The following is a 118,819-nucleotide window of genomic DNA, read 5'->3' as shown; positions in this document are numbered from 1 at the left end:
AATACTATGTCTAAGAATACTATTCTTAGACTTCCCTGGTGGCTCAGACAGTAAAGAATCCACCTGCAATGCGGGAGACCTGGGTTCGATCCCTGGGTTGGGAAGGTCCCCTGGAGAAGGGAGAGGCTCCCCACTCCAGTGTTCTGGCCTGGAGGATTCCATCGACTGCGCATAGACCATGGGGTTGCAAAAAGTCAGACACAGCTGAGTGACTTTCACTTTCAGGATAACTGAGAATGAACCGTAAAGTACCTGGCATGTCGTGGGTGTTATACAAGTCGTAATAAAACAATAGCAGTAAATGCTGCTTCTGTCATTATTACCACTTTAATCTTGGTGGCCAGATGCTTGGTTTTGCATTACGTTTGCTTTATTTCAGGGCGGGGGAGCCTGGTGGGCTGCCGTCTATGGGGTCACACAGAGTCAGACATGACTGAAGTGACTTGGCAGCAGCAGCAGCTTTATTTCCAAAGTTACGTTTGGTTTATTCATAAACTAAATGTCCTATGTGTTTTTATAAGAACATTGGAAATGTCACACGGAATTAGTCCAGAAGTGGCTTTTTTTTTTTTTCCATTTCTAGTGTAGAAGTGACTTTTCTGAATGTTTAAAGCTTGATTATCTTCTCACTCCCAGTGTTGCTCCTGTAAAGTGCTCTAAAATAGCTCTTCTGAAAGTAAAATAAAATAAAATAAAATAGCTCTTCTGTTGGTTTCAGTATCTGGGTTGTCTGCAGACTGGCTTGTAGACTGGCGTCTGTGAGGCAGGGCCAGGTTAGGCAGAGGCTGGACAGAGAGCACGAGAGCAGCTGTCTTACGAGACCTGGCCATCCAGGAGCTAACATGGACAGAAATTATTGATGAGCTTGCAGAGGGTTCCGACTAATCCACCCTACTTGACAGTGGCTTGGACAGACTCTTCTCGGCCAGGCAGCTCTTTCCCTCGAGCTGGCCTGTTGTTTTTTGCCCCTGCACCTAGGCTTAGCGTTTGCCTCCAAGAATTGCTGTTACTGGCTGTTCAAAAAGGAAGCAGAGGAAAAAATATTGATAGATCTCTTGAAAATAGAAATGAAAGTCAGAAAGAAAACCTCAGTAGACAGTTTTGATAAGTACAGAAAATTAACCAGAATGCAGAAAAGAAGAGCAATAAACAGAAAACAGAAGAAAGAATATAATAATAAGTCTAATTCAGGAGTTTCAATAGCAGTTACAGAAAGAGAAAAAGAGAAAAACCAGGGGCATAAAATAATTTAAAAATTCACATTTGACTACCCAGAAAAATTAATGAAAATAGACTCACATGACTAAATTTCAGAACAGTGGCTACAAATGAAACACCCTTGAAGATTCCAAGAGGAAAGAAAAGTCAAATCACATGTGAAAGACAAGGAATATTAGTATTTGGGTTTTTCAGTAGCAATACTGGAAATGAGAAGACAACCAGCCTTTAACCATTCAGAAGAGTAATTGTTCTAAACTAGAATTTTACACACCAACCAAACCATCCAGCTATTGAGAGGATATAAATTACAACATTTTCAGACAGGCACAGTCTCCAAACTTTATCACCAGGTGCTGTTTCTGAAAAGGCAGCGGGCAACGTGAAAGCAAGCTCATTAGTTATTAGTTATTAAGGAAAATGTAAATTAAACCTACAATGAGCTATAACTGCAAATTTAGCAGGATGGTTAAAATAGAAAAGTGACAATACCAAATGCTTGTGACGATGCAGAGAAATAGGATCTCTCATACACAAATGCTGGTGGGAATGTGGAAATGCTGGTGGGAATGTGGAAATGTAAAGCCACTCTGGAAGAGAGTTTGGAAGGGTCTTACATGTACTTACCATGCAACCCAGAAATTGTACTCCTGTACATTTACCCCAGAGAAATGAAACTGTTTTCACTCAGAAATCGGCACCTGAATGTTTCTCACAGCTTTATGCATAAGAGAAAACTAGATTAAACAACCCAAATGTCCTTCAGTAGATGAATGGGTAAACAAAATCTGGTACAACCATACAACCACGCATAGAATGCTACTCAGCAATTAAAGAGAAGGAACTATGAACAAAGCCAGAGGAGGTGAAGAAATTCAAGCTGAGCTGTTTCAAATCCTGAAAGATGATGCTGTGAAAGTGCTGCACTCAATAGGCCAGCAAATTTGGAAAACTCAGCAGTGGCCACAGGACTGGAAAAGGCCACTTTTCATTCCAATCCCAAGGAAGGGCAATGCCAAAGAATGCTCAGACTCCCACACAGTTGTACTCATTTCACACACTAGCAAGGTAATGCTCAAAATCCTGCAAGCGAGGCTTCAACAGTACATGAATCGAAAATTTCCAGATGCACAAGCTGGATTTAGAAGGAGCAAAGGAACCAGAGATCAAATTGCCAACAAATGTTGGATCATAGAAAAGTCAAGAGAATTCCAGGAAAGCATCTACCTCGTCTTCATTGCCTATGCTATAAAGACTTTGACTGTGTGGATCACAACAAACTGTGGAAAATTCTTCAAGAGATGGGAATACCAGGCCACCTGACCTGCCTCCTGAGAACACTGTATCCAGGTCAAGAGGCAACAGTTAGAACCAGACATATAACAACAGACTGGCTGAAAATTGGGAAAGGAGTATTTCAAGGCTGTGTATTGTCACCCTGCTTATTTAACCTATATGCAGAGTACATCAGGGGAAATGCCAGGCTGGATGAAGCACAAGCTGGAATCAAGATTACTGGTAGAAATACAATAACCTCAGATATGCAGGTGACACCATCCTAATGGCAGAAAGCGAAGAGAAACTAGAGAGCCTCTTGATGAAGATGAAAGAAAATAAATGGCTTAAAATTCAGCATTCAAAAAACTAAGGTCATGGCATCCAGTCCCATCACTTCATGGCAAATAGATGAGAAATAATGGAAACAGTGAGAGACTTTATTTTCTTGGGCTCCAAAATCACTGCAGATGGTGACTGCAGCCATGAAATTAAAAGACACTTGCTCCTTGGAAGAAAAGCTATGACCAACCTAGATAGCATATTCAAAAGCAGAGACATTACTTTGCCAACAAAGGTCCATATAGTGAAAGCTATGGTTTTTCCAGTGGTCATGTCTGGATATGAGAGTTGGACTATAAAGAAAGCTGAGCGCCGAAGAATTGATGCTTTTGAACTGTGGTGTTGGAGAAGACTCTTGAGAGTCCCTTGGACTGCAAGGAGATCCAACCAGTCCATTCTGAAGGAGATCAGCCCTGGGTGTTCATTGGACGGAATGATGCTGAAGGTGAAACTCCAGTACTTTGGCCACCTGGTGTGAAGAACTGACTCATTGGAAAAGCCCGTGATGCTGGGAAAGATTGAAGGTGGGAGGAGAGGGGACGACAGAGGATGAGATGGCTGGATGGCATCACCTACATGATGGACATGAGTCTGAGCAAGCTCTGGGAGTTGGTGATGGACAGGGAGGCCTGGCGTGCTGTGGTCCATGGGGTTGCAAAGAGCCAGACACGACTGAGTGACTGAACTGAACTGAAATACAACTCAGCACTCTCACACACACGAATGAATGCAGGGTGAAAGATGACAGAAACTGAATCGTTCGAGTAACTGCAGGGTACCAGCATCAACTTCCTGGGTTTGATCTTGCGTCTCATCCACCTAAGATGCAACCAGCTGGATGATACACGTGAAGGGCATGTCACACTCTTATCTTTGCAGCTTCAAAGAATTTTGAATGAGTCTATAATTACTTCTCTTTCACTTTTCACTTTCATGCGTTGGAGAAGGAAATGGCAACCCACTCCAATGTTCTTGCCTGGAGAATCCCAGGGACGGGGGAGCCTGGTGGGCTGCCGTCTATGGGGTCGCACGGAGTCGGACACGACTGAAGCGCCTTAGCAGCAGCAGCAGCACAATTACTTTAAAATGTAAAAAAAAGAAAAACTTTAAAGAGCTTGAATGGTAAAAAAAAAAAAAAGAATGCGTACTGAAATACGAAATGTAGTGAAGTATGTGTGTGTACTCATTTTTGTTTCTGTGGTACAAAGTCATCCAGAAAAAAATTTTGTCATAACAGGACAGTCAATAAATATGTTATATATGGAGAAAGGGGGGAAAAGTTACTGGAATATATGATTTTGTTTCTTGTTTTTGCTTTCTTAACAAAGGAGGACAGCAAGAGAGAGAAATAAATGAGATACGAAGTGAAAGAGGGCCATGGAAAAAATCCCAAGATGATGACAAAGCAATCTTGAGATGACAGCTGGGTACCAGTGATGGAGAGTGAGCAGCCCAAACATCTCCAGTAGAAATTCCTTCAAAATGATGAAACTGGTACAATTCGTAATATGAGTCATTGTGTTAAGAGGGCTTAGAAAAACTAGTGGAGAGTTTTGGGTTGAAAAGCAAGAAGAAAAAGAAAACCATAATTCTAGGGGGAGAAAAATCACTGTTCAAACTAAAAAACTAGTAAATAGTTCAGCTCTGATGGTATATATTGTCATAAAGATGTAAACAGCACGTCTCTCTGACCAAAACGGCGAGCTTTTTAGAGAGCCCGGGTGATGGAGATGTTCGTGTACGTGTTGGTTGGGATTTGGAAAAAAGTTAAATCTTGACCTTCCATTGTGAGAAGACCAGTGCTTTTCCACTTTTTTACATCAAGGTATTCATAGAACATGATGTTTTTCTGGTTCAGGCTGAATTTGAAGTATTTTGAGTTACAAATGGGCCTATTTGTGACTCAAGATAATTTTGTGTGGCTAGCTGGTTTTTAAAACCATGTAAATAAATAATTGTGATTATTGAAACCATAAAGAAAAAAGGGTACTTCTAGTGTGACAAGGCAAGTTAATGTATTAGAGGAGGAAATCTTACATCAAAATAGAGTAAACCGTTTTCCTGCTCCACTTATCACCCATCAAGGGTGTGATAAAATTATGGCCCCCAAGAAAGTCCCACGGCCTAATTTCCAGGGCTATGAATACAATAAGATATCCCACCCATGAATGTGTTACCCTAAGTGACAGAAGGAGTTTCACAGACAGTTACTGAGCTTACTTCACAACAGGGAGATTGTCCTGGATTATGGGCTCAGTGTGATCACAGGACATCTTAAAAGCAGAAGTAGAAATCTGAGAAGGACTTGACAAACCGCTGCTGGCTTGAAGGCGGAAGGGACCACATGGGAAGAAACGCAAGTGGCTTTTAGGAGCAGAGAGTGGCCCCTGGCGGACAGACAGCAAGGACGCAGGGACTCATGCCCACAGCTGCGAGTCACTGGTTTCCTCCAGGGATAAATGAGCTTGGAAGAAAATCCCAAGCCTCAGAACCACAGACCTGGCCAGAGCTCTGAGTTTAGCTGCCGGAGACCCTGAGCAGGTGCTGCTCTTCTTCAGTCGCTAGGTCGCGTCCGGCTCTGCCACGCCGTGGACAGCAGCACGCCAGGCTCCTCTGTCCTCTCTCTCCCAGAATTTGCTCAGATTCATATTGATGGAGTCGATGATGCTATCTCATCTGATCCTCTGCTGCCGCCTTCTCCTCCCGCCTTCAATCTTTCCCATTATCAGAGTCTTCTCTAATGAATCGGCTCTTTGCACCAGGTGACCCAAGTATTGAAGTAAGTAACATAACCTGACCTCTGACCAATGGAACCCGGAGAGAATGAATTTGTTGTTTCAGACAGCTGTGCTTGTGGACATTACATGTGCTGTGCTTTGCTTAGTCCCTCAGTCGTGTCCTGACCCCATGGACCGTAGCCTGCCAAGCATCTCTGTCCTTGGGGATTCTCCAGGTAGGAATACTGGAGTGGGTTGCCATGCCCTCCTCCAGGGAGTCTTCCCAACCCAGGGATGGAACCCAGGTCTCCTGCATTGCGGGCAGATTCTTTACCATGTGAGCCACCAGGGAAGCGCAAGGATCCTGGACTGGGTGTCCTCTCCCTTCTCCAGGGGATGGTGACACAAGGGGGTAGCAGTTAGAGTTTTTCCCATTTTGAGCAAGATTTGAAGTATGTTGTTTTTTGTCGTTGCTGTTGCCTTAGCAACTCTTATTCAGAATAACTTCTGTGACGAATAATTCCGTCCTTTCTCAGCCTAGAACCATAAACGGTTTCCCCCTGAGGCCGCAGTCCAGCTGAATGTTTAGCAATGGGCTTAATCTGTGCAGCTATTTACGGACAATGCTCAGTCCTCTAAGAGCCCAGCCTCTTCTGGGCCCTGGGTTCTCTCCATCTGACCAGGACAAGAGAGAAAGAAGAGATTGTGAGAATAATGCGGGCCTTTGGGGGTCAAGCCTGGCAGTGGGAGCGTCACCTCGTCAGCACTCCACCGGTGGTGGCTGCCTTCCCACCTCCTAGCTCTGGGGTGTTCAGTCTAGCAAATTAGAGTGCACTTCGAACAACCAGCTCGTTTCTCCCGAGGTTTCTTGGCAACTGTGGGTATACAGTCGTAGCATCAGAAAATCAGGTCTTCCCAGTATTACCACCCCTCCCCCTCAAAAAAACCCCAACATGTTTAAAATAAGGTGGTAAGAAAACCCCTGGATGCCTCTAAGTGAATCGTAAACGCTCTGTTCCCGTCCTCCTTGGGCACCTTGTCTTCATAAACAGCTGCTTCGCACACTGACACTGCTTTATTGCCTCCGACACACATCGGTTCTGTCAGCTCTAACCCAGATTCACTGATGGGCTGGTGTCAGTATCTCAGAACGGGGAAGCAAGGGGGGCGCTTGACCACGCCAGCAGCTGGCAGAGGGGGAAGCACGCCTTTTCCTGAGTGGTTTTTTCATCTTGTTTTTACCCTAAGATTCTTCAGCAGCAGTCCAGCCTGCCCAGCCCCCGTGGGTCGGTGGGGAGAGAAAGAGCTGGCATTTCTCTGGGTGGCCAGTGGCAACTCTCCACCCTCCACCTGCCCAAGGACTGGGTTGAATTAGAAAAATGTCAGGTTTTTTTTTTTTTAATCGACGTAGAAACTGTTTTCTCCCCAAGACACTTTTTGCAGCTGTTTGAAGTTCGTATATTTTTCTCTACTGCAGAGCTTACACAAAATTGAAGAAGAATGTTAATGTTCAATTTTTATTATCCTGTGTTTAAAAGGTTTTTTTTCCCCCCTGCGGATCTATTTGTTAATGGACCAAAAAAAATTAGTATTCCCAGCCAAAAAAAAGCACACAGCCAGTCTCTCCAGCTCTGTGTATCATTACCCTACTGCATGTAATTTCACTCGCCTCTAGGTGAAGGCTCCAAGCTCACGTTTATGTTTTTAAACATAATTTACTGAATCTCTACTAGAAGGATCCTTTGTGCAGAATCCTGTAAAGACACAGATAAAGCGCAGTCTTGGGGTGTTCATAAGAAAACGAGAGAACTATGAGAGTGTCCGTGATTTCAAAAAAGAAGGAAGTTGGAGAGATATTCCTGAAACACTATTTTAAACTTCTTGAAATAGAAAAAGGGGAAAAAATGCAGACATCAACAAAGGTGGTAAATATTAGTGGGAAAAAGGCTGGTGAATAACCCCACACGTCTCAAACACAGTTCAAGGAGAAAGAAGATTGCAAATGTAATCAGGCTTGGAGGATGGAGGGCAACTGCTGGCTTGTGATCAGTTTCCTTTGCCCACTGGGGGTGACACTGTATGTCATGAGTGTAAGAAATTAGCAGCGGCGAGCAGAGGCGCATGACGGCAGCAGAGCTTCGAGCGGCTCATGCTTCCATCATAATTTCTGCTGTGGCTTCTGCGTCTCTTCCCTTCCCTGCTCCTACTTCCCTGTCTCTGGGCGTGTTTTATTCTCTCTCTCCCTCTTCACCGCGTTCTGTACTCACTGCCACATCCTGCCTCACTAACTGAACCAAGTCCGTATCCTCAACATGTTTAGACTTGGGGGGGGGAGTAAGGCAGGTGATGGGAAACAGCAAAACAGGGTCATGGTGGGATTGATTTTTATTCCTTGCCAACGCTTTTGGTCCTTGAGCCCTTAGACAGCCATGTAGACTTCTTTCTGGTTGACTTACCGAGCTTCTATAATACACAAAGGTGAAGGCAAAACGTGTTAGCATCGTGGAAGAGTAAGCCCATTAAATATTAAGCTGTAAAAAGAATTAGTGATCATAAACTGAGACACCAACCGTGATAGAGTTTAAATGTGAATTATTTCTTCACCCCCAGAAAGTTCCGATATAGTGTTAATGTTTGTTGCCATTTTATTATAACTAGGGACACATCCTTTGAGTGTTTTGCTCGCCCTTTGTTTTCTGGCGAGTAAAGAAGGTAGTAACCACACCTGTGAACAGAGGTTGGAGATTGCTTTTCCCTAATTTGGTTCCAAAATCAGGAGTCGTGCAGTGTGTAGGGGAGTCTGCACGTTAGCTCGAGTCTTCAGATTGCTGTCTTTCTTTTGGGTCACAGGAGGTGGAAGCTAAAGACTGGTCTTCTTTGCATACAGCTGAGCAAGTTGATGTGTCTTGATTCACATCTTGTTCTGAATCTTTATTGGACATGTAGGTGTGATACGTGTCTTGTACTGAGCTTTGGTAGGAGGAACAGTTAGAATCTGGTTTTATGTCTTCTGATTGCAGGTTAGTTGGGCTTTGACTTTTTCTGCAACTCGTGTCCTCTGATTTGATGTCCCTTGTTTGCACAGCATCTGTTTCCATATCTTGTTTTTGACTTCCTGTGGACTGAAGTTCTTGTACTGAGCTTTGGTAGGAGAAACAGTTAAAATCTGACTTCGTGTCTTTTGATTGCAAGTCACTTAGAGTCTGACTTTTTCCACAACTCGTGTCCTCTGATTTGGTGTCCCTTGTTTGCACAGCATCTGTTTCCATAACTTCTTTCTGGATTCCTGCAGACTGAGGGTCTTGTTGGTCTTTATCTTGGTGCTGACTGTCTTGTAGAACATCCTGGGATTGCTCACCTAGGTCAGGTGGAATAGCGGCATGCAGAGTCTGGGTTTCTTGGAATACAGACCTCTGCTTTCGGGATTCTTTCACTTGTAGATCTTGGGTTTTCCAGGTCTGGAAGTCCCAATTTTGGGAATGCCGTGTTTCAAGTTGCCATTCTTGTTTTTCCCATTCTTTGTTTTTCCAGTCTTGAGTTCTCCATTCTTGAGATTGTTGGCCTAAAGATTGCCCGATTTGGACTTTCCTGTCTGGAGACTGCCAGTCATGGTACTCCTGGATTTGCATATCCTGGTACAGCTGCCTCGGGGGTTCCTCCTCTTGGATCCGCAGGCTCTCAGCTTGCTGGTCTGGGAGCTGCAGTATGGTTTGACTAACCTGGATTTCCTTGTCTATGTACTGCTTTTTTGGAGAGAGCCAGCTTCTGATGTGCTTGTCTAGGGATTTCCTCCTTGGGGGCGGTTGGTCTTGACTGTACATCTCAGGGGCTTTCTGTCTTGCACATGGACAGCCTTTGCTTTGCTGCAGTTGGGAATGCTGCTTTGATGGCCTCCTGCTCTGAAGGTCCTCCCCAGGTTTCCATTCTTCGGTCATTAGCATGACCTCCGATTTAATGTCTTGATATAATAAATGCACAGCTCTCTGTTCTTGAGACTGGACATTGTGTAGCCGAAAATCCAGAGACCGTCGATCTAGGTGTTGCATCGTAGGGGACTGCACAGAAAGTAATGATGTGGCTCCAAATGGTATGGCTTGTAATGGCAGGGCTTGTCTTTGGAAAGGGAGGTCTTGAGCAGGCATGTCTGGGGCCGGTAGGTAGTCAGATAGCATGTCACGGGATTGTGTATTTTGCAGTGATATGCCCTGGGATTGCTTGTCTTGGGATGTAATTCCAGGAGACTCTGTGACATGAGATGCCGCTTCAGATAGCAAGTCTTGTTCTGGCGAAGTTTCAGCTCTCGAAGCTTGTGATGGCAAGTCTTGCAGCGGTAAACTGTGGACACTTTTTACAGAATAAGATGGAAAAAGTTGGAGTTTTGAGGCTTGGTCCTGCAACAGTGGAGCTTTCTCTCCCGGGGGTTGTGTGATAGCAGCTTGTAGGTCTTCATCTTTCAGCGGGTCAGTATTCACCATGATTTCTGGGGACTTTTCCTCTAGAACGGGAGGCGAATGTCTCACCTCCACTTCTTCCCCATAAAGGCTTACTGTCTGGGGGACATATTTCTGTCGTTCATCGTCCATAAACAGAGAAGATGTGTTGAAACTATCACTGCCTCTCCTGCCTGCATGGTGGAAGGCAAACTGATTTTTTGTGACCCTTAACTTGAAGAATGAGTAGCCTCCAAAGAAAACAGGCTTTATGTTGGTCACTGAATCAGCACTAGTGGGCTCTTCTTGTAGCTCAAACTGTATGACAGCATTTTCGTCGGGAACAGACAGTTCACTCTCTTGAGTAGCATCCGAAGGCAAGAAAAACACAATCTATAAAACCAAAGGGTGAGGGAAGCAAGAGAACAGAGTCATCTTTGACATCATTTTCTTCCTGTCGTCCCAAATTACTTTTCCTCTCCGCCTCAAGGCAGTAGAAAGGAAGCAACATCTACAGGCGGAAAGAAGCCCAGGACTGCTCTTGCCATCAGCTCTTTAGTTTTGTTATTTATATTTACTGTTTTTTAATTTGATTTTTGGCCATGCCACATGGCATATATGGGGTCTTAGTTCCCCGACCAGGGATAGAACTCATGCCTCCTGATGTGAAGCTTAACCATTGGACCACCAGGGAAGTCCCAACTCACTGCGTTTTTTTTCTTTTATGGGCAAATCTTCAGCCTCTATTGTCTCATCTATCGAAGAGGGGAGTTTATTGAGATTGTCTGGATTAGTCTTCCCATACTTAGGATTTGGCTCAGACGGTAAAGAATCTGCCTGGGGTGCAGAGACCAGAGTTTGATCCCTGGGTCAGGAAGCTCCCCTGGAGAAGGGAATGGCTACCTACTCCAATATCCGTGCCTGGAGAATCCCATGGGCAGAGGAGCTACAGTCCAGTGGGCCGCCAAGAAGTAGGGCACGACTGAGGGACTAACACTTCCACTTTCTAAGATAATTTATCTACTCAATATTCATATATTCAGGTTTATAATGATTCACTTATCACCTACTAGATGAACCGGACGCTCGAGATCAAACAGTCAAATGTGGGTTTTTCCCTGTGATTGTGCTCGGAATTATAGACAGGTCAAGATATAAACGGCTAACGACACAGTCTATGCAATGCTATTGCAGAACTAGTTACTATGTGCTTCACGGGAACGCAGAAGACGCGCGAATTCTGAGAGCCGGCAGAGAGTTCACTGAAGAAGAGGCATTGGTCTGCATCTTGACAGATGAACAGAAATTCCTTGGGTATAAAGTAAGATGAAGGGAGAAAGGAACCCAAGTCCAGGGGGCGGGAAGAGTGGTTACAAAACCATCAGGCGGGGGTGTAGCAAGTGTGACGGCAGGTGGCGAGCAGTTAGATGCTGTCAGCTGCTGTGTGGGTCCTGTGAACGAAATGTGGCCTTTCAGAGCCGTACATTGAAACCTCACTGCCAGGCTGTGGTGTTGAGAGTTAGAATCCGTGGCAGGTGATTAGGTCATGACTGTGAAGCCCTCGTCAATGAGATTTGTGCCCTTGTAAAAGAGCCCCATGATTTGTCCTTTCTTCCATGAGAAGACTGCCAACTGTGAACCAAGAAGCGGGTCCTCACTGGACCCAGGATCTGCTAGCACCTGGATCTTGGCCTTCCCAGCTCCCAGAACTGTGAGGAATACATCTTTATCGCTTAAGCTACCCAGTATTTACTATGGGGCTTCCCAAGTGGCTCAGTGGTGAAGACCCCACCTGCCAGAGCAGGAGCCAGGCAAGACGCAGGCTTGGTCCCTGGGGCGGGAAGCTCCCCTGGAGGAGGAGATGGCAGCCCGGCCCAGAATTCCTGCCTGGAAAGTTCCGTGGACAGGGGAGCCTGGTGGGCTGCAGTCCACAGAATCAGAGTCAGACCTGGAACGAGTGTGGAGCACACGTGCGTGCACACACATCTTTACCACAGCATCCCAGCCGGGCCAGGACAAAATCTGTCACCAAGAAGCGGGATTGCTGCTGCCACCAATACCCACACATGCAGAAGCAGATTTGGAACCTCGCAATGAGCAGAAGCCAGGCATCCTGGAATGTGAAGCCCAGTGGGCCTTAGAAAGTGTCACTACAACAAAGCCAGTGGAGGTGATGGAATTCCAGCTGAGCTGTTTCAAATCCTGAAAGATGATGCTGTGAAAGTGCTGCACTCAATATCCCAGCAAATTTGGAAAACTCAGCAGTGGCCACAGGACTGGAAAAGGTCAGTTTTCATTCCAATCCCAAAGAAAGGCAATGCCAAAGAATGCTCAAGCTACTGCACAATTGCACTCATCTCACACGCTAGTAAAGTAATGCTCAAAATTCTACAGGTCAGGCTTCAGCAATATGTGAACCGTGAACTTCCAGATGTTCAAGCTGGTTTTAGAAAAGGCAGAGGAACCAGAGATCAAATTGCCAACATCCACTGGATCATGGAAAAAGCAAGAGAGTTCCAGAAAAACATCAATTTCTGCTTTATTGACTATGCCAAAGCCTTTGACTGTGTGGATCACAATAAACTGTGGAAAATTCTGAGAGAGATGGGAAACCTCTTGAGAAACCTGTATGCAGGTCAGGAAGCAACAGAACTGGACATGGAACAACAGACTGGTTCCAAATAAGAAAAGGAGTACGTCAAGGCTGTATATTGTCACCCTGCTTATTTAACTTCTATGCAGAGTACATCATGAGAAATGCTGGGCTGGAAGAAGCACAAGCTGGAATCAAGATTGCTGGGAGAAATATCAATAACCTCAGATATGCAGATGACACCACCCTTACGGCAGAAAGTGAAGAGGAGCTAAAAAGCCTCTTGATGGAAGTGAAAGAGGAGAGGGAAAAAGTTGGCTTAAAGCTCAACATTCAGAAAACGAAGATCATGGCATCTGGTCCCATCACTTAATGGGAAATAGATGGGGAAACAGTAGAAACAGTGTCAGACTTTATTTTTGGGGGCTCCAAAGTCACTCCAAAGTCACTGCAGCCATGAAATTAAAAGACGCTTACTCCTTGGAAAGAAAGTTATGACCAACCTAGATAGCATGAGACATTACTTTGCCGACTAAGGTCCATCAGTCAAGGCTATGGTTTTTCTAGTGGTCATGTATGGATGTGAAAGTTGGACTGTGAAGAAGGCTGAGCGCCGAAGAATTGATGCTTTTGAACTGTGGTGTTGGAGAAGACTCTTGAGAGTCCCTTGGACTGCAAGGAGTTCCAACCAGTCCATTCTAAAGGAGATTAGTCCTGGGTGTTCTTTGGAAGCACTGATGCTAAAGGTGAAACTCCAGTACTTTGGCCACCTCATGTAAAGAGTTGACTCACTGGAAAAGACTCTGATGCTGGGAGGGATTGGGGGCAGGAGGAGAAGGGGATGACAGAGGATGAGATGGCTGGATGGCATCACCGACTCGATGGACATGAGTTTGAGTGAACTCTGGGAATTGGTGATGGACGGGGAGGCCTGGCGTGCTGCAATTCATGGGGTCACAAAGAGTCGGACACGACTAAGTGACTGAACTGAACTGAATGAGTAGAAGCGGGAAAAGCTTTGAGGGCCATGCTAGAAAAGGCTTATATTATTGTGAATGAACCATTAGGGGCAATTCCAGTGAGAGCCCAGGATGGAAAAAGGAGAGCTGGGGAGAAAACTTCTGTCTTAGAGAACACCTTAGTAATCCTGAATGAAGTGTTGGTGGAAATATGGATGATAAAGGTCATTCTGATGAGGCCTCAGACAGAGATGAGGAAAAAGTCATTGGGAACCAGAAGGTGGTGATCTCGGTATGAAGTGGCTGGGAACTGGCTGAACTGTGTTTATGTTCTAGCATTCTATGCGAGATAGAACTTGTGAGCAATGAAGTTTACCTGAAGCTATGTCTAGGTGATGTGTTGAAGGGGAGGCTTGACTTCTGCTGACAGCTTACAGTAAGACGTGAGAAGAGAAAAATGATTTAAGGATGGAATTATTAAGCCAAAAGGAAGTGGGACTCTATGGTTTGGAAAATTCTCAGTCCATTTGTATTGCAAAAAAAAAAAAAGAGAACATTTAAGAGTAGATCAAGGGGGGACTTCCCTTGTGGTCCAGTGGTTAGGAACCCACCTTCCAATGCCGAGGACACAGGTTTGATCCCCAGTCAGGGAACTAAGATCCGTGTGCCACAGAGCAGCTGGGCCTGTGTGCTCTGAAGCCCGCATGCCACATCTGGAGAGCCCACGCACCGCAGCTGAAGAATTTCAGGAGCTGCAGCAAAGACCCAGCCAGCAGCCCAGCACGAGAGAGTGGGCCAAGTGACTGATTTGGTGAGGAAAGCATTGTGGCTCAGCGATCGCAGCAGGAGCCAGAAGCGATTCTCCAAGACAACAGAAGAATGGCCCCCAAAGGCATCTGAGATCACCAGGGCTGCCCTCCCACTGCAGACCCTGAACGCAAGGGCTCCTGAAGAATGGTTTCAAAGGGTGGGACCAGCTCACAGGTTCAGGCAGAGGCAAGATGCCCTCACCCCGTGCCTTGAGGTGCGGCCAAGACTGAGAGCTGCTGCAGGCACTGTGCCCAGCAGACCCACAGGGACGTGGCTACCGCCCCCTCGGTTTCAGATCACAGAGCCACGGGGGCAGGACCCCAGGCTGGCAGCCACAGGCAGGGGGCTCCGGCGCAGGTGAGCCACAGCGCCCAGGCGGGGAGTGGCCGCGGGGTCTCCCTGTTCAGCTGCGCGGCTGAGGTCCTCCAGTGAGCTTGGAAGACGGCGCGTGAAGCCCAAGAGGACCGCTCTTCACCTTAAGGTCTCAGTTGCCTGCACTGTCAGGCTTGAGGTTTACTCGAGACCTATCGGTCCCTCTTCCCCATGTCCCCCTTTAAGAATGGGGGTGTATATCCCATGCCCATTTCTTTGCTGGAGTTTGGAAGTTAGGTTTCATAACATGTTTGGTGACTTGCCTCAGGTTAAGCCATATCTTAACTCTCACCCGTATTTAATTTTAGCTGAGACTTTGGACTTAGACTTTAAAGTTGATGCTGTAACAAGAAAGAACTTTTGAGGGCTACTAGGATGGAAAGGATGTATTTTTCATATGAAAAGGACATGAATTTGGGAGGGAGCAAGGATGGAAATTAATGACAAATAGATGGGGAAACACTGGAAACAGTGAGAGACTTTATTTTCTTGGGCTCCAAAATCACTGCAGATGGTAACTGCAGCAATGAAATTAAAACATGTTTGCTCTTTGGAAGAAAAGTTATGACCAACCTAGACATCATATTAAAAAGCAGAGACAGTACTTTGCCAACAGAGGTCCATCTAACCAAAGCTATGGCTTTCCCAGTGGTCATGTATGGATGTGAGAGATGGACTGTCAAGAAACCTGAGCACTGAAGAATTGATGCTTTTGAACTGTGGAGTTGGAGAAGACTCTTGAGAGTCCCATGGACTGCAAGGAGATCTAACCAGTCCATCCTAAAGGAAATCAGTCCCGAATAGTCATTGGAAGGACTGATGTTGAAGCTGAAACTCCAATACTTTGGCCACCTGATGCGAAGAACTGACTCATTTGAAAAGACCCTGATGCTGGGGAAGACTGAAGGCGGGAGGAGAAGGGGATGACAGGATGAGATGGCTGGATGGCATCACTGACTATGAGTTTGAGTAAGCTCCGGGAGTTGGCGATGGACAGGAAAGCCTGGAGTGCTGTGCAGTCCATGGGGTCACAAAGAGTCAGACACGGCTGAGCGACTGAACTGAAGGATGGAAATTAATTAATTTTCATATGTTGAAAATTAATCTCCAATGTGATTATATTTGGAGGTGTGGGCTTCGGGTGATAAATTATATCATGAGAACCATGCTGTCATGAACGGGGTTAACGATCTTATAAAAGAGACATCAGAGGCCTCCCTGATGCCTGGCTCCTTCTGCCATATAAAGTCACAGCGAGATGTAAACCAGGAAGTGGGCTCTTACTGGACTCTGAACCTCCTGGAACCTTGATCTTGGACTTACCAGCCTGCAGAGCTCCAAGAAATAAAATTCTGCTGTCGCCCAATCTGTTTTTTGTTTATTTTTTTTAATAGAAGCCTAAAAGGGTTACGACGTTAGTCTAGGAAATTCGGACTTTCCATATAGGCTTCCCTGGCGACTCAGACGGTAAAGAATCTGCCTGCAGCGAAGGGGACTCAGGTTTGATACCTGGCTTGGGAAGATTCCCCTGGAGAAGGGAATGGTAACCCACTCCTGTTCTTGCCTGGAGAATTCCATGGACAGAGGAACCTGGCGGGCTTCAGTGCATGTGATCGCAGAGTCAGACACGACTGAGCGAGTAACCCTTTCAGTTTCATGACGGACAAGTAAGATCTCCTGATGCTCTTTAAACAGCTGAGTGACAGCATTTGATACAACGTGTAGCCAGTGCTTCCCATTTCTTACAAGGTACCTTTATTTGAGAGGGGTCGTCATTACAGACCAGCCTTCCGGGTTTTGTCAGCCTGGGCCCTTTTCTGAGGTCATCTAGAGGGCCAGAGAGACTACTGTCTCTATCTGATGAAGCAACTGGACCTCTAAGTGATTAAATGGCCTAATTGTGGTCACCCAGTGGATGGACGACAGGCTGAAAATGTGGCTCCCCACATTCTCACATTACCATCCCCACTCTTCCAATTTGTTTCCACACCTGCACGTCATCCTTGTTGGAGGGCATTTATGTGAATATAAATGGTACTTTAAGGAAGATGTCTGAATTTTTACTTATTTCCAAACTTCCATTTCATTTGAATTATAATTCATTCGTTTGTTAAAAGAGCAGTTTGGAGCCATGAATTATAGTTTATCTAGCTTTATTTAAGTGCTATGATTTTAATAAGTTTACTCATCCCTAATGTGGAGAAGGCAATGGCAACCCACTCCAGTGTTCTTGCCTGGAGAATCTCAGGGACAGCGAAGCCTGGTGGGCTGCCGTCTATGGGGTCTCACAGAGTCGGACACGACTGAAGCAACTTAGCAGCAGCAGCAGCGTCCCTAATGATAACTGAGATTACCAGGTGCTAAGCAAGGCTCCGAAGTCATGTTAGCTAGTTGTTATGACATCTGTATGAGGTTGTTATCCTTGTTTTATGACTTAAAGAGCTAGGTTCAGAGAGAGATTTTGAGTGATCCAACCAGTGTCAAGAGCTGTTACCTTGTGAACTTGGATTCATACACTGAAGTAGAATTACAGGGCCTGTGCTTTCCTGTCTGATCATGCTAACCTATGCTTCCTTGTAAGAGCCACTTCAGTTATACCTTACTTCAGAGTGGTTACGACTGAAGACTATAGGAAATAACGCTTTCATGCACCGTGGTGGGCACGGTGGAGGGCACGGTGGAGGGCACGGTGGAGGGCACGGTAGAAGGCACGGTGGAGGGCGCGGTGGAGGGCGTGGTGGTGGGCACGGTGATGGGCACAGTGGAGGGCACGGTGGAGGGCGTGGTGGAGGGCACGGTGGAGGGCACGGTGGAAGGCACGGTGGAAGGCACGGTGGAGGGCACGGTGGAGGGCACAGTAGAAGGCACGGTGATGGGCATGGTGGAGGGCACGGTGGAGGGCACGGTGGAGGGCACGGTAGAAGGCACGGTGGAGGGCGCGGTGGAGGGCGTGGTGGTGGGCACGGTGATGGGCACAGTGGAGGGCACGGTGGAGGGCGTGGTAGTGGGCACGGTGATGGGCACAGTGGAGGGCACGGTGGAGGGCGTGGTGGAGGGCACGGTGGAGGGCACGGTGGAAGGCACGGTGGAAGGCACGGTGGAGGGCACGGTGGAGGGCACAGTAGAAGGCACGGTGATGGGCATGGTGGAGGGCACGGTGGAGGGCACGGTGGAAGGCACGGTGGTGGGCACGGTGGAGGGCGTGGTGGTGGGCACGGTGGAGGGCACGGTGGAGGGCATGGTGGAGGGCGCAGGAAATATCAAGAGTTCACTTCCTTTTCCTCTTCTTGAGATCAGGGTGCACATTACATAATATCTTTAAATCTTCTGTCATAGCTTGCATATTGCAGCGCAATTACAAAGCGCTGTTCGCAGAATTTAACTGGACAACTACTCAGGGAGAGCAGTCTGTTTCAGTGTTGCTCCCAGAGTTTTATGATCTTCTGCACTTGTACCAAGAAAGGAGCAGTGCATCAGGTATTTGGGCTCAGATAATAAAAGCGCTACATATGAGTTGAAACTTTACACATATACTCATTTATAATGAAAGATTCTTTGCAAACTAGGGTAAATTTAGTCCATGAAAACCCTATAGGGTAATATCATATTTAAGGGTAAACTGTAATATTTTTTTACCCTAAGATTGGGAACAAGGCATGGTTGTGTATGCTCAGCATTCAAAAAAAAAGAAAAAATGTCCGGGAGGCTCTACACAGTTCAGTAAATCAAGAAAAATAAGGAATAAAATTTGTAAATAAAAGTGTCTTTACTGGGAAAATAGCTGTCTATCTGGAAAATTCTAGGAAATCAATAAAAGCTACTAGAGTTAGTAAGTTTTCTAAGTTCATAGCATACCAATATATAAAAATAACTGCATTTCTCTTTCTAGGAATGAACATCTGGCAAGTAAAAATTTTAAATGCTATGTAAAATAGCAAGAAAAAACATGAAATACTTAGGGGTGAATTTAACAAAATATGCATAAGATTTATACACTGAAAACCACAAACTGTTGCTCAGAGAAATGAAAGGAGACATAAGAAAATATAAACACATCACAGACATCGGTAAGAGACTAAATATGATGAGCAAGCAATTTTCTCCAGATCATTTATAGGTCCAATCAAAATCCCAGGAAGGTTTTTACAGGAAATGATAGTTTCTAAAACAAATATGGAAATCTTGAACAGCTAGAACAGCCAAAAAGTATTTTGAAAAAGAACAAAGAAGACATACACTTCTTGATTAGGAATTACTCTAGAGAGATCACAGGGAGGAAGGCAGAATAGGAGACTCCTGGAATCTGTCTACTCATCTACGCAGTAATCACACTGGCAGACCCTGAAGCAACCGTTTTGAAATTCTGGAGTCTGTTTGAACACGTGAAGCTTCCAAGGGCCTCTGGGCTGCTAAGCTGGCAAGTTATGTCAGTCAGTTTCAGCCTTCAGAGCAGCGGTGACCACTCATCTCTCACTCCCGGCCCCTGGCAGGAAGCTGGGAGACGGCCACCCACGTCCCTGCTGTGACCTGCTGGAGTCGGGATGAGCAATAGGAACTTTGTCTCCCAAACAGGTTTCCGTGTTTTAATTGTAGGTCAGGGCTTCTCATCACTGAGGTGCAAGTGCCGAGGCTGGATGCCACTGTTTTAATCCATATTGGCTGAGGCAGCTTTGAGGAAGCTACCCCTATCTTCAACTATTTTTGTTTTGATTTGATGTTCAGAAACAATTATGTATATGTGAGAATGTAGCAGCCCAGCATATAGGCCCGGGAAAAGATGCATGCTGAGAAAAGTCCTGAGGAGCTCTTAAGCTTTCATCTCAGGCTGTTCTCTGGCACAGAGACGCTCTGTGGCAATAAAAACAAACAAGCCCTCTCCCTGAGAAATCCCAGAGGAAAAGGGAGCATCTGATTTCGAGAGTTCATGCATTAAGATTTAGATACAAAATAAACCTCAAGGTCTACAAAGAAACAGGAAAATGCAGTTTACTCAGGGGTGGTGGCTGTTCAGCCACTAAGCTGTGTCCGACTCTTCCAACCCTGTGGACTGTGGCCTGCCAGGCTCCTCTGCCTGTGGGAGTCTCCAAGCAAGAATACTGGAGTGGGTTGCCAGTTCCTTCTGCAGGGATCTTCCCAACCCAGGGATCAAAGCCCGGCATCCTGCCTTGCAGGTGGATGAACTCCTTACTGACTGAGCTAACAAAATAAATGAGCAGAAACTGTACCTGAGGAAGCCCAGACTTCAGAGACACTAGACAAAGACTTCAAAGCAACTCCAAGGCCCTGAAAGAGCTGAAGAAAATCACGTGCACACACAGCAAAATGATATATGGACAAAATGAAGATATAAATAGATATGAATTATAAAACAGAACCAAAATAATTCTTAGAGCTGAGAAACTTAATAAAAACGCACACCAGAGGGGTTCAGAAGTTGATCTGAGCAGGCAGGAGAAACAACCAATGAACCTGAAGATAGGACGATTGAAATTATTGGGTCTGAGGAACAGAAAGAGGAAATAGTTAAGAGAAGCGAACAGTGCCTACGGGACCCGTGAGCCATGAGCAAGTGGACCAACACACGCGTCGCTGAGATCTCGGAAGAGAAGGAGAAAGAGGCAAAAATAATATTCAGCGAAACAGCGACTGAAAATTTACCAAATCTGGTGAAGAATATTTGTCTACAAATCTAAGCAGCTCAATGAACTTCAAACAGGATAAATTCAAAGGGACACACACCAAAGCACATTGCAATTAAATCGTCGAAAGCCAAAGGCAGAGAATCTTTGAAACAGCAAAAGTGCCTCATCACATATGAGGAAGCTGCAATTAGATGATTAATTTCTTTCATATGTGAAATAAAGATGCTTTAATAACTTAAGTAAGATTAAGTTGTGTTAGGTGATTATAGCAATAACTAGCACAGTGAACATTCAATAAATGTAAGCTACAGTGATTATTACAAATACTATTGGTATCACTAGGGCTTCCTGGCGGCTTAGAGGGTAAAGCATCTGCTTGCCATCCGGGAGACCTGGGTTCGATCCCTGGGTCGGGAAGATCCCCTGGAGAAAGAAATGGCACCCCACTCCAGTACTCCTGCCTGGAAAATCCCATGGGCAGAGGAGCCTGGTGGGCTGCAGTCCATGGGGTCACAAAGCGTCGGCCACGGCTGAGTGACAACACATCACACTGGTATCATTTAAACGGTTTCTTCCTCTCTGTCGAGGGGGTTGTTTCACAGAGCTTTATGGCCCAGGTATAAGCGCCTCATGTCTCAACAATATGAGTCCCCACTTAGTCTTGTTTTTCATATATGTGGACAGGGAGATAAGGAGTTATGTCTGAACAGGCATGACTGTGGATGCAGATAGAGGAGTAGAAAGCAACATGGTTTGCCTCCAAGCGTGGAGTGAACCACCAGCTGTAAGGTTTTCCCTCCTTGATCTTCCTGAACTTAGAAATTGTAATTCAGCCCCTGAGAATAGAGCTCTGCTCACTTAATAGGCTAGAGGTCACCTTGACGTGTCCCAGTAGGAATCCATACTCACAAACATCACTGAACTCACCTCGTTTGAATTTGCCCAGCAGTTGCTTCTAAAGGAGGCGATGGTCACAGCGATGCTGAGCTCTGCTATGCTGATGATCAGTAAGACCGACAAGATTCCCTGTAAATAATGAAGATAAGTATACGGCATTTGGAATGAAAGCCATACCATTTTAAAGATACAAACCAAGGCCCAGCTACACGGTGTGACCAAGCCTGGGGCCCATGTTGTAGACGCATCTGGAACCGTCAGTGATTGAACGCTTTCATCCCATGGATAGTGAGCTCCAGTGCCGTAGAGGCCCCAGACAGCCATCTCGGATGGGTGAGACAGGAGGGGAGAAAAGCGAGAACAGATACGTCCCTTAGTGTCCATCACTCAGTCCCCGGCAATAGTTGCCGTGCGGGCCTCGCGCTCTTTTCTTTCCTAAGGCAGCTGTATACGCACACTGTTAATGTGAAGCTTCCCAGTTATGTGTTCACTTCTGTGAACCAAATGGAACACACTTTGGGCTTGGCGTAGCCTGCAGATTGCCATTTTGCGCACTCTGCTTTAAGGTGATGTTTAGTTGCCTTCAAGCAGGGAGAAGTGGCCGGGAACAGCATGGTGTCCAAAAAGTTGAGCCTTTGGGAACAAGAAGAGCTGACTGCAGTTGGGTCCAATGTTACACACTTAGCCGTGGACAAGAGTCTGTCTCAATTTTTATTTCCCTGCAACACAGCCAAAAGTTTGAATATTCTCCTTTTTCTTTTTCTTTTTTTTTTCCAGAAAACCACAATATATGCAGTGGAAAGGCTAACCACTCCAGTATTCTGGCCTGGAGAATTCCATGGACTGTATAGTTCACGGGGTCGCAAAGAGTTGGACGCGACTGAGTGACTTTCACTTTCACTGTGAATTTACCGGTTCAGCTGGTGAACAAGATGGTCTGACCTTGGTCTTTGTGGAACTTCCATCATTGTAAGGGAGGCAGACAGTGACAAATAATTAGGCAATTATTTGCTTCACTAAATTATGATAAGTTCTATGAAAAACACTGGGGGCAAGGCACTACTATTGATATAACAGACCTGCCCTGGGATGGGAGGAGGTGTGACCAGGAAGGACACCCTTAAAGACATGATGTTTGAGCTTACAGAATGAGGAGGAGTGCAGCGGGTGGGTGGGAAAAGATAGGTGCTGGGCTGAGGAATATTGGAAGAAAGAAAAAGTAGTCTAGAAAACTAGAAAATTCTAGAGGTGGAGGGGGGTGCAAGCAGTGAGGATAAAGGCCTGGAATAACGCTAGAAAGTTAGGCCAGAGAGACATGTTAGAGTCTTACAAACCTTTTAAAACTTGGGTCTAAATTCTGTGTTTAACAGGAAGCCACGCCTGAAGCGACTTAGCAGCAGCAGCAGCATTGAGTAACTCTGCTTAGGTGTGCATTTTAAGCGACAACTGTAGCTGCAATGTAGACAATGGGCTGGTGTTTGGGGCAGAAGTCAGTCCAAGAGACGTGTAAAGCCCACTGTTCCTGGACCTTTTTAGTTTGTTTTCGACCTTTGGGTTGTGTTCAACAAGGGATTGTGGAGTGATGAACATAGGAGGTCTTGGAACAGAGTCTCCTAGATTCTGGATGCAGGGGCTGGCTAATCCTCTGATGTACATCTGTGCCGGGCAGGAGCAGGGTTCTGTTCATCTGGGGATTTAACCTCAGAAGACAGTTTCTTCCCGGTGTTTGTTAACGTCATGCACAGTGGTGGCCTCCTGGCTACCAGGAAAAGGGATACGGCTAATAATGGAGCGCTACTTTCTTGGTCCAATCAGGATTTTGCCTCTTACGTTGTTTTCTGACTTTCCTTAGTAACCGTTTATGAGTCTAATTCTGTAATTTATTTCGGAACATATCAGAGTGTACTAGGCTCACTTTAATGGGTAATCGTGAGGATGAAACGAGACCTTGTATTCAGTAACTGACAGCTGTTTTCCTTCTTTATCAGAGGAGACAGTTTCCCATGTTCCCACTTCATTTCTCTCCACCCAAGTCAAATCTCATTAGCATTTAAAGACAAAAGCCTTCAATATTTGACTGATTGGAATTGAATGAAAGCCCAAGATTTGCTTAGAGAGTAGAAATAAAGGCCTTTTGGAATTGCTGACATGCATAAAAATAATGTCATTGAATACTTATCAGATTAATACTTAAAATAGCCCCTATGGTTTTCTGGTAAAGAAAATATGGTTCATCTCTTGTAATGTGTAAAACTCTCTATATAATGATTTATGCTCTAAAATTATTTTTAAAAACACTTTATTAAGTGCCTTAGACACTTTCTCCAACTATATTTAGCATTAACTGAGCAAACTTTTTCATGCAAAGATGGGCTCGATAAAGGACAGAAATGATGGGGACCTAACAGAAGCAGAAGATATTAAGAAGAGGTGGCAAGAATACACAGAAGAACTGTACAAAAAAGGTCTTCACAATCAAGATAATCACGATGGTGTGATCACTCGTCTAGAGCCAGACATCCTGGAATGTGAAGTCAAGTGGGCCTTAGGAAGCATCACTACGAACAAAGCTAGTGGAGGTGATGGAATTTCAGCTGAGCTGTTTCAAATCCTGAAAGATGATGTTGTGAAAGTACCGCACTCAATATGCCAGCAAATTTGGAAAACTCAGCAGTGGCCACAGGACTGGAAAAGGTCAGTTTTCATTCCAATCCCAAAGAAAGGCAATGACAAAGAATGCTCAAACTACTGCACAATTGCACTCATCTCACACGCTAGTAAAGTAATGCTCAAAATTCTCCAAGCCAGGCTTCAGCAATACGTGAACTGTGAACTTCCAGATGTTCAAGCTGGTTTTTGAAGAGGCAGAGGAACCAGAGATCAAATTTCCAACATCCGCTGGATCACTGAAAAAGCAAGAGAGTTCCAGAAAAACATCAATTTCTGGTTTATTGACTATGCCAAAGCCTTTGACTGTGTGGATCACAATAAACTGTGGAAAATTCTGAAAGAGATGGGAATACCAGACCACCTGACCTGCCTCTTGAGAAACCTATTTTCAGGTCAGGAAGCAACAGTTAGAATTGGACATAGAACAACAGACTGGTTCCAAATAGGAAAAAGAGTACGTCAAGGCTGTATATTGTCACCCTGCTTATTTAAATTCTAGGCAGAGTACATCATGAGAAATGCTGGACTGGAAGAAACACAAGCTGGAATCAAGATTGCCAGGAGAAATATCAATAACCTCAGATATGCAGATGACACCACCCTTATGGCAGAAAGTGAAGAGGAACTAAAAAGCCTCTTGATGAAAGTGAAAGAGGAGAGTGAAAAAGTTGGCTTAAAGCTCAACATTTAGAAAACGAAGATCATGGCATCTGGTCCCATCACTTAATAGGAAATAGATGGGGAAACAGTAGAAACAGTGTCAGACTTTACCTTCTGGGCTCCAGAATCACTGCAGATGGTGATTGCAGCCATGAAATTAAAAGATGCTTACTCCTTGGAAGGAAAGTTATGACCAACTTAGATAGTATATTCAAAAGCAGAGACATTACTTTGCCAACAAAGGTCCGTCTAGTCAAGGCTATGGTTTTTCCTGTGGTCATGTATGGATGTGAGAGTTGGACTGTGAAGAAGGCTGAGCGCTGAAGAATTGATGCTTTTGAACTGTGGTGTTGGAGAAGACTCTTGAGGGTCCCTTGGACTGCAAGGAGATCCAACCAGTCCATTCGGAAGGAGATCAGGTGTGGGATTTCTTTGGAAGGAATGATGCTAAAGCTGAAACTCCAGTACTTTGGCCACCTTATGTGAAGAGTTGACTCATTGGAAAAGACTGTGATGCTGGGAGGGATTGGGGCAGGAGGAGAAGGGGACGACAGAGGATGAGATGGCTGGATGGCATCACCGACTCGATGGACGTGAGTCTGACTGAACTCCGGGAGTTGGTGATGGACAGGGAGGCCTGGCATGCTGGGATTCATGGGGTCGCAAACAGTCGGACATAACTGAATGACTGAACTGAACTGAGCAAACTTTTTAGATCATTCTATTCCTTAATGAGACTGATGAGGTAAAATTGAATCCAAGCCCCGTCGATGCTGATAGGACGAGCTGGAGCCTACTGGCCCCTCGCACCGCGCCTAGTCACGCTCTTGTGTAAGTGATCGTCACAGCACACCAGTGGGCGATCTTACTGTCTTCATTTTTCAAATGAGGAAAATGGAGGCTTGGAGAAGACACAATACTAGGCTAAGGACACAAGCTTATAATTGAGAAAACCAGGAGTCAAATCCAGACTCTGTGGCTCTTGAGTCTCACTGGCTCTTCTCAACAGTGAGCTCAAATGCTGAGGCAGCCTCGATTATAGGAGCTACGTGTCGACGCATCACGAAGATTGCTCACACAAGTCGATACAGATTCATCGCCCAGAATGAAACCACTTACATTGTAGAGGACTCTGCCTATCACACATAGTCCTTCAAGGGAAGGCCCTTGGCAGTACTTGTGTTGGTATCTGTAGCTGATGATGGTGAAAATGATTCCAGCCACTGAGACCAGGGAGCTGATAACATTCAAGCCCATGACACCTTGTCCCTGGAAAATAGTTTTAAAAATAACAACAAAATAAATAAACACTTTGAAAGAATTTCCTCGTGCTTTTATCTTTCCAGATAACCCTCAGGAAGGAGTTGCTCCATCAGTATCCTGAATTCATCAAAGTCATAAGCCAGGCCAAGTTTTAGAATGAGCCAGGGAGCGAAGAACGGAGAAGGCAATGGCGCCCCACTCCAGTGCTCTCGCCTGGAGAATCCCATGGACAGAGGAGCCTGGTGGGCTGCAGTCCATGGGGTTGCTAAGAGTTGGACACGACTGAGCGCGTTCACTTTCACTTTTCACTTTCATGCATTGGAGAAGGAAATGGCAACCCACTCCAATGTTCTTGCCTGGAGAATCCTAGGGACGGGGGAGTCTGGGGGGCCGCCGTTTATGGAGTCGCACAGAGTCAGACCGACTGAAGCGACTCAGCAGCAGCGGCAGCAGCAGGGAGCTGAGGAAGCAATCCGGGAAAACAGGGGCGCTCCGTGGTTGTGCATATTCAGCTGGGTCCGACTCTTTGCAGCCCCATGGACTGTAGCCCACCAGACTCCTCTGTCCGTGGGAGTTTTCCAGGCAATGGTACCGGAATGGGTTGCTATTTCCTACTGCAGGGCATCCTCCTGACCCAGGGATCGAACCTGCATCTCTTCTGCCTCCTGCAGTGGCAGGTGGATTCTTCGCCACCGCGCCATCTAGAAAGCCCCTGGGGTGCTCTGTGGTTAATGCTAAAGAAAACGCTCCTTCTATCATAATGTGTCATCTTTCAGAATCTATAAGCAAAACTGTGCGTTAGCGAATATCTTGGCCTTGTAATTAGAACTGATTTTTCAGACCTAGCGAACTAGGACTCTATACACATCAACAGATCTCTTGTAATTTCCATTTCTGCTTTTACGAGTGAGAGTGGTGTCACCTAACCATAGGGCATATCTGCTTGTTTATTTGAATAGATATTTCAAGTAGGTCAGCTACGTGTCAGGTGCTGCATTAAGCCCGTGATTCACAAAGGTAAACACGGAAGATGAGGTCCTGCCTTCACGCGGCTTACATCACCCCCTCGAGGATTCAAGCCGTAAGCAGCCAAATCAATAACATCTTTACAGATGGCAACGAACTTGGGCTGAGATTTAATGGTTTCCTTCCTTTTGCTCTCACTTTTTGAACCTCCAAGCTATTAAAAGTTCAGATAGCCCCACCAATTTCTTATCCCCTTTACTTCCCTTTTTTTTTTTTAGTTTAGTTTTGTTATATAACTCTTGAGTTCCTTTGAAGGAAGAGAGGTGTTATTCATTACCTAATCCCAGCATGGATAGTCCTCTTTTAAAAGAGAAACAGAAAAGTCTCACATCTCAGTTCCATGGATGGTTACTATACTCGACTGTGTCACGATGCTGGGGTGGGAAGTGCAGCGATACAGTTAGACATTCACACACCCTCTCCTATCCGGGAGGACTTGTGACTCTCTGTGGCATAACTTGGAAACACACCTATGATTTTAATGTTTGCCCCAAACACAGATCTTTTTCTGCCCACAGGGATTTTGGCAGAAAATACCCAGGGGCACACGGATATACCGTCTCGTTCAGCCCTAAGTCTTTTGGTCCCTTCAAGGCTCTGTTTTGGCTCCCAGAGGACATTTCATGGACTAACACCTCTAGCTCAACAACCCCTCGGGTGTATTCTGCTTCACAGTTTACAAAGAGCGTGCACAGCCTTAGTCTCCTCTCCTCCTCATGACAGTTTTGCGATGTCGGCAAACCCCCTTTTATCCCCACGTCACAGGTGAGTGGGATGCTGGGGTCAGATCGTACACTGCCCAGGTTAGCGCTGCTGTCCCGTGACGCAGGCCTGCCTTATCCTCGGCACACTCCTCAGCTCCAAAAGGAAGGCAGTGCAGAGAGGAGCATGAGAGTTGGGGCTCCATCTGCACTGTCTGCATCTGTCTCCACAGGCAGAGACGCCTAGAAGCCCCTGTGGTTTGTAGCTCTCTCTAGGGGAGATTGGCAGAGGACCAGAAAGAAAGAGTGAAAATGGCTTTGAGAGAAGGTCTGCTTCTCCAGGGCCTTAAAAAAATCAGACTGGTTAGAAGGCATGTAAACATTTAAGTATCATTCTGTCTTATATGTGGTGTCTTATTAAATCCTCAAAATAATCCTGCAGATTTGACACGGCGATGAGTAGTGGCCTGGATTCAGCCCTAGAACAATCAGCATCAGTGCCAGACTCTTTCCTGCGACTTTGGGCAGACCCCAAAGAGAAGGTCTGCCGTCGCTGGGGTGTGTGTGTGTGTGTACGCACTCAGTCACTCAGTCACGTCTGACTCCTGTGACCCTATGGGCTGCTGGTGAGGTTCCTCCGTCCATGGGATTCTCCAGGCAAGAATACTGGAGCGGGCTGCCATTTCCTCCTCCAGGGGACCTTCCCGACCCAGGGCTTGAACCCACATCCCCTGTACCGGCAGGCGGATTCTCTACCACTGGGCCACCCAGGGAGCCCGTTGTTGGGGTGGGGGTGTCATAACTGGCATCCTGGGATCGATTTTGGTTACAGTAGTTTTTATACACCTTAACACAATAAATATTTGGAGCCAGATACCGTTTTTTTTCTTTTACTATCCTTTGTATTTTAAAATGTTTAGAAACCTCCCCGGTCTCTACCCACTGGATGACAGCAGTACTCCTCACCCTACCAGCCCTGCTTGTGACAATCAGAAATGTCCTCAGCACGGGACTTCCCTGGCGGTTCAGTGGTTAGGCCTGCACCCTTCCACCGCAGCGGGTGTGGGTTCCACCCCTGGTCAGGAACTAAAATCCTGCGCTCTGTGCTTGGCAGCCAGGAAAAAAAAAGTGTCTTCAGGCGTTGTCTAATACTCCTGGGGGTGGAGCTGGGGGAGGCACAAAAGTACCCCCAGCTAAGCACTGCTGAGCTAGAGGAACGTAGGGTGGTCTTTAATAAGCAGCCCCTTTGGTTGATTTGGCCAAGGCAGTGGCACCCGGGGAAGGGTGCACGGCTCATGCTGGCTGCCAGATAGCAGGGGCCTGAACTGCACACTTGGCGCACAAAGACTTTCCTGGAAGGCCGTTTACTACCCGGGGCTTTCTGCCCAAAGGTGGTCTAAAAGAAGCAGACAGTTTCGAGCTGCACAGAAGTCTCGCGGTGACTTACCACGCACTTGTCATTGCTGCTGGTTCCTGTGAGGCACCCTGTGACAGCGAACTGTGAAGGAGGAAAGAGGAGCGTCAGCAGCGGTCATGTGTGTGACTGCCCTGCAGGATGACTTCCCCCGGAGACTGTATCGTGACCGACATGTCTGTGACCCTCCCAGACCCTTCCGTGTCTGGTCTCTTCCGTCAGGAAAGGACACTGGGCCCTGACGTAAGCCCCGTGCCGGCCGTGCTTGGCACTCAACAAGGGCTCTGCCAGAGTAAGGTCCAGAAGGTACCCCCCCGCTGGGCTCCAAAGGAAAGACAGTCTTGGGCTCAGTGAAGGTGAGCCCAAGAGCAGTGAAGGTGAGCTCTGTCTGCTCTGAGTGAGTGCGGGGCCTGGAATCTAGTGTTATCTCACCCACTTATTTATATGAAACACAAAGGGCCTAGCTGGCGTTTAGCAGCTCAGTCATGTCCGACTCTTTGGGACTCCATGGACTGTAGCCCGCCAGGCTCCTCTCTCCACGGGATTCTCCAGGCCAGAGTATTGGATGGGTTGCCACTTCCTTCTCCAGGGGATCTTCCCAACCCAGGGATTGAGTGAATGTCTCCTGGAGAAGGCATCAGAGGATGAGATGGCTGGATGGCATCACCGATGCAGTGGATGTGAACTTGGGCAAACTGCAGGAGATAGTGAGGGCCCGGGAGGCCTGGCGTGCCGCAGTCCATGGGGTCACAAAGAGTCGGACATGACTGGGCGGCTGAACAACAGCAACTTCCGCATTGCAGGTGGAGCCTTTACCACTGAGCTCCCGGGAAGCGCAGAGAGCTTCGAACCACAGAGAAACAATGAGACCCGTGTCCCCCAGGGTGGGGTCCAATAATGAGAACCTCTGCGATAGGAACTGGTTCTCCACTTTGGGGATATTGGGCCTTGGAGTCAAGGACCTTGAGAAGACATGTAGGGATCGGAATGTCACCTCTGGTACCTCCTTCGGCTTCACCTCCCAGCTCGGCTCACCGATCGGGCTATCTCTACTTCCAGGTCATTCCTGAAGCCGTGCACCTTTATCTTTGCTGCTGCCCAGAGAGTTCTGGAATCCTGCAGCCTCCTCCCAGCTGACTCTGCCAGATCTGCCCTTATCATCCTTGGGCTCATTACCCACTCAGGGGACATAATATCTTAGCGATAACAAGTCTTCAGATCTTGCTAACCTTGCTCTAGTATTAAAGCTCCACATTCTTTTTACGGCCACAAGGATCGGCCCGACCTGGTTCCAGTCTACATTTTTGGCCTCGTTTTATGCCACTGCAAAGACTATTGGTCTCCTTTCTGTTGCTCTTGCCCACATCCAGGCCGCAGCTCATGCTTCACTGTTGCCGAGAGCGAGCTCTCTCTCTGCTTTATGCGGTGAACATCTGTGTGCAGGGCACTTCCTTGACCTCCCAGCACAGGCGAGTTTCCCATTAAATCTTCACCTGACACCCGGAACTCCTCAGTGTGTGCAGCGCGAGTGTGATAACGAGCCTGCGGAGCTACTGCCACTTTCCATTTAGAGCCTGCCTGTGAGATGCCGAGCCCCGTCTATTCCTAAGAGCAGTTCATCACTTCTCTCAGAGAAGGCCTTGTCCTCCAGTACCCTGAGCACCCAGGACCCTCCTGCAGATGTAGGATGGGTGCTCAGTAAATAACTTTTCAGTGAAGAGTGGAGTTTTAAAAAGTAATGTGCCCGACCCTCATTGTCATTCACGCGTGCCGATCACACATTATCACACCGGGAATGTCCTCTCGTGACGTGGGGAAGTGAGGACCTGGTCTGCCTGGCTCTCTGTATGTGCGCTTTGAAAGTCGTGTTCTGTCTGATGTTATTGACATTTTGGAAATGAAAGCCAGCAGTACTACTAGGTGTCTCAGAGAAGGTGTGGAGTGTTTATGCTCATCAAAAGCGGACAGGGCTTTAACAGGGACAGTTGTCTCATTTCCTCATTCTTTCGTCCATCTGGTCCCTGAGCGATTCATTCATTTGCGCCTGCTATGCAGCCAGCATGATTCTGAGGTCTGAGAATGTAACTACTAAAACAGACAGCATTCTTGCCCTCTTGGGGCTGCAGGTTTTAATGGCGGAAGCTCTGGGGAGTCTACCCTTGAAGATGATGGCATAAGATTAGGAACCAAAGCTGTGGGGATGGGGATATTGCTCTGTACTAGGAATTATGTTTATGGTTCTTTTAATAACTGGATGAATGACATTCATAAAACTGTCTCTGGGCATAATGAAGCAGTTGAACCATAATAATGTATTAAAATTCTCCTTAAGCTTTGAGAGGCTGTGATTGTGAGTGTTAGCCAGGCAGGCTTAAATTACTACCTGCTCCTGAATTCCATTTTCTTATTTGCAAAGGGAAAAGTACGATATTTGCCCGTCTCATCTCCCAGGCTGGTAGTGAGGAGCAAGTGACGTTCCATACACTCGAGGGCTGGGACCCTTTTCAACACGGTACACCTACGAGCGGTTGTCACCATGACGGTGGTGGTACTGCCGAGACCCAAATGGAATCACCTCTTTTCCCGGGGAGGGGATTGGCTACCTGGTCTCCTCGGGGCCCACCTGCATGGGGTTCATTGCCTCAGGACTGGCGTCAGTTCAGACCAGTCTTTATGGTAATTCCTCCAAAGCTCCTAACAGTACTCACAATAAATGCTCCCCAGAATGGATATCCTGTCAAGAAAACCAGGGGGAATCTTTGGGCAAAGTGGAAGTAGTTCAATGCAAATATAGCTCCGATGCCGGCAATGATCAGGGCAAGCAGGACCTGGGCAGCCTGTGAAGAGAAGAATGGGCCGGTGAGGCCACGCGTGCCCGGGCTCTCTGGAGCCTCCCAGGCGCCTAGGCATCGCCTCTAGAACGGCGCGCCCCTCCGCCTGCGTGCCTTCCCCTCCTGCTCACCCACCACTCGGGTGTTCAGGAGGCCCAGCGGCCTTCCTCCCCTCGCTCGCCTGTGTCCGCGTCCGAATCCTTCCTGCTCACGCTTCCCTGCTGACAGTGTCTCTGGGGTTATCGGTCCGTCTTGCATCTCCCGAGTTTGAGCATGTGTCTGACTCTCCCTCTAAATTTGAGGTCCCTGCCTTTTCGGCACCAGGGACCAGTTTCGTGGAAGAGAGTTAGTTCTTCCACAGCCGGGCTGGGTAGGGGGTGGGGGAGTGGGGAGTCCGGTTGGGGGTCGTTCTCGAAAGAGGCGTGAAACCTCGGTCCCTCACAGGCGCGGTTCACAGTCGCCCGCACACTCTGATGAGACTCGAGCGCTGCTGCTGACCTGACAGGTGGTGCCCTGAGCAAGGGGGCTGCTGGACACAGGTGAAGCTTCGCCTGCCCGCTGGCCTGGGGCTCACTGCCTGCTCTGCGGCCGGTTCCTCGCAGATGACGGGCTGCTACAGACCCCTGCCCTAGACGGCAAGCTTCTCGGGGACGCCGATTCCAAACTACTCACCCTGACATTTTTTCCCCTTCTGTAGAACCAGCCTCCTGTTACCATCCTCACCCCAACACACACACACGCACACTCATTTTCCACATTAAATATAGCCTTTGAGAATTATGGCAACCACTCCAGTCCTCTTGCCTGGAAAATCCAATGGACAGAGGAGCCTGGTGGGCTACAGTCCATGGGGTCGCAAACAGTCAGACACGACTGAGCAACTTCACTTTCACTTTCTTTTCTTTCTTTCTGTTTTGAGAATTATAGCCTCAGTCTAGCACTCTGAAAGTATATGAAGTTCCCTGAGCCGGAGCAGAGGAGTTGGGGTGAGGTTATGAGTGCCGAAGAATTGATGCGTTTGAACTGTGGTGTTGGAGGAGGCTCTTGAGAGTCCCTTGGACTGCAAGGAGATCCAACCAGTCCATTCTGAAGGAGATCAGCCCTGGGATTTCTTTGGAGGGAATGATGCTAAAGCTGAAACTCCAGTACTTTGGCCATCTCATGAGAAGAGTTGACTCACTGGAAAAAACTCTGATGCTGAGGGGGATTGGGGGCAAGGGGAGAAGGGGACGACCGAGGATGAGATGGCTGGATGGCATCAGGGACTCGATGGATGTGAGTCTAAGTGAACTCCGGGAGTTGGTGATGGACAGGGAGGCCTGGCGTGCTGCAATTCATGGGGTCGCAAAGAGTCGGACATGACTGAGTGACTGAACTGAACTGAACTGAACTATGTCTCACCTCTTGATGCGAAGGCCTGTCCAGAGCCAAGAGTGACCCCGTGGGCCCCTCAGCCCATTAGGGGGCGCAGGGAGAGGGGTGGTCCCCGGGGGTCTGCGGCTTTCCTCAGCGCAGAGCGTCTCCATTCCCACTCTGGCGTCTGGGTTCCCCCAGGCCACACCTCTGTGGCCCTGGGTCACAGCTGCCCTGTAGTGTTCTGATTCTTGCACTAAGGATGGGGGCTGTGCACACAACTTTGCTCTATTTATGACAGATTGTGTGTGTGTGTGTGTGTGTGTGTGTGCGTATCAACGCTGCAGCTCACTATGAGCTTTGAGGGTGGTTTTGAAATAGCTCCCAGTGCCTGCAGGAACAGAAAGGCGATGTTCAACTTCACCTCCAAAGGCTTTCAGCTCTGCGAGAGGTGCTCCCACAGCCCAAGGTCGCTGCTTTAATAAGATATTGAGAAAAGTGGCACCAGTTTCCTCCATCCCCCTTGCTGGGATTCAAAGATGATCACTAGCTCCTCCTGAAACAGGCCTGGGATTTCCTCAGTTAGTGGTCTTATTCGTGACAGTTGAGCATTCTATTTCTCAGAGTTAAATAAGCCCTCAGAAGCATTGCTGAGACATGAGCAAACCCTGCATGTTTCTAAACAGAACTTTATTTCCCTTGTTGATCAAAAGGTAGGGACGTTTTGTGACAACCTAGAGGAGTGGGAGGGGGTTTCAGGAGGGAGGGGACACGTGTGCACGAAAGGCTGATTCGTGTTGATGTATGGCAGTGAAAGTGAAAGCAGCGCAGTCGTGTCCGACTCTTTCCAACCCCACAGACTATACACTCCATGGGATTCTCCAGGCCAGAACACTGGAGCGGGTAGCCATTCCCTTCTCCAGGGGATCTTCCCAACCCAGAGATCAAACTCAGGTCTTCTGCATTGCAGGATGTATGGCAGAGGCTGGCACAATATTGTAGAGCAATTATCCTTCAATTAAAAATAAATAAATACTTTGTCAACAAAGGTCTGTCTAGTCAAGGCTATGGTTTTTCCATTGGTCATGTATGGTTTTGAGAGTTGGACTATAAAGAAAGCTGAGCACCGAAGAATTGATGCTTTTGAACTGTGGTGTTGGAGAAGACTCTTAAGAGTCCCATGGACTGCAAGGTGACCTAACCAGTCCATCGTAAAGGAGATCAGTCCTGAATATTCGTTGGAAGGACTGATGCTAAAGCTGAAGCTCCAAAACTTTGGCCACCTGATCCAAAGAGCTGACTCATTTGAAAAGACCCTGATACTGGGAAAGATTGAAGGTGGGAGGAGAAGGGGACAACAGAGGATGAGATGGTTGGATGGCACCACTGACTCAATGGACATGGGTTTGGGTGGACTCTGGGAGTTGGTGATAGACAGGGAGGCCTGGTGTGCTGCAGTTCACGGGGTCGCAAAGAGTCAGACACGACTGAGCGACTGAACTGAACTGAAATAATCTGTAAAATGTAGGGAAGTGGTCCTGTAGGCTGCATGTTAGCTCTTCCACTGAGTATCCGATTATATGTACATGCTCGTGACTTAGAAGGCTGCAGGGACTTCTCTGATGGCTCACTGGTGAAGACTCTGCCTTGCAATGCAGGGGATGCAGGTCCAGTCCCTGGTCAGGGAATTAAGATCCCACTTGCCAAAGAGCAGCTAAACCCACGAGCCACGACTAAAGAGTCCGTGCGCCGCAAAGAGATCCGCCTCCTGAAACTAGGGCCCAAGGCAGCCAAACAGTGCCAAGTAAACGAATAAACAGACAGGACGTCTCTCTTCTAAAGAACATAAAAAAGAAGGGTGTATTTTACATGACAGACGAGGGGAAACTGAGGGCATCAATGTCCTTTCTGAAAAGCGTCTCTGCAAACATACTTGGAATAACACAGTCTCCTTTCCAAGAAGACCCATGCGTGGGAATGGACTTACCCCCAAGACTTTCGGCTCTCCCTTCAGGAATTCCAGCAGAGAGCTATGAGGTCCATAGGGAAGTGCGGTCAGCACAGTCTCATTTGGCTGCACATTGATGACGTGGGTTGATCTTTTGACCTCAGATGACGATTCCATGATTCAGTGGCAAAACTCTATGAAACAAACTGGGTGAGTAACCACTGCAGCCAAAATCATGGTCCTCCCTCAGTCTCACAGGGAGGCCTTGGCAATGAGCCCTCAGCCATCACCCAGCACCAGAACCACAGAACCGCAGTCATTGCGTCACAGAGTCCCAGAATTCTAGAGCACCTTCTTCTTCCTGGTGAAGGAGCCAGTCATCCAGAAGACTCGCTTCAGTGTCCACTCGTTTGTAAACAGGTGGTCAGCATGAAATAAATAGGTGTCCCAGCAAATCCCAGTGCCTATGTCCATGGGCTAGAGAGGAGCTCAATGATGAAATGCCCACGACATTCCTGGCACTGTGGAAGGGGTTCTGTTTAAACAAGAATCACATTGATTCTTTTAACGTTTCTACACACTGAAAATGAGGTACAGAAGGTTAAATTGTTCAAGGCCACATGCCGAGGGGCAGGGAAGGAGTCAGATTCTGCCTGTCGTCTCCAAAATCTGCATCAGCCACGCTGCCGCCCTCTTTCGAAAGGAGTTTCCCACTTGTATTGGCTAATTGCCTCACTGCTGTTTAACCACATTTCTTTCCAGCATGAAAATCAGTACATAAAGCTGTTGGACCAGATGTAGCTGCCACTTTCATAGAGTGTAATTCTAGCTTTTAGAAAGACAGGTAAGATGAAGTCAAGCAAGAGTCTTCCTGGTTAAAGCTATGCAAATGCAATTAAAACAATATAAAATTCTGTATGGAATTTTGCTTTCCACGTCTGTGTGTGCGTGTGTGAAAGTCACTCAGTTGTGTCTGACTCTTTGCAACCCCATGGACTGTAGCCTTCCAGGCGCCTCTGTCTGTGGAATTCTCCAGGCCAGAATACTGCAGTGGGTAGCCATTCCCTTCTCCAGGGGGTCTTCCCAACCCAGAGATCGAAGCCAGGTCTCCCGCATTGCAGGCGGATTCTTCACCATCTGAGTCACCAGGGAAGCCCAGTGTAGGGCTGTCGTGAGAATTAAATGAGATAATCTACACAGCACATTTTTTAAGTGTTGGTATTATCACCATTGTAGTGACGAGCAGATGGATTGTGGGAGAGAAAGGGTGTCTGAATCTAGTGCTGTGCTTAGTTGCTCAGTCGTGTCTGACTCTTTGTGACCCCATGGACTGTAGCCCGCCAGGGTCCTCGTCCATGTGGATTTTCGCTGAAAGGATACTGGATTGGGTTGCCATGCCCTCCACCAGGGATCTTCCCAACCCAGGGATCGAACCCAGGTTTCCCGCATTGCAGGCAGCTTCTTTACCATCTGAGCCACCAGAGAAGCCCCCTTTTTTATTTTAATTTTTAAAAAATGTTTATTCATCTTCTCACTTTATCTCTGGCTGTGCTGGATCTCTCCTCTGCTGCGGTGAGTGGGAGCTCTCTCTAGCTGCGGTGAACGGGCTTCTCACTGCGATGCTTCTCTTCTTGTGGGGCACCAGCTCTCGAGCCAACAGGCTTCAGCAGCTGCGGCTCCCGGGCTCCGGGGCTGTGGCACGTGGGCTCAGTTGTTCCGTGTGGCATGTGGGATCTTCCTGGATCAGAGATTGAGCTCGCGTCTCCTGCTTTGGCAGGTGGATTCTTTACCAATGAGCCACCAGGGAAGGCCTGCTTTCCGTGTTACTCCTTGCTATTCTTATATTTGTTATGATTTTAACAGTTAAACCATAAAGCAAATAGTTTCACAAAACCTCCCATAATGTTCAAATATTACCTTGAGTGTTTCCTAGTTTGTGGCAACCATGCATTGCAGGGCTCCTTAACCTTGACATTGCTGGCAATCGGGGCCTGAAGACTCTTTGCCTTAGAAAGTTGTTCTGTGCATTGTAGCATCTCCCGGGGCTGGAGATCAGAGGATGCCTTCAGTTCCTTGCCTATTCAGCGAGGCTGCTAACTTACTTTAGCAAGGAGACTCTCACTGGAGTTGGCTAAGATCAGAAGGATCAGAGAGTTTGTGATAAGGATCTGAGTGTGTGTGACTCAACCAGTGATTTTGGGTTAAGTTTCTGAGGAAGACGCATTTTTAGAAAATCAGGGCTGAGAACTTGGACGTCTAATATGTATGACAAATATCTGCAGTGTCTTCTTGGTCTTGGTTGAAACCTTTCACACCTTTTCTTACCACAAGTTTCTTAGATCTTCCCTTCAGTGATTCTTGCTAATTGGTTTCCCAAACTGAATGTGGTTATGAAGCAAAAAGTAAGGAGCCAAGACGCACTCCCAAATTTCTGACTTTAGAAACTCAGTGGACGGTCAGTCCCGTTCCGAAAGACAACCAGGCTGGGGTGAGGGTTTGGATGAGAGGTTAGCAATGAAAGGTGAGATGTCCTCACCAATCCTCCCATCGGTTTGCTGCCGGGGTCCAGCCCGGGTGGATCCAGGGAATTTGAAGGGTGGACGGAGTCGGCGAGGACAACTTATTTATTTATTAATAAAAGATTAGATTAGGAAGAAATAGTGTAGTAGGAAGATTAAGTGGAGAGAAGAGGCTGATTAACTTGGGTTACGTGGAAAACCAATAAAGTTCCAGACAAGGAGCTTACACCGTCTACGGTAGGCCACCGGCGCCCGTTTGAATATCGGAGAGTGCCCCGCCCTGGGCTTTCTCCTTACGGATCTTAAAAGCCAAGTAAGTAGACATAGTGAGCCTCCACGTCCCAGATGGGAATTCAGCCTGAAATTAGAGTAAAGAGGAGACACGGGGGAAACCAGTCCAGCGACTGGCTCTCCTTCTATTGTCCTTCAAGGCCTTTTATACTTTTGATTATACATAGAGATCAATGGATAATACAAAATCATGTAAAGTTAGCAGCCCAGACTCTTTCTGTATATCTTTTTGTATACAAAAGGTCTCAGGTGATTACATTATCTTCTGGCCAAGAGGCTTGTTAACACTTTTTGGCTCTCTTCCTTAATGAATGTTAATCTCGTTTCCCCTGAAGTGTTTTTCTTTAATCTGCATCTCCTTAAAGCGCTAAAGTTACATCTCTATGGAATAAAGGTGCAGTGGGTTATAACAAAGAAGGTACTTAACTCAAAGATCTAATGTTGCTAATACCAGGTCTACTACTTGTTTTTCTATATACCAACTATATCTAAAAATAAAGGATATGAAAATTTAGCAGCAAGCATTGCCTCAACAAATGAAACTTTTAATCAGTCCTATTCTAAAGATTTTGACTCCTCGGAAGCCCCTACATTCCTAGGATGTTTTAAGCTTCCTGTGCCTCCTGCGGTCAGGAGGCCTCAAACAATCACACGCGCAGCTGTACGAGTCCTGCAGGCAGGCTAGAAAGCCATCAGAGTGGTTTCTGGATTGAAACACTCTTTCAAATGCGGAAGACCAAAGCCCTGAATTGACTTTTTCCAGAGAATGTCAGAAGAGTGGAAAAGCAGGCAGATTCTTATTTTTTTGGGGGGGTGGATGCGCAGGAAATTCCAGGGGGAAAACCTGAGGTCTGATTAGCCTTGCCATCAGAGCTCTGCTGCCGCATGACCTTGTCACGGGTGGAATTCCTCACGCTGGCTCCCGGCAGTTTGCAATATTAACCTAGATCATGCTGAATATAATCCTCCAGATATTCTGAAGAAACTTTCTATTAACAGTAGAAAGTAAACAAATAAGAAATCGATCTGGGATAACATACAATTTTATTGTTTTGCTTGGCTTATTGGGTAAAAAAAATCTCAGAGTTTCTCCAGCCCCAATGTAAAACATTCACAGACACACACACACACACACGCACACACACACGCACACACACACACACACACACACACACACGGAAACATTCTAGTTCACTCTAGCGCACTCAGATCAAGAAAAACAGTATCTCCAGGAACCCATAGGCCTTCTAGGTCCCCTTCCAGTTATTACCTGCAAGGCAACCACTCTCCTAACACTCTCAATTAGTCGTGCTTCTGCTTAACCTGTACCCGTGGGCTCACCATCGTGGGAGTCGTCTGTGCGGCATACAATTGTGTGTTCACTTGTGTGTGTTGATCACACCCCATTGTTCGTGTGTGTTAGTCGCCCAGCTGTATCTTTTGTGACCCCCGGGACTGCAGCCCGCCAGGCTCCTCTGTCCATGGGATTCTCCAGGCCAGAATGCTGGAGTGGGCTGCCATTCCCTTCTCCAGGGGATCTTCCTGACCCAGGCCCTGAACCTGGGACTCCTGCGTTGCAAGCAGATCGTTACCGTCTGAGCCCCCGGGAAGCCCACCCGTCGTCTGACGACGCCACAGTTTTCATTTCTCTCCTGCTCTTCGGCATTTGGACAGCTTCCTTTGGGGCTGTTATGCGCGTCACTTCTGTAGCCATCGTTGTACACGTCGTTTGGAAAGCATGCTGTGAATTTCTGCTGCACATTCCCCTCTAGGATAAGGCCTAAGGCCTAGACCAGGGGACAACATTAGGAACCTCTTTATTGGGTAGTTCATGTTGTTCACGCCAGTACAGTAACAAAGTTAATTATATTTCCATGTGTCTAATTTCTTGTTTGGTCTAGAACTCAGATGGGAGAGCGCCTTCTGGTTAAATTTGATCTTTGAGTTTAGATATTTAAGAATAAAGTTGTTAAATGAGACAGAGAACAGAGGCATATTTAATTGACAGAAATAGAGCCATAGTATTTTAGAAGTGTTTTTTAATTGAAACGTTCTTGGAATCTCTGGTGTTTAAAATGTAAGCAGTGTGAGCATGAAAACACTGCAGAAGCAGGGCCTGCAAAACCACACGCCTCAGCCGGCTCACACTGGCTCAAGACCACCCATTCTCTCTTCTTCCTATTTTTTATTGGAGTTTAGTTGCTTTGCCGCATTATGTTAGTCTCTGCTGCTCGGCAGCACAGCAGAGCGAGGCAGCCATCCGTGCACGCTCCCTCTCCGCCACCCCAGACGAGTGGAGTCCCTGTGTTATGCAGCAGGTTCTGATTAGTCAGCTCACCCGTCGGAATGCGCGTATGTCGACTCCAGTGCCCCAGTTCTTCCTATTCGACTGGATGAACGCAGGGCTGTTGCAGTAGACCTTTTCCACCAAAAGACAGACGCGTACGCAGCTGCTAAGAGCTCCAGCACCGTGAAGGTGAGCATCACCACCAGGACACCCTGTAAATCGACACAGGAATGGTTGGTGCCCCGACTCTTGTTCAGGAGACAAGACCGCGAGTGAAGACTCGAACAGTGGAGAGAAGACGGGGCGGTGAGGACCACGCCATCCTCTTTCCTGCTTTTCTTTGGGGTCTCGGAACCAAAGCAGAGAAATGAATAGCAAGGGTTTCCCTCAAGACCTTGGTATTCCACATTCAGAGATGAGAGTCATCCTTCATTCACCTGTGTGTGTGCGAAAGTCGCTCACTCATGTTCGACTCCTGGTGATCCCAAACTGTGCATGGGATTCTCCAGGCCAGAACACTGGAGTGGGGCGTCGTTCCCTCCTCCAGGGGATCTTCCCAACCCAGGGATCGAACCCAGGTCTCCCGTGTTGCAGGCAGATTCTTTACCAGCTGAGCCACCAGGGAGGCCGCTTATTTACCTATAGTTGCCCTATTAGTTTCTCTTTTTCTTGAGTGCTTTTGATTGCCACGCCGTTTCTAGGTGTGGGCTTGTTTTTATTAATCCTGCAACAATCTCAGTGCAGTCGTTCAGTCTGAAACCTCACATCTTTCTTGCATTCTGAAAATGCTCGCTTATCTCTCTGGCACCCTCCCTGTCCCCAGGCCATCCCACTGGAGCTCATATGAGGCATGTTGAGCCTTCTCCCTTCACTGTGTCCTCCGTGTCTTTTAACTTCTCACTGATATTTTCTGAATTTTTATCTTAGTGCATTGTGTTCAATGTGGTTTGATCTGACCTATAGGTTGTATCTCCTATTTAACTGATGCTACGTTCTTAATTTCAAATATTTTAATTTTCATTTCTAATCATACTATTTGGCTCTTTTTCAAATCCACTTTTTTGTTGTTGTTGTTCATTGCCATATTCTTTCATTTTGGTTTTAATTCCTTTTTTAATATCTTTACTCATTTAAAATGTAGTTTCATTGCAGCATTTTTTCAAATTATGATGTCATCTCTAACTCTCAGGTAACTAAATTTCATGTTTGTCCCATTTCCCACAATCCTTCATTTTTTCCCTTATGTTTTTCAAAATATTTTCATTCTTAGATAACTTCAGTGTGTGGGTGGTGATGGTGAAGGGTTCTTTGGTATGTAGGAGACTCATAACTTGGACTTACAGACATCTCCGTTGAAGAAGACTCTTGAGAGTCCTTTAAATTGCAAACAGTCCATCCTAAAGGAAATCAAGCCTGAACATTCATTGAAAGGACTGTTGTTGAAGCTAAAGCTCCAATAGTTTGGCCACCTGATACAAAGAACTGACTCACTGGAAAAGACTTTGAAGCTGGGAAAGATTGACAGCTTCAAAGGGGACACAGAGGATGAGATGGTTAGATAGCATCACTGACTCAGCAGACATGAATCTGAGCAAACTCCAGGAGACAGTGGAGAACAGAGGAGCTTGGCATGCTGCAGACCATGGGGCTGCAAAGAGCTGGACATGCGTTAGTGACGGAGCAACAGTGACTCTTGATGGGAGTTGGCTTTGATTCTGATAGTACCTTAGGAGTTTCACAGAACCAGGGACAATTTTAAGTTAGTCATTTTATTCAAATTTCCTCTGTTTTATATGTAATTTTGGATTTGGGTACCCTATCTGCACAAGGCTTGGTGAGATGATTTCATCCTATAAACCTTTGTGGAAGAGTTTCTGGAAGCTTCTTGAGATGCAGGACAGAGTGTTTTCCTTGTCTTATTTCTTTTTTTTCCTCTTATTTCTTAAATAGGCTAAATATTTAGTCTCAGCTCCTAACATTTTGCAGGGCACTCGGTGTGAGCTTCCTGCATCCAGCGTGCCTGAAGAACCTCAAATCCTATCATGGGAATTAAAATTCCACGAGCCCAGCCTCCAACACCTATGTTCCTGTCCAGGCCGCCTGGTCTTCTGGTCTCGGCTCTGGCTTCACTACCCTTCTTAGCTTCTAGGATGTGAGATGACCTTCTTGCCTCCCTCCCTTCTTCCCTTCTTCCGTCTCTCAGTATGTGTTTTGACCTGTACTTCTGTTACTTTCCGCAGGTAATCTAAAGAGAGTGGACTTCGAAGTCCGCCCGGTCTGCCGAGTCGTGGCTTCTCTGATGTTGCAGGAAGCTCTCTTTGGCCCTAGCTACCTGAGCGGGGGAGGCAGTTTGAGATGCGTTTTCGCTGAATTAAGCTCTGATTACCCACGGGGGGAGAAAGCCTCTCCCGTTCTTGCTTCGCCTGGCCTCTCCCGTGCGCCAGGGTTGTACTGTCAGCTGGGCTTCCTCAAGCTGAGTCCCAGCCAGATGAGTCTGTACCCTTCCACTTCCTCGAGCTCCTGGATCAAAGCAGATGCTTTTGGCAACCTCTGGGTCCCACAGGCAACCTCACAGAAGGCTGTGAGTTCAGAAACGCGCACAGACTCTCTGCGATTCAAGAGACAGATCCAAGGGAATGAGAGAGGCTGCCTTTGTCTCCCAGCTCAGACAAGGAGGGGTCACACAGGGAGTAACTCTTCTCCTAAAAGGCCAGAGCTTATGGCTTCCAAACTCGGAGCTTATAGAGGGCTGACTAGGCAAAGACGGCCATAGTCAACAGGTGACAACCATCGGGTTTGGGGGAAGCGTGGCAAGAAGATGGTGCCCAGGGATGCTGGCATTCCTGCTAAGAGTCACATCCCTGGGTAGACTGTCTCTCATTGTCTGCAACCCTGCTGGGCCAGCCTAGTAATTATGTGCTTGGGCTTAAGGTTCAAGTTCCATACCAACTTTCCATATGATGCATTAATCCCAAATCAAATCAAATTCAAATCGAAAGGAAATGTTTCTGTCCGTGTTGGGGGCAGTGGGAATGCCTGTTCAACAAAGGGGGCACTTTGAGGGCTAAAGCTATTGAGAATGGGGTATTTATCATTTAAGAAGGATGTTCAAACGGGTCACCACACACAGCCCTTCTTGATTCCCTGTTTTGACTTCACACAGTGCTTCACCCGTATTATGCAGCCTGGTGACCAACCTCTTTCAACCATAATTATTGTCTTTCCTGTTTGCTTCCAGACATTCAGACCAACCGGGCTGGAGACTGCTGAAAAGGCAGAAAAGTCTGCAAAGCAGGGACACTGAGATTTCACATAACAGGAAGTGCAGTCTACTTACTGTTAGACTGACACTGGTCAGGAGACAGTCCTTGACGTCATACATCGAGTAATAGTAGGTCGAATAAGGCAGTGAGGATAGGTAATCCCTTCCGGAGTCACACTGCTGGGAGACGGTCCTCAGGGTTACCAGGCTGCCAGTGAGGAGAATGAAGCCGGCTCCAGCAGCCACAGAGCTCACTGCACTGAAGGTGAGGCTGTTTATGGCCTGGAAGAGAAATTCTTCACTGGGACCTCATCACGGACGCAGCACGTGACGCTGTTCACCCTCCATCTACTGCGCTGCAATGGGACTTCCCTGCGTCTATTTTCCTCCAACCTGTGTGCTCCTTGGGGACACAGGCTGTGTTTTATTTACTCTGTAGGCCCTTCTCACTACCTGGTTTGTCACCTCATATAATCAGTAAAAGTTTGTTGAATGAGAAAATGCATGAACAGCTCTTTCTTAGGGGAAGAGGTCCGGCTCCTTGACTCTGCAGGGCCGCCAAGACGGAGGAGGAGCTGCTCAGGCAACTGACAGGGGTTCCCTGACTTCCTCAGTGGCGTTAGCATCATTCTTTTGCTCTAAGGGCTTCTGGAATATGGCCTTTGGTCCTCCTGGGAGGACCATTCTATGACTCTCTTCCCATCAAGAAGCAGCTTCAGAGAAAAGGCAGAAACCAGCTGCAGAAGTTGGAATACCCATCTGGAGGTGGATCAGACCAATGAGAACCACAGCCATCACACCCTTTCCTGGGGCGTATTCTCCATCTTGGGGAAACGGGCTTCCACAGGGTACGATTCCTCCGCAAAGATGAGCCAGGCTTGGTGTCAGGCTCCCAGCGCACACTCTCTTCTGTTTTAACATCACAGTGGGATACCGGCTGTTGGGAGGACGGTTGCCCTGTCCTCTTATCTCTTGTCCCCGTAGCTGCAGGCCTTTGTGTGCTGAGTCCCTGGAAGAAGAGCAGCCTGAACAGGCAGTCTTGGCCCAGAGTTGCGGAGTGTAGGCAGTGGAGCCCACGCACCGTCTTGGGTCCCGCCCGTGAGCCACATCGCGTCAGCTCATCCCGGTTGCGGCTTGCCTTCTCAGTGAATTCAGGGCACTTGGGAAACCAGCTCTGAGAGCTACATGTTTCTCTTCTGCATGCTATAGACGAGAAAACTGGGGGCTGGAGAAGGAAGGAACTCTTTGAAGCGCACAGAAGTGTCAGCGACAGAGCTCTGGCCCTGTCCAAGGCTGTGAACTCTTCATTTTTCTGTCCACTGGTTGTGGGGTTAAGACGTTCAGCCTCAAGCATCAGGAGCTTATTCTGGCCCCATTCACGGTCTGATGTGCCCTCACCCATAGCTAACCAGACTGTGAATCTTCCTGAGTCAGGATGTGGCTTCTCCCTAGGCCATCTTTGTGGGTGTGTGGCTGTGGGAAGAGGAGCTTGCTATGGAGAGGATCAAAGGCCTCAGCGCTTGCCTCCCCTCGCCCCCTCCTGACCTTGTCAGCAAAGTGGCTGCAGTCTGACGGCTGTTTCTAAGGGGTTGGAGGAGATGGCCGCAGGGCCTAGGCCCACACGCCTCTGCCTGTAGAAAAGGGCCTCCCTGTCCCAGAAAGGGTCTCTAGGCTCTAGCAAGATGGTTGTCTGTCCCCTTCAGGGCCAAGATAGCAAGTCGTAAAGAGCCCGTGGTATATTCAAAATTTTCTACCATTTAACCAAATGAGGTAAACCTCCTACAAGCTTAGAATATGATGCTAGAGGTCTCTTTAGGGCAAAGAGCACTAGTCTAGGAGGAAAGAGCCCAAATTCCCTTCGAAGAGTTAACCCTGAATTTCTTTTATTCCAGTCAGCTAAGAATCGATGGTTCTCATACTTACAAAAGTCTCACTTGACTTTTTTCCAGAGATAATTGAGAGGGTTCCAGTAATGGCAAACTGCTCAAAAAAGAGAGAAATGATCAGTTCAGTTGACTTACAGAAATGTGACCACCATGTTACTCTCAGGCAATCAATGTGTGTGTGAGTTGTTCAGTTGTGTCCAACTCCTTGTGACCCCATGGACTATAACTCTCCAGGCTCATCTGCCCATGGAACTTCCTAAGCAAGAATACTGGAGTGAGTTGCCAATTCCCGCTCCGGGGGGATCTTCCTGACCAGGAATCAAGCCTTCGTCTCTTGTGTCTTCTGCATTGGCAGGAAGATTCTTTACCACTGAGCCACCTGGGAAGCCCCAGCTCAATCAATCCATTATGTCAATTCGTTGGGATCCATACGGATAGAGACGCCTGATTTTCGCCCCCAGGATGAAGAATCGGCAGGGTGCCCAGAGGAGCTGAATTTATGTAAGTGAAATCACCAGGAGCTGAGGAGGCCTGGGAAGGAGCTACACAAGGAGGGAGGCAAGTGTTGCTGATGACGAGGTGGAAAGATAAGAGACTGAGGAGGACCGTGACCTGAGGGCTCAGAAGGACAGGAGCAGCCACCTAATGTGCGCAGGAGACAGGCCCCGCCGGCACAGAGTGCAGAAACACTCGGGATCGAGCCGCTGCTGCCAACAGCCTGAGTTAGGCTGGGAGTTGAGGAAAATGGGAAGGCCAGATGTGAAGAGTCTTTTAAAGCCCCCTAAGTCCGCATTTGATCCCAGTGGTATTAAGGATCCAGTTGGTGGAGGGATAATGTTCTGAGAAGCTGAAACATGGGTTAAGCTTGTGGTTTAAACTTGGGATTGGGTGGTCACAGACAAAGACAGTCAAGCATGAGTCAATTCTAGCTTTCATTAGAGAATGTAGGCGCCCAGACTGTAGGTTAGATAGAAGAGTCAAGGACAAGCAGTGCTCTGGGGGCAGAAGCAGGGCTCCCCTGCATCGACGCACGGTTTGTCCACACGAGGACTATCCCCACAGAGGAGGCGCCGTGGTAAAAGTCTGTCTGCCCAGAATGCGCCTTTTTCTCCTCTGTCAGAATGCTGCATGGAGAAGTGGCCTTTTGTGGGAAGTGTGGGGAGGTCCTGGCTAACCTCCAAGGAAAAGGGTCTGCTGGGCCCTTTTCCATGAGCCACTACATGGAAGGCCTCAAAGAAACTTTCTACCAGATGCTCCAGATTGCCTCTGACAATGTAGCAAGAGTGTCCCTGGTTCCCATGAATCTTACCGTTGTTAGTTTAATCCTCTGCAGATCTGTGGCATCCACCAGCCGTGCTCATTTTATTTAAGAAAAAACGAGCTTTTCACTTTCTGCTGACAGGTGGATTACTCTTAAACTGGAGGGATTCCAAGCGCCTCACCACAGGGCCAAAGAAGGGTGTGAAAAGCCTTCCACTTTCTGGAAGTAGGTCATGAGGCCAGGTAAGAAACGCATGCCCACTGTGTCACCATTTGGCCTCCTGCCCCAACCAGCCACTCCCTGGAAGGCTCACACAGCATGGGCCAAGACCCTCTGCCACTTCCCCTGAACTAGAGGCACGCGATGTGCGACAGCAACACAGGAAAGGTGGCAGAACTCAGTCTTCTCCTGCTTCTTGGGACTGAGTCTTTCCATGACTTAGCACCCAGTTGGCATTTATAAAGCATATCCCTTCTTGGAGACCCCACTACTCACACACAGAGCTCCTAAAAATGGGTACCCAGACATCAGAATGGTGGAAATTGCTGGGCTGAGCTGGGGAGAATTGGGAGCATAAACCAAAATGACCCCCAAACTTGAAATCACCAGGAAACACAGGATCTGGATGGTCTGAAAGAAATAAGAGGGAAAAGTGTAAAAAATTCCAGAGAGCACTGTGAACAGATGAGAGCCATCCCTGCATGCACACTGTGAATTCTAAAGAGCGCAGAGCATACGTCACCATCTGTCATTAAAGGAGCGTGGGGGTGTTACAAGGTGCCGGTGTTAGAGAGAGTCATATATAACTAAACTCTTCTATTTCTGATAGAATTATTAACCAAGCAAATCAGAGAGTGCTATATGCATTTTTAACTTTGTTTTGCAAAAGGTAGTTTACAGGTTTTTGTTTGGTTTGGTTTGGTCTAGGGCAAATAGATAGGGAAGAATTTTCTAGACAGTGGTCCAGTTAGATGGCTATAGAGAGCAAATTTATCATGGGAATGTTAATAAAGGGCTCAATTTCAATTGAAGTAAAGTAGAGCAGAAAGCCTTTAGTGCCATAATTCATCGTATTTGTCTTCGGATTTTAATAATTATTAATACTTTTTAATGACACCAATGGTGGTGACAATAGTCTGTATTTGTTCGACACTTTCTACATTTTGGCTCTTCATCTCGTCTCACATATAGATAAGAAAAATGAGCACGAGAGTTAAAATAACTTGTAAAAACCCATGCCAATGGCCAAAGGGAAGAACTGGGTTTGCAGCCCTATTCATCCGATAGGGAGCTTCACTCACTTTGCTCACTGTTTAATATTTATTAAACACTGTTTTAAAACTCACTGTTTTAATATTTATTGACTGTCCCAGACATCAGGGGAATAAAGCAAGTGAAAATCGCTGTCACCAGACGTGTATTACATCCCTTACTGATGAATTCCTCAGAAATCAAAATGAGTTAAGAGCAAAGCATTAGGAAATGCACCCTCAGAAGTACTAAGGGTGTGAGACAAACTACGTACGGCATCGTCGGCTCCTTTTACCAACCTTGCCTGTCGCTCTCAGTGAAAAGGTCAGCCCACTGCACACTTCTGAGCAAGGATAGCACATGGTCTAATTCACGTTTTTAAAAGATCATCTGTCTGCTGAGTTGAGAGTAGATCGTAAGGAAATAGAGCAGGGGCGTGAATAAAGAGGCTTTTCCATAATTCGTATGGGAGATGATGCCAGCCTGGAGGAAGATGTGGGTAACAGAGGCGGTGAGGAGTTCCGTCACTGGGTTCTGGATGCGCTGTGGAGGTTAAACCTATCGGGCTTGCTGATGGTGTGGATGTGGATTATGAAGAAGGGATGGAGGGTGCCTCCAAGGGTCTCGGCTTGAGCATCTGAAGTGATGGAGTCAACACTGGTTTAAGTTGGGCAGTACTGTATAAGGAGTGGGCTTGGGTGGAAGGTCAGGATTTCAGCCTGGGGCAGACTAGGGAGAGGTGTCGAGCAGATATCCAAGTGGTGACGCACATCGACTTTTGGATATGTGAGTCTTAAGTTGGGAGAAGAGATCCTGGCGACAGATACAGCCCTTTTGTCCCAAGTTGTAAGTGAAGATAACATTTAAACCCCTATTACCAGATGAGTTCTCCATTGTAACAGGTATGGAAAGAGAACGGAGTCAAGGGCTGAGCTGTAGAGAACCCCAAATTTAGGATCAGCAAAATAGAAACTTAAAAAGCAAGACCCAGAAGGAAGGAGGAAACCCAGAAGGATAGATGTCCAAGAATACAAAGTGAAACTCGCTCAGTCGTGTATGACTCTTTGTGACCCCATGGACTAGTCCATGGAATTCTCCAGGCCAGAATATTGGAGTGGGTAGCCTTTCCCTTCTCCAAGGGATCTTCCCGACCCAGGGATCGAGCCCAGGTCTCCCATATTGCAGGTGGATTCTTTACCAGCTGAGCCACACAGGAAACCCAACAAGACTGGAGTGGGTAGCCTATCCCTTCTCCAGCTGATCTTCTGACCCAGGAACTGAACTGCGGTCTCCTGCGTTGCTGGCAAATTCTTTACCAACTGAGCTATCAGGGAAGCCCATCCAAGAATAAATACAGTATTTCAGGTAGGAGAGAGTGATCAGCTGCACCAGACCTTTCTATTAGTTTGAGAAAATCAACACCAAAGACCTGGGAATTGGGTTAGCAGCATGGAGCAAAGGGGACAGACACCACCAGATATGTCTCAAGAGAGATTAGAGACACTGGCTTCCCACCACTAGGAAGTGCTCCTGGGAACGCAAGGGGAGAAGGGGGCATTAGCTGGAGGGTGTGTGAAGGTAAAAGTATTTGTTTTTGCTTTTTGTTTGTTTGTTTTCAAGATGGGGAGAAATTGCAACAAGATTCTGCCCGCATGGAATTGATAAGAAAATTTTCAGAGAATTACTGGAGCAAGTGATAAGGGTTGGGATCTGCTGCCCCCAGAGAGGAATATCTTAACTAGAAGGTGGGCATTTATTTTATCTTTAGCAATGGGGAGGAGGTAAAGAACATATGGGCACAGATGCGGGTAATGATAGACGTGCAGAAGCTTGCAGACTTTCTCACCAGAGAGGCTCAGTTTTCTCAGCCTTTTAGGAAGCGAGGTGATCAATGGAAAAGGAAGACTCTGGAGGTTTTGGGGGCGGGGGAGGGAAAGAATCTATGAAGTGGTTTTCTGGGGTCATAGGAAAGGGAACAGATGAAATAAAGGTCATGCGCATTTCAGGCAGCTTTGACAGTCCGTGTGGGCTCAGAGTCATAACTAAGAAGTGATGTGTATGTGCGCATGTGAGTGTGTGTGTGTTTTCACACACTCACAGGCATTTCACACACTCACAGGCATTTCACACACTCACAGGCATTTCACACACTCACAGGCGTTTCACACGCTCACAGGCATTTCACACACTCACACACACGAGTGTGTGTATGTTTTCAGGCATGAATTCAAGTACAGATTAGGCAAATGGGGCAGCGTTAGAGTTAAAACAATGTCATAGGTTTTTTCCTGGAGAGTGTGCTATAAGGATATGAGGATGAGGTTGTTGAGGGCATCACAAGAGAGAGAACTAGGGGGGTCATGGCTGGGAGAGGAAGGCTCTGTGAAGAAGGGTTATTATCAGTAAGTTTCAGCAAGGTTAAACAAAGAATCAATGGAAGTCGGAGGGAATGACCTTGAGAGATTAGAATTTGTGGCTGTAGTATGAGATTCTTGAAAAATAGATAATGATTGTGAAAGGTTGTTGCTGAGCCATGAAAGACACTGGGATTCTTGGCCTCCAGAAGAGGGGAATTTGATCAGGGCCCAGAGATGAGGTTGATTGCTCAGAGCTTTTGTGTGATAAAGATTTATTAAAGTATAAAAGTGATAGAGAAAGCTTCTGACATAGACATCAGAAGGGGACAGAAATAGTGCCCCCACTAGGTTTTAGCAAGAAGCTATATACCTATTAGCAGGTTACTAATTAGAGAAAGGACATGTCTCAAAACTCAGAGACTGGCACCAGGCTGCTCACCCACAACGTGCATTCTGAGATAACATTGGCACCAGGTGAGTCATCCCAGGACATAAGACAGTTGACATGAGTCTTGAAGAAAGGCAGGTTTCCAAGCAAATACATAGTCTCATTAACACAAGTGAAAGAGGAGAGCGAAAAAGTTGGCTTAAAGCTCAACATTCAGAAAATGAAGATCATGGCATCCGGTCCCATCACTTCATGGGAAATAGACGGGGAAACAGTGGAAACAGTGTCAGACTTTATTTTGGGGGGCTCCAAAATCACTGCAGATGGTGACTGCAGCCATGAAATTAAAAGACACTTACTCCTGGGAAGAAAAGTTATGAGCAACCTAGATAGCATATTCAAAAGCAGAGACATTACTTTGCCGACTAAGGTCCATCTAGTCAAGGCTATGGTTTTTCCAATAGTCATGTATCGATGTGAGAGTTGGACTGTGAAGAAGGCTGAGTGCCGAAGAATTGATGCTTTTGAACTGGGGTGTTGGAGAAGACTCTTGAGAGTCCCTTGGACTGCAAGAAGATCCAATCAGTCCATTCTGAAGGAGATCAACCCTGGGATTTCTTTGGAAGGAATGATGCTAAAGCTGAATCTCCAGTACTTTGGCCACCTCATGCGAAGAGTTGACTCATTGGAAAACACTCTGATCCTGGGAGGGATTGGGGGCAGGAGGAGAAGGGGACGACCGAGGATGAGATGGCTGGATGGATCACGGACTCGATGGACATGAGTCTGAGTGAACTCCGGGAGATGGTGATGAACAGGGAGGCCTGGCGTGCTGCGATTCATGGGGTCGCAAAGAGTTGGACACGACTGAGCGACTGAACTGAACTGAACTGAAGAGAGCATTTCCGTGAGTAAAACATACTGGTTTGTTGAGCCCTAATCCGTTCTGAGTCTTAGGAAGAATCAACTTGAAGAAAGACAGAGTCTAAGGTAAATAGATAGTTCATTAACATAGCTTAAGAAAGACATTTCCATAAGGAAAACCACACTGGGTAGCTCAAGGGTTGAGAAAACCGAAGTTCAGGTGGGACCAGGTGTCGTCATTGCAACACAGAATTTTAAAAGAAACCTCCTTGTAAATTCGCACGGAGAAGGGAAAAAATCTTGCATTTGTAGCTTGTTTTCTCCTGCTGCTTAAGAGAGAGAGAAACAGTCGGCTGATACTTGCAGCCTACTTCCTCCGTTTGGGGCCCAGAGGTTTCCTGCCTGTTACCTTCTCAACTGGTTTCCTGCTCTCAGTGTTGATGAGGTACAGGGTGTGACCCAGGGAGTGTTTGTCTAAGGAGGCGAGACAAGATCCTTGGGGAGAAGAGGTCAGGGAACTAAGAGGGCACAGCACTGGGAAAGATCACAAACACGAACATTGAAATAGCAATGGCTTATGGTAGAAACTCTACTGTATGGAATGATGGCGACTGACCAGTCAAAATCTTAGAGGGAAAGAGTGAATTAGCTGGGAGAGTGAAAGAAGGGGGAACTCACTGAAGTTTGTCTTTGTCTCTCCAATTCCTTCAAGGAATATGGGGATGGGGCTTAAAAAAAACAACTCTTAAGTGTAGAGTTTGCTGATTAACTCAAGTGTGTAAAATAGTAGCTGGCGCATTGGAGGTGCTCAATAAAAGACAGGTGAATGTATGAATGAAAAACATATCTCTTCTTGATGGCTCCTATTGATTGCTGAAGCAAATGGTGGAATGTGTTTGTGATTCTAGGCTACCTGTGGGCTGCACGGGCAAAACAAGAAGGGGAAAGGCAAGCCAGCTTAGAACCAGCTATTTGAAAGCAGTAAATTAAGCAAGTGACTATTGGTAAATGATAGTAGAATACTAAACATTAAGTGGTGTTATTTTCAAGAAATGTATTCATCAGACAGTTGTCCTAAAGACGATCATGTTTCAAACTTTTCAGTGTATCATTTACTGTTATTTTCTAAGACACTGATTTTTCCTAGGTTTGTTTAAACTAAACTCAAACTTCTTAAAATTTTATTCTATCAACTCTTAATTATTCCTAATATTAGAATTACCTTCAACAAATACCTTTGGAAGTTCATGACTGCCTACAATTGCTTGAAATAATTGTTCTCTTCCAGTGTTGAAAACACAGCTAACATTTCAAAAATATCTTTTTTGGGTGAGAGACTGAAATTAGGATTTTTCAATTAATAAATGAAAAGGACAATTGCATTGTCTTTTGTTAAAAGTTGGAGTGAATAACCCACCAGGATGACATGAGATTCTAGAGTAGAAGTTTATAGAAATGAGAGGAAAAGACTGATCTAGTAGTCTCCACGAGAAGCTAGGAAGAAGTTGCCTTCATTTCCAGGCCTAGCAGTGAGTGTGTCAGTGGAAACTGTGCCCTTGGGAACAAGATTTCTGTTTGCACAAGCCCTCAGAAGAGGCTCTGAGAAAAAAACTGAGGGATAAAGAATACAACGCTGTTGTGCTGTGTGCGAGCTGCGTGCGCGCAGTCACTCGGCGAGTCCGACTGTTTTGCAACCCTGCGGACTGCAGCCCGCCAGGCTCCTCTGTCCATGGAATTTTCTAGGCAAGAGTACTGGAGTGGGTTGCCATTTCCTTCTCCAGAGAATCCTCCCCACCCAGGGATCAACCCGCGTGTCTTGCATCTCCTGCACTGACAGGGCCGCCTGGGAAGCACCATAATGCTGTCAGTTCAGTTCAGCCGCTTGGTCGTGTCCAACTCTTTGCGACCCCATGAACTGCAGCACACCAGGCCTCCCTGTCCATCACCAGCTCCCAGAGTTCACTCAGACTCATGTCCATCGAGTTGGTGATGCCATCCAGCCATCTCATCCTCTGTCGTTCCCTTCTATAATGCTGTTAACTAACCCTGAATTCTGATTTTCGGCAGATTTCCAAATCTGGGGATGAGTGGGAGTTAGGTCTCTAAAGGCGATATTAAGGAGCATGTGGGAATTCAGTCCTGAATATGAAGGGTGGTGACCTAGGACACCTGGGCGTCTCATAGTTCCTCCCGTGAACGGGAGAAAATGAGCAGTGAGGTTACTCCAGATTGTCTCATTTCAAAATGTTTAAGAAATATGCTCAAAATAAAATCAAGTTGAAACATACTGAGTAAAATCAAATGGTTAAATCCTAAGTCTCTACTATACTAACGATAAATTATAAGAGGATTTATCGTATAGATTTCTGGTGGAAAAGATCTAATGGTTTCCGTTAGTTTACAAAAGAGCCTGAGGAAGATGCAGGCTTCCTATAAAGCTCCATTTCATGCCCCAATAAGCCTGGAGTCAGGGGGATAAAAAGAAAGATTCTCCCAGGTCCATTGTAGATTGTGGTCTGGATACAGTCATAATATTTTTCCCAGGGTTCCCCCTGTAAAGAGACGGACTTACTCCAAGAACTGTGGCTTCTTTTGGCAGACCTTTTGGCAGGTCATCTTCTTTCTGGTAGACCTGTCCAGGCTTCTGTCTTTTGGAAATAACGACGCCCTTTGGAGTGAAGGCATCAAAGGCTCGGTCAGTCATGAGCTTGAGCGGTGATGGCATTGGTGCTGGTGATGCTGGAAAAAGAAGTGAACCCAGTTGGGACCCAAGGTTTGACTTAAAGATAGGAAACCAGACTTTGCGGGAGCTTAAGATTTTTCCCCATTGTCCAAGAGGTGACCTGTCCTTTAGGGACCAAACTGAGTACGGGGAGCAGAGGAAGTGTTGGCCGGTAGCAAGCCTGCCGCGGTGCTTTCACTGTGGACAGGAAGCGTGTCACGGGGTGAAAGCTGGAAGCATTTTGAGGAGTCGCACGGTGCGGAGGCAAACAGTCCACAAGAAGCTCGCTTTGCACCCACTTCACTCTCCTTCCAGCCACCCCTGCTCTCACCCCTCTTCCTTACCCCTCTGAACCCCGGCTTCACCATGGAACATTCCCAGCCACATCGCCCGGTATGGTATGGCCAGACCTCGCAGCAACCAGGGGGCAGATCCAGGCCCTCTGCCGTGGAAGCACAGAGTCGGAACCACCAGGGTCCCCCTCCCCCGTATCGTAACTTTGTGCTCCATCTATCCTTCCCAGTCTTCCGTCATAGTCTTATTTTCTTTCCTTCAAGATGGTGATCAATCCTATTCCACTTCCTTTTCAGCAAACGACTTATCTCACCTAGAACGGGGGCTTCCCAGGTGGGGCTGGTGGTAAGGCATCTGTGCATTCAATCGCTGGGTGGGGATGATCCCCTGGAGGAGAAACTGGCGCCCAGTCCAGCTGTTCTTGCCAGAAAGAAACCCACGAACCGAGGAGCCTGGTGAGCTACATATAGTCCACAGGGTCGAAAAGAGCCAGACGGGACAGCGGCAGCAGCACCTAGAACAACCCCCTTGTCTCTATTCGTTTAATAGGTGTCAATATGAACACTTCTAGTTAACTCCCGCTGAATTCTAGGCACTGGGCCGTAGTAGCTGTAATCCTTATAACAACTTAGATGTTCTTAAATCCACTTCATACATTTAGAAACTTAGGGATAGTAAGTTCAAGCGGTTTTCATTAAATGAGAGTGTCATGCGAGGTATTCAGCCTGCCATCGTATAGCCAACATAACTAGTGCGAGCTTGTATTCGCGTAGCTGGAGAGTGTCTGCACCGAGGCCGTCTGACCTGTGATTTTCCTCTCAGCACCACATTCATCCTTATCTTTCCCTTTCTTTCAGCCTAACCCTGGCAGCTTCAGTGTGGACTCAAGGAGAGAGCTGTCTGCTGTCCACCAGCTCAGCAGGACTGCTGCCTCTGGGGTGCTCCCAGATCTGTTCTCCGAACAACATTCTCTTTCTTTCAGGTCACACTTTGAATAAAGTCCCATGATTACCTGCTGGCGCCATTAGGAACCATTCTCTCAAGGTTCATTCATATTGACACAGAGTGCAGAATTTCCTTCTTTTTTAAGACTGTTCTTAGGGAAGGCTAAGTGTAGTAAGCCGGTCACAGAGGACAAAAACTGCACGATTCAACTTATATATGGTATCTAAAATAGTCAGACTCATAAAAGCCAGGACTAGAATGGAATGGTGGTTTCCAGGAAATGAGGAGTCGATGTAAAATATGTATAAAGTTTCAGTTATGCAAGATAAGCTCTGGAGATCTGCTGGACAACATCTTGCCTATAGATAACAATACTGTATCATACATTTAAAATTCTCTTACAAAGAGCTCATGTTCTATGCTCTTACCACAATAAAAATTAAAAAATAAAATTCGAAAGAAATAAAAAAAAATTTGACCTTCAACTTAAAGATTTTTTTTTAAAAGTCTTAGTGGTTCTGGATTCCTTCCTATATTTGTCAGTTCTCGTAGCCAAGGGCTATAGTCTATGCTTGGCTCTAGGCCTGAGACGAGGGCTGGAATCCGTTGGTGCCTCTGCCTCACTGTGCTCTCATGTACCATCTCTGTCTATTATCTGTTACCACTTAAACCTTTCAGTTTAATTTAGGTGCACCGTTGATTTATAATGTTGCATTCGTTTCGGGTGTAGGCTGCTGGAGACTCCTGGACACTCACAGGCAAGCCTGGGCCAGTCTCCCATGGGGTCGCTGCTCCTTTCTCCTGGGTCCTGGTGCACAGGGTTCCGTTTGTGCCCTCCAAGAGTCTGTTTCCAAGTCCTGTCTAAGTTCTGTCGGCTCTATGTTGGGGTTAATGGTGACCTCCTCCAAGATGGTTTATGCCACACCCAGGTCTGATGCACCCAGAGCCCCTGCCCCGTGGCAGGCCACTGCTGACCCGGACCTGCGCAGGAGACACTCAGACACAGTTCTGGTCCAGTCCCATCACTGCATGGCAAATAGATGGGGAAACAGTGGAAACAGCGACAGACTTTATTTTCTTGGGCTCCAAAATCACTGCAGATGGTGACTGCAGCCATGAAATTAAAAGACGCTTGCTCCTTGGTAAAAAAGCGATGGCAAACCTAGGCAGCGTATTAAAAGCAGAGACATTACTTTGCCAACAAACGTCCATACAGTCAAAGCTATGGTTTTCCAGTGGTCATGTATGGATGTGAGAGTTGGACTACAAACAAGGCTGAGCGCCAAAGAATTGCTGCTTTTGAACTGTGGTGTTGGAGAAGACTCTTGAGAGTCCCTTGGACTGCAAGGAGATCCAAACAGTCCATCCTAAAGGCGATTAGTCCTGAATGTTCATTGGAAGGACTGATGCTGAAGCTGAAACTCCAACACTGTGCTGTGCTTAGTTGCTCAGTCGTGTCTGACTCTATGACCCCATGGACTGCAGCCTGCCAGGCTCCTCTGCCCATGGAATTCTCCAGGCCAGAATACTGGAGTGGGTTGCCATGCCCTGCTCCAGGCGATCTTCCTAAAGCAGGGATGGAACCCAGGTCTCCTGCATTGCAGGCCAATTCTTTATCAGCTGAGCCGCCTGGGAAGCCCATTATGAACAATTACCATTATGAGCAATGCCACAGTGAATATCTTTGCCCCTCTGTGGTGCCACGTCTATTCAATTACCTTCTGAGTGTAACATTTAGAAGTGTTTTCAAGGAGTTTAAGGCTACACTACCTGAATTTTGACACATATGGCTGGTTTTTAGGAAGAATTCTGTATCACCAAGATTCCTTATGACTTTGCAAGAAGGCTCCAGACTGGATGCCATCATCTCCAAGCTCCACTGTCTGAGAGAGCTCCTTTTTCCTTCCACATTCATCAAGGGGAGATAAAGATGTGGTAGCTCCCAACTTTGCAAAACACTTCTAAAACCCCAACTTTGAAGACAAGTCACCACTTGGAGGCCACCTGCTCTGCAACGAGCAATTTTCTCTCTTACAGAATTAGAACAGAGCAGTGGGGCTCGGTGCTGAGGGTTCAATCTAACTGCACAGTGTTTATTGAGAGCGCGTTCTGTATAAGACTGACACACCAGGAAATGCAGAGAACTATAGAAAACCATCCCCTCAACATCTTGAAGGAAACCTAAGGATCATTTCACTCCATTCTCTGATTTGGAAAGTAAATAAACAGAAGCCTGGGAAGTCTTAGCAAGCCAAGCATGGGGTCAGAGACAGAACGAGAATCCTATTCCTGGCTGCCCACTTAAAGGATGGTCCTCGCCCTGCAAATTCATGATCCAAGTCAAAAGAAAAAGTGAAAGTGTTAGTTGCTCAGTTGTGTCCAATTCATTGCAACCCCATGGACTGCAGCCTTCCAGGCTCATCTCTCCATTGAACTCCCCAGGCAAGAATACGGAGTGGGTTGCCATTCCCTTCTCCAGAGGAGCTTCCCGACCAGGAACCCAGGCCTCCTGCATTGCAGGTGGATTCTTTACCATCCAAGCCACCTGGGAAGCCCAAACCATGGTGCCTACCTGCTCCTGCAGCCCAGGCCTGTGTGCTGTGGCTGGCGCGGCAGCTCTGCCGGGGGAGCTCAGCCAGAACCTCCCACCGCTGCTCCTGCCGCAGCGAGCTTGCTCCTCTGCCCTCCCACTCCTGACGCTTCCCATCCCTTCTTCAGAATGGCAGTACTTCCAATTACACAAGAAGTGATTTGCTCTATTTACAGACAATTGATGTGTGAAAAATACTTCTCCTTCCTCTTTCTGAGTTTCAAGGTCTGGGAAATAACACAAAGGAGAAGTAACAGATAAGAGAAAGAGCTTGTGGAGATGCGTGAGATGCACACCCCAGTTAGAATCCATTTCCCTTTTCCTTGGGTACATTCAGCTGATTCCTTTAAGCCTGAGTTTTCTTATCTGCTAAACTTTGGCCACCTGCTGTGAAGAGCTGACTCAGTTGAAAAGACCCTGATGCTGGGAAAGGTTGAAGGCAGGAGGAGAAGGGGACGACAGAGGATGAGATGGTTGGATGGCATCACTGACTCAATGGACATGAGTTTGAATAAACTCTGGGAGTTGGTGATGGACAGGGAGGGCTGGCGTGCTGCAATCCATGGGGTCGCAAAGAGTAGGACATGACTGAGTGACTGAACTGAAGTGAAATGAAGCTTGTTGTTTAGCCATTAAATCATGTCCAACTCTTTTGCAACCCCATGAACTGTAGCCCACCAGGCTCCTCTGTCCATGGGATTTCCCAGGCAATAATACTGGAGTGGGTTGCCATTTCCTTCTCCAGGGGATCTTCCCGACCCAGGAATTGAACCTGTGTCCCCTGCATTGCAGGCAGATTCTTTACCACTGAGCCACCTGGGAAGGTAGACAATAATAATGTGGGTGCTGCTACTGCTGCTACTAAGTCGCTTCAGTCGTGTCCGACTCTGTGCGACCCCATAGACGGCAGCCCACCAGGCTCCTGTCCCTGGGATTCTCCAGGCAAGAACACTGGAGTGGGTTGCCATTTCCTTCTCCAATGCATGAAACTGAGAAGTGAAAGTGAAGTTGCTCAGTTGTGTCTGACTCTTCGTGACCCCATGGACTGCAGCCCACCAGGCTCCTCCATCCATGGGATTTTCCAGGCGAGAGGACTGGAGTGGGACGCTAGTTCCACTCTATGGCTGTTGGGAAAATTAGAGGGAGAGGACAGACAGAGTTTACAGAATGTAGGCATTCCATAACTTGTGATAATAACGATATTAATTTTGAACTTGGGAGAACTGATACATTTCCCCATTGTCCTGGCTGCTGGCAAAGTGAAAGTGACCTACGGCATCTCTCACTGCCCACTTCTTGCTTCCTTTGGATGTTTCTTCATTTCCTGGCTTCATATCTTCCTAAGTTCAGGCTCAGAGAAGTGCAGGCACATCTCAGGAAGCAGGTCAGTAGACTGGAGTCAAAGACAAAGCCATCAGGGCTGAAAGCAAGCTCATTTTCCAGGAGGTATGCATTGCCAGCGGCGTCCCTGGTTGCTCAGTGGGTAAAGAATCCACTCGCAATGTGGGCACCTGGGTTTGATCCCCAGGTTGGGAAGATCCCCTGGAGGAGGGCATGGCAAGCTGCTCCAGTCTTCTTACCTGGAGATTCCCATGGACAGAGGAGCCTGGGGGGCTGCAGTCCATGGGGTCTCAGAGTCGGACACGACTGAGAGACTGCCACACGTGCATTGCTGGGGACGTTGTTGCCGCTTTCACCTCCTTTTAAGGCTGCTTGGAGAACAGGAAGGGAGAGGTTAGGATGACTCTGGGACACGCAGCCGGTGAGCACAGCTGAAAGGGGGACATGCTTGATGCTTTTCAACTTCCCCAGGGCTGACAAGGCTGTCCCTGAGAGAGGAAGAGGTCTCAGCCAGGAGGGCTGTAGGAAACTTGTAAAATGCTTGGGGAAAATTTTAGTCCAATTTTTTAATCACTTTAGTCCATTTTTTAAGTCACTCCAAAGGAGGTGATACTGCGGAGGGAACTCAGCCCAGATCCCAGGTCAAGCTGGTGAGGTAGGACTAGTCTCGGCCTTGGTGACGGTCTGCCGTCTTGTCAGCATCACCTTCGTCCCCATGACCCATTTCTTCCTCATCTAAGAAAACCCTCACGGCCCAGGCCTCTCTCCAGGCCTGTGATCTGCTTTGAGTGATTTGCCAAAGAAGAATCTCAGTCATCTGGGATACTCTCATCCTCCTTCGGGTCTAAGTAGGAGTTTATAGGAAGGTCAGTTGACTATCTCGTCAGTTTCCTCATATATTAAATGAAAGTACAAAGCCTCCAGGGCTTGTATGATTGCCATCCATGAAGCCACGTTCACCCCTTCGTCTGTCTGTCATCTCTGGCTGTGCTGAGCCTTTGCTGTGGGCGCAGGCTGTTTCTGGAGGCAGCTCACGGGGCTCTCTTGTTGCGGCATCTCTAGTCTCGGTCTGTGGGCTCTGGAGCGGCAGTTGTGACTCACAGGCTTAGCTGCTCCATGGCAGGTGGAATCTTCCCCGACCAGGAATCGAATCCAGGCCCGCTGCTTTGGTAGGTAGACTCCTAAGCGTTAGACTGCCAGGGAAGTCCTGTAAAGTCACATGTAAAGTGCCCAGCATCGAATCCAACATAGAGTAACACTGAGAAAAGTCTGTGTTCCGTGTCCAGTATCTTGTCCCACCCCCTTTGTAGAAAAGTGTATTTTATCCCTAGATTGATCTCTGGTCTCTATGGGGAATTTTTTTTTTTTTTCACACTTACTCTCTGATTCTCTTCTGCATTGCCTGGGACATACTCAGTCCTTTCAACGTTTCCTGGTGCTCTGCGCTGGCAAGCACCTCCTGGTGTTAAGTTTGCTCTAAGCGTGCAGCCTAGGGCTGGACACGACTGAGCAACTGAGCTGACTGCCTAGGGATTTACCAGTTTCCCACTCACCCCCTCCCTCTAACTGGCAGTGAACCTAGTAAAGCTGACGTGCATCTCAGACTTCTACTGACCTTGAACGTAGGTGACTGAGATTTGTTTTCTCTCTAGAAATAGGGAATGCAGAGCCTACTGTCCAGGAGTGATTCCTCGGGGCATAGTTCACTGACCTCTTTGCAGTCTGACTTTGGTTACTGTCTCTGGGTGTGTGCTAAGTCGTTTCAGTCTTGTCCGACACTCTGCAACCCCATGGACTCTAGCCCAGCGGGCTCCTCTGTCCGCGGGATTCTCCAGGCAAGAAGACTGGAGTGGGGTGTCAGGCCTTATCCAGGGGATCTTCCCCACCCAGGGACTGAACTTGAGTCTCTTACGTCTCCTGCGTTGGCAGACGGGCTCTTTACCAGTCGCACCACCTGGGAAGCCCGGATATTGACGCTCCTCATGGGTTTTCCTCTGCTGCTTCTTAGAATCTCACATCGTGACAGCAGAAGGAAAGCTAAAGAATCTTTACCCCAGCCTCACATTGGGAGATTTTTTTTTTCTCCTGACTGTTAGCCTAAGTTATATCAGATATGTAACTTATTACCAGGTGTGCGGTAGTTTGTGGAGTCTAAATTTGAGTTCAGGTGATCAGATGTCAGGGGCCAAACTCTAACTAGTCCGCTGTGCTCTCACTGCTGGGAACTTGCTTTCCCGATCCTCTTTCTTAAATGTATATCTTTATTAGGCACTGTATTTCTTTTTTAATTTTTATTTTATGTTGACGTGTGGTTGATTAACAGTGTTTGTTAGTGTCAGGTGAACAGCAAAGTGCCTCAGTGATATCCACGCACACACCTGTTCTCTCTGACTCTTTTCTCACTCAGGTCACTACAGAGTATTCAGTAGAGCTCTCTGTGCAGGTCCTTGTTGGCTATCTGTCTTAAATACAGTAGCGTGTATATCTTGACTTGGACAGCTGAACTCAGTTCTTTTGTGAAAACTTTCCTTCCGAGTGAGATGTGAACAAATTGTTATTTGGTAATGGCCTGGATCTACACAGCCTCTGGGACTGAGCATTCCCTGGTGCAAAATGAGCAAAGGGTGAGATTGCCCCCGATGGCGACAAGGCTGAGCACCTGTATCTTTGTCCACTCGAGGCCAGACAGAACAGTGGCGGGGAAACCACGGAAGGTGGAGTCTCACTTCACACCACTCTCAGCAGCTCTGTCAGGCCATGGAACTTCACAGAAAGTCTTCCTGAAGAGGTGTCGGGACACAGTAACCCTTCCAGGAAATTTCCAGGTGGAGAAATAATGGGCCTTGCTTTTCATGCAACTCACTGTTTTTGAGCACCTTTTTTGCGCCAGGCTGTGTTCTACAGATTGAATGTTTGTGCTCCCCCAATTTACACGGTATTAGGAGGTGGAAGCTTTGGAAGGCCATCAGTTTTAAATGAAGCGATTAGTGTCCTTATAAACAAGAAGAGGCCAGAACCCTCTATCTCTCTGCCGTCGGAAGACTCAAGAAGCTGGCATCTGCAAACCCAGAGGAGAGCTCTCTCCAGACACCAAGCCTGCCGGCACCCTGACCTTGCGCCTCCCAGCGTCCAGAGGCGTGGGAAACCTACAGCTCTTGTTAATAGCACACTGTCTGCAGCATTTGAGAATGACTGGGTGCATCAATGGACTGAAACTGACGAAATCACCTGCCTTTGAAGATTTAGTTGAAAATGTTTGAAAAATTATGAAATGAAACATTGAAGACTTAATAAGTCTACTTCCTAAGTATTTGCTTAAACAAGCTAGTAGCAGTGAATAGATACGGGGCCATTTTGCCATCACTTGGCAGATAATTATTAAAATACACTTGTAAGAATTTTATCTTTCATTTTTAAATATACAACACCTGTATTATGTCAGATTTTAATAGTATTTTAAAGCCCAAAATTTGTTTGTCAGTGTTTCCCATCATTTTGGCTAGCAATTAATTTTGAGTATAAAAGGTAAATATCTCTAGGAAATAAAGCTGAATATGTCTCATTACAACTGATTCAACCTCCTGAAGCCGAAAAATGATGATCAACTATGCATTACAGGACTGGTTCTAAGGGACTCGCATTTCCCACCATAGTTTTACTTTTCAGCCTCTTTACCTGGCATCAGTTCAGTTCAGTCGTTCAGTCGTGTCCAACTCCTTGCAACCCCATGAATTGCAGCATGCCAGGCCTCCCTGTCCATCACCAACTCCCGGAGTTCACTCAGACTCACATCCATCGAGTCAGTGATGCCATCCAGCCATCTCTGCATAAACAGGATGAAATGTCCTTCTTAGGCCCAGTTGACAAACTCCTGACTTCCCCTTCGCTAAGTAATGAATTTCCTCTCTGGTTTGTTTCCTCTCTGGGCACGTGTATAAACACACAAACTCAGCTTTATTTATTTCTTATTTTGGGTGCCCTGTAGTGATATTTGACTCTTTGACACACCTGTCAAATCTTATTAGATAACAGGATTAAAATGTTTTGAGGCTTCTGATTCCACATGTTTTTTGAGATTTTCAGTATTGATTAAGGGTCTCCTGCACTGCAGGCCAATTTTTTTTTTTTTACCATCTGAGGCACCAAGGAAAAGTGGGCAAATTTTTAAAGACATTGTTATGAAATGTCACCTTCATTTTAAGTAAGTAATATTCAGACAAAATCACTTCACCTCTAACCAATTATAATCACATTTATTCTTGTCATCTGTCAGCTAGGTGTAGTGTTACAGATATTTATTTACTTAAAATACGATTTTTCATTTAAATTACATTTATTTGTGGTTACCTTTTATTGTTAAAAAAAAACTGCATAAAAATGTGCCATGGTGGTATTTGGTTTATTTTTAAATGTATGTATTTAAATAGAGAAAATGGGTTACTTAAAGTAAGTAAATAATATTATAACTGGTTCAAAATTATGGCTCTTTAAGTATGGAATTTAGGGGTAGAACACTTTTTCTAAGACAGAACCCTTGAAAAATCCCATTTTATTTTTAAGGAGTATCACACAGTGTTAAGGAATTTAATAGCTGAATTCCTAAAGCATGAATATAGGCAATATGAAGAACAGAAAAATAATATACTGCTTTTTCTCCTATTTGGGTTTTCAGAATCTTTGCAACTTGTAATTCAATAAGCTGGGCTCACAGAATCCAAAGAAAACAACCTCATTCTTTCCCTACAACTGTCCTTCATAAACACCCTCAGTGTGGTAGTTCCCTTCAGCTTTCTGTTTAAAATCTAAGGTAAGTTACTGTCAGCAAGTGGAGAATTCTTGTCACTTCAGCATTAAAATGTACTATCTTATGCAAGAATAGAAACTCGGCTATTTACAGGGAAGTTGGAGCTGCTTGAGACAGCAGTCCCATCAGGGGAGGAGGAGAGCGTGGTTTTGTTTTTAAGCGTCGTCTCTAGCTTGCTGAGAGGACTTTCCGGTCCTTGCAGAGGGCAGGGTGGGAGGAGGACAGCTGGGGGCAGGAAGTGTCTCCTGGCTGCTGCTTCCCCAGCTCACTGTCCAGCTGGTAGAGCTGGTGGCTTCGTGGCTCCGCTGCTGAGATTCCTTTTATTCTAATCCACGTACTCAGAGATCACAACTCCTCCCACACCCCACCCTGAGTGTCCATCAACATTTTCCAGGCTCTTTCTCTTCGAGGTCTTCTCCTCCTGATGTCCTTTTGAGGCAAGGTCTAAGACCACCCAGGTGCTGTCTCTCTCTCGTGGCTTACCTGCAGTGGGAGGCTCTCCCAGGACGACCTTCCTCTCCTGCTCAGTGGAGGCAGACAGCCCCTGGGGTGGCTCTGACGACTCCTGCCTCTGGGCGCTCAGGCCCTTTGGTGAAAGCTTCCCCTTGACTATGGACTGCAAGACCCGTGACTTGCTCTGAGTAAGTACAGAATGGCGAAGGGGTCAAGATGCTTGCGTGGGAGTGCCTTATGATGGTACAGAGCACCGCAGCACCTGCCTTCCTGGTTTCTCCATTTTTATTTTTTAATCCTTTATTATTCTTAAATAATTATTTAATTAATAGTTTTAAAGTTATTTTTATTTTTAGTTTATCTTTGAGTGTGCCGAGTCTTCGTGGCTGTGCCCCAGCCTCCGCTCATTGCAGCTGATGGGGATCCTCACTCGTTGCGGTTCTCTGTCTTCTCACTGTGCTAATGTCTCCTGTTGCAGTCACCACGGCTTGAGGGCTCAGTTGCCCTGTGGCGTCTGGAACTTTCCAGACCAGGGGTCCGACCCAGTCACCTGCATCAGTATGCAGTTTCTTAACCCCTGAACCCCAAGAGAAGCCCTCTGGGGTCGCTTTCTCTCCACAGCCAGCTCTGAGGAAGCAGGCAGCCATGCTGGGGACCTCCATGTAGCAGGGAACTGGGAAGACTTTAGGTGTTGAGGGCGGCCTTAGCCAACAGCCTGCATAGACTGCCAGCTAACACCCAGCAGGAACACAGGGCCCTTGGTCCTACAGCTACAAGGAATTGGATTCTGTCAACAACAGGGGAAGCTTGAGCGTGAATCCTTCTCCAGCCGAGCCTCAATTGAGATCGAAACCTTGCCAACACCTTGTCTGCAGCCTTGTGAGACCTAGACGCATAGGAGCCTGTCAAGCCACAGCCAGTTTCTTGTGCTGTTTCAACCTCTGAGGCTGTGGCAATGGGTCCTGCAGCGGTAGGAACAGACGTTGGCCATCAGAGTTAGAAGCCCCGGCCGGGGCCGATGTTGGTTCTTCCCAGTGGGCTAGACTGAAGTCTATGGTGACGATCGTGGTCCCACTGCGGCCTGTCTCACTGAGCTTAGCCTTGAGGAGGGGTAAAGCCCCACAGAACTCCAGTAAGTTTCTTCCAGTGGAATTCTGCAGCAAAGTTTTCAAATGATATGTGTGTGTGCGCTAAGCCGCTTCGGTGGTGTCTGACTCTGCAGCCGCATGGACTGCGGCCCGCCAGGCTCCTCTGTCCATGGGATTCTGCAGGCAAGAACACTGGAGTGGGCTGCCATGCCCTCCTCCAGGGGATCTTCCCGACCCAGGGGTCCAACCTGGCCTCCTGTCTCTCCTCATTTGGCAGGCGGGTTCTTCACCACTAGGTCCACCTGGGAAGCCCTTTCAAATAATAGACTGTTAGGACATTCTGGTGGCTCCTTCTCAGCCTCCAAATTTATTTTCTGAGCAAGTTCTGAGAAAACCACCTGGCTGTTCTTTTGTAGTTTTTTCTTGGGTGAATGCATAAATTCAGGTTGTAAATCGGGGGTGACTGTCAGTGGCAAGAACGGGGTGATGGAGGTGGCCTGTCCAGGTGCAGGCCATAAGGAAGAACACGGTCTGGAGAAGCTTTCAAACAATGACTGAACTGTCATCTACCCTTTATCATCTATGTGTAAGCAATTCTAAATACTGATAATGAAATACTGCTCCAGAAAAGTCTAATCGGAAAATGGCCTGTTCCCGGGGCACATCCTTCCCACTGCCTGTCTTTGGTATGACGCTGTGTTATCTGCTGTCTCTGGGTCTCAGGTGAACTGGACAGAGCGTCCTTCCTGCTTAAGTCCGGTTGCCCCCGGATGGACGATCAGTCCCCAGCTTCACACTGCCTTCCGGGGCTGGATCAGAGAAAACGGCCCTTCCTTTGCTGCCATCTGCTGGGCAATAGTTGCAAAACTCAATGGGTGGGGCCTCTTAGATCAGTGTATTGTTCCACCTGCACCCTGATTTGTGATGGTACTGTGTGTGTGTGTGTGTGTGTGTGTGTGTGTGTGTGTGTGCATGTATGCCCGTGTGCATGACACAAATGTGTTCATGCAGCTGTCAGAAAGTAGACGGAACATTTATTGTTATCTAAGATCGAAAGCGGCTTCCTCAGTGGCTCAGTGGTAAAGAATCCACCTGCCAATGCAGGAGACGCGGGTTCGATTCCGGGCGGGGAAGATCCCCTGGAGAAGAAAATGGCAACCCACACCAGTATGCTTGCCTGGGAAATCCATGGACAGAGCAGCCTGGTGGACATGACTTAGCGCCTAAACAAGATGAAAAGAACCAAGGCGCACACTTTCCAGCCTATACAGAAACTCCCATATGGATGAGCTCCGGTCCGAGAGCACTCTCAGGAGTGCAATTTGCTCATGAGTCCAACAAAGTGAGCCTCGGCACCCAAAACACAGTCGGCTGCGTAGTGCGGTGACAGAAAGCGAAAGCGGACGTCGCTCAGTCCTGTCTGACTCTTTGCGACCCCACGGACTAGTCCATGGGATTCTCCAGGCCAGAGTACTGGAGTGGGTAGCGTTTCCCTTCTCCAGGGGGTCTTCCCAACCCAGGAATAGAACCGGGTTCTCCCTCATTGCAGGTAGATTCTTCACCAGCTAAGCTATCAGGGAAGACCCTGATATATACTACTGTATGGTAATGACCTTATAATACTTTTCTCACAAACAACACATGGAAAACAAACACAAAAATAAAACGTTTAACCTTGCCATAGAGTACCTTGGAAATTACAACAGTACAGAAAACAACAGCTGGCACGCGGGGGCTGGCATCCAGCGAACAGGCGGGAAGCGTCACTGACGCAGGAGGGAGACGAGGGGGGAGACGGCAGAGCTGAAGGGTGGGCAGCAGCAGCAGTCGGGGGGCGAGCTGCAAGCGTGTTCACGCCTGACCTTGACGGCACGGGTCCCGGCTCCTCGCTGGATGCAGTGCCAGGTCTACCTCTTGGGAAGAACGATCCAGGGCTGCGGGGGGCTCTCTTCCCCGTCTTAGATGACGCGATTGCATTCTGCGTGGCTGCGGCAGCCTTCGTGCACCGCTCTACGTTCAGGTCCTGAGCCTCGTAAACCAACGGTGCCTCCTCCAACAGAAGTGACTTATGTGACGTGTGAACACACGTGCTCGCCTTGTACAAGTCCGCGCTGTGAAGGTTCGTGTGTAGGGGGCTCACTGCACTGCTTTTCCTTTGCTCGGTCTTGCAGGAGTTGTACCAGAAACTCCCTTGTGTGGGGCTGGTTAGGGCGTAGTGGAGAGGGCTCAGTTCTTTGGAGAAAATAAAGGAGTCAGGCGGCGGAAGCAGGGAACTAGCTTTGCCATCTAGGAACAAGGCAGCAAACATGGCGGAAGGGGAGGGAAGGGCGACGAGAGCTCGGTGAAACGCCTGCCAGGCACTGTTCCAAGGGGTCCGTGTTTTCTCATCCTTTCCACATGGCCGATCTTCAGCCGGTAAGTCGTGTCTGACTCTTTGCCGCCCCATGGACTGCAGCACGCCAGGCTTCTCTGTCCTCCACTGTCTCTACGAGTCTGCTCAAACTCATGCCCATTGAGTCAGGGATGCCATCCAAACATCTCATCCTCTGTTGTCCCCTTCTCCTCCTGCTCTCAATTTCCCCCAGTATTAGGATTTTTTCCAGTGAGGTGGCTCTTCACATCAGGAAGCCAAAGTATTGGAGCTTCAGCATCAGTCCTTCCGATGAATATTCAAGGTTGATTTCCTTTAGCATTCTATGCTTTGATCTCTTTGCTGTCCAAGGGACTCTCAAGAGTCTTCTCCAGCACCACAGTTCAGAGCATCCTGTGTTATTCAAGAATGATCTATATATTCAAAGAAAAAGGAACACAATATCTCAAAGAGACATCTTCATTTCCATGTTTATTAAAGCATAATTCACAAAGCTAATGTATGGAAACAAGCTAAGTATCCACCCAGATGAATGGATAAAAATGTAAGAGAAATATACATATATATCTGAGAAAAGAGGCAGTGACATTGACTCATTAAACACATGGTCATTTTATTTACTGTCTCCTATTGTTTATAAAGAGCTAGTTAGATCAGTTTTGAGTTCTTGGAAAAAATAAGAACATGATTCTTATATATATAAGATTACAAGATCCTGGTACGCTCCAAGTGTGGTTCTCCCATTACCGCGGGGATAGGTTTTCTGGAACACTTTCCTGTTGCTCTGTTGGTGGCATCCAACCTCTTGTCAACGGTGCAGGAGATCCTGTCTCCACTGTGTGAGGATTTGATGGCAGAATGAACACACCCTGTGGAAACAACAGAAACGCCATAGGTGAGTCAACCAAATAACCTCAGGGCTTCTCTTTCCTATCTACACAGTCTCATCATTAGTAGAGCCAATGCTTTCTTCTCTGAATTCAGTCTTGAGGTCTATTTAGGCTGTTAGGGGCCAACTCCCGGCTATGACAGGCCCAGCAGGTACACTAAGCCCAGGACCTGAGTCATGTTTCCTTAACAGGACATTCCTTGACCAAATTAGGAAGACTCCCCATACACACCAACCAGAAAGAGACAGGACATGCGCTCATCCTGCCTAGCCAATCATGTAACGCCAGCTACTCCTGTAACTGAGACAAAGAGCTGCCTGTATATAAGCCGCCATACTCCTTTGTTCGGGGCTCTTGTCGGATTCCACTGTGCTGGATGAGACTTGGGCCCTAGCGCGCTCGAAATAAACTCCCTTCTTGCCTTTGCATTACTGTGGTGGACTTGCTCTCTCGGTCGGTCCAGAGATACGGGCTCGGTGTATAACAAGTTGAGTCTCTCAAGTATTGCTTAATCAGGCTAGAGTGAAGAAGAACCTCCGGTGATGGCTTTGGCATGAGATGCGGCCGCTGCTGCTGTGGGCTTCCAGGTGGACCCATGTTACACATGGATGAGATGCCCAACATGCTGGGTAAAGCAGAGCATCGCTGGAAAACGCAGAGCGCCTCTTCCAAGCCAGGATGGTGCTCATGCTATGGCAGCAACACACCCAAATCCCTGACCCGCTTGCCATGGCCACAGCACTGCGAAAGCCGACTGACCCAGGATGGCAGGAATCACCGGAAGCTTAAGGCAAATGCTGGTCCTTCTGCCACAAACTCAGTGTGAACTGGAGTGTTTGAGGGGGAGGGAGGGGGGACCAGAATGGGACAAGGACCAGGCATTACACGCCCAAAGCCACTGCTCCTCGGGGTGCACACTCCCCAGCTCTGCCCCCAGCAGGTTAGTGGGGGCAACACTTCCCAGTGTGAAATGACTCTAGGAGCAGAAGGAAGCCCAGGCTCAGATATCATGATAAGAGTGCAACAAAGAGTCTGTTCCCGTGTGCAGACGCTTCACTTCATGAAAATGAAATGCTTCACGTAACAAAATCACAAAATCATTAGAAACACTGCCTTCTAGGGTCTTAAAATGCAAAAGTTCACTCACAACGTTGACATGATTAGTCAATCTCTCTTCTATGAGGAAACGCTGTGGGGTTGAACGTTGAGGTGCAGCATGGAAGCCCCAAAAGGAAGTAAAGATGAGCAGAATGCTGTAGGAAAGGAACAGAAAATGCTCTCACCAGACGATCACTGATTTGCCGTTTGACTTCGGGCAGCCCAGGTCTACACCTGGGCTTTTGGGTAAGGAAATTAAGGAACATGTCTTAGGGCTTTAATGCCCATCTTCTCCCGGTGGAGCCCCTAATTCTTGGGAGCAATACTTTCCCTGCCCCTCCTAGTGCCTGCGTGCTCCCTCCTACCATTCCCGAACCCTCACGATCTCACATTCTTTCTGCTCAGCAGTCAGGAGGAGCTGAGCAGGTCTCAAGGTAAGAGCAGTGTGCCCGCACTGACAGAGAAGTCTGAAACCCTGACTTTCTTCAGAGGCCCAGGGAAGGGTCCTCTCATCAGATGACGGAGTAACATCTGGCAGTCTCCAGGACCTCTGCACTGTGAACTATTCTCCAATCTGGACCAAGAGGGGATGCCCTTCGAGGTAACAAGGATGGAGAAAAACAGCCTTTCTTTATCTATCGTGGTCAGCAGAATTCTAAGATAACCCGAGTGATCCATGCCCCTGTATGATGCCCTCCTCTTGAGTTCCAGGTGGGACCTGTGTATAGGATGGGCTATCCCTCCTGTGAGTAGGTTACTCACCAGTTGCTTTTGAGTTGATCAAAAGTGGCATGTTCCTGGATGAGCTTGACCCAATCACATGAACTCTTTAGAAGAGCCTTAAAACTTCAGAGACGTTAGCTCTCCTGCTGTCTCAAAGTAGAAGTAAGTTTTCCTGATTGTATTGTGGAGAGGAAATCAATTCTGTTACATGAGCTTGGAGAGGAGCTACCCCACATCCAAGGTCAGGGGCGGCAGCCGAGAGGAGCTGCCCCATGTCCAAGGTAACGAGCAGCAGCTGCACTTTGCTAGAGCAGCAAAGCTGCTGGACATGAAGAGATACCCCACATCCAAGGTAAGAGAAACCCAAGTGAGACGGTAGGTGTTGCGAGAGGCATCAGAGGGCGGACAGACTAACACCACAATCACAGCCAACTAGCCAATCCGATCGCACAGGCCACAGCCTCGTCTAACTCAATGAAACTAAGCCATGCCGGGTGGGGCAACCTAAGACAGACGGGTCATGGTGGAGAGGTCTGACAGAATGTGGTCACTGGAGAAGGGAATGGCAAACCACGTCAGTATTCTTGCCCTGAGAACCCCATGAACAGCATGAAAAGGCAAAATGATAGGATACTGAAAGAGGAACTCCCCAGGTCATTAGGTGCCCAATATGCTACTGGAGATCAGTGGAGAAATAACTCCAGAAAGAATGAAGGGATGGAGCCAAAGCAAAAACAATACCCAGCTGTGGATGTGACTGGTGATAGAAGCAAGGTCCGATGCTGTAAAGAGCAACATTGCATAGGAACCTGGAATGTCAGGTCCATGAATCAAGGCAAATTGGAAGTGGTCAAACAAGAGATGGCAAGAGTGAACGTCGACATTCTAGGAATCAGCGAACTAAAATGGACTGGAATGTGTGAATTTAATTCAGATGACCATTATATCTACTACTGCGGGCAGGAATCCCTTAGAAGAAATGGAGTAGCCATCATGGTCAGCAAGAGTCCAAAATGCCATACTTGAATGCAATCTCAAAAACGACAGAATGGTCTCTGTTCATTTCCATTCAATATCACAGTTATCCAAGTCTATGCCCCGACCAGTAACGCTGAAGAAGCTGAACGGTTCTATGAAGACCTAGGAGACCTTCTAGAACTAACACCCAAAAAAGATGTCCTTTTCATTATAGGGGACTGGAATGCAAAAGTAGGAAGTCAAGAAACACCTGGAGTAACAGGCAAATTTGGCCCTGGCGTACAGAATGAAGCAGGGCAAAGGCTAATAGAGTTCTGCCAAGGGAACACACTGGTCATAACAAACATCCTTTTCCAACGACACAAGAGAAGACGCTACACATGGACATCACCAGACGGTCAACACCAAAATCAGATTGATTATATCCTTTGCAGCCAAAGATGGAGAAGCTCTATACAATCGGCAAAAACAAGACCGGGAGCTGACTGTGGCTCAGATCATGAACTCCTTATTACCAAATTCAGACTCAAATTGAAGAAAGTAGGGAAAACCGCTGGACCATTCAGGTATGACGTAAATGAAATCCCTTATGACTATACAGTGGAAGTGAGAAATAGATTTAAGGGACTAGACCTGATAGAGTGCCTGATGAACTATGGAGGTTTGTGACATTGTACAGGAGATAGGAATCAAGACTATCCCTAAGAAAAATGCAAAAAAGAAAAATGGCTGTCTGAGGAGGCCTTACAAACAGCGGTGAAAATAAGAGAAGTGAAAAGCAAAGGAGAAAAGGAAAGATGTAAGTATCTGAATGCAGAGTTCCAAAGAATAGCAAGAAGAGATAAGAAAGCCTTCCTCAGCGATAGTGATCAGTGCAAAGAAATAGAGGAAAAGAACAGAATGGGAAAGACTAGAGATCTCTTCAAGAAAACTAGAGATACCAAGGAAACATTTCATGCAAAGATGGGCTCGATAAAGGACAGAAATGGTCTGGACCTAACAGAAGCAGAAGATATTAAGAAGAGGTGGCAAGAATACACAGAAGAACTGTACAAAAAAGAGCTTCACAACCAAGATAATCACGATGGTGTGATCACTCACCTAGAGCCAGACATCCTGGAATGTGAAGTCAAGTGGGCCTTAGGAAGCATCACTACAAACAAAGCTAGTGGAGGTGATGGAATTCCAGTTGAGCTATTTCAAATCCTTAAAGATGATGCTGTGAAAGTGCTGCACTCAATATGCCAGCAAATTTGGAAAACTCAGCAGTGGCCACAGGACTGGAAAAGGTCAGTTTTCGTTCCAATCCCAAAGAAAGGTGATGCCAAAGAATGCTCAAACTACCGCACAATTGTACTCATCTCACATGCTAATAAAGTAATGCTCAAAATTCTCCAAGCCAGGCTTCAGCAATACGGGAACCGTGAACTTCCAGATGTTCACGCTGGTTTTAAAAAAGGCAGAGGAACCAGAGATCAAATTGCCAATATCCGCTGGATCATTGAAAAAGCAAGAGAGTTCCAGAAAAACAGCGATTTCTGGTTTATTGACTATGCCAAAGCCTTTGACTGTGTGGATCACAACAAACTGTGGAAAATTCTGAAAGAGATGGGAATACCAGACCACCTGACCTGCCTCTTGAGAAACCTGTATGCAGGTCAGGAAGCAACAGTTAGAACTGGACATGGAACAACAGACTGGTTCCAAATAGGAAAAGGAGTGCGTCAAGGCTGTATATTGTCACCCTGCTTATTTAACTTCTATGCAGAGTACATCATGAGAAATGCTGGTCTGGAAGAAACACAAGCTGGAATCAAGATTGCCAGGAGAAATATAAATCACCTCAGATATGCAAATGACACCACCCTTATGGCAGAAAGTGAAGAGGAACTAAAAAGCCTCTTGATGAAAGTGAAAGAGGAGAGTGAAAAAGTTGGCTTAAAGCTCAACATTCAGAAAATGAAAATCATGGCATCTGGTCCCATCACTTCATGGGAAATAGATGGGGAAACAGTGGAAACAGTGTCAGACTTAATCTTTGGGGGCTCCAAAATTATTGCAGATGGTGATTGCAGCCATGAAATTAAAAGACGCTTACTCCTTGGAAGGAAAGTTATGACCAACTTAGATAGCATATTGAAAAGCAGTGACATTACTTAGCCAACAAAGGTCCGTCTAGTCAAGGCTATGGTTTTTCTAGTGGTCATGTATGGATGTGAGAGTTGGACTGTGAAGAAAGCTGAGCACTGAAGAATTGATGCTTTTGAACTGTGGTGTTGGAGAAGACTCTTGAGGGTCCCTTGGACTGCAAGGACATCCAACCAGTCCATTCTAAAGGAGATCAGCCCTTTGGAAGGAATGATGTTAAAGCTGAAGCTCCAGTACTTTGGCCACCACATGCGAAGAGTTGACTCATTGGAAAAGACTCTGATGCTGGGAGGGATTGGGGACGGGAGGAGAAGGGGACGACCGAGGATGAGATGGCTGGATGGCATCACTGACTCGATGGACGTGAGTCTGAGTGAACTCCGGGAGATGGTGATGGACAGGGAGGCCTGGCGTGCTGCAATTCATGGGGTCGCAAAGAGTCGGACACGACTGAGCGACTGAACTGAGCTGAGCTGAGCTTCTACCATTTGCTTCTGGGTGTATTTCATGCAGCACTTCCCAGTTGGCACTAATGGCAAAGAACCTGCCTGCCAATGCAAGAGATGGAAAAGATGCGGGTTCAGTCCCTGGGTTGGGAAGATCCCCTGGAGGAGGGCATGGCAACGCACTCCAGCATTCTTGCCTGGAGAATCCCATGGCTAGAGGAGGTTGGTGCGCTACAGTCCATAAGGGTCACAAAGAGAGGTGACTTAGCACAGCCTGCTGCTGCTGCTGCTAAGCCGCTTCAGTCGTGTCTGATTCTGTGCGACCCCATAGACAGCAGCCCCTCAGGCTCCTGTCCCTGGGATTCTCCATTAAGACAGCACATTTTCTGCAGCATTCAGATTCTAAACAGTCTCTGCTCCTCCGTGCTGTTCAGCATAACACTATGCAGGGATTCCCAGACAGAAGTTGTTTGCAAGACGTAAGCTGAGCCCTGTTGACGGTTTGTGGAGGGGGCAGAGGTTTTTCCAGTGGAGGGACACACTCATGTTGCACAGGTGGTGACTACCAACAGCCTGTCACACTCTTGTACATATAAATTCACCTCAATGGTCTAAACCAAGCTGAAAGCATGAAAACGGTACTCTGTTTTATTAGTGCTTCATAAGTAGAGCTGTACATCATAGAATGAGAATTATTTGTGAAAAAAGTTTAATATTCATTTATTATTTGGCTGTGCTAGGTCTCAGCACGCATGCAGGATCTTCCGTTGTAGCCTGTGGGGTCTAGCTCTCTTAGCAGGGACTGAACCCGATCCCTGCATTGGGAGCGGGGTATTTTAACCTCTGGACCACCAGGGAAGTCCTGGGGAGAATTTTTTCTAAGACAGTTTTTAAAGAGAGAGGTTTGATTAGCTTTTGTCCCAGGAGTTTAGAATGAATGTTGCTGTCCCAGATGTCTTGCTGGACCATACATCAAATAGCATTAAACAGCTCTGATTGCAGCTGCTGTCCCAGTCACAAGCTTAGTAATTATGATCACCAGCCATCCGAACTGTCTAAAAGCAGGGAATGTGAAGCAGGAAGTTCAGCTGGGGCTTTTTGGTCCAAAGTGCTCATTGTCAGGTAGAAAAACTGAAGTCCTCAAAGGGAAAAGACTGACCCGTAGCAAAACAAATAGGAGTCAGGACTAACTTGTAAAATGCAACTGACAGTTCAGGTTCCTTTTAACTTTATCCCACCATTTATTGGCAAGAAGGCCAGTGATTGTGGCTCTAGTCCATTTTCTGTTTGTGGGGTTGTTTACAGATTGTCCCATTTGATCAAGCATTATTTAAAATGCGGACTCCGGAAACTGTTCTTGGTCCTTAGCATCACTGAATTGATATTTTGATTCCCAATTATCCCTGATCAATCTCCTCCCCACTGTACACACACACACACACACACACACACAGATACACACACATACACACACACAGATAAGAAATCAAGTTAAATGATTCTGATTTATTGAACAAATACTAGTGATTAAGGATATATCAAGGAGATCAAAAATACACTGATAATACATGATTATACATTGCATCTTGGGGTAAAGTGATTATGAAGCAGGCTGGATGGATACATGTACATTAGGCAATCTCAATAGAGAGAATAACCTTTAAGTGGATGTTCTAAAAAAGATGAATTGAGACACTAAATATGTGAAGAGCATTCCCGTTGCATTCTCAGAGTATGCCCAGAGTAGGCGCATGATAAAGGGCAGGAAGGTAAAGAGCAACTATCAGAATGAGCTTAAGACAAAAAAAAAGTGTGGTGTATATAGAGCTGCACAGTCAATATGTGGTTGAATATTAACTGAGAGGAGGAAAGAGCAGGGTAAAATCTTACACAATCAAGAGGTAGGCCAAGTCACTGCTGGAGGTCCTGGTGGGCCAGGTTTGGATGTGAACATATTTTCCTTGAAAGTGTGTGATTATATCTATGAATGATTAAGAACAGTGAATCAGGTTGGCAAGCTACGCAGTAAAAGAGTATATTTTTAAGCTGCTGTCAAGTTTGGGGAAACAAATCTTAATTTCAGCAAGAATGAAAATAGGAAATCTAGGCTCCTAAGGTCAGAGAAGCATGAAAGCTGGCGTCATCATTGGTTGCATGATTACGCGGTCTCCTTCATAGCCTGCGGAAATTAACACCTACTTACCAGTTTTTAATTTTGGCAATCCAAATAAATTAAATGTACTTAGTTATTTCACTAGTTAATTTGTGAATAATACCCCAGCTGATTCCTTCAGTTTCTCCCCAGGACTCTTCTATCGAGATTTAGGCTAAAAGTGTGAACTGTTTTTGGCTTCTCTTTAAAAATGTCAAAGCACGCTCACCTGGACAGCTTTGTTCTCCTTTGCCATCTCCTGCTCACAGTCCCGTCTCTCCTAGCACCACGCGTGCCCCGTCGTCTCTCTACCTGTTTCTGCAAGGGTCTTGCTATCTCGTGCCTCACCATAGCTCTGTTCTGAGTTTCTCTGCACCTTCTTTGTTCATTCACTATTGCTGTTTTCTCTGTCCCATCTCTACATCTTACGTGGATTTATCCCTATTTACGTGATTTGTCTCTTCCTCGAGTCAGCAGATACTATCTCTGAGTTACTTCTTCTTTGTCTAACCTCTGTCTACTTTGGGCTACCTGTTGGCTGCAGCTTCACAGTGCATTTTCCTGCCTAATTCTCTCATTTTCTGCCCTAGGTATTTTCTCTCCTTCCCCCTCCCCCACCCCACCACCTGGTGATGTGTATGTCCCCACTGGTTACAGGCATGTAAAGGCTAACTTGGCTTTGCTTTTATCTCAATATAATTCTCTTAGAGTGTTAATTTTCTTCATTTAATACTGATCTCTCTTACAATAATACTAAACCTCTGTCACCAAAATCCATCCTTACCAGCACTCTGCCCTGAGTACTACCAGGCAATCTGAAACTGCATTTCCCTTCAATCTCCTAAAACGACAGTCTAAAACTGAACTTAATCTGGGTCTGTCTGTGCCTCATGTGTCAGTTTGTATGTCTCACTTCCTATGACTTTTAACATTACCCGATGCTCTTTGATCTTAGATTCGAATGCAGAGCATGGTAAGCAACCGGTTGCCTCTCTGATTTCATTCTTTTTTTTTGTTGTTGTAATTTTTTTTCAGTATTGTTAAGTAAAATAAAGTAAAAATAAAAATTCTAAAAAAAATTACAAAAAAAATTGGTTTCATTCTTTAATTCAGCTCATTAGTGGGAAGACCAATAACTCTTTCTTCATTTTTTAGAAACTATCATTTCTCTTCATTTCCACTGACTTCATTTTAGCTCAGGTCTTAATTGATTCTTCTTTCATTTCAGATTCTTCATTAAGTGATTTTTCCTTCATGGTTTACAGCTCACCAGATACAGTGAGTAACTTAATAAAACTCCCTACTGTTTACTCATCAGTCTGCAAACAATTCTGAGCAATATTGTATCAGTGAATGTGCTGCTGATTCAGGCAAAATATAGATTTTTATGAGATTTTGTGTCTCTGAAAAAATATATTATCATTGAGGGGACATAAAATATTTGCCTATAGAAAATCATATAGAGTGTAAGGGGTGTGTGTGTGTGTGTGTGTGTGTGTGTGTGTGTGTGTGATTCGAAAAACATCATCTAGAGAGAGAAGCAATCAACTAGAAAAACTTAAAGAATCAGATGGGATTTAAGATAGACTTCACGGAAAGGAGAGACTCAACCAAAAACGGAGAGGAGGAAAGAACGTTTCAGCCCCGGACGCTGGCGTGAGGCGGTCAAGCAGGATGCTTGTTAAAGAGAGAGTTGCATTGGGACCAGGAAGCGGGATTTCACGGGAAAATGGACTTAGATTTTGTATCATTAGAGACTACTAAGACTCGGAGGTTTCCGTGTGTGAGCATGAATGAATATCCATGATTAACACGAATGAATGGATTCCACAGTAATTTCTTTTTTAGAGCACTTTTAATTCACACTGTGGCGCTTGCTTTGGCAGCACATAGACCCATTTATCCTGTGTTCGCATGTGTTTCTACACACACTTTTAGAGCTGGCAGGTAAATTAAGGTAAATTATTCCTAATATCTTAATGTCACAGATGAAAAAACCCTGATTAAGTAAAACGTTAAAGGATTTGCCACAGCTCACTCGATAAATAAGCAATAGGCCTGGTATTCCAGTGCACTTTATAAGATCAGCAATCCTTCTAACACACTATGTTGTTTTGTTCATATAAGAACAAACACAATGAGGAAACATCTATTGCTAATTTGATATGTTTCCACCAAAATGGTGAATACATGCCCAAAGAATATTCATATGTCCGTCTAACAAAGTCTTTCTGACTCTATTCTTAATTTGTGTCAATTTGGTCATCATCTCCAAACTTTCTCCTTCCCTATGTGACTTCTGACTCGACCTGGTGATAAACCTTCCCTGAATCTTCACCCCCATACCCCATACGCCCACGCTGAGCACCCAGCATGGGTGAAACACTGGAATGCACAATGGGAAGGAGACAAGTGTGCTCAGTCTCACTTAGCTGGTTCTCAGTGTGAGTCTGCTGAATGGACTTTGCCCTCAACGTGCTTGCAGTGGCAAAGGGGTCACAGATCACACACATCTGCGGCTCTAAGAAAGGCTAAGAGCAAATATCATCAAACTGTTAAGCTTAACTCAGCTCTCAGCCAGCCTTCCTCTTGTTTTCCCTATTTGCAGCTATGCTTACTTATTACAGGTGGACATCCCAGAAGGGACGGGTGTGACACAGTAACAGAAAACAAGGAATACAGGAGTCTATCTTATCTACAGATGGGAGGGGGTGGATTCAGGTGAACAGAGACAACAGAAGTAGTATAGTGCCATCTGGAGAATAAACCATAATATAAACTTGTCAAGTCGTAGAAAGAATTGAAATGTTGTTACACAACATTCGAATGAATGGATTCCACAGTAATTTCAGTAATGTTGTTACACAAATCTCTGTTGTTACACAGAGATCATGGCTTTCTAAGCTTTTGTTGTGAATCAGAATGTTCTGGACACATGATTCTTACGAATCAGCAGGAGAAGCTGTCTCCTCTCTTTCTTCCAACTCACTGTAAATCGGTGAATATATATTTACTTCTTCATAAAGACGATCTTCCGGAATCTGATGAGTTGAGGGGAAAAAAACATTATCAATCACCAAGAATTTGCTATTAGAATACTTGTGTAAGAGGCATATCTCATCTTTTTTTGTATCTCACAGCCTGCCATTATACTGTGATATTTTAGCCACCTGATGTGAAGAGCTGACTCGTTGGAAAGACCGAGATGCTGAGAAAGACTGAAGGCAGGAGGAGAAGGTGATGACAAAGGATGAGATGGCTGGATGGCATCACCGACTCAATGGACACAAGTCTGAGTGAGCGCCAGGAGATGGTGAAGGACAGGGAACCCTGGTGTGCTGCAGGCATATCTCTTCTCTTATCTCTGAAGGAAAGTGATCAGAAAAGGCAGGCAGACTTGAACGCTTCAGGCAAGTGGAAAGATGGAGGGAGTGTGTTTTACCTGGAAGATCTGAGTAAATGTATCTGCATCAGGTCTTTCTAACTCTCATTCATCACAGGTATAAAAATGGGGAAGACACGTGGAAGCGCAGTTGGTAGTCATGACTCAGAGAGGAAACAAAAGACAGGCTTCAGAGCACGTGGGGAGATGAGATCCAAGAACAAGAGGGCAGGAACAAATTTTTAAAAGCCCAGATATTTAAATGATTCCAACATTCTACCTGAATATTTGTCTCTTATGCTCAACATATGCTTAATACTTTGAAGCAGCTACATTTCCTAAAATGATGAAGATCTTACTTTCCTAAACTTCAGCCAAAGGAGTTACATGAATACTATGACGTTTGTGAATGGAAAAGTTGATTCAAAACATGAGATTTGGTTCCCATTTCTTCACACCCTCTCCAGCATTTATTGTTTGCTGACTTTTAATGATGGCCATTCTGACTGGTGGGAGATGATACCTCATTGTGGTTTTGATTTGCATTTCTCTAATAATGAGTGAGGTTAAAATAAATTAATTCATTCAAAGTATGAGATTCGGAAACCAAAATACTGAAACTTGGAGAAATGGAATATTGAAACTGGAAGCAATGTTTCAGGAAACCCAGGCCATACTTTGAAGCAACAACGCCCAAGTTCTTTATCATTTAGGATTTACTATCAGGCCTCCGCTTACCTGATTTCCTTCAATTATTTCAGCAATTCCATAAACGATGAGTGACACAGCGCTGCCAAAGCCCAGGATGGTGAGAAGCAGGATTATCGCCACAACCTCCTGTTGAGCAACAGCCAACAACAACCGAAAGGACAAGTGGAGTCACAGGGTAGGAAAGCGCATTCCCTTACAGCAGCCCCTGTTTTCATCACCCACGCCCACTCAGCACATGGCCAGTTCCTATAGAATGACACGTGCGAACACCAGGAGGTGGTTACTCAAAGCCCCTGGCACCGCCCTTGCGGGATTCAGGTCGAGGTGGGGGAAAGAGGCTGGCACGACCCTGGGCACGAGCCTCCAGCACACTGCATCACGTGATGCGGTGGCAGAAAAGGGTGGTGTTCATAGAGAGGGAAAGAAGGCATCCCACTTAGATCAGGACCAGGATCTCAGCCTTCCCGTGAGCGATACGCACCGTGGAGAAGCAGGCCAGGGAGCAGTAGTCATTCTCATAGACCTCCTTGCAGCGGTAGATGTAAGCGGAGCTCTGCTTGAGGTTACTGATGAGGATGCCGACGCCTGTCCCCGCGGCTACGCTGCTAACCGCATTTGCTCCCAGGCATCCTCGGATCTGACGGCAAAGAGGAACATTTAGACTGGGTCCTGCACCTGCCGCAGTGTTCAATCGACCTACCTGCATTTCAGGGCTGGATACATCCAATAAACTCCTCACTTACGCCAAGAGAAAACAGTGAAGTCACTCAGTCGTGTCCAACTCTTTGCGACCCCATGGACTGCAGCCCACCAGGCTCCTCCATCCATGGGATTCTCCAGGCAGGAGCACTGGAGTGGGGTGCCGTTTCCTTCTCCAGAAGATCTTCCTGACCCAGGGACTGAGCCCGGGTCTCCCGCATTGTAGGCAGACGCTTCACCATCTGAGCCACCAGGGAAGCCCGTTTATTCAAACTACAGATCACAAAGGGACGTGTAGAAAATGTGCTTGTATAATAAGGGCCACAACTTCCTCTCTAAGCCTGCACGCAGGGAGACCAACAGGAACACGCATATTGTCGCTGCTGCTCAGTTGCTGAGTCGCGTCCAACTCTGTGCCACCCCATGGACTGTAGCCCCCAGGCCCCCCTGTCCTTCACTGTCTCCCAGAGTGTGCTCAGAGTCATGTCCACTGAGTCTAACCATCTTGTCCTCTGCCGTCCCCTTCTCCTCCTGCCTTCAATCTTTCCCAGCACTAGGGTTTTGTCTAATGAGTGGGCTCTTCACATCAGGTGGCCAGAGCTTCCGCTTCAGCATCAGTCCTTCCAATGAATTATTCAGGGTTGATTTCCTTTAGGAAGTGGAGAAGGAAATGGCAACCCACTCCGGTATTCTTGCCTGGAGAATCCCATGGACAGAGGAGCTTGGTGGGCTACAGTCGACGGGTCACAAAGAATCGGACACGACTGAGCGACTTCACTTTCACTTTCCTTTAGGATGGACTGGTTTGATCTCTGAGCTGTCCAGTGGACTCTAAAGAGTCTTCCCCAACGCCACAGTTCAAAAGCATCAGTTCTTCAGAGCTCAGCCTTCTTTACGATCCAACTCTAACATCTGACGTGACTACTGGGAAAACCAAAGCTTTGACTAGACAAGCGATACTCATAGTCTCTCATCAGATGACTCCTCAACTGGAAACGAATCGTTTGTTGGATCACAGGACGACAGTGTGAGGACATAGCTGGTGTGAGGGTATTTTTTCAACAAGTGTCAAATTAAGACATTCATTGTTTGTAAGCGATACAATTGGTATTTTAATGATTACATGGTTAGTGACTATATCCAAGACAAAAGTAGATTGGAAGAAAATCGCATATCCACATTCACTCGGAAGAGACAACAGCACGTCTCCTTCAAGACCCTTAAAATTAAATTTTTCTTACCTCCTCAAGGATAAAGACAGAATGCAACTCACCAGATATGCTGAAGGCTTCTTTTCAGACATGATTGACAAAATTCCAGAAATAGCAAACTGTTCCAAAGGAAGGAGGGGAAAAAAGCTCAGAGGACATTAAGACATTAGGAATAGTTTACCCTAATGTGCCTGCCAGCTCTGAAAGTGTGCGTAGAAGCCCATGCGAGCCCAGGGTAAATTAGTCTTATGTCTGCGGTTCTTCTCTGTGTTTCTTCCACCTTCACCTTCCACACAGAAGGTGAAGATGTGGGCATTCTATAGGTGCCCTTCAATCCATTTTATCTTTTAGTTTTCTTATTTTATTTTCCTAATTTCCTATAGAAAGCTTCTCAAAATGAAATGTCCACGTGAATTATCTTGTTAAAATGCAAACTGTAAGTCCTAGACGTGGTCTGAGATTCTCCGTTTGTGCCAGGCTGCCAGGTAACGCTGACTCTGAGAGTGCATGGGTCCCCACGAAGTGCTGTGAAGCCCAGCAGCCCCGGGGCATGACTCTGCTATAACACGACTTGCATTTTATTTGATCGTTTGCTCGTATGAGCATCTTGTGTGTTACAGTGTCAGTTCCTCTGGGCAAGAAACCTGTGTCTGTCTCCGGAGTCTGCCATCTATCTTGTCGACATACAGCCGTTATGAAGATACACATGGTGAAGGATTTAGTGAAATTATCAACCAGGAGCACATATTCAAAACATTTCATAGATTCAGATTGTATGGTGAGTGGAGAGACACCTAATAAACTAAATGATCGGGATGAAAAGACAGAAAGGAAGTTTAGATTAAGTAGAGCACAAGTCTAGGGAGAGTTTTGAACAAGTGACCCGAGACCCGCGTATTTAGCAGAGGGCCAAGCCAGTGCAGTATTTTTAGGGTTAAAATACATCCTCGTGAATGAAAATGTTGACGCAGAAAGCAACAGGGATTAATCAGAAACAAGCATGCTGAGTGCGAGAAGCTAGGTGTTAGAGAGAAGATGGCGTTATCATTCATTTATATAAACCTCCAGAAAATGCAAACTAATCTGTAGTGACAGAAAGCAAGTGGCTGCCTGAGGATGGTAGGACAGGGCGTGAGGGACGGGTCGCCAAGGGGAACAGGGAATTTTGGGCCGTGATGAGTATCTTCATTATATTGATGTGGAAAGGTTCTCATGTGTCGTCAAAGTTTATCACATTATCCACCTTAAATAGGTGCTGTTTATTATACATCAGTTATATTTCAATAAAAACTATATATTTTTATGAGCTCATTCAGCCATCTAGTTTCCAACTAGTACAATGACTGAAAGAGATTCAGTGAGAAAGTACCTAACAGAGTTTCTAGGGCTCAGTCGAAGCTCATCAAATGTCAGCCTTTCAACAATCTCTCCCCACTACCTTTGCAAAGATAGCTCTACTGGTGAATGGTGTTACGCAAATTTTTCTCAAGTTGGATTCTGAAAGTTTAGGCTCGATTCTTACTAGTTAAATGCCCCTTGAGCAATACATAAACATGTATTAGCTAATGTAACCCAAAGTGCTTTGTAAACTGTAAATATGCCTCGATATCTCTATATATAACCACATACACATTAGAATACACTCATATATTCTCAACACTTGTTAGAATAAACAATTGTTAGATCTGATCTGGGTAAAAGAAAAGCCACATGCAGTATTATTTCAGACAACTGTAGGCGTATACTCACAAATAGGGCTCCCCAGAATGGGTAGCCAGCTTTAAATGATGAAAAAAAGTATTCAGTAAACTCTGAATCATTGATCTTGGAGCTCACAATTATTCCAAAATAAAGGTATATCAAACCAATCAGAATTTGTGTTACCTGTGGAAAAATGCATAGATTTTGTGAAATCAGAAGGTATTTTTCTAAGATTACATCAATTTCCTTATAATTGAGGCCAAATGTGAGAAATTGCTTTGGTGTCTTGGGCAGTCCTCAAAAGGATCCAAATGCAATATTTTCCAGTATCATCTGGCCACTCTAAGAATTTACACTTGGCACGACCTCGTCATGCAAGCACAGCCATCTCCTGTGCCTTTATTCACATACTCAGGGTGGGCAGCAATCATGGCTCTTTCTGTCCATGAGAAGACAAAGATTGTAAATCATTCACAGAATGATATTGGTCCATTGGCAACTGGCCAGAGCTGGCAGACCCTGTTTGCTGGTCTGGCCCTAGTCTTCATGAGGAAATGCTTCTTTCTACCCAACAGGGTGCCTGGAGGTGGTGGATCAGTTGCTAAGTCGTGTCTGACCCTGGTAACCCCATGGACTTCAGTCCACCAGGATCTTCTGGTGAGATTTCCCAGGTAAGAATACTGGAGCGGGCTGCCATTTCCCTCTCCAGGGAGTCCTCCCATCCAGGGACTGAGTCCGGGCCTCCTGCACTGCAGGCAGATTCTTTGCCAACTGAGCCACTGTCGGGACTCTGCCTAACAGTGTGCGGTGAGTGTCAATAATTTTCTACTAGGTTTTTCCCCCCATGAGTCTGAGTAGGGAAGCTATGTTGATGCCACCAAATACTCTTTCTTAGAGCCAGTCTTTAGTCTAGTTGAGGTTGGAGGAGGCTCACTCACCCCCAGGAATTCCAGCTCTCTCTTCAAAACAGTCAGCCACGTTTGGCGTGGTGCGGTTGGGGCAGGCTTTTCCAGTAAGACGCTTTCCTGGAGAGACACTTCTGCAAGTTCAATTTCAGATGCACTGTGGAGTTCACACAGAAATGCAGCTGTGAGAAAACCCTCTAAGTCTCCATGCAAAGATTGCAACTGACAGAAAGGAGAGTTTTGCTTATTTTTCAAAATAATTCTGTAATTAAAATCTTCACCATCAAAGTACAGGAAACTCAGAGGCTCAGAGGGTCCAAGTTAGCGGCTAGGATCACTATCTGATCATGGTTAGATGGAACAAAAACCAGATCAAGCCTTCTTATTCTTGTGCTTCTGTGTACTTACTCACTCAGGCATGTCCGATTCTTTGCAACCCCAAGGACTGCAATGTAGCCCACCAGGCTCCTCTGTCCGTGGAATTCTCTAGGCAAGAATATGGAGTGGGTAGTCATTCCCCTCTCCAGGTGACCTTCCCGACCCAGAGATCAAACCCAGGTCTCCTGACCGCAAGTGGATGTTCTACCATCTGAGCCAGCAGGGAAACAGGGAAGCCCCTTCTTATTCTTAATCCAGAGTTGTTAACAGGTTCTTTCTCATTAATCCATGCTGGTGAGTAAAAGTAAAAACTATCAAACATGTTTACCTGCACATCTCTCAGTCTTTTTAACATAGACATGGATCTGAAAAGACGTTGTCAATGACACAGTCAACTTCGTGGGCATAAAGGAGTGACTTTGAAAGCTCTGTTGGTCTCCGTTCCTATTTTCATCCTTGGAGGAGGCTCACTGGCAACACCATGTCTTCCCAGGCATTGGAGTATACTCAGCATTTTACAATGGCTTTCAGTCTGTTACTGATTTCTGAAGCTCTGTCTTCAGTTTCTCCTCAAACCTTTAAAAGGAAGTTTTAATGTGTGTTGGGCTTCCCTGGTGGCTCAGACAGGAAAGAATCCGCCTGCGATGCAGGAAACCTGGGTTTGATCCTTGGGTCGGGAAGATCTCCTGGAGGAGGGCATGGCAACCCACTGCAGTGTTCTTGCCTGGAGAATTCCGTGGACAGAGGAGCCTGGCGGGCTGCAGTCCATGGGGTTGCAAAGAGTCGGACAGACTGAGCGACTAACACACATCCTTTATGTGCTGATCTTCAGTATCCAGAGGGAGACTAAACTATTCACACCTCCACCAGATTTCACCCTGCGAACATTTCCCTCTAAACAGGGGGGCAGGATCCACAGCTTGAGAGTCACAGACAGTCACACGTCAGACACAGAGGCAGGGGGGTACAAAGCCCCTACTTCAAGCCTAGAATATGAGCCTCTTTTGTTAGAAAACTTCAGCTGTTCCCAACTTACAGGCTAAATAAAAACCTTCTTCTCCCATTGACCAGAGAGAACTACTGGGAAAGTATAGCAAATAACTGCTTTACACTCGGTATTTTCAATAAGCCCAGTGGACCCACGCCCAAGTTCACGACCTGGCATCGCCCCAGCACTGTGACTGTCTCCAGTTCGTTAAGTGACGGGGAGTAGAAACAGCTAACAGCTTGCGCCTACCTGGCGGGCTCCCGTGGAGTGGGGAGAGCGAGCTCTGTCCTGCTCCTGCCTTCTGCCTCCATTGTCTCGCTAGCAGAGCTCTCCAGGGATGAAGGGCAATGTCACCACGAGCCCTGGTGGGCTCCCTCTCAGAGTCTCCGGACGGTCAGCGAAGAGGGGTGACTCATGACGTGGATAAGTATCTTCACACTTTAAGACATTGGTCAGAGAGATAAGCTTCCTGGCTGATTACGATCAACAGGGCTTTTCTTGTCATCATAAAGAACAAAATTGAATGGGCTACTGAACTGGGATGAGTGTGAATTGGGGAAACTTGAGACTCTTGGAGGATAATTCTTTCTGAAATCAGCAGGACTTACAAAACCCCAAAATGAGAGGGTTTAGTTGGAATTGCGAAGGTGGGAGAGAACTGCAGGGCAAAAAGAGACTGTGCTTCTCTCCTGGTGTTTCCTCTGTTTGTGACCCAGGTCAGCCATCCTGATGTCAGAAGTCCTCCAGTTGTCTTCAGAGGACGGGGCTGCACAGGTCGTCCAAGGCTGAAGCACTGTTTGCAGACAGGAGTGTTTCTGATATCTGTCTTTCTCTAGACTCTTTCATGTTGCTGCAAGTGGCCTTCTTTCACTCTTTTTATGGCCGAGTAACTTTCCATCGTATATGTGTGCCACAGCTCCTTTATCAAGTCATCTGTTGGTGGGTGTTTAGGCTGCTTCCACGTTCTGGATATTGTAAATAGTGCTGAAATGAACATTAGGGTGCATGTATCTTGTCAAATTATGATTTTCTCCAGATATATGCCCAGGAGTGGGATTGTTGGATCAGAAGGTGGCTCTATTTTTAGTTTAAATAGAGCCTCGGGATTTTTCATTCTCTCACGTCTCCCTTAGAGAAGCTACACCATATTTGCTAGAAAAGACCTCAAAGAAATGTCTCCTTATGGTGCTTTCTGGAAGCAGTCTATAATACGTCATTATGTTTGCAGAGAATAATCAGAAACTAAACTTGAGGTTTAGAGAGGAAAGAGATTGAGGATGGTCTTTGGTGTTTGGACACAGGCCTATTTTGTGAGAATTTTCAACAGAAACTTGCAAAATGCAAATCAGTAACTGAGATCCATCTTGTGAGTTTCACGCCCCTGCTTTCGCCAGCTCCTTCCCGGGCTGAGATGCTTATCATCTTCTATGTCCTCACTTTGGGTCTTTGTATAAACACACTCCTCGATCTTTCGCAACAGTAGACACTGAAACATATACCAAAGTGCCTTTTTTTTTGGTGTGGGCAAACTTATCAAGATGAGTTTTGACCATGCCTCTGCCTGAAGCAGGAGATAACAGTGCCAACATTCCTCCCACGGCAGGCGTTTCCTCCTCCTGGAGCACATCTGCCCACACTGTTCACCCACTCATCATCCGGCTTCCTCTTTGACAAGCAACGTTTCTTCTCTTTGATATACACTGGGTTTATTTCCCCAAACTCCAAAGAAATTTGCTTTCAGATCCCATCTGGCCAATTGTTTCCTCAAACTGAATGTTCAGGTCACTTAAATGTGCACGCGTTTACATGTTGCGAATTGAAAATTGCTATCTCTTCAGGGTATTTTCTGAAACTCCCAAAGGAATCCCAGTCTTTCTCTCTCTCTGACACACACACACACACACACACACATGGTCTAGAGCAAACAAGCATGGAGGTCAGAGAGCAAATTTCTTCCTCTTTTCAATGTTATAGCAGTTATCCACGCCAATTCAACGAGAGAAAAAAGTGTGAGGATAGATGCTGAGCTTTTTTATAATTTTATTTATTTTCGGCTCTGCTGGGTCTCTGATGCTTAGGGGCTCCTCTGCAGCTGCGGTGCGCGCGGACCCCTCTGCAGCTGCGGTGCGCGCGGACCCCTCTGCAGCTGCGGTGCGTGGGTCGGTCACTGCAGTGGCGTCTCTTGTTGCAGAGCACTGCACTTGTGCTTCTGTAGTTGAGGTCTGTGGGCTGTTTGTGGCTCACAGGCTCTAGAGCACAGCCTCAGTAGTTGTGAAACATGGGCTTAGTTGCTCTGTGGCACGTGGGATCGTCCCGGACCAGGGATCAAACAGTGTCTCCTACACTGGCAGGTGGATTCCTTACCATTGAGCTGCCAGGCAGGCCCTATACTGATCTTTAAAAAAGAAATGAAATTGCTTTCCCTTGTAGATGTAAATAAGAGCAAGATGTAAAGATGAACAAGATAAAGGAAAACATTATATAGTTAAAAGGAAGACCTGATTAAAGAGAAGAGACCTGACGTAAAAAAGACCCAATTAAAAAGAAGATCTTATTAAAATAAGACCTGAAGAGCAAAATATAAATGATACCATTTAATATATTAATATTAATACTATTTCAATTCCCACAAATTGGTCTATGATTTTTAAATCAAAGCTGCAAAATATTTCAGAGCTTTATACAGGAAAAGCAGAAGTAATGAAAAATGACAATACGAATGTTACTGCAAATACCTTTCCTTCCCCTGAAGTCTATTCACCAATGGTTTGGTTCACTGTATCAGACTCCTGAGCAGCCTTCTTCTCTTTACTCCTTCCAAGCCACTCTGCCTTGCAACTGCAATGACAGTCCTAGATTCCAAGTACATGGCCTGACCTGTTCATTGTTGTGTGGGTAGTGTTTAATAGCTGGCTTTCTAGGGTTGGAGGGTGGAACTTGGCCCTGGACAGTAAGGAATCCACCTGCAGGGTCTTCAGTCCCTGGGTCGGGAAGATCCCCTGGAGGAGGGCGTGGCAACCTTCTCCAGTGTTCTTGGCTGGAGAATGCCATGGACAGAGGAGCCTGGCGGGCCTCAGTCCACCTGATCGCAAACAGGCAGACATGACTGAACACCTAAGCACGCACGTGGTATAAACAGTTTCACCATCGCCTGCTTCAAGCTAACAAACTTATGTTCAGTCATCCTCACTGAAAATTAAAGTCACCACTCTCAAGGCAATCTAAGCCAGTCCAACAGCACCGTCTGTTTCTTTCAGGCAAGGCTTTCCTGGGGCCCGGGGCCGCAGAGGGGAGTGAGAATGGAGGTCCCTGCCTGCTCACACCCTGAGGAAGGGGCACGCTCATTCCTTACACGGGTTGGAGGCAGCCTGGAGAGATGTTTAGGGGGTTGGGCCTCCCTTAGACGGTGCTGTGTGCAAGGGCACGCACACTACCTTGCTTGCTGTTCTGTCTCGTCTCCTGCGAGGCATGCACGTCCCTCTCCAAACTGAGGTCTCGCCATCTGCCCCTCACGCACCAAAGTCAGACACACTAAAGCCTCTGGTGTGCTCCCTGAGTATCCCCAGTTCTCTCCTGCTTAGAGGCTTTTGCATATGTCCAGCTTCTTCCTTTTTCCCTTCATCATGCTAACTGGCAATCATCTTTAGGATCTCAGTTTAGGGGACTTCCCTGGAGGCCCAGTGGCCAACACTCCACACTCCCAATGCAGGGGACCTGGGAACTAGATCCTGTCAGCCAAGACTTCCTGTGCCGCAACTGAAGATCTCACGTGCTGTAACGAGTACCCAGTGCAACCAAATAAATACACAAATAAAATTGCTAATGTTTTTGAAAAAAAAATCTCAGTTTAGGAGAAAAGTCTTCTCCCCAAAATTGCTATTTTCATCTCTTTAACCTGGTTTAGAAACTCTTTCTATGAGCTTCCAAAGATTCCTACACTCTTCCGATCACAGCCCTTATTGCTCCACGTTATAACAGTATGTTCCTGTGGGCCTGAATCTCCCACAAAGAGCAACCAGAGAACAGAGACTGGCTCACTGGCTACTGCATGCAGAGCGCACGGCACGTAGTAGGCGCTTTCTGAATAGCTGTTCAATGGATTGAAAAAGAAACATTATATTTAATGTGCATGTATGCATTTCTTCATAAATTATGTATATTTTACATATATGTATTATCTGGAGAGGCGAGAATTGTTAGTAGAGAAAACTACAGAAAAATCTTTGCACATATGGCAAACAGGGAGCTAAGAGAACCTTATAGGTGTGAATTTGTGGACACCGTGGATGGCTCAAGAGAGGGAAATTAATTCATAAAACAGAAATATAAGTCCGTCAGCGGTAGATATACAAATCAGGAGCCAGAGATATCAAAAAGAACAGCAAATTGCTACCTGAGAAGATGGTCGTGGATGTCACTGGAGGGGATGGGAGGGGCCACATGGAAGTGTGAGGGTTTCTGCCGTCTTTAATGCACACCTATCTGACCACCATCTCACCTCAGCCTTACCAGCACCAAAAGACCACCAGCAGCAGCAGCAGCAGCATCATCAGATAGCGGTGATTCTATTTTCACGTCTGCTTTATTTTTACTTACTCTGCCTAACAATGAACAAGACAGTTGGTACTGCGATACCTATTTTACAGATGAGAAAAAATAGATTGAGTTCACACAGACAGTATCAGAATTTGCACTCAGGTTTGTAACATTCTAAAGCTTTAATTCTTTCTTCTCTGCATTACAGATTCTCACTGTCCTTTGAAGGACAAATATTGATTTTGCTGTCAAAGACCCCCATCTAAGGCATCATTTTTGTATCTGGACATGTGTGAATTTCAGCAGTTCACTGAAAAAAAGACTTCAAGACTTGACCCTCCTACCTCAAATATAGTAAAAATTTATCTTAATGTTATTTTGGTTATTTTTTGGACAGTTTTTGCAATGTTGGTGTCAACTAAAGTCAAGAAGCATTTTTCTGTAATGGGAAATGTCTCACTTATTTTTCCTTCTCACTGGGGTTGGAGGTTGGAGTTTAGAAAGAATACATGAAATAAGAAGTATTCTCTCTGCCTTTTTTAAACCTTAGAAGACAATGAAGCAGGCAGGTAAGAAGAAAGAGAACTGATTTCTGGGAACAATTTTAGCGTGGTGATCATAGCAGGTACAAAAGAAAGGGCGCCTAAAGAAGCACACTTGTCCTTCTATTCCCAGGACTTATGAGGGCGTGTACAGTCAGGACAGAAAGGATCGAGCCCAGGTTTCTCTCGATGGGCACCACGACGGCAGAGACGTGGTTCACAGGCTCGTGCTCTCTGGAGTTCCTGGGTGGAGCACTGACTCACTGGAGACTCAAGACTGAATTTCCTTGCTTTCATTTGGAGGCATTCTTGGTTCCCCAGGATTAGAAAGGGAGGAAACTGCCTGGAAAATAAAACAATGTCAAACTCCAGGAACAGGATCAACACGGCCCTCTCCTTCCAATTATCATCATGATCAACGCCAACAATACTCATTCACTGATTATCACTGCGCTCAAATATTGTATACAGAGTCCTTATAGCAAGCATTAGAAATGAACAAAAACAGTATATGTCTGGCTGAGTCCTTCTGTTGTTCACCTGAAACTATCACAATATTGTTAACTGGCTATATGCCAACACAAAATAAAAAGTGTAAAGAAAAAAAAATGGACAAGGACATTTTCAGTTTAAAATTAAGATAGCCCAAATCCAGAAAGAATTTGTGGGTTTTCCTGGAAGTATAACTAGAAAGTGACAAGTTTAAAAAATAATAATTTAATTCTATCCATGTGAAAAATGTATGCTCCTATTTAGAAATGATATGACCAATAAGGAATTAATATCCAACATATATAAATAGCTCATACAACTCAACATCAAAAGAAACGAAAATTAAGAAGTGGGCAGAAGAACTGTGTAGACATTTTTCCAAACAGGAAAAACAAATGACCAACAGGTACATGGAAAGACACTCAGCATCACTAATCCTCAGGGACATGCGAACCCTAACCACAACTAGATACCACCTCATGCCTGTCAGAATGTCATCAAAAAGTCTCCAAGTAAGACATGTGGGTTAGGGTGTGGAGAAAGGGGAACCCTCCTACAGCCTCCGCTGTCGATGGGAAGGTAAATCGGTACAGCCACCGCAGAAACCAGTATGGAGGTTTCTCAAAGAAATAAAAACAGACCCACCATGACTGAGCAGTTCTGCTCCTGCGTATACAGCCCCCAAAACCCCAAATGCTAACTCAAAGAGATACACGCGCTTTAACGTCCATAGTAGCATCATTTACCATCGCCAAGAAATGGAAGCAACACACGTGTCCATCAACAGATGAACGGAGAAAGAACACAGAGCTACATCCCTAGAGATACACGCACATCCATAGACATTCACATACCGTATAGACACATTCACCGGACTACCAGCAAACCATGAAAAGGAACAAAAGGGTGCCATTTTGCAGCAGCATGGATGGATTGGGGAGACATTATGCTGAGTGAGAGAAGTTAGACAGAAGCGGATAAATACTGCATGATACCATTCATGTGGACTCTAGAAAATGCAACGAACAAATGAAAACAATAAAAAAAGAAGCAGACTCACAGATGTAGAGAACAAACTGGTGGTTATCAGTGGGGTGGGAAGAGCAGGTTATATAGAGGGGAGGGAGGGGAGGGAGGGGAGGGAGGGGAGGGCAGGTTATATAGAGGGGAGGGAGGGGTGGGAGGGGAGGGAGGGGAGGGAGGGGAGGGAGGGGAGGGAGGGGAGGGAGGGGAGGGCAGGTTATATAGAGGGGAGGGAGGGGTGGGAGGGGAGGGAGGGGAGGGAGGGGAGGGAGGGGTGGGAGGGGAGGGAGGGGAGGGAGGGGTGGGAGGGGAGGGAGGGGTGGGAGGGGAGGGCAGGTTATATAGAGGGGAGGGAGGGGTGGGAGGGGAGGGAGGGGAGGGAGGGGAGGGAGGGGAGGGAGGGGTGGGAGGGGAGGGAGGGGAGGGAGGGGTGGGAGGGGAGGGCAGGTTATATAGAGGGGAGGGAGGGGAGGGAGGGGAGGGAGGGGAGGGCAGGTTATATAGAGGGGAGGGAGGGGTGGGAGGGGAGGGAGGGGAGGGAGGGGAGGGAGGGGAGGGAGGGGAGGGAGGGGAGGGCAGGTTATATAGAGGGGAGGGAGGGGTGGGAGGGGAGGGAGGGGAGGGAGGGGAGGGAGGGGAGGGAGGGGAGGGAGGGGAGGGAGGGGAGGGCAGGTTATATAGAGGGGAGGGAGGGGAGGGAGGGGAGGGAGGGGAGGGCAGGTTATATAGAGGGGAGGGAGGGGTGGGAGGGGAGGGAGGGGAGGGAGGGGAGGGAGGGGAGGGAGGGGTGGGAGGGGAGGGAGGGGAGGGAGGGGAGGGAGGGGAGGGAGGGGAGGGAGGGGAGGGCAGGTTATATAGAGGGGAGGGAGGGGTGGGAGGGGAGGGAGGGGAGGGAGGGGAGGGAGGGGTGGGAGGGGAGGGAGGGGAGGGAGGGGTGGGAGGGGAGGGCAGGTTATATAGAGGGGAGGGAGGGGAGGGAGGGGAGGGAGGGGAGGGCAGGTTATATAGAGGGGAGGGAGGGGTGGGAGGGGAGGGAGGGGAGGGAGGGGAGGGAGGGGAGGGAGGGGTGGGAGGGGAGGGCAGGTTATATAGAGGGGAGGGAGGGGTGGGAGGGGAGGGAGGGGAGGGAGGGGAGGGAGGGGAGGGAGGGGAGGGAGGGGAGGGCAGGTTATATAGAGGGGAGGGAGGGGTGGGAGGGGAGGGAGGGGAGGGAGGGGAGGGAGGGGTGGGAGGGGAGGGAGGGGAGGGAGGGGTGGGAGGGGAGGGCAGGTTATATAGAGGGGAGGGAGGGGAGGGAGGGGAGGGAGGGGAGGGCAGGTTATATAGAGGGGAGGGAGGGGTGGGAGGGGAGGGAGGGGAGGGAGGGGAGGGAGGGGAGGGAGGGGTGGGAGGGGAGGGCAGGTTATATAGAGGGGAGGGAGGGGTGGGAGGGGAGGGAGGGGAGGGAGGGGAGGGAGGGGTGGGAGGGGAGGGAGGGGAGGGAGGGGTGGGAGGGGAGGGCAGGTTATATAGAGGGGAGGGAGGGGAGGGAGGGGAGGGAGGGGAGGGCAGGTTATATAGAGGGGAGGGAGGGGTGGGAGGGGAGGGAGGGGAGGGAGGGGAGGGAGGGGAGGGAGGGGTGGGAGGGGAGGGAGGGGAGGGAGGGGTGGGAGGGGAGGGCAGGTTATATAGAGGGGAGGGAGGGGAGGGAGGGGAGGGAGGGGAGGGCAGGTTATATAGAGGGGAGGGAGGGGTGGGAGGGGAGGGAGGAGAGGGAGGGGAGGGAGGGGAGGGAGGGGAGGGAGGGGAGGGAGGGGAGGGCAGGTTATATAGAGGGGAGGGAGGGGAGGGAGGGGAGGGAGGAGAGGGAGGGGAGGGAGGGGAGGGAGGGGAGGGAGGGGAGGGAGGGGAGGGAGGGGAGGGAGGGGAGGGAGGGGAGGGAGGGGAGGGCAGGTTATATAGAGGGGAGGGAGGGGTGGGAGGGGAGGGAGGGGAGGGAGGGGAGGGAGGGGAGGGAGGGGAGGGAGGAGAGGGAGGGGAGGGAGGGGAGGGAGGGGACGGAGGGGAGGGCAGGTTATATAGAGGGGAGGGAGGGGAGGGAGGGGAGGGAGGGGAGGGCAGGTTATATAGAGGGGAGGGAGGGGTGGGAGGGGAGGGAGGGGAGGGAGGGGAGGGAGGGGAGGGAGGGGAGGGAGGAGAGGGAGGGGAGGGAGGGGAGGGAGGGGACGGAGGGGAGGGCAGGTTATATAGAGGGGAGGGAGGAAAGGGCAGGTTATATAGAGGGGAGGGAGGGGAGGGAGGGGAGGGAGGGGAGGGAGGGGAGGGAGGGGAGGGAGGGGAGGGAGGGGAGGGCAGGTTATATAGAGGGGAGGGAGGGGAGGGAGGGGAGGGAGGGGAGGGAGGGGAGGGAGGGGAGGGAGGGGAGGGAGGGGAGGGAGGGGAGGGAGGGGAGGGAGGGGTGGGAGGGGTGGGAGGGGACGGAGGGAAGGGAGGGGAGGGAGGGGAGGGAGGGGAGGGAGGGGAGGGAGGGGAGGGCAGGTTATATAGAGGGGAGGGAGTGGGAGGTACCAACTATTGGGTATAATACAGGCTCAAAGATGAATTACACAGCTCAGGGAATACAGCCAACATTTTGCAATAATTATAAAATGAATGTCATCTTTAAACATTGTATAAAAAGTAAAAATTAATTTTTTAAAATGCTCTTAAAGATGAAATACACTGCTTCCTCTTGTATTTTTAGGTTAGAATTCTTTTCCAACCTTCATGCCAAGTCTAACATTTGTACGAGCTATAACTCCAGGAACCCCACAAATCATTATCATATGAAAGTTTCTATCCAGTTCCAAAAGTCAGGGACAATCTTAAACCCTAGAGGGAAGGTGCAGATCATGTGAATTTTCAGTCATTTAAACAAACCCACCTTTTTTAAATGGCAGCAGTTTGCTTTTAGCCACAGGGCTACGACAGAGCAGGCTATGCACAATTCCAGCAAGGTGAGGACCAGCATCAGTGATATGAGACCCTAGAGGGTATGATGCTGCAGATTAGATCCAGTAGAAACGCTCAGAGGAGACAGAAAGGCCAGCAGGAAACCAAACTATAACCCCTACCCTCCATAAAACAGGGCAGAGTGAGGCACAGTTAGATTTAATACACGGCCACACACCAACACACTACATGAGGCACAAGGCCCATCTAAAAGCCTGCAAACCTTTTTCCTGGAAAGAGAGACACAGGTCCTTCTGCATCAAGCTATGTGAAACAGCTATAGTGGGGAAAGTGCTGACGTTACCATTAACATCCACCAGCTGGAAGAGCAGTAAACCCAGGAGATGTATAGGCAGCTTAGCAAAAGGAGCAGAAGGGGCCCTCTCATCAGTTCTTTGCTTGTACGTCCTGGGGGCTTAGGCATTTGCACTATGCCGACAAACTAAAGAGTGAGCTGAAGAGCGAGACACAGAATTACTGGCTCCTTCGACATCGGTGAGGCACCTAGAAGGAGCAAATGCTGACCGCTCTGGAGAGAAATACTTCCAAAATACACACACACACACACACACACACACACAATCAAACCCATATAGATACAAACTTGGATTATTAAAAATATAATGGAGAACATTAGGACTCAGACTTCCATGAGCAGTGTCAGCAAACAGGAAGATTAAGCCAGCAAAAAACAGCTCACAAATCATGGGAAAATAAACAACCTGGAGGAAAATATTAATCTCTCAGTTGCCTGTAGAAGAGGGAGAACACGTAAACACAAGCCAAAAAAATACTTTGGAAAGGCTATTAAAGATTTTCCCTTTTAAAATACCACACTCAAATAAATTCAAAAGAAAAGCCGTTCAAAGCTTCAGTGAGTCACTGTTTGAAAATCCCAGACCACAGAGAAAACTGTAAATCTCCCAAGTTAGTTTCATTAAGAAAACTGTGAAATCAAACTTTTTAAATGTAATCTCTCTGGGGAATGTAACAGTATCAGTAGCAGCGCGTGCTGCATGCTAATGCGCTTCAGTCCTATCTGAATCTTTCCAACCCCATGGACTGTAGCCCACCAGGCTCCTCTGTTCATGGGATTCTCTAGGCAAGAACACTGGAGTGAGTTGCCATGCCCTCCTCCAGGGGATCTTCCCCACCCAGGGATCAAACCTGCATCTCATATCTCCTGCATTGACTGGTGGGTTCTTTACCACAGGTACCGCCTGGGAAGCCCATTAGCAGTAGCAGCAGCATGTAATAATAATCTAATACAGTATGCACTGTGTTCATTACTTATCAAATATTAATTTACATAATCTTTACATATAATAATTTAATCTATTACCATCCTCATTTCAGTGATGATAAAATTGAAACACAAAGAGGTTATCTTATTTGCTCCTTCAAAGCAAAGCTACTAAGTGGCAGAACCAAGATTCAAACCAAGGCAGCAGGGTGCCTGATTATTAGTCCTGTATACTTTGGATTGCTGAAGTACTTCATAATTATACATAATTTTATAAGACATACGTTTGAAGAGGCCTCCATGTAAGTGCACAAGGCAGGTGGCTGGGAAGACTGACAGCCCTTGAGTAATGGGTCGTTAGCAAATAAATTCATTGCGAGAAAAACAATCCCCACTACTGCGACGGTGGCACTGGCAGAGTGCATCCCCAAACTGCTCTCCAGCTGCAAGAGAAGAGGAGGTCATCGCTTCAGACAGGCAGCGCATGCTGCGCTCCTAGGGCTCCAGCTCATCTAGGTGAGCAGCCACGGAAAGGGCTTCACACGCCCAGCTACAGCCTAGGTCCTAGAGAGACATCAGTGAGCCAAAGCGCGCCACCCCAAGGCTCAGGGTCTCGGCTGGACTCACCAACCTCTACTCTCCTATCGCTAATGGATGAGTTGTTTCTGCTCCTGTGATCGCAGAGAAAGAGGGCGAATGGCCACTTACCAGTGTTTTTGTGGGTTTTTTCCCGGCTAAGACAGATAAAATTCCCGAAACAAGGAACTGTTCGAAAATAGGGAGTGAAGCAGAGAAAGGGATGTGCAGTCTTAATTAGCAGATAACGACCAGCAGTAACAAAGCCTCTCAAAGTCCCATTCGAGAGCACAAATCACACTTGATTTTACCCATTATTTAATACAAGTACAATCTTAAATGACTTTAAATTTTGCATACGTGTGTAAGACTTTCATTTTGTTTTGTATCTGGCCTTTTACAGGTTATATGGATATGCCCCGTTTGACATATAACAATACACATATTCAATGTAATATAATTATCTTTCTGCTTGTGCTTACATTAAATATAAATAATATTCACTTATATTTAATATCATTCTCATATTCTTACCCAAGCTTCAGACAATGTGTTTCATTTATTGGACTAGGTGTTCTAAAAATCTTTTATACATCTGAATGTCTATATGGACATACAAATGTCTATTTTGACGTAATATTAGTTCCACGAGTCTAATTTTGATAAATGGAATTCTTTACATGTTCATGGCATTCTCAAAACTCCAGTCCATTCTTTGCCTCAAAATCCCACATTTACCAAGCCACTCCTAAAATGTGAGGGAAAAGTTGCCAAAGTACTTTTCTAGTAGTGGCAGCTAAGAAATGAGATTCAGTCAGCGGAATTTGACTACTCACAAATATAGCCCCCCATGTGGAATAACCTGTGTAAACAACCGAGAAAAAGAAGTAACTGGAGGGATGGGACAAGTTTTGTACGGAATACATGAAGCCACCCAGAGCCAGAATTACTGCTCCATTCAGGATCTGGACCGCCTGCAAAAGGAGGGAAAAAGAGCAAGCGTGAATGACCACGTGCTGGTCCACACTGGGGAGAGGTCGCTTTACTTAATTTTTTCTTTCCCATCGTGGTTTACTGCAGGATATTGAATATAGCCCTCTGCTCTACAGTGGGACCATGTTTACCCACCCTACATGCATATTAACGTCATAGTTTGCGTCTGCTCACCCCGGCTCCCAGCTCACCCCTCCCCGCCCCCCAGCCCTTGTCAATCACGAGTCTATCTGTATCCGCTTCTGTTTCCTAGCAGGCTCATTGGCGTCATGGTTTACTCTCCACACATAAGTGACATCACATGGTACTTGGAGAAGAGATCACTTTAATTTTCCTCAAAAAGGAGATATCAGTGCTTGAAATGGTCAAAAATCAAGCCTAGATTAACTGGGCAAGAGTCTGCTCTGGAAGGCTTTTGTCCCTGCGATGCCCACTGATTCCGACAGCAACGCTCATCGTCCCCTCTCCCGCCCCAGCGAGTCCATCCTCACAGACTCCCTTCGGAACAGCACAGAGTGAAGCAGACACGGCTGAGCACAGACCGGCCCACTAGCCTCCCCGCCTGCCTCGGGCCGCAGTTCGGTGAAGCCCGTTCTCCAGCCCCGACGGGGTGTCTCCCACCGTGAGGGCATGCCTCCGCGCTTCTCCTCTCCAGGGGCAAAATATGCCCCCGTCTTCTTAAACCACATTACCGATCCAGTGATGAGGAACTCAGAAACCCCCATGGAGACATAAACAAGGTTCCCCACGCGATGGTCATCGCCTTCCCTCTTGAAGAAATGTACCAACGGAGCCTGACTTACCCCGAGGACTTGCAGCACCTCCGGGTGGTTCTGTGACCGGGGGCAGGCGGAGCTGCCCCCCGCCGCCGCTTCCCCGGGGCGCCCGCGGGCCTCACCCGCGCGGGCTGCCCGCAGCTCTGCTCCATCAGCTTCTCGGGAGGCCATCCGGGGTCTTGATGGCTATCAGAGGAAAGAAACCCAAAATGTTGATGCTTTCCCTTTTATTGCTAACTAATAATGGCTTTTTGTTTCCAGCGCAACGAAAGGGTTCCACTTTGTCTAGATATCAAAACAGCTCTCCACCAACGGGGCAGAGGTTTTACACCGCTTCCTGCCGCTTGATGTTGAAGTGGCAGGCATCGTCAGACCACTGTACGAAGCCTGGGCACAGCCCCTCACTCTGCAGCAGTGCAGACGGCCCCTTCCTCCCTTTCACGTGCACGCATGTATTATGCGGCCCTCTTCAGCCCTGGACACCCGCATTCTGGACGGAGCACCGATCTCTCATGGGAGGAGGATAACATTAGCCACATTCTAGGACAATACCACGCGTCATTTATCGAGTATTCACAGCTATGTGCCAAGCACTGTCTACTTTCTGTGAATTTGTTAACATGCTTAATCCTGCCAACAACTTATACAGCTTGTGAGTTCAGATGCTGCTTGGGATATCTACTTTAATGTTCAACATTTTTTTAAGTCATTGATTTATATAGCAATATATGGAATAAATCACAATGGATAGAGTTTAAGTACCATGGGGAAGCCAGGTGTAAATCCAGATTTGACCACTTACTAGTTGTATGACCTAGTAGTGGGAATCTCAGTTTTTACAACTCTAAAATGGACATAATTTTAGTTTCAAATTAACATTGCAAAGTCCAGGCTAAAAAAAATATCCATTGGGAAATAGGTCTCTACTTTAGATAGAATATTCGACTTGCTAACATGTACATGCCGTGGCTTCCCACATGGCGCAGTGGCGGAGTCTACCTGCCAAAGCGAGAGGCTCAGGAGATGTGGGCTTGATCAGGTCAGGAAGATCCCCTGGAGTAGGAGACGACAACCCACTCCAGTGTTTGCTTGAAAACTCCCGTGGACAGAGGAGCCTGGCGCGTTGTATTCCCTGGGGTTGCCAAGAGTTGGACACAGCTGATCACAAACACACACAAGGCAAGTGTGTCTGCATGCATGTGTGTCCATGAGTACATTTTCCCAAAGAAATAACTGCGTGATTGTGTCCAGCACTTTTTCACTATGGCATCAGAGTAACAGTCAAATTCTAAGGGGAGGCATCCTCATAGTTAAATGTTTAGCAACCGAACAAAAAACCCTGAAGACATTCTGAGCATCCCACTGGCTGGCAACTTTGACAGACAATAAGAAAAGTGGGCTTTCTGTGGAGAGGGAATCTGTTTTCTTAATTAACTTTCATTGGAGTAGAGTTGCTTTGCAATGCTGTTAGTTTCTGCTGTGCAGCACAGAGAATCAGCTGTTTGTGGACATATACCCCGTCTTTTCCGATTTCCTTCACCACAGAGCACTGAGTTCCCTGGGCTATCAGTAGATTCTTATTAGCTATCTCTTTGCAAAACATTTACAGAGACACAGACACAGAGAACAAACACATGGACACCCAGGAGAGCGGATCTGTAGTATTTACCTTGGAGGCTTCAGACCTTGGTTGAATTATTTTCTCTTAAGCCCGTCTCATTACAAGCAGGAGACACTCAATAAAGATCGCTTATGGTACCCTTCCTGGAAAACAGTAGCCTCTTTTAGCTCAGGCTTGATGCAAGATTTTGCCTTACACCACACTTTAAAGGAGTCAATGCCAATATTTTGCTGGTGGCCTGCAGAGCATGCACACCACATCTGGGTCTGTGGCCCCTCGGGTTTCACTGTGCTTTCCTGAAGGGTAACTGTTGATTAGGTCACTGGTGTCAGGAGTAACTGTCTTCCAGCTTTGAGATGTTGCTTAATACGTTAATAGAACCAGAAACACCAGCAGAAACATGGGGAGATGGATGGGAAGGCTTGAGGACTGGAGATAGAAGTTATTTGCAGAGTAAGAAGAGACATCACCGACTCAGTGGGCATGAATTTGAGCAAACTCTGGGAGATGGTGAAGGACAGAGAAGCCTGGCGTGCTGCAGTCCATGGGGTCTGAGCTGGACATGGCTTAGCAACCGGACAAGAGCCGAAATCAGATTATAAGAGCAGTGTTGATGATGGGGGAGGTGATTCAATACTTAACCGCACGAGGGGACTGCAAATAGAGAATATAAGGCAGACCCGCAAGGCAATGGTCACTCAAGAAAGTAGGTTTGCTTAACCGCAGAACCAACCGGGTTTGCTTGGCAACAAAACCCTGAAAGAAGCCTAAGGCGTGCCCCAAACTAAAGCAGTGGTGGCAGAGGCCCACGCCCTGCCCCAGTGAGCTCGGCAAGTTAAGGGTCCCGAGGACAAGCCCCCTGCACACAGAAACAATAATGTATGGGAAGGCGGCGTTCCAAAGCGACAGAGGCTCACTGTGCCGAGACCTGACACAATTTCTCCACGGTGCCACGACCGTCCTAGCCTGACCATGTAGGGACAAGAAAAGGCCGCGGCCCAGCCTGGAGGGGGAGCCGACGACGCAAGTGTGACATTGACTCAGGAATGAGGAAGAAAGAGGCTCTTTTGCCCTCTCCGTGTGCCCTTTGATGATAAAATTGTAGCCCATTCAAGTTCTCAGGGTGCAGCCCCCTGTCACTCACCTGCTTTCAGCCTCATACGCATCCTATTCTAATAAACCACTTCTTATCTATCACTTTGGGCTCGCTGAATTCTGTGTTGAGACAGAAAGCACTAGAGCTCTTCGGAGGCCCCTCAAAACGCCACGGAGCAGTTTCAGTGTCTGGAGTGGGGAGGGTGGTCGTGTTCATCGTCACATTCAATTCACGCAGGCTTAGAACGGTTAATTGGTTCACAAACATAGAAGTAAGATGGGTGCCGATTGTACTTGAAATGCATTTAATGAGTACTAGGCAGCAGACGCTGCTGTCAGTGCTCCACATGGGTCCACTCGTTTCCTTCTCACAAGGCCTGGGTGTTCTAGGTTACCGTTAACCCAATCTTATACAGAAGAATGGCATAGAAGGGGGCTTGAGGTGTGCGTTCGACCCCCAGGTCGGGCAGAATATCCCCTGGAGGAGGAAACCGTGCCCCACCCCAGTGTGCTCGCCTGGAGAATCCCCATGGACGGAGGAGCCTGGCGGGCTACAGTCCATGGGGTCGCAAAAAGAGTCAGACATGGCTGAGCGACTAAACAACCGAAGACTGGCACAGAAATGTCAGCCAGCTCTCCCAGCCTCCCACGGGAACCAGTCGAACTACGCGCAGAACTCAGGCTCTGGGTCTAGTGAGGTCATGGTCCTGCCTGTTCTCCCTGTGGGACTTTGCTTTCACCTCCTTTCCCTTGCAGAGGTGTCCCCGTTTAGAAGGCAACTTGTCACCCTAAATGAATAAATGTCCTGACACCGGTGATGGGAAGATTAGAGCAAAGAGAGAGGGCGGAAGGGAAGACCCCAAACACGATCCCTAGCGAGGCCCCAGGACTCGAGGGGACGGTGCAGGACTGATCCCCGGGTCAGGGCGGGGAGGTCTGCGAGAAAGAGAAAGCTCACAGCCTCCCAGGTGAGGTCCTGGTTCTAAAAACCGGAGCCAAGTGGGGAGTTGGTCACAGGTAAGAGCAAGAGGGCCTGATGCCATGACCGAGGGGACAGCTTGGGAAGGGGCTTGCGACCCTGGGATACAGGGTATAATGCGCACGGGGACCCCCACCGGGAAAGCGCGCTGTACAGGAGCTCTGCGGCCAGGGCTGTGAGAGGCAGACCACTCCCTGCCACGGCAGCAAGCCAAGGGTGTCGCGGAGGCTGCAGCGCCCGCTGACAGCGAGCCGGGAGGCCCGAGGGCACGCAGGCCCGGAAGACCCAGGATGGTGGCCCCAGACAGGTGAGGGGCACACCGAGGCGATGCTTGTAGTGAGCCCAGACTCTTGCACCTTCTCACACGTGGAAAAGCACCAAATGCCTTGACTTGAGGTATCTGGCTCTCCTTTAATTAACACCCGTCTTCTGGCATGCAGACGACTGCCTCTGCTGCAGAATTTCTGTGTAACGCGGCTTCCCCTCCCCGCTTGCCTCCTTGGAGCAGTTCTCTCAGGGTTTCTTGAGACACTGCCTCTCAGGCTTGAAGTCCTAAACATCCCCATCAAATAGAACATGACCCTCAACTTTTAGGCTGTGAATATTTTTCAAGTTGCCAGCTGCCAATGGAGGCTGGAGCAGTGGTTCTGCAGGAAATCCCTGGACCGAAGGAAGGGACTGAACATCGAGAAGACCAAATGGGAATCATAAAGAAATGCGAAGCGATGGTGGGAAAAGCTGTGGCCTCCCTGCCTCGTATTAACCAGGGCCACTGCGAGTGGAATACTGAAGAGAAAAGAAGGAGCAGAAAGCGCCGGGAAGGAGGGAAAGGAAGAGTCATGAGGAAGCAAACTCCCAAAAGCGGTTCCTTCCATGCACTTGTTTAAATTCGGAGCTGTAGAAAGAGCTCAGAAAGGAAGTTACGTAAACAATGGGAGCTCGGTTACCTCACCTGTGCATTTCAGACCCTAGTGCCCACCTCAGAGAACAGTGATTAGGGTTAGAGACAGAATGCACACAGAGGTCTTAGCAACTAAGCTCTTCATGTGCACACAAAATAACTGATGAAAATGAGAACTTCTTCACTTCCTTAGAGAGAAGGACTACGGGAAACTGCTTCCCAAAGAAGATTCATAGAGATTTCTTCCCCTGGGGTACAACTTCCCCTAAGTACAAGAGGAAGTGTTTTCAAGGAGGCTGGCTGGATTTTGGTGCTGAAGGATCATAATAAATAAACAAGTTCAAAATTCAAGCTGCTAATTTCCGAAATGAAAAAATAAATCTCTATGTGAGTAAAGCCAAGAGTCTAGCCGTTCATTTACAAGGGGCCATAGCACACTGTTTGGAAATAGGTGCATTTCTCAAGGCTTATTTGTCTTAATCCAGTTGCTTAATGGCAACACTTGCATTGTTGGTTTTACCCCTATACCCACCCATGCTGAGGTGTGCACACACTTACTAAAATTATGCTCTTCTGGAGACAGTACCTCCATGCTATCTTAACACCTCTGTAAACTCTCCTTGAGAAAAACAGTCAGTTCACCATCTAAGGCCTCTGACTTTTGGAATCTGTTAAATGTGTTTGCTTCTAATTTATAATTCCGCAAGTTTTTAAGTCATTGCTTGGAAACCGTGCCCTTCTAGAAGTGACATTACTTAGCATAATTTTAAGACAATGAAAGGCTTCCCAGGTGGCTCAGTGGCAAAGGGTCAAGCTGCCAAAAGAAATTAACCGAAATGAGCTTCAGGTTCATGTGAACCGGGAAGTGTTCAGCATCAAATATCTAGTGTTAATGTCTGCTTGTCGATCTAACTACTATAGGCATGTCTAAGAGTCACTAACAGCAAGCATCATGCCTCGGTTTAATATAACACCTCTGTTACAAAGTCTTCAGCAAGGAAAGGAACTGGAGTGAAGAAACTGCTAAGGAAAGGAAAGGTGAATGAGATAGCAGACTTCAGATAAACTCTGCTAAGAAGGATTTTGGGGAATAATGACGATTTGGGAATGTCTGATATGCTTTAGGAATGTCTGCCTAAAATAGTCTCTCCACATTTGGGTACCTTGGATTTCTAGGGTTGTGCTAAGCCAGGTGTTGAAAGTTTATTGAATAGATAGGTCATTTCCAAATAAAATAAGATTCACAACGACCTTCAACCCTATCTGACTGAGTGTTCTAAACCGTTTTGATATTTATTGACAAATCTTATTAAATCAAATTCTAATGAAGCACTTTTGACTTATAGCTAACTTCGGGGTACTTCAGAGGACCCCGATCAGGTTCATTTGGTGTATGGAATTACATGGGAAGTATTGTCCAATGAGTGGTAAATCTCAGGTTATACTATATGGCAAATGTTGCTAATATAGATATCCTAGAAATTATACAGAATTCTTAAAATTCTTGTATGTCCTGGTATTCTAATGAGAAACCAGATGGCTTCACAAAGATTAATAAAAGGACTGAATAAACTGGTGAGTATGCTTATAACTTTTAGGGTTTCTATCTGAAAAAATTAGGGGTCTGAATCAGTTTCCAGGTGGAAGGAAAACTTCTATCTTATATCCATATAATACCCAATATTATACTAGACAGAAGTGGTTAGATTTGACAAAATTCAACACCCTTTCATGATAAAAACTCAATCATTAGACAAGAAAGGAACGTGCGTGTGTGCGTGTGTGTGCGTGTGTGTGTGTGTGGCTTCCCAGGCGGCTCAGTGGTAAAGAATCCACCTGCCAATGCAGAAGCTGCAGGCCACACACACACACACACACACGTTTACGCCAAAGGTAGAGCCCCATCATGTAAACAACTACACACAACATTTTATTGGCAGTAAGATAGCAGCACTTTAAAAGAAATCCAAATGAAAAATACCTTGGCAAAATCTATTTTCACAAGGATATTGCATCCAAAATGTACATTCAATAAGCAGTTGACACACAGGAAACCATACTCAATACTGTAGTGATCTGTATGGGAAAAGAATCTAAAAAAACAGAGGATGTATGTACATGGATAACTGATTCTCTCTGTGGTACAGAAGAAAGTAACTCAACACTGTAAATCAACTCAGATAAAAAATAAATAAATAAAATTTTAAAGTGGAAGTGAATAACAGATGGCACATTTCAATCCTTGTAACTGATACAAGAACTGTCCCTGAAATCAGAGTGATCTTTGTTATGGTATTGGTAGACTCTCTCTTTTAGGAAAAAGAAGACAGCATCAGAAATGGTGATAAATATTCATCTATTTTAGCAAATTGCTCTAAAGTGGCAGGATGATTCCATGTTGTCCACTTCAATTATTTCAAGTGTGGAAGAGTCGTGTCAGAAATAAGGAAAATAAGACCTTCAATTTCAGTTAAGGAGGTGGTTACTTAAATTCTAGACTATAAATCTAATTTCCTTCTTTAATAATAAAATACTTTTAGGACTCGACTTTACTGAATAATAAAAAGAAAGTCCCCACAAGTTAAAGTATCCTCCAGGGAATTAATATGTTAAATTTTAGTCTCTGGCACATTCACAGAGACTAAACATTCATGTATATTCCTATTTTTTATTAAAAAAATAGATTTAGAAAATATTTATCAGAAGTTTATATCAATTAAATCCTATTATTATCACTGAAGACCTACCACTGAAACTACTCTGTAAAACTAAAAATTTTAAATGGGTAATAGAATTATCTAATAGTTAAACATTAAATTAATAAGACATCCCTAAAATTGTCTAAAAAATATAACTTCACTGAATCAGGACCTTCACTGAATTAGGAGTTTTAGTGATCAGATATCTAAGGAAAGGTTTATACCAATTTTTTTGTCTGTAAAACCATTGTTTTTCCAACACAATTCATGGTACCAATTCCAAGTTAAGTATGGAGTCAGTCTGACTAGAATTTAATAATCCTAACTCTTCCGGTGTTGTCTTAAAGTCAGCAATGAAGGGACTGAGATCCAATTTTATTTCATTTTCTGTAGAAACTAGCATCAGCCACACTGACTTCCTAAAGAGAAGAGAAACAAAAAGCAGATAGGCTTGGCATCCTTGGTACCAGTTCTTCCTGAATCTGAACCTGGGCCAAGGTGCTTTTCCTACTGTTTAATATCATGATCTCTTTCAATACGGGGATTTATGGGTGCAGCATAGGGTCTTTACCCTCTAGGAAACAGATGACTTGTAATGCTTGCCTTAGTCGAGTATCAAAGTCCCCCGTAAAACAGACTTAGATAAATGGATCCTAAGAACAATAAAAGTTGTCAAAAGCTTATCTGACCCAGTGTACTGGTGTTGGAGGTGGGGGGTGTGTGTGTGTGTGTGTAGCAGTAAGATTCATGCGCCAAAAATCTAATCATATGCCTTTGTTAGCCTAGTCTTCATTTTTTCAAGAACAGTAGGTGCAGACAGTGTAATAATTATGATCAAAAGAGAAATGCTGTAGTCGTCGCCATTAATCTGGGCGCATACGGAGAAGCAAGAGCCGCATGGGATTAGGTGAAACATTTTTACACTATTCTAAGCATTGGCCAACATAGAGGAATGAAAGTGTGTGTGCGTACACAAAATCCAATCTTATTTTCTATTTAAGGGTCGGGTACTTCCCATAACATCACTAAATCCCTTAGCGTTGGTTTTTCCATGTGGAGATAAGTTAAGGGGAAGCTCTACAGTGTTCAACAACGTGGTTGTATTTAATGCCACTGAATTTTACCCTAAAAATGGTAAATTTCATCTTACATACATTTTACCACAATAAAAAATACCAGTTCTCCATCACTTCTAAAAAAGGGACCCTAATGATGTTAAAATATGTTGCACATTTGCTCTAAGCGCAATTCTTTTTTCATGTCAGCTGTTGTTGTTTAGCCACTAAGTCGTGCTCAGCTCTGTGTGACCCCATGGTCTATAGCCCACGAGACCCCTCTGTCTATGAGATTTCCCAGGAAATAATACTGGAGTGGGTTGCCATTTCCTTCTCTAAGGGATCTTCCCAACCCAGGGATTCAACCTGCACCTCCTGCTTGGCCAGCAGATTCTTTACCACTAAGCCACCTGAGAAGCCCACGTCAGCTATTTCCATATATTAAACAACAATAGGACGGGATAAACTAGAAATCTCTTCAAGAAAATCGGAGACGCCAAGAGAGAATTTCATGCAAAACGGGCACAGTAAGGGACAGAAACAGCAAGGACCTAAGAAAAGCATTAGGTGTTAAGAAGAGGTGGCAAGAATGCACAGAAGAACTATATAAAACAGGTCTTCATGACCCAGATAACCACGATGGTGTGGTCACTCACCTAGAGTCATGAGTGTGAGGTCAAGTGGGACTTAGGAAGCATTACTACAAAGCCAGTAGAGGTGATGGAATTCCAGTTGAGCTATTTAAAATCCTAAAAGATGATGCTGATAAAGTGATGCATTCAGTATGTCAGCAAATTAGGAAAATTCAGCAGTGGCCACAGGACTGGAAAGGGTCAGTTTTCATTTCAATCCCAAAGAAGGGCAATGCCAAAGAATGTTCAGACAAGTGTATGATTGCATTCATTTTTCATGCTAGCAAGGTAATGCTCAAAATCCTTCAAGCTAGGCATCAACACCACGTGAACTGAGAACTTCCAGATGTACAAGCTGGATTTGGAAGAGGCAGAGGAACCAGAAATCAAGTCGATTACACCTGTCAGATCATAGAGAAAGCAAGGGAATTCTAAAAAAAAAATCTACTTCTGCTTCAGTGACTACAGTAAAACCTTTGACTGTGTGGATCACAGCAAACTATGGAAAATTCTAAAAGAGATGGGACTCTCAGACCACTTTACCTGTCTCCTAAGAAACCTGTATGCAGGTCAAGAAGCAATAGTTAGAACCAGACATGGAACAATGGACTGGTTCAAAATAGGGAAAGGAGTACATCGAGGTTGTATACTGTCACCCTGCTTTTTTCTTAACTTATATGGAGAGTACATCATGTGAAATGCCAGGCTGAATGAATCACAAGCTGGAATCAAGATTGCTGGAAGGAATACCAACAACCTCAGATATGCAGGTTAGACACCTGCCTATCTAACCTGCAGGTTAGATACCACTCTAATGGTAGAAAGGGAAGAGGAACTAAAGAGCCTTTAGATGAGGGTGGAAGTGGAGAGCGAAAAAGCTGGCTTAAAACTCAACGTTCAAGAAACTAAGATCATGGAATCCAGTCCCATCATTTCATGGCAAACAGAAGGGGGAAAAGTGGAAACAGTAACAGATGTTTTTTCTTGGGCTCCAAAAATCACTGCAGATGGTGACTGCAGTTATGAAATTAAAAGACACTTGCTCCTTGGAAGAAAAGTTGTGACAAACCTAGGGAACACTTTAAAAAGCAGATACATCACTTTGGTGACAAAGATCCATGTAGTCAAGGCTGTGGTTTTCCCAGTGGTCATGTATGGATGTGAAAGCTGGCCCATAAGAAGGCTGAGCACCAAAGACTTGATGCTTTTGAACTGTGGTGCTGAAGAAGACTCTGGAGAGTCCCTTGGTCTGCAAGGAGATCCAACCAGTCAACCCTGAAGGAAATCAACCCTGACTATTCACTGGAAGGACTGATGTGGAAGGCGAAGCTCCGATACTTTGGCCACCTGATGCAAAGAGTCAACTCACTGGAAAAGACCCTGATGCTGGGAAAGATTGAAGGTGCGAGGAGATGAGGGTGACAGAGGATGAGATGGTTGGATGGCGTCACCGACTCGATGGACATGAGTTTGAGCAAGCTCCAGCAGGCAGTGAAGCAGAGGGAAACCTGCGTGCTGCAGTCCATGGGGTCGCAAAGAGTCGGGCACAACTGAGTGACTGAAGAACAAAACAAGGATGATTTTTCTTGTGGTTTTCAGGTCGTCTCTAAGATTTGTCCCTCAGGTTTACGGCACTCAATGTGAATATTTCAGTGACATGGTAAAAGTGTGTAGCATATACTATGTCCTTTTGGGATTCAGTCTCTCAGTTCTACAGAATTGCAGAGTGTATTCAAAGGTAGTCTGCAAAGGCTTTCCTTTCATATATGTCTGTGAGTTGGTATTAAAATGAAAATCTGGTTTTCTCTTAACTTTTTAGTCATTTACTCCCCTAACATGGAATTGGACCATAAAATATATCAGAAAAAAATATTATGAAGGAGAACACATCGAAAGATAACATGCTTGATTCTTCCATTTACTAAGGTGACTAACGATTTGCTTTGCAGTTCAGTTACTGTAGAATAATCTAGGTACACAAGATTGTATAAAGTTTTTATTCTAAAATTAATATTACATTAAAAAAAATTTTAAACATACTCAAAATATTTTTAAGTGCTAATTTGGTGTTTGGACTTATGCTTATAGGCGAGTCATGTCATAGTCTCTACAATCTATGCTTCTGCAGAAGCGTCTGGTAAGTAAAGGTGAAACTAACGTTCAGAGGATCTGGTCTACTGGACTCACCTAGAGGCAGAACATTCCAGAGGGATTTTCTGAGGACCCTAACGTATATTCCTAGGGTTAAAGTATAGCTCTGTTTGAAAAAGGAGCACCTCCTCTGAAACAACCTAGAAGAGAACAAAGGTTAAACAGAGGACATTTCTGGTAACACGGGAGGCATAGACACATAGGACGCAGGGAAGCATTCAAGACTGCAGCAATGGCTACTGACTTTCAGGCCCGTACAAAACCCCACAACCCACTGGGGCCAGAGAGAAGCGCGATCTGTGAGAGTAGATTTAAAGTACCTGGAAAAAAATAAACTGTTACTCAGAAATCTTTGTCATTCACTAACAAAAAGGTTTTCACTAGTTCTTCTGAGAAAGATGATTTGGAAATCAAATAACAGAGTGACTTCAAACATAAGCTTTGAAAGGCACTCTTCTTTGTTCGGCATTATCAACTAACCACCAACTGGCTCTGCACCCCTGGGCAAATTGTTAAAATACCTCCCAAAGCTCTAGCTCCCTCATGTGTGAAACAAAGACAACATCTGTTTCATAGGTAACCGTTGTAATTAGGCCGTGGCCCCAAATACTTCTGTAGTATAAACCGTAAGCTGTTTACATCTGGGAGTCAATGAAAAGATAACACCCCAGGATAACGTCACAGGTTTAAGATTTGTGCCTTGCAAAACCATTTAGAGATTTTATTCCACATTTTATTCTAGGCCCCATATATACACGCGTCCTTACAGAGCGTGGCTATCTATTGTTGAGTACGAAAGATCTTCCCAGAACTAGTGACCTCCCACGTTAGGAAGAGTGAATGGAATTTAAACCATCTCTTAAGCTTCAGTGAAATACAACAGTAGCCCAAAGACAACTTAAAATCAGTTCCCTGACCAGTCTGGAAATCTGTGCTCTATATAAGGTCTTGCGGCTGGAGAGGGTCAGCGTTCAGTAACTAAGGGATTATGCAGTCCTCCACCTTACTAGAACTGGAAGCGAAATCTGTTTTTAAAGAGAAACAACCAGGACAATAATGTTAGCACCAGGCAGAAAATTCTGAAAAGAATATCTAGAGGTTATTTTTTAACAGATAAGCGTTATTCTTACCCTTCTTATCCCGATCCCACATTCATAGACAGGGTATATAAAACCATACAGATATGTTTGTATCAGAGTCATGGGGCAGCCTGATCCCAGATATAATTCATCAGCAAATATATACTGATTTCTGTATGCACATGGGCGAACAGAGACCATCACATGGAACAGCTTACTTTCACTGCAGAAAGAATCATATGAGAAAATGTAAGCTGTGTATTTACCTTGAGGAAAAGCCCAAAGAATATTGAACTATACTTTGTGATTAACTAAACAATGTTTCTTTCTCTGGTAAAGGTAATAACTTCGAGAACAGCATGTAAAGGGTTTTCATATTACCAGGACTCTCCCAAATATCTGCATAATTATGTCCTCAAATATGTAAATTTCAGTTATTTCACAAGGGAAAAAAGATCAGTGCATAAGAACATCATCTTTCAGCTCTCTGTCTCCTCTTAAAGGAATGAGGTTCCAACCAGAATGATACAGTTAGGGTTTCACATAAGGGGACAGAAGTATTGCGATAAATTCCAGTGCATTAGAAGAGGAGTGATACATTCCAAGTAACAAGTTTAAAGAGGGAAAAGGATAAGGCAAGATTCATATTTACAGCAACTGGACCCAGATACAGTCATGTTCACAAGAGAAAATCGTCTGAGTAGGGAAAACACATGTCTGGAAGCTTCATGAAAGTTTTAATGTAAAACCCTTTCTTCTCTGCACTAAGAACTTCAGTAAATCAATAATAATCACTATTCCTAATCGAGTCACTTTTCCTTTGGAAATGAAGCAAAAGTGTACTGCATTCTGACTGTGCTAGACAGTTGTTAAAGAGAGGTTTTCAGGGGATAACCAGAGTTGCGTTTCAGAAGTCCTTCTACTGTTTGGAAGGAAAGCAAACACTTACTAGCTTTAGTATTTACAGATGTCTGATGAGTAGCTGGGAAGGCATAATAGACAAGATTGCAAAGCTTCCAAACTGTAGAACAATAGAGTGGACAGAAGTAAGCAAATTTCAAATAATCTAGAAAAAACAAAACAAACCAAAAAAGATAAAAGCAATATGTTGCAAGTGTATTAGCAATCATATATGGTTGGATGGCATCACCGACTCAATGGACATGGGTTTGGGTGGACTCCGGCAGTTGGTGATGGACAGGGAAGCCTGGCGTGCTGCAGTCCATGGGGTCGCAAAGAGTCGGACACGACTGAGCGACTAGCTGAACGTAAATGAACAAGTGTTCAGAGCTAAATGAAATGTAATGTGAAAGGGATGAATGAACAGCATACTCCAGACCAATGAATAACAGCAGAATGAAGAAATAAATTATAATGTATTTATGCAATCAACTGCTATACAACATGGAAAATTACAGTTATACCTATAAATATATAAATGTAAAAACAATTGTGAAAAAGAAGCAAATCACAATACAAACTGTATATATTTATTAACATCAATGACAGAAACATTTTTAAAGGATTTTTTTCCAAGGAAATAGACTGTTCTTAGACAGCCAGGATCGATCTTGTATTTATTAAGGCATTAGAATCACAGCCCAAAACATGATGCTCAAACTCATCTGATACGACCTCCTGTTTTACAAAAGCTAGAGAAACAGGGCCTACATCTTATCTTCTTATTTTGATGATAATAGGAAATAGCAACCCACTTCAATACTCTTGCCTGAGAAATCCAACGGACAGAGGAGCCTGGCGGGCTATAGTTCATGGGGTGGTAAAGAGTCGGACACAACTGAGTGACTCAACAACAAATAAGCAACCGTAATGACCCTTTCGTCCAAGCCAGAGTAAATCACTGCTTTGAGCATCGGTTTCATTTCTTAACTGTATTCGCAACAAGGCAGAATGCGTACGCGTACTCCAATCGGAGCCCTTGCTGAGAGTACGATCTGCATGCGGGGCTGCTACGCGAGCAAAGACTGAAGCCCTCCCCTTTCTTAAAGCAGAAATTCCGATACTGTGTATAAACCAGACAACTAACGGGACCATTCTGCGCAGACCCGGGCCTCTCAGTGCGCTGTGGTGGCCCGAATGGGAGGAGTCCAAAGGGAGGGGCTACATGTGTGCATGGCTGGTGCGTTCGCTGCACGGCAGGAGCTGACACAGCATGTGCAGCTACACGCCAGTAAATGGAGAAAGGGACGGCTGCCCACTCCGGTGTTCTTGCCTGGAGGATCCCATGGACAGAGGAGCCTGGCGGGCTGCAGCCCATGGGGTCACAGAGAGTGGGGATGGTTTGGGGATAATTCAATCCCATGACATTTATTGTGCACTTTACTTCTCTTATTATTACACTGTGATATATAGTGAAATAGTTATACAGCCCACCTTATGCAGAATCAGGTCATCAGGCATTAAGATTCTTTACATTATTCATTTACTTTAAATTGAGGCAACACACATTTAGAGGTAATGCAGCCAAAGATGGAGAAGCTCTATACAGTCAGCAAAAACAAGACCAGGAGCTGACTGTGGCTCAGATCATGAACTCCTTATTGCCAAATTCAGACTCAAATTGAAGAAAGTAGGGAAAACCACTAGACCATTCAGGTATGGCCTAAATCAAGTCCCTTATGATTATACAGTGGAAGTTAGAAATAGATTTAAGGGCCTAGATCTGACAGATAGAGTGCCTGATGAACTATGGATGGAGGTTTGTGACATTGTACAGGAGACAGGGATCAAGACAAGCCCCATGGAAAAGAAATGCAAGAAAGCAAAATGGCTGTTTGAGGAGGCTTTACAAATAGCTGTGAAAAGAAGAGAAGTGAAAAGCAAAGGAGAAAAGGAAAGGTATTCCCATGTGAATGCAGAGTTCCCAAGAATAGCAAGAAGAGACAAGAAAGCCTTCCTCAGCAATCAATGCAAAGAAATAGAGGAAAATAACAGAATAGGAAAGACTAGAGATCTCTTCAAGAAAATTAGAGATACCAAGGGAACATTTCATGCAAAGATGGGCTTGATAAAGGACAGAAATGGTCTGGACCTAACAGAAGCAGAAGATATTAAGAAGAGGTGGCAAGAATACACGGAAGAACTGTACAAAAAAGATCTTCACAACCCAGATAATCATGATGATGTGATCATTAATCTAGAGCCAGACATCTTGGAATGTGAAGCCAAGTGGGCCTTAGGAAGCATCACTATGAACAAAGCTAGTGGAGGTGATGGAATTCCAGTTGAGCTGTTTCAAATCCTGAAAGATGATGTTGTGAAAGTGCTGCACTCAATATGCCAGCAAATTTGGAAAACTCAGCAGTGACCACAGGACTGGAAAAGGTCAGTTTTCATTCCAATCCCAAAGAAAGGCAATGCCAGAGAATGCTCAAACTACCACACAATTGCACTCATCTCACATGCTAGTAAAGGAATGCTCAAAATTCTCCAAGCCAGGCTTCAGCAATACGGGAACCGTGAACTTCCAGATGTTCAAGCTGGTTTTAGGAAAGGCAGAGGAACCAGAGATCAAATTGCCAACATCCGCTGGATCATGGAAAAAGCAAGAGAGTTCCAGAAAAACATCTATTTTTGCTTTATTGACTATGCCAAAGCCATTGACTGTGTGGATCACAATAAACTGTGGAAAATTCTGAAAGAGATGGGAATACCAGACCACCTGACCTGCCTCTTGAGAAACCTGTATGCAGGTCAGGAAGCAACAGTTAGAACCGGACATGGAACAACAGACTGGTTCCAAATAGGGAAAGGAGTACGTCAAGGCTGTATGTATATTGTCACCCTGCTTATTTAACTTATATGCAGAGTACATCATGAGAAACGCTGGACTGGAAGAAACACAAGCTGGAATCAAGATTGGTGGGAGAAATATCAATAACCTCAGATATGCAGATGACACCACCCTTATGGCAGAAAGTGAAGAGGAACTAAAAAGCCTCTTGATGAAAGTGAAAGAGGAGAGTGAAAAAGTTGGCTTAAAGCTCAACATTCAGAAAACGAAGATCATGGCATCTGGTCCCATCACTTCATGGGAAATAGATGGGGAAACAGTGGAAACAGTGTCAGACTTTATTTTGGAGGGCTCCAAAATCACTGCAGATGGTGACTGCAGCCATGAAATTAAAAGACGCTTACTCCTTGGGAGGAAAGTTATGACCAACCTAGATAGCATATTCAAAAGCAGAGACATTACTTTGCCGACTAAGGTCCATCCAGTCAAGGCTATGGTTTTTCCTGTGGTCATGTATGGATGTGAGAGTTGGACTGTGAAGAAGGCTGAGCACTGAAGAATTGATGCTTTTGAACTGTGGTGTTGGAGAAGAGTCTTGAGAGTCCCTTGGACTGCAAGGAGATCCAACCAGTCCATTCTGAAGGAGATCAGCCCTGGGATTTCTTTGGAAGGAATGATGCTAAAGCTGAAACTCCAGTACTTTGGCCACCTCATGCGAAGAGTTGAGTCATTGGAAAAGACTCTGATGCTGGGAGGGATTGGGGGCAGGAGGAGAAGGGGACGACCGAGGATGAGATGGCTGGATGGCATCACGGACTCGATGGACGTGAGTCTGAGTGAACTCTGGGAGATGGTGATGGACAGGGAGGCCTGGCGTGCTGTGATTCATGGGGTCGCAAAGAGTTGGACACGACTGAGCGACTGAACTGACCGACTGACTGAGTGACAGGGTGATACAGCAGGTCAGGAGAAACATACTCATTTATGTCACTACCCAAGAAGGAATAGCATTTGAGACATATTTCAGGAGCTTCTCTTTAACTGTCATCCAATCTCTTATGAGAAAGTTCAATCCTCATTCTATTATTGAGAAAGAGTTACTCTGCACCCACACTTACCTGGATTTTTGTTGGTTTCTTAGGGAATCTGCCTTGCCCCCTAGTCTCTGACAGTATGGGATGGTCCCATCTTGTGATTGGTTGGTTGAGGTCCAAAAGGGGCAAATTCTCCAGAGAAGACTCACTTTGTCCTGAAGGCTAATCGCGGTTCTCAAGAGCTTAACGAGAATAAAGAATATACTATTGTGATTATTACCCCTTTGTTACTTTTGTCAACTGACTCAGAATCCAGAGTAGGTTTGAGAGAACTCCTAAAAGCATGTGATTTTTGTAAGATTTTTGAAAATGCTGTCACTTAATCCATTGCTTGACAAATGAAGATATTTGACCAAATGATTAAATGAGATTCTAATTCAGAACTTTTGTTTAAAATTATCAGAATTTGTGCCATTGAGCAGAATTTTTTCCCAAGATACTAGCACTTTATATGAGTGAGATAGAGAAATCTAAATTCTCAAAGTGACCTAAAATTATTATCACATAGAAAAATGCAAGTGATGCAAAGAGGGGAAAAGCTAGGGAACAGTGAAGAGTAGGGAGCAGGTTAGGATCCGAAACACCCATGTCATGAGGCCTGCAATAAGCAGCCTACAGCTCTGAGATGGGCTTATCTGGCGGCACAAGTGGTAAAGAATTCACCTGCCACACAGGAGATGCAAGAGACGTGGGTTCAGTCCTGGGTCGGGAACATCCCCTGGAGAAGGAAGTGGCAGCCCACTCCAGTACTCTTGCCTGGAACACTCCATGGACAGAGGGCCCTGGCAGGCTCCAGTCCATTGGGTCGCAAAATAGCTGGTCACAACTTACCAACTAAACAACAAGAAACCTCTTCTGAGACAGTTACAAAGAGACGTCTGATTTTACCTTATTTCACATGCACTATTGGAAGGAACTGACAGAGGGATTAACTAGAGACTCATTATTGCAGTAGCTCAGTTATTCAACTTCCCCCCAGAGCATTAGGTGGTGAGCAAGCCTGCATACTCCACGAGATGCAATTGCCTAGAACTCTACAATGCCTTACAAGTCAGGACCTCAGGTTTCTTCAAAGAAGAGAAAAAACTGTTCAGATATATAGAAATTTTTAAAAATTGCTTCCATTACGAAGTTAAAAGTCTGGGAAGTTCCTTTTCCCCTAAATTGCTCGTAAACATGCACAGGAGAACAAATTCGTTTTAAAAAGAACTTTATTAAAAAGGCAAATGGTGCTACCTGCAGGCACTAAGCTCAGCTTCTGTAAGAGGCAGAGCCATCCTCAGGAAGCCAGAGTGCCAAGATTAGTAAGACTGTCTCATGCACTAGAATTAAGGGTTCATTCTTTCACTTAAAACCAAAGGATTAAAAAAAAATTACATATTCCAACAAGAGAGGAACTGTTCCTGTAAGGAAGGAAAAGAAACAGCGGTCACACAAATAAGAAACTTACATAATTAGTTGCACTGACCAGCTTCAGCTGCACGCAACAAATTCTGGTAAATTCTTTTCATTTTTATTCTGTTACAAATATTCTCTAATTTTCCTCGTTGTGGCTTTTTTAGATACACCCATCATTTAAAAGTGGACATTTAATTTCCAAATACATGGAATTTTAAAAGTATCTTTGATATTGATTACTGATTTTGATCAGAAGATCGCCTGAAGAAGAGAATGGCAATCCACTCTCCAGGCAAGCATTCCTGCCTGGAGACTCCCGTGAACAAGGAAGCCTGGAGGATTAGAGTCCATGGGGTCACAAAGATTCACAACTGAGCGACTAAGAATTTCACTTTCTCTCACTGATCTTGATGTTAATTCTGCACTTAAATTCTTTCTTCTCTGCAACCATCCTCTGAGTTACTTTTAGTCTTCTAACTTTATCGAGGCTTTCAGTGACTGAGTCAAAGACGTCTTTTGGTAAATGTCACATTTTACCTGAAATACGTGGGTTATTCTCAAATAGCTCTCGATATTGATTCCTAACATAACTCCAGTGATAAGAGAACAGATTCTCTATGATTTCAATACATAGTGGAACTATATGTAACTTTGTTCTGTATTTTCCAAATCTCCTATAAATGTATTATACTTTCATAATTTTAA

General features: G+C 46.3%; 5 protein-coding genes across 6 annotated transcripts; all 5 read right to left on the bottom strand.

The window, feature by feature from the left end:
* Positions 1-7,281: 7,281 nt before the first annotated feature.
* On the bottom strand, positions 7,282-35,298 carry MS4A14 (membrane spanning 4-domains A14). Its single transcript, XM_068988097.1, has 6 exons — positions 35,161-35,298; positions 31,698-31,826; positions 25,705-25,854; positions 21,286-21,384; positions 9,768-10,375; positions 7,282-7,306 (listed from the first exon to the last, which is right to left on the bottom strand). Exons 1-6 carry the CDS (start codon positions 35,296-35,298, stop codon positions 7,282-7,284), a joined length of 1,149 nt encoding a protein of 382 aa, XP_068844198.1.
* A 4,712-nt stretch (positions 35,299-40,010) lies between these two features.
* Positions 40,011-63,174, bottom strand: LOC138092623 (membrane-spanning 4-domains subfamily A member 7-like). 2 transcript variants are annotated; one of them, XM_068988680.1, is made up of 6 exons: positions 63,055-63,174; positions 54,060-54,226; positions 47,123-47,257; positions 45,404-45,460; positions 43,556-43,762; positions 40,011-40,430 (listed from the first exon to the last, which is right to left on the bottom strand). In XM_068988680.1, the coding sequence occupies exons 1-6, from the start codon at positions 63,059-63,061 to the stop codon at positions 40,266-40,268; spliced, it is 738 nt and encodes a 245-aa protein (XP_068844781.1). In that variant the 5' UTR covers positions 63,062-63,174; the 3' UTR covers positions 40,011-40,265. The 2 variants fall into 2 exon arrangements, with proteins under 2 accessions (XP_068844781.1, XP_068844782.1); XM_068988681.1 differs by lacking the exon at positions 63,055-63,174 and adding an exon at positions 58,021-58,136.
* Positions 63,175-79,472: 16,298 nt separating this feature from the next.
* Positions 79,473-86,816, bottom strand: MS4A2 (membrane spanning 4-domains A2). Its single transcript, XM_068989396.1, has 7 exons — positions 86,755-86,816; positions 85,173-85,296; positions 84,283-84,417; positions 82,596-82,652; positions 81,105-81,260; positions 80,651-80,749; positions 79,473-79,571 (listed from the first exon to the last, which is right to left on the bottom strand). The coding sequence occupies exons 1-7, from the start codon at positions 86,814-86,816 to the stop codon at positions 79,473-79,475; spliced, it is 732 nt and encodes a 243-aa protein (XP_068845497.1).
* A 9,166-nt stretch (positions 86,817-95,982) lies between these two features.
* MS4A3 (membrane spanning 4-domains A3) lies at positions 95,983-99,827 on the bottom strand. The gene is made up of 5 exons (XM_068988095.1): positions 99,684-99,827; positions 98,805-98,861; positions 98,020-98,076; positions 97,596-97,754; positions 95,983-96,102 (listed from the first exon to the last, which is right to left on the bottom strand). The coding sequence occupies exons 1-5, from the start codon at positions 99,825-99,827 to the stop codon at positions 95,983-95,985; spliced, it is 537 nt and encodes a 178-aa protein (XP_068844196.1).
* A 3,466-nt stretch (positions 99,828-103,293) lies between these two features.
* On the bottom strand, positions 103,294-112,069 carry LOC138092318 (oocyte-secreted protein 2-like). The gene is given in 4 exon segments (XM_068988094.1): positions 103,294-103,308; positions 107,226-107,370; positions 110,826-110,929; positions 111,920-112,069. Coding segments are annotated over 4 exon segments (414 nt in total).
* Between the last annotated feature and the right edge of the window lie 6,750 nt (positions 112,070-118,819).

Source organism: Capricornis sumatraensis, chromosome 16 (genome assembly GCF_032405125.1).
Source record: "Capricornis sumatraensis isolate serow.1 chromosome 16, serow.2, whole genome shotgun sequence".
NCBI lineage: Eukaryota > Metazoa > Chordata > Mammalia > Artiodactyla > Bovidae > Capricornis > Capricornis sumatraensis.
The sequence above is the reverse complement of the archived record's forward strand: the minus strand, read 5'-3'. Positions and strand labels throughout refer to the sequence as shown.

Excerpts from the sequence above, each read along its gene's own strand:
- MS4A14 (XM_068988097.1), bottom strand. The coding sequence starts at position 35,298 with ATGGAATCGTCATCTGAGGTCAAAAGATCAACCCACGTCATCAATGTG. Across the intron at positions 21,385-25,704 it reads TAGGCAGAGTCCTCTACAAT|GGAATCTTGTCGGTCTTACT; the intron begins GTAAGTGGTTTC and ends CATTATTTACAG. Across the intron at positions 7,307-9,767 it reads GGAATTACATCCCAAGACAA|GATTCTGCACAAAGGATCCT; the intron begins GCAATCCCAGGG and ends GTGTCTTTACAG.
- LOC138092623 (XM_068988680.1), bottom strand. Across the intron at positions 43,763-45,403 it reads AAAAGTCAAGTGAGACTTTT|GCCATAAACAGCCTCACCTT; the intron begins GTAAGTATGAGA and ends TTTCTCTTCCAG. Across the intron at positions 40,431-43,555 it reads TGACCAGTGTCAGTCTAACA|GGTGTCCTGGTGGTGATGCT; the intron begins GTAAGTAGACTG and ends GTCGATTTACAG.
- MS4A2 (XM_068989396.1), bottom strand. The coding sequence starts at position 86,816 with ATGGAGGCAGAAGGCAGGAGCAGGACAGAGCTCGCTCTCCCCACTCCA. Across the intron at positions 80,750-81,104 it reads CCCTGGCCTGCTTCTCCACG|GAGGTTGTGGCGATAATCCT; the intron begins GTGCGTATCGCT and ends GTTGCTCAACAG. Across the intron at positions 79,572-80,650 it reads AAATAATTGAAGGAAATCAG|ATTCCGGAAGATCGTCTTTA; the intron begins GTAAGCGGAGGC and ends TCAACTCATCAG.
- MS4A3 (XM_068988095.1), bottom strand. The coding sequence starts at position 99,827 with ATGGCCTCCCGAGAAGCTGATGGAGCAGAGCTGCGGGCAGCCCGCGCG. Across the intron at positions 97,755-98,019 it reads AAAAACCCACAAAAACACTG|CTGGAGAGCAGTTTGGGGAT; the intron begins GTAAGTGGCCAT and ends CTTCTCTTGCAG. Across the intron at positions 96,103-97,595 it reads ACATGGAGGCCTCTTCAAAC|GGTCTCATATCACTGATGCT; the intron begins GTATGTCTTATA and ends CATACCCTCTAG.